Raw genomic sequence first — 144,179 nt, forward strand, 5'->3', positions numbered from 1 at the left:
TCAGGAAGAACAACCTTCAGAACATGGCCAAAGAGCCCGAAAAACCCACAACAACCAGAGTGGGAAAGGCTGGATTCCCTCTCTCAGAAACCTTTGTTGGTCAGGTGGCCATGCAACTATGCTCCTAAATGCCATTACGTTCCTGGCCAAAGCACCAAGTATAACTTTTGTATCATTGGAGTCCAGATTTGGCCCTCCTACCACTTGCTCATCTGGGGAAATAGTGGACAGCAGACTGCTCATATCTGCAGTTCTCCTCTGATTTATCCGATCCTTGTCCTCAATCCCCACTCCCAAAACAGAGAAAGCCTTGGCACCTGGAACCTTACATACTGTTTCTTTTCTTTTATGTACAGACAACCTCACCCATTTCTGTGGCATAAGAAGAAAAGAGATGAAAAGGGTTGCATGGAAAATGGACTATTTTTCAAAGGAAAGGGGTAAGGCACAAGACATTCCATCTTAGGTAGTTGATTTAGTCCAGCTTGGAGGTTCCAGCAGCTTCCTTCCTATTTATCCCTCTCTTACTCTCGGGGTCCCTGCCCTGGTCTTTGGCAGTCAGAACTTCAATTGCTTTCCTCCTATCCTCACAGAGATTTCAGGTGCCAGAAGCTGTGAGTTGTTCTCTCAAGTCATTTCTTGAAACAGATGAATCACACAATTAGTGAGTATGAACACTGCATATCACTCAGTCAAAAAAAGAAGAGGAACATAATGGAATTAGGGCTTCTGGGTAAGTTGACACATACTCTAGACACAGAATACTTCAGACCTGCCCCCCACGACCTGTATATGTGATTTAGCACTGGTTCCAACTCTCCCACTTACATTATCATGTAGCATCACTGATGTACCCTCTGACATCAACTGTGGTATTTAACACTTCATATGTACTACACTTCCAGCTCTATAACAGTATGTTTATAGTGCCCATATATTGGTGGAACTGCTATTAGTACATCTAAGTCATTGTTACTTATAACTTTTTAAAACAATTTATGTCCTTTGAAACTAAAACTTCCTGCCATCACTCTGTACATATTTCTAACACAGTACAAGGCAATAGTGGGAGACAGAGCATTAGACAACAGCTGACCATTTGGTGCAGCTACAGCCATGCAAATATACAAATAACTTAGAAATTATAGTTATATCATAAAACGAGCAATTTATCCCTTAGAAAGTTATAGATGTATATAGTTATAGTTATAGTTATAGTTTGGCTCTTGGGAAAAACTAGTAAATAGTTATTTATAATTACCTGCTTTCAAGCTCTGAAAGGAAATTCTTGGACATCATAGTTGGAGAGCCACCTACAGTGACTAGAGCACCATTTGGCCATTGCTTCCACAGACATCAATGGAGAATAATAATAATAGTAAATAATCATATACCATCAAGTCAGTTCTGACTTACAGTGACATTTTTCAGGGTTTTCCAGGTAGAGAACACTCAGGTTAACATCCCCTTCCTCTGGAGCCATCCTGGGACTGTGCAGCTTACCCAAAACCATGCAGGCTGGCTCTACTTTCAGGAAACACAGTGAAAAATCAAATGCTGGCTCTGCAGCCAGATATCTATACCACTGAGCTATCCATCCAGCTCTATGACAAGTGTAGAATATTATACCGTACTGTTCTAGTATTCGCAAAGGCTTTCATGGCCGGGATCTAATGGTTGTTCTGGGTTTTTCGGGCTCTTTGGCCGTGTTCTGAAGGTTCTTCCTGATGTTTCGCCAGTCTCTGTGGCCATGGACATCTTCAGAAGACAGCAACCTGTACTCTGGTGACTCTGAGTACAGACCAGAGTACAGGTTGCTGTCCTCTGAAGATGCCGGCCACAGAGACTGGCAAAATGTCAGGAAGAACAACCTTCAGAACACAGACAAAGAGCCCGAAAAACCCAGAACAACCATGTTCTAGTATTTCCTGACATTCTTTTACTCTTTCTCTCCTACCAGCGATTGAATGTCATCATGGCTATTGTAATCTGGGATGCACTGTGCCTCACGTAAATCAGTTTCCAAGGTTCTTCTGAGAATAAGTTCATCTTCCATCACTTATGTTTCCATTTATTTTGTCTTGAATGATCCACTGTAACATGAGTATTTTTCACTTCTCATTGTGTACCAAGAATATTTATCATATGTTAATCAATAACATATTGCAGTAAAATTTGTTGTAAACACTACAGCAGAACACTTCTAATTATGTGAATCAGGTATTCTTGTTTCCTGCATTTTATGTGTCTTATGACTTCTTGGTATTCATTTGCCTTAATACTTTTTCATCGGTTACCTTTTGACACTATGTTCTTTCAGCATTCTGCTATAAATCCACATGTCAAATTCCTCTGTCTTTTTTTATAGTAGCCTGTGTCCAGGATTCCCTAAAGAACCAAAAATACATGCCACCATATAATGGACCTTCTTAGCCAATTTTAAGTTTATATTGCTTATTTTATTCTTCGTCTTAATGTACGATTACTTTTCCTAGTAATCATAGTAATTTTTCAATTTTCTCTGGCTAGCACTAAAAGTCTTGGAAAAGCCCTCTAGGGAGCTCTTAGAGAGATTTTTCTAGGATTTTTCTGTTACCAGATGAACACAAAATAGTCACAGTGAATTTTTCCAGATTCATATCCAGTTGTTTTTAATACCCGGCATGAAATTCTTCTCCCTTAGAAAGGCCAATTATAGAATTAGGTCTGAAAAACTGAAATCTTCAATGTGGTGAACTCCTTCTTCTTCTTCTTAAAATTTAATCAGTTTTATAGAACACTGTTCTGGGGATCAACACCTTGAAGAGTTGGTTACTTTTGGGTGAAAGAAAGAAAGAAAGAAAGAAAGAAAGAAAGAAAGAAAGAAAGAAAGAAAGAAAGAAAGAAAGAAAGAAAGAAAGAAAGAAAGAAAGAAAGAAAGAATCCCTTGATGCTTTCTGGAAGTATTCTGTAAAAAAATCAATAGCTACAAACCTCTGAGAAGAATTTTGTTGCCTGAGCTCTGTTGCAAGTAGAGATACCAAAAATTGTGCCTTAGAAATAACCCACCTTGATTGCTCCATTGACATTTCCGCATTTCTGCTTGAAGCCCAAGTTTAATATCATCTTTGGCTGATGAAGAATTCTGCAGCACACAGAGGCTTGCCTCAATTATAACTTCTAGTGGTCCAATACGGACAGTAAATAATCAGAATTTACTACTAACACTTGTCAATACTTCCCCAGTTCTCTCTTAAGAAGGAAAGAGTGGAAGAGACCTCCATAGTTGCAGGGAGTGGGGATGCACAACAGTAGTCACCTTCTCATTGTCCTCAGTGTCCAACAACAAATGAAAAGCAGAATAATAGAATAGTGAAGTTAAAATGGGCCTATAAGGCCACTGAGTCCAAGGCCCTGCTCAATGCAAGAATGCAAATCAAAGGACATCTGCCAGGTGGTTGTCTGAATTTGTCTTAAATGCCTCCAGTGTTGGAGCACTTAACATCTCTTGAGGCAATTGATTGCATCATCATACTGCTCTAACAGTTAGGAAGTTTTTCCTGATATTCAATGGAAATCTGACTTCCTGTAACTTGACCCAATTGTTGTGTGTCCTGCACTCTGGGACGATCAAGAAGAGATCCTGCTTTTCCAGGAGATTTGAATTCGTTCAAGGTAGTAAGGTATTCCTTGACTATTTGTTTATCAATCTCCAGTTGCAGCCCTATCCTGTCCTCTTGCACTTCACATTTATCTGGAGAGTCATTGTCTGATGTATGAAGTAGATGTAGGAAGTAGATGTATTAAAACTTACTGAAGAAAATTAGTGTGGTATAATAGTTAAAGTTGTTGTTATGAGTTGGTAAGTTGTTTCTGTCTTATAGCACCACTAATATAGCTTTCAAGACATGTGAAATATTTAAGGAGTGGCTTTACCAATGGTATCTCCCTGTCCCAGTGAGCTTCCAGGGCCAAGAAGGGATTTGAACTCAGGTCTCCTGAATCTGAGTTTGACATTCTATCTACTACACCACACTGGTTTAAGTGTTAGTCTGTAACAGTTACAGCAGCTTGACAGTCAAGAAGCCATTTCATCCCATGTTCCTTCTTTGTTGAAAAAGCTCATTCTGTAAGATGGGGTTTTAATTAGCCATTTTAAATGGCCTCTCTATTGTTGCCATAGTAACTGAATTTGTTTGTGATTGTTTCTCTTTTTTTGTTGAATTTTGGATTATCTCTACCACCTGGGATGTTTTTCAGGTGGCCATTTTTGTGGATTCTCAATAAGAGTGGTGTAGTGGATAGAGTGATGGGCTAGGATTCTGGAGAACAGGGTTTGAATCCCCACTTGGCCAAGGAAACTTGCTGGGGGTGGGGAGTGGAACTGAACTTTCTGTAAAGAAAGAACAAGCTGGAAGAGACTTAAGAGACATGGGGGACATATTTGCTTGAGCAATGGCCACAGGAGGAGAAAGATGGTATCCTCTTGCTTGAATGAGCACAACACAAGCTTCTTTGGGGAATTTAAGCATCTAGGCATGGCAAGAAATGCTCTAGAAGCAGTAGAGCTACAAGTTTTCAGCCTAAAGATATGATGCTGATGTACTGAAACACTTTAGTGTGAGACTGGTAACAGTTAGGAGGTGGGACTTAACAAATCCTGTGATCATCAGTCACAAAGTGACAAAAAAGGAGGTAAAACAACATACCAGCTAAAAGATCACTAGAAGTGACGGAACCATTTACAGTGCTGCATATTAGTATTTCTGTTAACACCCATGAGCAGGTACTAATCCTGGATCAGCTTTGCCTCAATATAGGTTGCAAACAGTATGTTTTGCATATAGAAAGTCCCAGATTTAATCCCTGGCATCTCCCTATAGGGCTGATAGTAACTCCAGTCTGAAACTGGGACAATCACTGCCAGTCACTGCAGCAACCCAGCTTTAAAAAGTTATTTTAAAAAAATGTCAAAAACAACCTTTCCAAGTTCTTTATAGCAGATAATACTGTACTGAAAAAACATGAACTGTCTAACTTAGTTTGAGGGAGCTGCATCCCACAAAATGACCTATTTTGATCTCATTAATTTTGTTCGGAAGAGAAACGGATGCAAAACAGGTTAGTTCTTTTGCAAGTTAAGTACTTACAAAGTGTGCAAGGCTTATATTGAATTTGATTTTGTTTCTGAATTATTACTCCACATGATCATCCCTCCATCTGGTGCATAGGGAAAGAAGAATGGTTCATTTGGAGCTCCATAAGTTGGGTACTTGCCTGTGGGGTCAGAGGTCATGAATTCAATTCCTCGTGGTGTCTCTCTGGAAAACTAGTTGTCTAGCTAGGGCACCCCCAGAAAAAGAGAATGGTAAGCCACTTCTGAATTTTCTATACATACAAAAGCCTGGAATGAATCGACATGACAGTTGGTAACTATTATTATTGGGGGTACAGAGCAATAAAATTGCTAAACAGATAGTATCCATGTGTTTTTATATGTGTTTATTTTGGTGAATGCCCAAAGTTTAGTGATTGTTAATTCTGATGTGTAAATCTTAATGACACTACACCTATATGTGAATATATTCAGACATTTCCTACTTATAAAGTATACTTCAGTAGATATTAAAAGGGACTGTTAATATTAACAGACTGAATTCTCAGACTTTCTTAGCATCCTCTGGGATTTCCAATGTTCTGTGTAAATGAATGCTTCACAAGATTTGAGAAGTGATACCTAGTTAGAAGCAGGGCAATCTCTTCTTAGAGATTTGTCTTCCATGTTTTATTGAAATCCAGGACCCCTCCCCCAACTATGGGCTATCTCTTAGCTTCAACATTCAGTCATTTTTTTCTGCTAACTGAGCAGCTTGGCAGTTTGTGGTCAATGCTTCAATAGAACATTAATGTTTGTTGTGTCAGTGTACCTCATAATGAAAAGTAGGAAGTTTGTGTCAGAATTGGAGAATCTGTAATGAAAATACACACATCCAAAGACACTGCAGTGCTGTCACAAGGTGTGACTAGATGGGGGAATTTGGAATGATCTGGGTCACATTTAAAAGGTTCTTGTCTTCAGTGCAATCTATTTTATCTAATACTAGAGTGATTTTCCCATTCACACAGGAGATGTTTTTTCTCTCATGAGAATGATCTAGACATTATTTCAGATAGCTCCTATTTCAGCTGCTTTTCATTATCCCTTACTCATTGCCTACCTTTTGTCACAGCTTTCATTCTATGGGCCATGACAACTTTTTTTGTGGGAGGAGATTAATTTACTAAGTAACATAGTGCTAGAGCAATATATCAACCTGGCATGGCTACTTCCCTATATCTGAAACACTGCTGCATTTCTAAGAATATTTTTAAATATTGTCTTACTATAATCAAAGGACAAAAAAAAGTTATGTGTCAATTTTTTCATGCTTTGAATTGTTTCTAATATATATAGAGAGGGTAGGGGAAACTGTATACTGTATAGTTTTCCAAGTACAGGTGTATTGTAGATTTATATATATGATACTGTAGATTTGCAATGTGATACTATTAAGTCTCACCCCCACCAATCCTACAGGCCACAAAAAAGCAATTTACTTTATCCTCCTCCTCCTCTTTCAGAAGCCACGCACTGAAGCTGATAGTTTCATCAAATTTTCTATCACAACCCTGGCAATTTTTTTGGGGGGGGGGCAGGCTCTCTGACCCCATCAATGTTCATATGGAGTAGTAATAGAAATACATCTCCCATGTGGATCATTTTATGTTTGCTCACACACTGTTTGCAGTACTAAGTCATGGAATTTGGTATTGTGATTCACACTGACCCTGTTCCTTTCAAGAATTCTAGTCTGCTGAATAGATATGGACACAAACAACAACAAAAAAGCTAACCAGAAAGTTCATGAAAAATCGTTGGTTTGTTGGTTCAGGTTCATCAAAAGTGATGAATCAAAACAGAACCAATGAACTTTTAAGCCATTTTGGTTAATTTAGGCAACCCTGAGAGAGACCTAGAGACTACTGGAGTGGTAGGTCAGGTAGCCAAATGTGTAGCTCAAAAGGTCTCAGGGAGTTGCCTGTTCTTATTTATAAGACCAAGTCAGAGGAGTTGCTTGTTATCATGTATAAAAGTGACTACAGGAGCCATTTTCACCTCCTGTTGCTACACAGATAAACCCTTATACCTTGGAACCAAGTTAGTTCACATCTCCAGTGGCACATTACCCTGTGTGTGAAATAATTTGAGAACCTGGGCACCCAATCCTAGACACTCCTAGCTATTGTCTGAGGTCTCTGGCTCATCATCAAGTGTGTGTATGTTTGTGTGTTTGTTTATTGTTCTAAATTTCCCAATACATGTACCCATTTCCCTACAGCTATAGACTCCTCCTTTGAAAATGCCCTGAGCTATCATTCCCTGGTGCTTAAGAAATCAGCATTTCCTTGCATCATCTGCTTTGAAGTTTTCAGCTCTGATACACATCACTCTGGTGTATCTTTCAGTTAAAGTTTCTTCTTTCTATTGTATGGTCTTGAATCCAAATGATCCTACTGGAATTTCTGGCATTTCCCTCTGAAAATAGTGTATGTGCATGTGTGACACATTATCCATACCAAGGATTGCTTGAATATGTAAAGTGTTCCCTTCCCTGAAGTAATTAGGTGTTTTAATTTTAATGTGAATCATCCATCAGAAATAAGGTAGGCCAGAGATATTTGGGAAGAAGTCTCATATAAGCCTCAAATTCTCAAGTTCTGAAATGTGTAAATCTTGGGAAATTTTGAGTGTCATTATTTAGGGAATCCTAGCTATCATTGCTTATTTATATGCAGAATATATCATGTGAAAGGCTGGACTGGAGGAATCCCAAACTGGAATTAAGATTGCTGGAAGAAATATCAACAACCTCAGATATGCAGATGATACCACTCTAATGGCAGAAAGTGAGGAGGAATTAAAGAACCTCTTAATGAGGGTGAAAGAGGAGAGTACCAAAAATGGTCTGAAGCTCAACATTAAAAAACTAAGATCATGGCCACTGGTCCCATCACCTCTTGGCAAATAGAAGGGGAAGATATGGAGACAGTGACAGATTTTACTTTCTTGGGCTCCATGATCACTGCAGATGGTGACAGCAGCCACGAAATTAAAAGACACCTGCTTCTTGGGAGGAAAGCGATGACAAAACTAGACAGCATCTTAAAAAGCAGAGATATCACCTTGCTGGCAAAGGTCTGCATAGTCAAAGCTATGATTTTTCCAGTAGTGATGTATGGAAGTGAGAGCTGGACCATAAAGAAGGCTGAATGCTGAAGAATTGATGCTTTTGACTTGTGGTGCTGGAGGAGACTGTTGCGAGTCCCCTGGAATACAAGGAGATTAAATCTATCCGTTCTGAAGAAAATCAGCCCTGAGGGCTCACTGGAAGAACAGTTCCTGAAACTGAGGCTCCAGTACTTTGGCCATTTCATGAGAAGAGAAGACTCCCTGGAAAAGACAATGATGTTGGGAAAGTGTGAAGGCAAGAGGAGAAGGGGACGACAGAGGACGAGATGGTTGGACAGTGTCATTGAAGCTACCAACATAAATTTGATCAACTCCGGGAGGCAGTGGAAGACAGGAGGGCTTGGCATGCTCTGGTCCATGGGGTCATGAAGAGTTGGACACAACTTAATGACTAAACAACAACAGCCATCACAGAGTTCTCTCTCTCTCTTAGCGTGCCAGGATGCTGGGTAGAGCAGTGATGCCTCTTTCACTGGCCACTACCTCCCGCCTCCACATGACAGCAATAAGGAGTATACATCTGTGATAAGATATTGACCAGATATTTTATGATCCACACCATGTTGTTATGTGCTATCGAGTGGGAACTGACTTATAGTGACCCTAATAGGGCTTTCAAGATAGGTGAGATATTTAAGGAGCAATTTTACTAGTTCCACACTTCCTATGAGCTTCCATAGCTGAATGAGAATTTGGACCCAGGCTTTATGAGTCCTATCTGTCCTCTATCCACTACACAACACTGGGTATCAAACATACCTTTGAACTTTAGAATGTTTTGGCTGGTACATGGGTGGAAATTGTTCAAATTATAGTAAGCACCATATGGTTCCTTGGAACCATGTTCTGTGTTTGTTGCAACAGATAAGACTGCACAATACAGCCTGTGCTGAAGATGCATGTCTTTGAATGGGTAAAAGCAAAGAGAGAGAAGGCTGGACCTGTCTGGGTTTTCTAGACTGTCCTTTCCATACTCTGAGCTATGCTGACTTTCCTTCAACCTAGACTGGTATTCATTGCAACTTCTGATATGATTTCCCTGCCTTTTCACTTTTCTCTCTTGACTTCCTTTTGTGGATAAGACACAATGTTTTTGTTCCCAAGAGATGCAGCAGCTACAGTTCCCTGTATCCTTATCAATGTACTGAGATGGTTGGACAGTGTCATCCAAGCAACCAACATGAATTTGACCCAACTCCAGGAGGCAGTGGAAGACAGAAGGGCTTGGCGTACTCTGGTCCATGGGGTCTCGAAGAGTCGGACACGACTAAACAACAACAAATCAATGTACTTCTCTGTATAGCTATCTTTCTTATTTTCCTTAAATAGGGAGCCTGGATATGATTTCTTTTGAAAGAGGGAAGAGTGGTCTGCTAGCCATTTCAATATGCAGGTGTTGAATCCACTACTTAGTACATCTACTGCTCGCTCTGTTAACATGTTGGAAAGAAAGTTGATACAAAATTGCTGATAAAAAATCCAAACAACTATTGTATTAATTATCATTTCTGTGAATCCATGAGTCTTGTAAAATTTTTGCTCATTTATTTGCTCAACAGTGTGTGGGCTATCCCACTGTTACTTCCCTTTTATAAATGGTAGACTAATGGAATTACTAGTATTGGCCGAACACAGATGATCCAACCAGGTTTTATGTTCATGTGCTCCCTTTCCATCTCTTTTACCCTCAAGTGTGCAAATTTTCCCCTCCCAACTTTCTAGTTTTTCATTTTTCAACTTTAAGTCCAAGAATATTCTGGCCATTGAGCTTATCAAATAGAGGACTGTGGGAGCTGTCATCTAAAAACTTAATTTCCTCTAGTACCTGTTCATTAAAATTAGAGCTTGCTTGCACTTCCAGTTGAGCAAGGTGCCGTTTGAAGACTTCTGTTTGGAGATCAATTGTGGCTTTCATTAGGGCTCCTGAAAGTCCGAGACCTTTCACTGTACCTTTCTTCAAAAGAACAAACAAAAACAAACCAAAAGAAAGAAGAAAAAGAAAAAGAAAAAGAAAAAAAGGAGGGAGGGAGGAAGGGAGGAGAAGGAAGGGTGCCAACAAGTGTGTGCAGGGGGAAATCTCAAGACTTTGGTGGGTGAAGTGATACTTATACATTTCATGTTTTTAGATTTTTTCTACTTTTAATCTTAATCTATATTCAATTGTTTTTATATGTGATATTTATATATTGTTTTTAAATTTCTTATTTTTCCTGTTGTGTGCTGCCTTGCTATGGGGAGGAAGGCAGCAAATATAAGTAAGTAAGTAAGTAAGTAAGTAAGTAAGTAAGTAAGTAAGTAAGTAAGTAAGTAAGTAAGTAAGTAAGTAAGTAAATAAATAAATAAATAAATAAATAAATAAATAAATAAATAAATAAATAAATAAATAAATAAAATTTACAAAGGCTTTTATTATGGAGGTGTCTTTCTTTCCCCCATCATGTTTTTGAACATACCAATAATATCTTTTTTTTCCATACAATGCCCTGGAAATGATGCTATGTATTTTCTTGATTTTGTCTCACAGACATCAGAAGCTCTCTTTGCAAATCACTCCAAAATATTTTGGACTGCAGCTTATTTTAATGTCACCCATTGGCCATATTGACAGAGAATGATGGGAGCTGTAGTTCAAAAGAATTGGGAAGTGTGGCACAAGGAGGAAGAAGATTTGCTAAATGAATGTAAAGGGACAAAAACAACAAATTGTTCTAATTGAGAAAAAGGCTGGATGTCAACACGGGTTCATCTGTCCTCCTTTTTTTTACTTTATGCCATTGTGGAAGAGTTACAGTAGTGCACAAAGGAGAAATCAAGATAAGCAAATCCATTTAATGTGAAGATTAATGACACATACAGTATAGCAAACAACTGGAATACCAGATAAAGCTTTACTGATGAAAAATGCAGAGAACTTGTATGACTCATTTAAGTCTTTTAATCAACAGGTATCCTTTCACTCCCAGTTAATGGTATTAGTATTTACTCAGGGGATTAGTGGATTTGAAGGCATGACTCAAGGAGAAGTGGACATGTCGGAAAATTCTAAGTATACTTCATCAATGTGCAGAAAGTAATTTCTGTTTCTCTGATGGACTGCCATTTGCAAAAATGAAAGAACTAGAACCAGCCATTGGAAATTCTGCAGAATTAAAGGAAAAATCGACAGAGTTTTTAATTTAGTTTTACCCAAGGTGAAATCAATAGTCTTGTGGTACATTTGCACCACAAACATGCTTGGACTTTGCAATAGGTTACCACAATGGCTCCTCCTAATCCTGTTTCTAATCCTGGAGTTTAATAAGAATAATAAGAATAGTGTGAGGAACATATCCTTCTTTCATGAAACCTAAGGGCTTATCTACACTGGCTCTTTTGGAGTGGGTCAGTGTAGGCTAAATTGGGCCACTTGAGGTCAGACAGAGATGTGATATTCCATCTGGTGAGATCCTCACATCCAAATGACACATTGGTGCTCAAGCAACTGCATTTGGTGCAGCTTCTTCAAACATTGTGAGGTGGTTTAATAAATGAGCCACTGCAGGATATCAGCAAACTGAACATTTTCACTGCTTCTTGGTGGAGGGGCAGGGGAAGTGAAATTTTTTTTGGAAAAGACTCTGGTAGACTATTGCTGAGGTGCTGCATCATTAAATAAGAGAGAACAAACACATCTTTTCTTTGGTTTGTCTGAAGGGCCAATTGACAAATGGCCCACAGTTTCTTGAACCAGTACTTTAGAAGAAGGAGCTCATAAATATGCACATAGGAGTGAACCAAACCATCACTCAAAACAATGGGTGCAAATGCCCATCTAATGCCCTAAATTCTGTCATGTTCCCTGTAAACATCTGGTGAGTATTCAAATGGAAAGGCAACCCCACCATTTGGGAAAAAGAATTGGCACTGCATTTGTGTTGGTCCTTCATCTTCAACTGGGCTCAGCTTCAAACTTAGTAACTTATCTCAGAACCAACTATTGCTTTGCATTTGATCCCAATATTTTTGTATATTTCTGTATATTTATACATATTAGATGTTTTATTTGTGGCTGCTCTTTTGACTGTAATAAAGTTTTATTTATCTATCTTAGTAACAAATTTAGAGGCCCCCTCCTCATTAATCTCTCATCTTTGGAAGCAAGAAAGCACGACCTCTCATTTCAACAGGGAAGAGTAACCAAGAGCAGGAGACAGCTTTTTTCATTTTGAGGCACATTGGCAGCTGGGCTGGCTGGCCCAAGTCCCAAAGTAGAGTATTCAGTTTCCAGCTACACTTGCAGTCATTACTTAAGCTTTTCAGGTATTTCCAAGGTATAATGGCAAAATTCATATGGGCTTTTCCCCCTAGGTGCCGAGGAAGGAATTCCCAGTTCCCTGGGAAAGAAAAAAAATGGCTGCATTCATGCAATCCAATGTCAGGGTTCTTTGGGAATCTTAGTTCATAAGCAGGTGTGAGTAAGCAAAACATAACCTTTTGGTGCCTGACATGTGAACCCAGTGAGAGCTGGCTATCCTGTGACTCTCTCAAGACAAGCAGAAAATGAATCCAGGATTTGATATGAATTTAATTATCTGGCTTGTCAGGAGGAAAATAAGCCACAAAACTAATATCCTGTTAGATCAGATGACAAACTATGATTCTAAACAACATAGTTTAACTCTTCAAGTTCAGCTTATTGATTTATTATTTCAACGTATATACCACCCCATAGTGCAAAACACTCTCTGGGTGCTTGTTGTGACATATGCCACCAGTAAGAAGAGATACCACAGTCCAGAACACAGGTATATGTTGCCCACTGATTTCAATGACCTTATATATAATTATGTTAGATTATGGATAAAATAGCTAGTTTAACTTTGTATTTGGAAAGAAGGATCACTCCAGTTAAAAATCAGATGTGTATAACAGAAGATCTTAGTGACAGATGCAGATTGATTTTTTGGCAAGGGAAGTTGAGAAATATATCTGTGAGAGGAGAGAGATTGACTGGATTTGAACTTTCATTTCAGTAACTCTGAGATAGCTCAGATTCATGAATTTCTTGGCTCAGGTCCATAAATTTCTGCATTTTCAGAGTTAGTCACTCTTCCAAAGCACACATAACGTAATTATGTGCTTTGATTTTTTTTTCTCTGCAACTGTTTAAGATAATGTATTCATGATGAATACATAAATATTTTCATGGATACTTATTCTGGTCACTATTTTTGGATCCCTAGTAGTTTAAAAGGTTACAGAATTATCCTATGCAATGCAAATATGTGCCTTGGCAGTAGTACACTGCATTGGTGTTGATCACTAGGTGAACTAAAAAGATGATGTGATGGGGGGAGAGGGAAGCTAACATAAGTTTTTGACTGCATTGATAGTGCCATGGCTTCTAAAGTAGAATAGTTCCACTTTAGCCTGTGTAAGTCAGGAGTAGAAATGGGCACAAATCAGCGGTTTGGTGTAGTTTGTTTAGTGTCTGAGCAGCTGATCCCTGATCCAGAGTCTCACCTCCTCCAGAGTCTCCTGTTCACTCAGTGACTGCCCTTGCCTTCAAGTGGGCGCCCACCAGAGGGGGCACGGTGAGAAACCACACATCAGCTATTCAGCTGGTAAATGAACCTCAACATACCACTGAACTGCTGGTTTGTGCCCCTCTCTATTCAGGAGTCATATGGAATACTGTGCCCAGATCTGGGTGCCACATTTTAGAGACACAGACAAATTAGAAGAAATACAGGTAGAGAGACAACTCCTGTTGCCCAAGACCATCGCTGTTGCCTTTCCCTTAAGATTTCATTGATGGTCAGAAACAATCAAGATGGCCAGATTTATGGAAAACCAGTTATAAGAAGAAAGGTCAAAGATGTTGTTCTCTGCTGCCCTAGAGTACAAGTCTGGCTCTATCAGGCTTCAGTTGGAAGAAGGTAGATTTTGGTGGGATTGTTTCTGATCATGGGGCGTTCTTGGCAAAGATACTGGAGTGGCTTGCCATTTCCTACTCCAGGTGGATTGCGTTTAGTCGGAACTCTCCACTATGTCCTGTCCGTCTTGGGTATCCCTGCACGGCATAGCCCATAGCTTCTCTGAGTTACTCAAGCCCCTTCGCCACGACAAGGCAGCAGTCCATGAAGGAGTCAGCAGTCCATGAAGGAGTCAGCAGTCCATCCCAAAGAAAGGCAGTGCCAAAGAATGCTCCAACTACCGTACAATTGCACTCATTTCACACGCTAGCAAGGTTATGCTCAAAATCCTCCAAGGTAGGCTTCAGCAGTATGTGGACCGAGAACTCCCAGAAGTACAAGCTGGATTCCGAAGAGGCAGAGGAACTCGAGACCAAATTGCTAACTTGGGCTGGATTATGGAGAAAGCCAGAGAGTTCCAGAAAAATATCTACTTCTGCTTCATTGACTATGCCAAAGCCTTTGACTGTGTGGACCACAGCAAACTATGGCAAGTCCTTAAAGAAATGGGAGTGCCTCACCATCTTATCCATCTCCTAAGAAACCTATATGTGGGACAGGAAGCAACAGTCAGAACTGGTCATGGAACAACTGAGTGGTTCAAAATTGGGAAAGGAGTACGGCAAGGCTGTATACTGTCCCCCAGCTTATTTAACTTATATGCAGAATACATCATGCGGAAGGCTGGACTGGAAGAAACCCAAGCCGGAATTAAGATTGCCGGAAGAAATATCAACAACCTCCGATATGCAGATGATACCACTCTGATGGCAGAAAGTGAGGAGGCATTAAAGAACCTTGTAATGAGAGTGAAAGAGGAGAGTGCAAAAAACGGTCTGAAACTCAACATCAAAAAAACTAAGATCATGGCCACTGGTCCCATCACCTCCTGGCAAATAGAAGGGGAAGATATGGAGGCAGTGTCAAATTTTATCTTCCTGGGCTCCATGATCACTGCAGATGGAGACAGCAGCCCTGAAATTAAAAGACGCCTTCTTCTTGGGAGGAAAGCGATGACAAATCTTGACAGCATCTTGAAAAGCAGAGACATCACATTGCCAACAAAAGTCCGAATAGTCAAAGCTATGGTTTTTCCTGTCGTGATGTATGGAAGTGAGAGCTGGACCATAAAGAAAGCAGACCGCCGAAGAATTGATGCCTTTGAATTGTGGTGCTGGAGGAGGCTATTGAGAATCCCCTGGACTGCAAGGAGAACAAACCTATCAGTTCTAAAGGAAATCAACCCTGACGGCTCACTGGAAGGACAGATCCTGAAGCTGAGGCTCCAGTACTTTGGCCATCTCATGAGAAGAAAAGAGTCCTTGGAAAAAACCCTGATGTTAGGAAGGTGTGACGGCAAGAGGAGAAGGGGACGACCGAGGATGAGATGGCTGGACAGTGTCTGCGAAGCAACCAACATGAACCTGACACAACTCCGGGAGGCAGTAGAAGACAGGAGGGCCTGGCGTGCTCTGGTCCATGGGGTCACGAAGAGTCGGACACGACTAAACGACTAAACACAAACACACAGATTTTGGTGGAATATTAGAAGAAACATCTTAATAGTATGAACAATTTGAAAATGGAGTTCATTGCCAAGACTTGTGGTGGGCTGTCAGTCTTTGAGCAGAAGACTATGATTTGGTGGGAGAGCAGTAAATTTATGCTTGCATTGAGTTGAGCTATATGGCTTATGTTTGATGGGCCTGAATCCCAGAGCAACGTGTGCATTATTATAGCATTATAGTCCACATCTGCTCCAAAATCCATCCTTTTGCATTACACAGGACATATTCTCAGGTGAATGTGTAGCCAGGATTGTATCCTTTCAGCAGGATATCAGTGTCCTTTTGTTTAAACAAATAGAGAAATACCTTTGTGCAGAAATTTGCTTTTATTTTTTCATATCCACATTTCAGAAGAAAAGCAGACTTCTGTCTGTCTTCCCTCTCTTTCTGAACAGTTGGACAGTTCCACTCCTGTGTTAACTAATCATTCTCGTTTTTTGTTTATCTGTATCCTTAGCTGGACGTGTATCTATCTCATCATCACGGCATAAGGAATAGGGGACACGTATTTGCACGCCCTGTGTCTGACGAAGTAGAGTGCGATCCACAAAACCTCACACTGAAATCAATCTGTCAGCTTTTAAAGTGCCGGAAAGGAATATTTTGCAATTTCTCCTTTTCCTTTTCTTCCTTTCACCAGCATGCTGAGAGAGATTTATAGGGCTTCTCAGGAAATTTCTCTCTCTCTCTCTGTGCGTACCGCTTATCTTAAGATTTAATTTTTTCCCTTCTGCGCTATGTTTGTAATACACCCTCTGCCTTCGAAACCGCCTTAAAATCTCTGCTGATGTACGGTAGTGCGTCCTGTTTGCGTGGTGGGAATGGATTCTTCACCTTTCCTATGTCTTTTTTCTCTCTCTCTAGAAGGAGTCCCTCAGAAATACGGCTGTTGTCTCGCAACCCTACCTTGCCACACCCCTCCGACTAATCCCCTCCTGGCCCCACCGCCGGCCGCTTCTCTCCCTCACACCCCCACCCCACCCCACCCCCGGCCGCTTCCTCCCAGCAATTTTCTGTATAGTGGGAAAGTCGCCGCGTAATTGGGTCCAGATTGGATAGGTTTAAATATTCATGAGGCTGGCAACGGCCTGCGAGGGGGTGGCGGCTGCCTTGATGGTGGTGGTGGTGGTGATGGTGGTGGGGTGGGGGTGGGGGGAGGGGGAAGGGACTACTAGTCAGTCACTGAGAGCTGCCCGTGAACAATTCTGGGAAAGAGAGAGAGAGAGGGAGCGAGCTAGCGAGAGAGAGCATGTGAGATGAGCAATAACTGTGGACCTTACAGTTGCTGCTAACTGCCCTGGTGTGTGTGCGAGAAGGAGGGAGAGAGAGAGAGAGAGAGAGAGAGAGAGAAGGAGGGAGGGGAAGAGTGGAGAGGGTGGGGGGAGAGATAAGAGAGAGAGAGGGAGAGAGGAGGAAAAAGGAGAGAGGAGGAAGGAAGGAAGGAACAACAAGGAAGAAAGGGGACAATACAATCATGCTGTGCTGTATGAGAAGAACAAAACAGGTAGAGCTGGAGATTTTATACTTCTTTCTGCGTATTTTAGAGCTGTATATCTGTGGGCAGAAGAGGAAAGAAGATTTGGGGGTTCCCCCCCCCCAAACCCAACTGCGGTCTCTTTCGCGATTCTTTTTAGCATCTTCTCCTTCTCATGGAAAGCTCAGCTCACTCGCTCCTTCCATGAATGCAATGGGGTGTGTGTGTGAGAGTGTGTGTTGAGGGGGGGGCGCTGCCTGTGGAGTCGGCGGGTGGGTGTGGGGAAGCTGGCTGGTGATCGGAATTAGTGGGAGACAAGGGGAGGCCCCCCTCCTCCTTAGATGCACACCTTGTTGGAGGGGGGGGGATGCTGTGTGAAGAAGCTGTGTTGCACAGGATTGTCTCCTGGATTTTGAGGGTGTGGATTTGAAATGGAGGAGGGCGAGAGAACCGGTTCTGCCTTTGAGAAGGGTGGGGGCAATTCCCTTCATAACCCCACCAAGACCCCAAGTGAATTCTGATCGATAGCTATAAGGATGCCTTCTGTTTGTGATTATTCACTTTGGTAGAGATTTACAAAGCTTGAAAGATGGGTTGATTTTCCCCTCATTTAGAGCCATTTGAAAGCGGAGAGATCTATTCTTTATTTTCTTTGAAAGAGACGTTTTATGAAATGGTACATAAATTAGCTTCTAGTAGAGGTTTGGGTACGCTTGTGGGGGGGGGAGAGACAGGTTGGGGTTCCCCCTTCTGCAGTCCCTTTCGCAGCTGGAAGGCTTGGAGGACTGTGGACCAGCTGGTACAGAGTCTGAGGACCACGCCTCTGTCAGCTCTGAGCTCCGATGGGATGGCAAACACAGAGCAGGAGGAACTTGGTGGAAACCAGCTAATTTCCTGTTGGCCCCATATGTTTGATTTAAATGAGGGAGAGGGGTTCTCATAAGGTTGAGGAGGCATCTTACTCTCAGCATATATTTTTTTATAAAAAGGGACAAGTCAGGATAGAAATTTTGTATGGGGGTGGGGATGTCCTCAGATAGACTCCTGCTTCTCACCCCCTCCCACACACCTTTTACGTTAAACTCCTTCTTTTGAGACTGGTCATTCTGTTCCAAATCTTCCTTTGTAAAAAGAGACATGGATTTACCTTATTGTATGTGGAGTAGCTTCTGGTTTCTTGACACTGGAAGAGGATTTTGGCCTTTGATGTCTGTGAAAGGCTTTTGTGTAATGCATAGGTGAAAGACCTTTTCTGAAAGGGCAATTTCAACAGAATTTTTTGTAGCACCGGTGTCTGCTGCTTTCTGGTATACCAGATATAGCATACCATAATGCAGTATTTTGGGGAAAGGAGACAAAAAGCAAACCTGCGGTCACTGGAATAATTACTTCAGAAGTAAATGCGTTGCTGAGCCAACGTATGTGTTGGGAAGGTGATCCAGAGGATCACTAGGGTGGGGCTGGTAAGGGGGAAACCCCATTTTCATGAGCATCAATTCCCCATCCGTATTTCAGACATTCTCCCGTTTGTGGTACATTCAATAAAACCTGAAGCAGAGTATGCACAGAACATGTTGCTGTCAGCCAATAGCACATATTCAGTGTCTGTATATCACATTAAGAGAGGAGGAGTAGGAGGAGGAAGAGGAGGAAGGCAGACAGAAAGGCATAGTAGCATGTGGAGAGTCTGAGCATATTTTCTTATGATGTAAAAGCCTTTGAAGGTTTTTGTGAGTGATAGGCTTTGGAAGCCATGTTCCCATCTTTTCGAAGATGAGGTGTAGAACACATGGCAAACACTCTGTGCACCACACACTTTACGATTTTCGACTTCTAGAAAACACTTTTCCTAGATTTTATACCTGTGTTAACTGATCTGTGGCAAATCAGCTGCTGTATATAAAATTCCAGTTGCTGGCATACTCACCAGCCACACCCCTTTACATCCCCCCACCACAGAGTGCACTGCCATACATGCAAGCAGATACAGTATCAGCAATCTCACCCATCTCAATATACTTAGTGTACAATTCAATGCACATTCCTTTGCAGACACAAAGAAAAAAAAAGCCTAATGCATGTGCATTTAAATACACATAGACACAACATAACTGCATAGTGGTGCACACAGGTGCACTCTGTCTATTTCTCCCACACACCTCTAGCTGGACACACCCACATATATGCATTCCCCTTCATACTCTTACAGCAGTGCTGCAGCCTCTCTCATGCACTCTCTCTTCCATCCACTAGCAGATCACATTCATAAAATATGGTGTGGCGTGAAAAGTTGGAACTTATTCTGTAAAACTCATAATTGTAAAAAGGAACTCCACCTCCTCCCGTGCTTGCTTCTTTCCCTTCCAAACGTGTTATCATTCAGAAAATGAAAACCAAATAGGAACAATGCTAACAAATGACTATGATCTGAAGTGGGTGTTTCCAAATTATAAGGAGGTTTCCTTCCTGCGTGGGGAATTCTTCCATGTAAAGTATGTTTGAATTTCAGCAGAAAGATAAATAGTGTGAGCAGGAGGAATCTTAAGTACTGTACATATATATGTGTCTTTGCATGCATCTGTATTGGTCATGTGTTTTTGAACATGTTCATGTTATCTTATATGGGGTATCTTAGAAGGATAGATGCAGAATAATATAAAATAAAATCATTTTAAACCCATGGATTGTTTATCCTGTTATCTTTTGGAAATTGTTATCTGGAGTTTGTGTCTTTAATCAGAATGCACAGAACAAAACATTATACTTTGCTGACCTTTCAGAGGCACTATCCGGATTTTTTAAAAATATGCCCATAGCTATAAGTATGATGTCTTTAAAAACACAAACCCAGATTCCCAAGAGGAAAAAAAAGAGGTTAAATGCATGAAGATGTTGAAAAAGAATCCTAAACTTTATACTATACTCAGTACTTGGAAAACATGCTCTAGACTAGCTATATTTTATGTTGAAGCAACAGCTATGCGTTTCCTGTATTGTGCTGTGTATTGGAGCAGACTAGTAGTATGGGGTGAATGCTCAATAAAGGACTGACTGAGTGATGAAATGGAAATCAACATTTCCCACTTGTAGGTGAGATGATCCTTGTCTTCTTCTGTAGTTCCTTGATTCCGTATACTAGTGCTTGAGAGAAAGAGAGGTTTGATCCGTGCCACACCCATGAGATCAAAGGAAGAGGAGGGGTACACGGAGGAGGTGGATGAAGAAGAGAGAGCGCCTGCATTTCTTTCCTCTTCCACATGAGCAGCATGGATAAGTAGGGCTGTATATACGAGATACTGTTTCATGCAACTGGAGAGGATGTTAGGGACCATTTCAATAATTATGAGAAATATAACACTTTTTAACATCAGGAAAACAGAAAGGTAGAGGGGGAGGTGGAAAAAATAGAGGAATAAGTATCAGTAAGAATATTTATTGCTTAAGGATATCACTAATCTCATTGAACATATTTTGATCGTACTGCATAATGCAGAGGTAGCAAAATTGCTTGGCATGTTGGTACCTTTAATTACTGAGGAGAAGATGAAACAATTTTCCTTCTTACAGTGGGTAAAGATCAAGATCTGAGGCTTATATATGGGTACACCGTGATACACCAACAACTTGACTATTATGCCTATAGAAATGTTATCACTTCGTATTCAACATAGATCACAACTGGAGTTCATTATTCAGAGAGGCATGTCATGTGTTTTCTCATAACTTTTACTTTCAACATATGAGATTTGGGTGTTGACAATTTTTCTTTCTTTCTTTTTTTAGGGTTCTATGTTCCTTCCATAACTATTGAATCTGGGAATAACTAACAAACCAAATGTCTACACAGAAATATTCACTCTCAGTTCTCTCTCTCTCCTTCCCTGCAATTTTCTGAACTCCTAGGTTATTACAGAAATGGGTTTTTCATAAACCAGTAGTGTATGCTATTTCCCATTGTGTATATGGTGTTCCCATGGGGTTAATTGAAAGCAGGCCTTCCATAAAGTAAAAGGCAACCAATACTGTTAGTGGAAAATGTTATTCTTTCTTTAACAGAACAAAATTTTGATCTGCATTTGTTGGGGAATAAGTGCCCATGACAGAATTTTAAGGTTTCTCAAGAAACACATATGTACATCTACATGTTTCAGACGTCTAGACCGAGCAAATATTTGTGTATAAAGCAGTACTTCAAATAGAGAGAAAACCTTATCTTGCCTGTTATTGGAAAGATATCCAAAATGCACAGTTCTCATACCACCTGTTCATAAGTGAGAATATGAGTTAGTCCCACATAGAGATGTGCATACCCCAAGGTTGTCCTCCTGTGGAAGCTTGAGATGATGTGATTCTCCTAACGGCAATGGTCACAGATTATGAGTTCAGAGTACAATCCCTTGGCTGCAGAGGTGTTGGGTTTTTTCCCCACACCAGGCCTGTGGAGTGAAAAGTCTCTCCATCATCTAGTATACAAAAACACAGCTTTTCCAGGATCTCTGATTACTGGTTATATACTTCCAAACTGAATCTCTGGGGTGGATGGTCTGTTTTCCCTGTACTGAAGAATGGGGTGACCAAAAGGCTTTCCTTATCCCTTACTTTCGTTCTAAAGATGGGAATTTAATATATACAAGGCTTATTTTCTGAGTCATGCAGTGGGCATATGTATAACCTGCAGGTTCCAAATATATCACACTGTGAGGATGTTTGCAGCTTGGGTACCAGCATCCTGCTCCATGGTGTGATGTTTATCGCAGATCATGAGCTTATTTTGTCTCATGGCCTTGGAGGCATAAATGATCAAAGGCCTTGTGTTTGGGGTCCCCTCCCCATCTGTGACTTTATCAACTGCAGCTCTTTCCTGCTGCTGTGGCTTAGTTGTGTGTCAACTGATAATTTTTGGCAAACTACATCGAATGGGTTCAGAAACTGCTTTAGGCTGTACACTTCCAGACAAGGATGTCACATTGCACATCTGCTAGCTTCTCCCATATTCCTTTAGAGACTTAACTTTCAGGACACTCCCTGCCCCCCCAGTTCTTGGGACTCTCATTAATTTTAAGTATTAATAATGACATGGATACAGGGCTCTTGGCATTTTGGAAAGAAGAGGCATGTCTGTCTTTTGCTGTAGTGTAGAGTTCTGATGAAAGGCCTTTCATGTTAAGAAAAATAGGTGAACATGTTCATGCCTGTGGATTCCAATGCAGACAACAACAACAACCCCACTATGAATTGATGTCATCCCAGGATACACAATCATCACAACAAATGACTCAAACAATTCCAAGGTTACTTTCCAAATCTTTGCTAATGGTTCTGTTGGATGGCACTAGTATGGAAATGAACCATGCAACCAGGGTAGCCAACAAAGAAAACCAGTGTAGTTTATTTATTAGAGTTGAACTGGGATTTCATTGAAGATCTAATCTCAATTGAGCCCTGAAATTCACTGGATTACCATGAGCCTGCATGATTTGTCTCCCAGGGTGTCTGGGAAGATAAAGGAGAAAAGCCATGTATACTGCCTTAAGCTTGTTGGAGGGAAGGAAAAGTAGACACAGAGACAATAAATATATAAGAAACAACTTAATCTTGCTACTGCAGCATTTAGCCCAACGATACAAGAATTCTGCTAGGGCTCCTGTGTCAGGCACAACCTGCAATGGGCTTCACTTACCATGTTTCTGTAGTCAGTGATGTACTTCAGCAGATGGAAGAAACAGCCTGAGACAACATTTGTCACAGCAGAGATGCATGAATACAAAACAGTTGCTTTGGAACAAAATGGGAGTTAGTTCTTTTCTGGGACATTCAACAGCCAAAACTTTGGATCATCCGAAAGCTACATGTGCTCTGTGTCAGAAACTATAAAAGTGAAGAGAAAATCTGAGAGATTATAACCGAAAGGAATTTATTCATATTCACATTCAAACATAAAGAAAACATTTCTCCATAGTGCTGATGCTAAAGTACAAGCAATGAGCCCAACAGAATGGTGGGAGCTAATCACATTGATACTGTGTAGATAGTGCTCTGCCAGCTGATGGTGCAATGACCAGGTGTAGTTTCATGAGATAAGCTCTAACCATACAGAATAGCATAAAAAGAAAGCAATGTCATGTGAATCATGCAACCTTATGGACAAGGCCAATTCTCATCCATCTTAATCCTGGATGGGTTCTAGTCAAGAGGAAAAGACTAATGTGACCTGCTCTTTTCCACAAATAACCCCTAGCTATATAGAACTACTCCATGGGGGAGCATCTCCCATGCCACTCCTGCTGTAAGAGATGGAATTCACTTCCTTTGGATCTGATAATAATACTTCCACATTCAAAAGGATTAAACAAAGTTTCTCATGTCAGAAGCCCAGTGATTAGTACTGTAAAGATGGTCAGCCCGCTGCTCTATGGATGTTCCTGAACTTTGTAGTACCTGGACATGAATTGAAAACACTATTAGCCCCTGTTTTCCCTTTATTTTATACTGTAATTTAACTCAGTCAACTGAGAATAATGAACTATGTAAATCATTATCAATTGTTACTACTAAAAAAGCAAGATGCACCTTGCAGTTGTAGCACATTCATACTGGTGGCTGGATTTACACTGAGCTTGGGTTTTTCTTCTTGTCAGTCTGTTTTTATGAATCTGAAATGATACTTCTGTGTGTCACATGGGGATTCTGAGTGTTCATTTATTAAACATTTGCATAACTATGTTGAATTCTCAGTTGCAAGGTCATTCATGGTTTTGCTGAGAGTCTTTTGTGATGGGTAAAAAGCCCACAATTTTGCTACTTGGCAATTTACAAAAACATTAATTACTGGATATAGCTTGTTGCCAGACAAGGGGCATCCTTCTTGGATGTACTGAGGAAGATAAAAAAGAGAAAGAAAAAGAGTAGGGCTAGGTGGTGCTGTGGATAAGAAAAAGAAAATCTGTAAACTGAAAGGATGAAATTAGAAGCAAGAGCAGGTTCTTCTGCTTAGCATATGCTTGAATTTTCCATCCCACAGATTGACTTTAATGCTTGCAGAGTGTTCTGTTTTTCACTGAATGTAGATGTCTATATTATTGTAATTGTAGCTATTACTACCGGTGCTGTTACTGCTGCTGCTGCTGCTGCTGCTGCTGCTGCTGCTACTGCTACTACTACTACTACTACTACTACTACTACTACTACTACTACTGTTTAGTTACAATGAAAACAACAAAGAGTTTCTTGGTGCCTTAAGCACCTATTAAAATATTGTGGCATATTTTTCTTTCTTTCTTTCTTTCTTTCTTTCTTTCTTTCTTTCTTTCTTTCTTTCTTTCTTTCTTTCTTTCTTTCTTTCTTTCTTTCTTTCCTTCTTTCCTTCTTTCCTTCTTTCTTTCTTTCTTTCTTTCTTTCTTTCTTTCTTTCTTTCTTTCTTTCTTTCTTTCTTTCTTTCTTTCTTTCTTTCTCTCTCTCTCTCTCTCTCCTCCCTCCCTCCCCTCTCTCCTTCCTTCCTTCCTTCCTTCCTTCCTTCCTTCCTTCCTTCCTTCCTTCCTTCCTTCCTTCCTTCCTTCCTTCCTTCCTTCCTTCCTTCCTTCCTTCCTTGTTTATTTGTACATTATTAACTGATTCCTCAATCTTCTGTTGTCTTAGACACAGCCTTTTGTACATATTCAAACTAGAAGACTAGCAGAGTCCAATACAGATTTAACCGATAATACCCATGAGATGTGTCAGTGATCTCTACTGTGGCTCCCACTTACAATTCTGTGCACTTCCATCCTAACTCACACATCAAATGAAAGCCAAAATGCAATATCCTATTGACAGTTCTTCTCATCATAATCCCATGCATTGGGGGGGGGATACATGGGTGGGAAAGATCAGAGACAATAAATCTTTGTCAAAAGCAGCAGCACACATATTTTTGGGGGGTGGGAGTACCAGAGAGGTTGTTGCAAGTGTTTTTTTTTTGTAGTCTTATTTGCTCCAGAATGCACTACATCCAGTTTATAATACAGTTTCCATGCTGTTAGACTCTGACTCATTTCTGCCTCATTTTGTCATTTTCAGAAATTCATCCTTCTCATTCATGATAATGCACATACCCATTCACTTATGTGGAAAAATAACTTTAGGAACATGTTGATTGTTTTTAGTGCAATGAAGGTTTTGTTCTTTTTGATAACATCAATACTAACACCTCTTCTAACTCTTCACTTCCTCATGTAAACCAATCCATTCTGTTTCCGATTGTTTTTCCATATATGTGATTGACATGTTTGGATCACCAAGTGTTCCTGTAGACCATGTTCATATTTCTCAGTGAGCACGTTCTCATGCCTTCTCTCTTTCTGCACTTGGTTCTTTTATGGCCTGCATCTTTTAATAACCCCCTTTATTTGTTCTTTCTAGTAAAATTATAGATTGGGTTATATCTACAAACAAGACATTGTGCCAAGGGTTTCATTTTGCTTTGCTTGCATATATTTATGCTAACAAGCTTGGAGGAATATCATGTTATCTATGACATGTACACAGGTATCAGGAACAAGTATGAAATGGTGGTCTCTAGGTTGCAGAGTTGGTTGCAGATGAAAACAGGCTATCTTGAGCCAAAACAATGTTCCCTGATGATTGAGTGGCAAGCCTTTTCCCTGTGTTTTTATGTTATCTGTTAAAAGCAACAATGTCCTGTGAAAATGAATTATATAGGTTAATTACAAGTTCTGAGAAGATGTCATTCCTTTTGTTTGTCTTACATTTATGGTGTTTGGCCTTGGGGCTATTTTATTTTAAGAGTATTCCCTCTTATTTACTCTTTTCACACCAATCATGTTTTTCTAAAACCTCTATTTTGCTATTTTTCAGTGACCGTGCCCTCCAGCTGTTTCTATCCCTGACCTATTTTATTCGCTCTTAAGGAATATATGAAACTAAGAAATATGATATTGGTAATAAAAGATGGTCATACTGACCAATGCCTTCTTTCTTAGTCTGTAGTGGTCATTGACTGACCATTGCAAATGGATTACAAGATTAGTTGGTTCATTATTCTTGTCCAGCAAGGCTGTTTTTAATTTCTCATGAATGTTGTGGTACAAATTATAAGAAAATGATTAAAGCAGCAACCATATCAGAACCTCCCTTCCACTTACCAGTTGGCCACACCCTACTATAATTGTTGCCTTGACACTAAATTTTGGTGGTGAAGTTGTGACAAAAACATGCACTCTTCTTTTAAACAAGGTGAACAGGATACACCTAGATTATTCTCTTTATTCATTCCCATCATATACAAGATTGAAACTACCTTTGTATTGAAAAATGTCATAGGCATTTGTTAAATCACCCCAATTCCATCTTCAAATGCTGAGATGGAATTGGGAAAAAAGAGATGAAAAGTTTTTGCTTTAAAAAAGGTGATAAAGAAAAAAAATGTCTACCGTTCTTAAAGAGAAAGTAATAGGACAAAATATGCAGAATCTTTGTAATGTGTAAAGAAACCATTACTTCTATAAATCCCCAGATTAATACAGGCATACTTCTGTTTGAGATACCATTACCATTCTAAAACTCCAGGTTAATTCAGACAAATTTCTGTCAGAGCTTCTGTCTGTTTGGCTGGCTCATATCACAGAATCATAGGGACACAGAGTTGGAAGAGACCATAGGGGCCATCGGGTCCAAACCCTTGTCATGCAGGAACTCCATCAAAACACTCCCGACAGATGGCCATCCAGGCTTTTCTTTAAAACCTCCAAAGAAGGAGACTCCACCACACTCCGAGGCAGCATAGTCCATTGCCGACTAGCTCTGTCAGGAAGTTTTTCCTGAGATTCAGGTGGAATCTCTTTTCCTGGAGTTTGAAACCAGTGCTCCTTGTCCTGGTGTCTGGAGCCATGGAAAACAAGCCTGTCCAATCCTCGACATGACATCCCTTCAAATATTTAAAAATGGCTATCATGTCCCCTCTTAACCTTCTTTTTATAAGACTAAACATTCCCAGCTCCCTAGCAACTCCTCATAGGACATGGCCTCCAGACCCTTGCCAGACCCTTGACCATTTTGGTCACCCTCCTCTGGACATGTTCCAGGTTGTTAACATCGATCTTGAATTGAGGTGCCCAGAACTGGACACAGTAATCCAGATGAGGTCTGACCAAAGCAAAATAGAGTGGTACTATCACTTCCCTTGATCTAGACACTATAGTCCTATTGATGCAACGGAGAAGTGCATTGGCTTTCTTGGTAGCCGCATCACACTGCTGACTCATGTTCAGTTTGTGGTCTACCAAGACTCCTAGATCTCTTTCACAGGTACTGTTGTCTAGCCAGGTGTCTTCCATCCTGTATCTGTGCAGTTAATTTTTTCTGCCTAGGTGTAGGTCCTTACATTTCTCCCTGTTGAAATTAATTTTGTTAGTTTTGGCCCAAGACTCTAATCTGTCAAGGTCATTTTAAATTTTAATCCTGTCCCATACATCCACACTGTATGATATTCCTAAGAACAGTAATTTTGAGCTCAGCAACATTGGCTGAAATCCTGTTTGTGTAGCTTGCTGTAGCTTATTGAAAAAGTGCAGAGTGCATCTTGATTGTTCAATTGGGAATGTAACCAGGTCCATGGCTGAGACACATGCCAGCATTTTGTCATGGCACATCACACAAACTTGACACAAACTTCAACAGATTTCTGTCCAGTCTGTCCAAGGAGAGTAAAATGATCACCCACTATTTTCTTAAAGGGATTAAAATCTTTATATCTAGCTTTGATTCTGAGTCTTTACCTTAAAGTTAGTCCTATTTTCCCAGTGTAAATGGCTGACTGACATATGCATGAAATCAAGTACAGTACATCACAGTGGCAGACATGTAGGCACAAGTGCCATAAATTGTACCATTAGATCTCCATGTGATGTTATTTAGATTGCTCAGAAGGCAAGGTTACCGGTTATGTCTCTTAAAAAGTCTTTTGCAATTTTCATGACTGAGATGGGAGGTACTTGTTACCAAGTAGTAGCATTTACAGGTTAGGCGATTGTCTGTAATCCAGAGAAATATTGCATATTGCAGAATACTGTGACTGAGTGACCTGTGAATCTGCTCACTCCTTTGGCAGGTGATAACCATTGATGGATACCTTCAAACTACCTGTTCCTCCTCCTCATTGCCTTTACCAGATCTTGGCTGAACTACTGTTCAAGGAGAGGTCCGATCTTCATAAGCTTGGAAACATGGGCTATATTCAATGGTGGACTTCTGTTCACACAACAGGGTGATCAGGCACTGCTTATCAAATTTGCAAATGAAATTGAACTGGGATAGACAGCTAATATATTAGAAGAAAGAACCAAGATTCAAGACAACGAAACAAATGGTCCAAAACAAATAAATGAGTTTCAACAGGGAAAGTGTAAAGTTGTACATTTAGGCAGGAAAAAGATACATGATTATAAGAAGTGAAAGCTGGCTTGCCAGGAGTATGTGTGAAAAGGATCTAGGCATTTTAATGGATAACAAGCTTAGTGTGAGTCAACAGTAGTGGGATGGCAAAAAGAAAGAAAAGAAAAGAAAAGAAAAGAAAAAAATGCAATACTAGGAAGCATCAATAGATGTATAGTGCCCATGTGACTGGACTAAGAGTACAAGTTTATTCTTTGATCAGATATCACCTGCAATGCTGTGTCCAGCTCAGAGCATCACAGTTGAAGAAGGATATTGACGAACTGGAATGTGACTAGAGGAGGGTCAGGAGGATGAGAAAATTTGTGGAAATCCTACCAGAAATAGCAGAGCAAGATGTATATGTTTAGCCTGGAGAAGGGAAGACTCAGAGAGGATATGATAGCCATCTTCAGATATTTGAGGGCTGTCACATGGAAGATAAAATCAGATTTGTTTTTTGTAGTTCTAGAGGGTAAGTAAGACCCAATGTAATGGATCCAAATTAAGATTATAAAATTTTCTGGATCATGTTTTCAGCAAACAAGAAGACCTGCAGAGGAAAAAGACAGAAAATCTCAACTCATCTGTGAGGATCAAATTGGATTTAGATGATGGCCGTTGTAACTGATATGCGATACTGCCCATGGAAGATAGCACATGTTTTTCCTGTATGTCAGCATGTGTGTGGTGCATCCTGAGAATGAAAGGGTAACCTCTCAGTGAGATAAAGTGACTTTTCTGTAATTTTGCCTCAAAACTAGCCAGCCATATGGTCCCATGAAGCACACAAATGGTTGTTAGAGTCAGCCTCTTTTTAAAATCATAATTACTCTAAATTTTCCATTTTGTAATGGAAACATTTATATCACTGTAGGTTCTTTATATCTAGAGAATATTTGACCTACCTAGTCCTACCATCTCCAATTTTATGTTGTCCATTGGCAACGCAAATGGTATCTAAGGCCATTACACAACTCTATTTGTTGTAATCATTTGATAATATGGGACACTAATATACATTACAGTGTTCATAGAGGAAAATGTTTATGAAGCCGTAAGCAGAAATGAAAGTTATTATTCTTTGCTGATGGCCTCTTTATATCTCAGTAGCTATTTACTATATTTATAGCTCTGTCCAAACTAATTTGGCAGTTGGGCAAAATTATCTCTCTACAATAGAGGTGGAAACAACCAGAGTCTACGATGTGCATCAGTCCAATCCCATTCCTTGCTGCTTTACTGCTCAAGATGCTTAACCTTTCCTTTGTGCTTCCATCTTGCCCTCACCCAGCCGAAAACAACAACAACAACACAACCTCTTATGACTATTTGCATCCTGGGGAAACAGTGTGAGAAGGAACATGCAGTCCTTTGACTAAAGTAGAGAGATGCTCCAACAAAGATTGACAACCTAGACATGATTGTATTTAAGCCACACCTCTGCCCACCTACCTGGCTATATTACTTAAGTATAGTAAGACAGCATCATTCTCAGAGAATATTGGGTTAAGTCTTAAGCAAAGTAGGATTTGTTGTATCAGAAAGCTCTGTTATCGGTCTTCTTCTCCTTTCTTATCATATATGCTAGGTGATCCTGCGGAAGGCTCTGAAACAGGACTACTCAGGAACAAATCTGGGGTTTCGGCATAGCTGGTGCACTCTGAAGATATACAGAAAAGTATTACTTTTGATGTATTCACGAAGGCTTTCACGGCCGGGATCTAATGATTGTTGTAGGTTTTTCGGGCTCTTTGCCCGTGTTCTGAAGTTTGTTCTTCCTAACGTTTCGCCAGTTTCTGGGGCTGGCATCTTCAGAGGACAACTATTACTTTTTAAATTGAAGTGGGATGTGTGTCAAAAAGTGAACTAGGGAGGATGGGTCATGTTTATGGCTGTCCAAGAGTCATGAAATATTGAGGGTAGTCGAGCATTAGTTGAATGCAAAAGGAGAACTGGGCTAGCAGATAAGAGAAGGGGAAGGGATTGGTCTACTGATGAAGCTAGTAGTTCACAGTATTTTTTGAACTGCAGAACCTTTGTGAGAGTGGTAAGAAATAGCATAAGGGCCTTGACTTAACATATAGTTGAAGCAGACTATACAGATTACAGTTTGCTTATATGTTTATATTGTAAACTCATATATTCATAATTCTTCATTGATTCAGATATGAAAATTATTTGTGCTTGTTAGACATGGAATATTTGTATTTGTATCCCTGGGGATACAAATATGAATATCAGAACCACAGGTGCCTGGGAAAACCAGTCCCACTCCCCTGAACTGGCAGGTCCACTTACTGCTTGCCGCGTGGCACGCACAGCACACACAGCCGGCATCATTCTTGTTGCACCAACCTGGGAAGCAGTTCAGCTGATGCTTCCCTGCCTCCTGGACAGCCAACTACCAAACAGTCGAGTGGGGAGACTGGTCATCCCTCCTCCTTGCCAGAATGGTTGACTGTGCAGGGAGGTGCGGAAGCGCTGGCCAGGCTGCATCCCAGATTGGTGTGATGAGAATGATGCTGGCTGTGCGTGCCACACAGCGAGTGGTAAGTGGATCTGCCGGTTCAAGGGGGAGGGCCCTATTTTCCTAGGTACCCGTGGTCCCAATACAAATATGGGACACAAATACGAATATCCCATGTCTAGTGCTTATTATATTCTTCCAACAGTTGGGCAAATGGAAGCATGTATGCACATACATAGGTCAATGTGTGTGTGGACACATATTCTGAATTGTGTGAGAGATCAATCTGGGGAGTAACCTTCATACTTTAGATTACAGAATGTTTTCCAAAAGCTTCGAGAAAACTGAAACAAACAAAAATACACGTCTCTCTCTTATGCCTCAATCCCTCCCTTAGCCATCACACATTTGGATAATACATTGAATAGTTTTCAATGTACAATATATAAATCAAGGACTAGAAATGGGATTATCTAAAAATCAATAAGAAGGCAAGGCTAAGAAATGAGTGTTATTGACAGATAACATTGTTACGGTCTTACTGGCATGTCCATCTATTCATTTTTCAAGTCAGCATTCTGTAGTTAGAATAGAAGAGGACAGCATATATGTAGACACTTCTTGACACATCATCAAAAAACCTCTGTGAACTTAGATATAGCTATCCTTGCTTATGAATATATGTGTTTGACCTTTCTATACATATTATAGTACAGGGATGATCAGGGAACTGGAAACTAAGCTCCACAAAGAAAGACTGAAGGAACTGGACATGCATAATCTTGGGAAGAGAAGACTGAGGGGAGATATGATAGTACTCTTCAAATACTTGTAGGAATGTCATTCAGAGGAGGGGAATGATCTCAATAATCCCAGAGTGCAGGACATGTAATAATGGGCTCAAGTTACAGGAAGCCTGGAAGGTGGTGAATGCTCCAGTGCTGAAGCCATTCAAAAGAAGATTAAACTACCACCTGTCAGATATGCTTTGATTTCAGTTCCTGCATTGAGCAGGGGGTTGGACTCAATGGCCTTGTAGGCCCGTGCAACTCCTATTATTCTGTGATTCTGGGATAATGGATATAGATAGTCTTGGACAGAACCTGCTTCTCCAGTTGCATTTTCTTCCATAGATTGATTCTGTTAGAATTAACCTAACCTCTGAAGACAGCTTATATGTTATTGAGTTTGAAATTTGTGGATAAGGGTCAAACTGTATGTTATGTCTAATATGCAGCAATGCAGTTCTCCTGTTTTTCTTTCAGTCAAAATTAAGTATGGAAATTTCTCACCCAGATTAAGACCAAAGCATGTAGGTGAAGGAATTTAATACCTCCTTTCTCAGCGATGACTTTCAAAAATATCCCTTCCGTACACAAAGTTGCTGAGAGTTTTATAAGGCCGTACCACTAATGGTGGCTTTTTAATTTGCAATAACTTATTTATTTATTTATTCAGTCATTTGATTTATACCCCGCCCCCCCTAGACAGCGTCTACTCAAGGCAGCTTACAAAATCATAAAATAACATTAAATAACAATAAAAACATCACAATCATAATCAAAAACACTCATAATCATAAAGCATTTAAACAATAATATAGTATGATCAAGATGGGGAATGAAAGAACAGAAAGATAGAATTCAAGAATTGATAGGAGGCAAGGCCTGTCTGAAGAGCCAAGTTTTTAAATGGCTCTTAAAAACACCCAGCGAGGGTGCCAGGCAGATCTCTGATGGAAGGCTGTTCCATAGTCGAGGGGCCACTGCCGAGAAGGCCCGGTTTCTTGTTCTTTCTTTCCGGGCCTCTCTCGGCGTTAGGCCCCTCAGCCATCCCTGCTGGCTATATTGGGTGATTCAGGTAGATCTGGGTGGGAGAAGGCAATCTGCTAAGTACAATACACAGCAGTATAACTGCTGTGTAGGACAGGAAATTTTCAGTTGAGGATGGTTCATGTCCATAAGAAGTTTTGAATGGGGGCCACGGTGTGCACATAGAATGTGGCCCCAGTTTAGATTAGACTTTTACATTACTTTTGGAGTTTAAAAAAACAGAGAAATTCAAATACAGTAAATAATGTAATACATCGTTTCATGCTCAGAATGCAAGAAAGTTTGCATGGTGCAGAAACTTCTTGCAAACGCAGACAGTTCTGTTCACCCTCTTCAATTACTATCCAAATTAGTTCTGGATTTCCTTGTGGGCAGATGTTCCATCATGGAGGATAGGGTCATTTATAGCAACTTGTCTTGATGGCTGTAAATTACGTCCGATATTAGAGGCTTTGTCCCTGTGCATATTGCCCATTGGACAGCCCAACCAGGCATCCCTTTCACATGTGCTGCCTCTGGTTTTCCTGGAGGCATTTGGTTGCCTAATCAGGAAACTGCACTGAACTGGCTAGGTGTTTGGCTCAGTCTGTTGTGGCTCATTTTTATGTTCAAATGCTAAAGACCTATCAAAGTTTTGAGGAATTTCTCACATACTGTTACAGTTTAACATTTCTGGTTCCAACAGTGTGATAATTTCTTTCTGTTCTGACATAACGTTTACTACTGTATTTCCTATTTCCTTTTAGTAGTCTACTTTGCTTCACACATGTTTATTCTGAGCAAGTTAACAACATGCTAATTATCTTTGCTGCTAGAATTTTGTGTTTCATGAGCTCCTTCTGCTGGGGAATCTTTCTGAAAATCTTTTATCTCTCAAGGGAGTTCTACTTCTATTCTCTTTGGCAAACCTGAACCTTAAACAACAAAGAAAAAACAAAAAACCACCAGCAAGTGCCTATGACTGGGGTAGCAGAAACACATAAGACCAGTATCTGTGGCAACACAACTTCTCCACCTTCTTTATAACTTCCTTGTTGTTGTTATTGCTGCTGCTGCTACATGCTATCAGGTCAAAAGGGTTTTCAAGGTTACTGAGATATTTAAGGAGTGGTTTTCATGGTTGAGTTTTCATGGCTGAGTGGGGATTTGAATCATGCTCTCGAGAGTCCTTGTCTGTCACTCTATCGACTACACTGCACTGGGAATCATGATGTACCCCAAAGCTCAGTTGAAGTAGTCCCAATGAGAAATAAATGTATTCTAAATTTCTAATCCTGGATTCTCACACTATATAGAGCCCTATAGGTAACCTTCCTTAACTGAAATTTAGTAAAGGGGGGGGGGAACCTTCCTTGTGCTGAAATAAAATGCCTTGCATGCCTCCTCCTGTTACTGACAAATAGTCTAGCATGACCTGTATAGGATGAAATTTAAGGACAGAACATGGACAGAACATCAGCCAAACTGGATAGTTGTTTCCTTACTCAACTGGTCAGTTTTGGACCTGCAGAGGTGGATGACCATATACCGGTAGCTCTTGGTGAACACCATATTACCCCTCTGGAGGGTGAGCCCAGATGCATGAGATTATATGTTCACTAATCTTAAGGGCCCCAAAGAAAGCTAACAGAGTAGCACCATGAAATAAGAAGACCTTATATCTATCCCTGTATATGCCTGCCCAAGAGTTCACAAATGTAATATATGTCAAGGGAGAAGGGTGATAGATAGATGCTTCAGGCCGCGCTATGGTACTGAAACGGCATTGGTCGCACTGATGGATGACCTGTTGAGGGAGGCTGATGGGGGCAATATGTCCCTGTTGGTCCTCCTTGACATTTCAGCGGCCTTTGATACTGTTGACCACGGTATCCTCCTGCGGAGGCTCTCTGAGTTAGGAATAGGTGGCCTAGCGCTTGCTTGGCTCCGTTCCTTCTTGGAGGACCGGCCCCAGAGAGTATAGCTTGGAGAGAGTGTCTCGGCCCCGTGGAGCCTCAATTGTGGGGTCCCGCAGGGGTCGATCATCTCTCCAATGCTGGGGGGGGTCATCGGGGGTGTGGGGCATTGTGTCACCAGTATGCTGATGACACACAGCACTATATCTCCTTTTCATCTACCTCAGTGGATGCCGTTCTGTCCCTCCAGCGCTGCCTGGAGACTGTACTGGAATGGATGCAGTCAAATGGGTTGAGGCTGAACCCGGACAAGAAGGAGGTCTTGAGTGTGCGTGGTCCCTCTGTCAGTGGGATAGGTAACTCCCTTTCTTTCAGAGGGATGACCCTTGCTGCAAAAAGTGAGGTCTGCAGCTTGGAGATACATCTGGACCCGGCGCTTACCATGGACACCCAGGTGGTGTCTGTAGTCCGCTCCGCCTATTTTCATCTATGGCGGATTGCCCAGCTGCGACCATATCTTGATTGGGGGGCCCTCACTACTCTAGTACATGTACTCGTAATCTCGAGATTAGACCATTGTAATGCACTCTACATGGGGCTGCCTTCAAGGCTGACGGAGAAACTTCAGGTGGTCCAGAATGCGGCAGCCAGGCTCCTTAGCTCACTCTGGCTGCTTTGCACTGGTTGCCCATCCGTTTCCGCATTGACTTCAAAGTGCTAATGATCACTTATAAAGCCCTAAATGGTTTTATAAGTGATAAGTGGGATTTCAATATTTGGCAGACCGTCTTCTCCCACCCAGATCTACCCGAATCACCCATCATAGCCAGCAGGGATGGCTGAGGGGTCTGACGCCGAGAAAGGCCTGGAAGGAAAAAACTAGAAACCGGGCCTTCTCAGCAGTGGCCCCTCGGCTGTGGAACACCCCTCCAACAGAAATTCGGCTGGCACCCTCGCTGGGTGTTTTTAAAAGCCAGTTAAAAACTTGGTTATTTAAGCAGGCCTTCCCTACAGTCAACTAAGTCTCTTTTATTTTTTCTTTTCTTATGTTATCCCATCTTGGTAATCCTTCCTTAAATTAATTGTCTTAATTAATACTGCAATTGTATTTTATGATTATATATATTTTTATATTGATCTATTTTATTTTGTCAGCCACCCCGAGTAGACTTGGTCTAGAGGGGCAGGGTATAAATCTAATAGATAGATAGATAGATAGATAGATAGATAGATAGATAGATAGATAGATAGATAGATAGATAGATAGATAGATAGATAGATAGATAGATAGATAGATAGATAGATAGATGCAGAGTTCCTTGAACTGTTCCATCTCTTCTCTTGAAGGTTTTACAATGAGGCATATTTTGGTCATGTCTGGACAACAGAAAACAGAATTCTGAGGAATAAGAAGATCTAGCTAAAATTGCTCTAGTTTCCTTCTAGTTCCAAATATCTGTGTGAAATGTTATTTATATTGTCATGGTTGAATGTGGGATGAAGCCTACAAAGGCACAGCTCCCCCTCTTTAAGCAGATAGAACATTTATGGGGGGGGGGAAAGCTTTTCCATTATCATGGGCATATGTCTCTCTGTGTGTGCATATCATCAGACATGGCCAAATGATGTTGATTTCTCTGAAGTAACAGCATGGGTTTGCACAGAGACCTTCTGTAGATTTGAGATAATAGTCTTTCATTCCTATCCATCCTTAACTCTATTCAAGCATGGCATTAAGTGCTACAACTTTTAGTTGTTGATAATGTTTAACTGAAACCAGATGTGAGGAACTGCTGAAGCCAATTCATAATTGACTAGTTCCTGTGTCCCACTGTAACTAAGCCTAAGTATGTGTAACTTAAAATAACACATATTGTTTCTCCGTTAACTAACAAGAACAGATGCCAGTGGGGAAAAAAGAGAAATAAAAAAGCAGCATTCCTTAACTGTAAGCTAAAGCAGATGACCTTGCTTCCCCAACTTATTTCAGACAGGCAGTAACTTCTATGACCCAAGCTAGTTTACAACTTTCAAACTTGAACCAGGACTGGGAAGATTTATTATTTGTCCAGGATGATTATAGAGCAGCACAGTACAAAAGAATTAAACAAGTGTTATATTAAAAAGCTAATTAAAACACATTTAAAACAATAGAGCACAACAATCCATTTAAACCCCCTTCAGACCACCAGTTATTAAGGAAAAGCCTGCTTGGAGGAGAACAGTCTTTGCCTGCTTGTGGAAGAACAACAAAGATGGAGCCAATCTGGCTTCCTGTGGGAGGGAGTTCCAGAGTCTGGGAGCAGCAACAGAGAAGGCCCTCTCCTGTGTCCCCACCAAGCGCAACTGTGAGGGTGGTTGGTCCAAGAGAAAGGCCTCCTCTGATGATCTTAATGCCTGGCCAAGTTCATAGAGGGAGATGACATCTTCACATCCCGCTGTCTGAGGAAGTCACACAGCATCCTGAGAGACTCTTCCCATCCTGCTTATAACTTTTTTGAACTGTTACCGTCTGGCAGAAGATATAGAACAATTAAGACTCGGACCACACGTTTTCTAAATAGTTTTTATCCTAGAGCTATAATTGCAATTAATAATGAGCTTAAAGACCACCAGTAGTGAATAATTAGTTGGACTGTGTTACTTGGCCTGAGGTGTACATGTTTGTATTTTTAGTGGGGGACTTCTAGTGGGTGGGGAGTGTTTGGGGAATGTTATGTGTGTGCATGTGTCTGGTCTCTGGGTGTCTGTGAATTTCGTTGTATGGTATACTGTGTATATACTTACAATGACAATAAATTATTATTATTATTATTATTATTATTATTATTATTATTATTATTATTATTATTATTATTATTATTATTATTATTATTATTATTATTATTATTATTATTATTATTATTATTATTATTATTATTATTATGTGGTCTTTGATAGCTTGGACCCAAGCTGTTTAGGGCTTTATCAGTTAAAACCAGCACTTTGAGTTGTGCTTGGAAATGGATTGGCAGCCAATGGAGCTATTGAAACAAGGGAGTTATGTGTTCCATGTAACCAGCCCCAGTTAGCAATCTGGTTGTGGTATTTTGGACCATCTGGATTTTTTGAACGCTTTCCATATAGAGCACATTACAGTAATCCAGCTGAGATGTCACTAGGGCATGTGTCACCATGGCCAAATCAAACCTCTCAAGAAATGGGCACAACTGGTACACTAGCTTTAACTGTACAAAGGCACTCCTGGACACTGCTGAAACCTAGAATAATTGGGCTGGGGCCAGGATAACAGGTATAAAGAGGCAAAGGGGAAGATGAAACAGAGGCTGACCTGAACAATGTGCAAGGCCCATGCTTTGTTCCAAGACAAGTTGAAAGGTGCTCCATTTGGACACATTCTCAACATACACATGGTGAATACTAGAAATGGAGGTGTCCGTATATGAATATAAATACCCCTATCTCTAGTAAATACCATCCTGAACAGCTAGAGATGGCTCTGATTAGCAGCAAATGTCCAAAGATTCAAAGAGAAGCCATTCTGTTCCTGCTACCAGAAATCATTCTGGATGCAATGTGTGTGCAACTGAGCGTCTGCATGAAAAATGTTAAGTGATATTACCTTTCATCTCATCTCATGTGTTTCCAAAAGTTCTTATTTAACTCCCCTTTTATCAATTTTTTCTCCAATATGAGCTGGGGGGCCACATTTATTTATTTTATTTATTTCATTTATACGCCGCCTATCTAGTCAGTTGTGACCACTCTAGGCGGCACATGTTCACATCAGTCATTGTAGTGGAGCCAGAGCTCAAAAGGTGAAATGTGGGGATTTTTTAATTAGGAGGGACAGTGTTGTTAACTGCCACACACACACACACACACACACACACACACACACACACACGCACGCACGCGCATGCACACACACACACACACACACACACACCCCTCTATGTTACCTCTGGATTTAACTGCAATCCTGAGAGTAGCTTGTGGCTGTGTATTTTGTATTGGTGTACTGTGAAGGATCCATTTTACAATGCAAAATACAGACATTTGTGTGTTCTCTACAAGCTGCCTCTTCCCTTCCACAACATGTATGGCCACAGATGTATCTCCTGGCTGATAAGTGGCAGGCGGGTCTTCCTTCAGTCTATTGTCTGGAACCGGGGAATGGAGGGAAGTGTTGCCTGGAAGTAGCCACATATTAACACATCAGCATCCAAATCAATATCCTCCTTGACAAGGCTAATTCCACAGAGGGATGCTGCCGCCAGCCATGCTGGAAGGGAGAACTGCTGATGCGGAGGTCCTGTGAGCATGGCAATCCTGGGACTCACACATCTGATGTTCAGGAATCACTGGAAAGCTACATGGTATGTTAAGGGAAAAAATAGAACTGAACTCTATGTTAAATTAGCAGTTGTCCTGCTTTTCTGACTTGGACAAGTTCATAGCTGATTTTCTGTTCAGTTTCTCTTTTCTATTACCTCCCTCTTCACCATTTTGGGGTAATCCCTTTTTTAAGGCCCCCCTTTTACTATCTCTATCACATTTCTTTTGCTTTCTCTGCTTTCTCCCCTTTCCACCTTACCACTCCTTTTTATTTTCTCATTCATACCATAATTTCACAGTATCATGTCATTTGCAGGTGGGCTGATGGGCAAATGCACCTTTTCTAAACTCATGGTAGAAGGTGGAAACCTTTTCACAGACTGGTATTGCTACAGTATCAGAGGTTGGAAAAGTTCCTTTTTAAAAACTTCCACACCCAAGAATTCTTTAAGTGTGGTCATTTGAAAAAAAGGAACTTTTATTCTCTACAAAATTAACTTTTCCCATCTATGGGCCATATGAAAAGAAAATAATCAGCTGTACTAGCTTAATCCATCTGCTGGCTGTTTCCCCAGCTGCTGGGAATTAATCTGTTTCCCCTTTTTCTAATTACATGGGATGTTTGTTTGATTTTTAACGAACCCGTAAACACCACCTCAGAAGTTAATTGCTCCTATTTCCAGTGACATAAATAATAAAGAAAAGCACAAATAAAGTAGGAGCAGGGAGGATTCTTTGCTGAACTCAGCACCTTCTGTTCATTAGACAGAGTGAATTTACAGCAGCACCATCAGCAAGAATAGCTCATACTCCACTATGCAAAGCAAAGTCCAAGGTTAAAGCATTTCCATCAGGACTAGTGCCCAAGAATAATTTTTGTATAATACACACACATGACATTTCTTGCTTCAAAAGCTCAGTCAATATTCAAGAGACCTGGATTAAAATCCCTGCTTAGACATTGGCATTTACTGGGGGTTAGTAATGGTAAACCACCCTTGGAAGATCTCACGTACTTTGAAAATCTAGTTAGAGTTGCTGTAAGTCAATAACAGCTATACATGGAGGATTGTTTGATACCCTTTAGCTTTCATTTTAGTTCCCTTTGTTTGAGCTTCTAATGTTTTTGCCTGCTTGCTTTGTATTCATAATGAAACATGGGTGTGTGTCGTGTATGTCCATCAATTTTACATGAATTGACTGACAAATACTCTTTAGACATTGTTCCCTGCCCCTGGGATCTCTTGTCAGTTTAGCTTCACATGATGGAGACAGTAAGTCCTGTTCATTTGCTTGCATACGTTCTGTGATCAGCAACACTGTCTCATAGCCTGGAAGTATTACTTTGTGGAAGAGAACTCCCAGAATGCCTGAGTTAGCAAGGACATTGGCCTTGCTGGCTGAAGTATTCTGCAAATTGTATTCCAAAAGAACGAAGACCCCTCTTCATGAATTTGATTGTCAACTAGACATAGTTTGGAGGCAAAAAGTAGAATTTCTGTATCTTATACATGAAAGGATAAATTGTGCCTTTGGGAGGAAAAGTGGAGCAGAAATACCAATAGCAATTTTAATGTATTGCTTGTGGTCTGATCAGCTTTGGCATATAGCAGGAGTTCTGTTCCTGTGCTGCAGAATGGCAGAGATGGAAGCTGTTGTCATCTTCTACCCTAGTGCCTTCACACTGTTTAGCTGGGTTAAATGAAACTGTTCTCAGTGCTAAATTGCTTCTGCACCTCAGAAAGTGTGAAAACTCCCACCCCTCCTCATGTGTCCTTGTCCTGCTAGTTCAGTAGATAAAACAGGCAGATTTTTCCCCCTTGCATTTCTCAGCCATTAGATCTGTTATCTACAGTTTTTACACATTACACTTTTCTCTCCTACAGAACTGAAATGGTGAAGTGTATGGATTATGGATAACAAATATAGCTGTTCTGCTGATAATTTGCATTCTCAAGAGAATAAATAAATAATGTTCTCTTGAGAACTGAGGAGTGTATGAAGGTGTGTGGTGTACATATTTGATTATGAGTATGCGTTCAATAAACACAAGCATCAAAATGAGAAAATGACTGCCTGTTTTGTTTCGGAAATTTTAAAAAGAAGTTTTTCAGTAGTGGCAAAGGGCCTCAAGGGAAAGATTATTAGGAAGTGAAGCTATGTCCAGGTGATTCTAAGGTGAAAAAGGAGACTGTTAAAAGACAGTCACACAGGTAAGATGAGCCCACTAAGTAGAAATGGAGGTTAAGTGTTACACTGAGGCACTGATTGTTTTGGTTCATTAGTAATTAATTAGCCTAGGCAGCAGTCATACAACAGGAATGGTAAATTTTAGTCCACCCCCCTCCCCAGCTTTTGATCTTTACTCATACTGGAATCTCCCTTGTATCAGGTTAGTGTGCCTCAGAAAGGGCCAAATAATAGCTTCCATCAGTCCTAACCAGACGATGGAGAGGACTGTTGCCCCAGAACTTCTCGAGGCCTGCATTTTGCCGACCCTGAAACTATTTGTACTGCTAGCTCCATATAATGTATTCTGATTGGCAAAACCTCTTTGGCTTTTTGGATGGAAAGACTGAAGTAAAATTATAACTTTGAAAGAAGATAGCTCACAACTTGTCCAATGATACAACGTTTTCCTTTCACCATTAAAGATCTTACCTAGGGTGACTGCGTAGGAGAATCTTCTATTTGACCAGCTGCCAAGGAACAGTCCTCTTTTTAAAAATTGGCCTGTGTTTCAAACTCTGTCAAGTTCGTGATCAATAGAATGATTAAAAAAACATGAGAAAGGACAACAGGTCATAAAACAGTTGCCCATCAAGGTGCCCATGAACTGCTAGCATCTTAAAAACAGACTAAGCAAGTCAAAAAGTTTCTGCCATGGATCTTCATGGAGAGAAAGGTGGAGTACAAATTATAAAATAATAGTAAAATAATAAACATTAAAAATGGAAAAGAATGAAGTTCATAAGTCTTTCTCACTACCCTAATATGCAACATATTTATGTATTTTTCTGTGCCTTTTGAAAAGGTGCCCCCTTATTTGTCTCTTATTAGCTCACATGAGGTGAGACAACTGCTAACTAAATGCAGATTAAACTTGTTGCAGTTGAAGTAGATTCAGGGACGTTATATGGACCAACATAGTACAGGCAGATATTGCCCAGCAATATGCTCTAAGATGGAGGACATGGTGCATTTTCTAATAGAATGTCTTTTGTATGTAGATTTGAGGGATCAATATATTAAACTCGAATCAATGGGGATCAACAATCCCCTTTATGTACTGTAGTTTTTTTCCCCTGCTACTAGGCACATACTACTATCCAATATATCCTATAGGTCTGCTAAATTCGTTAAACAAACGATGGAAAGACAGCACTCATTGCTTGCTTCACAAATTCCTAAAGTTAATTTCAAAACTTGATACTTATTTGCCTGTTTTATTATTTTATGCTTTTATGCTAAATACAGATGGGCACAAACCAGAAAACCAGTGGTTCATGTTGTTTTAGTATACTCTAAATACTGGGAACTCATTACAACAAATAGATAGACCAGGGCTAGAGAGATCCTTTACAACATCTACTACATTATAGTCCTCAGTGGAAACACTAAGGACTGAACATGTGAAATTTTGTATTCAAAACATGAGGTCTTCCACTGATCTATGATTATCCTCCACAGGGCATCTAAACTATAAGCATCTGTTGAAATAACCAAATTGGTTCTTAGAAATTCAGCTCCCACTTTTCCTTTTCCATTTACAGCAGTCTTCCAAGAGCCCATGCACTATAAGAGTTCTCTTCCATCCCAACAGTATTTATGGAGTCCTATTCTGGCTCCTTTATTTTCTTGTGGGTTGTCAAGCCTATTGTTTTGTGATTAATGTTCTTCCAAGGTGGGAAATCTGTAGACTTCTAGATAGTAGATTATAGTAGATTATAGTTATACTCATCTGCAACTATTAACTATATTGGTGAGACTGATGAATGTTGGACTCCATACTGGACGGTTACAATGTTCCTACCTCTGCCATTAAGTTTTCCTAAAACTAGAAGTTCAGAATACAAGATACAATTAGTGATAGAGACTAGACATGCAGTGACTTGAAGTTGCTCTGTTTTCACTCATGAGGTTGGAGAAAGAGCACCTAATCTGTAAGTATATTCTGCTGAATCTACCTGTGGTTCTTTCAGAGGGTGGAAATATGAGGCTGATTATCTATTATTATCATTCAAGCGATGATGCCATTTTTGGTACAATCTCCATTTCCAGTTTAGGGAAAGATGGCCGTGACTGCTTTTATTTTCATCCGCTAATCTGTAATACTGAAACAAGCTTCCGGTTTTGATAATGAACTAACCATTAGAAGCAGAGATGCTAGGCTCTAGTGTATTGTATATTCTTAATATAACAGGGAGCACACAATAGAAATACACTGGAAGTTATTGCTGTGTTTCTGGATTTGGAGCAATACAGGTAAACACTTTAGACGGGATGTAGTAGAGGATGATGTCAAAATAGTAATTGTATCTTAGACTAAACCAGGGAACTTCTTGATAATTAATCATTGGCTTTGATATTTATTTCTCATAAACAAAAGGGATAAAAGTTAAAGTATATGGAAAAAGTTGTTAGTGTAAGTCAAAGAACTGGGTGAACAGTGTAATCTAGTACCTTAGGCAACTAAGAACAAATCATTTTGGAGGAAGCACTTTGTAACAGGTTAGGGCACACAGAAGAAGAACAAAGGCTCCTGCTTCCTTCCAATGGAAGGCAGAAAGGACTCCAGGGTATCCATGTAATGAGTTTTTGTCTCAAAGAAGTTAGATCAATAGTGACCTTCTGTCTTGGGGCTGCCAACACTCAGTGTGTGAAATTATAGATCTTGCCATCTTTTCTCATACTCTAAGCTTCACAGACAATCTTAAAAGTTCAGAGTCCCAAAGATTATTGTAAAATGCTAGCAAATGAATTATTCTTTAGAGAAAATGTGTTCTTTTGAGGGTGTGACTTGCAATGATGCGTAGAGGAGTCCTCTAGTAGACAAAATATGGAGTGCAGCGTTATTCAATTCGCTTTGTCCTGCATTTATAGGGCTGAATTGCTATTCTTTGTTTGTGACTGTGCTGAACCAGCTTTTCCTAGATAACTACTATAATTTCTATACAATATTACATACAATATTAAGACAAGCAATGGCCATTCTATAGACCTCTGATGGCCCTGCAGATGTTAAAAACTTTGTGGGAAAATGTTTGGTTACACATCTAAGAATGGATTAATGTGTCTGGGTAATTTCCCTACAATGTTCACATTTCATCAAACACAATTGCTTTCCATCCTATTTACAGATCAATTTGTGTGTGTGTGTTTTTCCCCTAAGACACAAGATTATAAACTTTCCCCTAAGACACAATTTCTTGCAAACATTTCCCTATGCCTTTTAATGCTATTTTCCAGAATGCATGCCCTCTAAAATGTATTTTTAATCAGAAAATGGCATCACAAAATGCAAAGTGAGAAAAACAAAGGATAATCACATTTCTATCCACATGTTAATTTGTAAAGTATTAATTAGATCAGATTATATTAGGGTGTGAATCAAAGGAATTTCTCACCATTACTATACTACTCCCTCCCCCTAGTCCTGAATAACCACCATTTTAAGATTCCTCCAGTTTGACTTTATACCAAAAAAGGCAAAACACAGCAATGGTTTTTCCCTCCTTTGTTGTTGTTTAGTCGTTTAGTCATGTCCAACTCTTCGTGACCCCATGGACCAGAACATGTCAGGCCCTTCTGTCTTCCACGGCCTTCCAGAGTTGGGTCAAATTCATGTTGGTAGCTTTGATGACACTGTACAACCATCCCATCCTCTGTCATCCTCTTGCCTTCACACTTACCTAGGTTCTTACATTCCAGGTTCCTATGCAGTATTTTTCTTTGCAGCATCAGACTTTCCTTTCATTTCCAGGCATGTCCACAGCTGAGTGTCCTTTCAGCTTTGGCCCAACCACTTAATTGGCTCTGGAGCTACTTGTACTTGTCCTCCACTCTTCCTCAGTAGCATGTTGGATGCCTTCCAACCTGAGGGGCTCATCTTCCAGCGTCATATCTTTTAGCCTTTGGTTTCTGTTCATGAGGTTTCTTGGCAAAGATACTGGAGTGGCTTGCCAGTTCCTTCTCCAGATGGATCACGTTTAGTCAGAACTCTCCACTATGACCTGTTCGTCTTGGGTGTCCCTGCATGACATAGCCCATAGCTTCTCTGAATTACTCAAGCCCCTTCGCCACAATAAGGCAGTAATCCGTAAAGGAGATTCCCTGCTAGATTGAAGCTAATAAGGTAGTTGAGAAAAACAGAAACAGCTCTTTTTCCTTTTGCTACCCTCAAATTTCATAGCACAGAAAAAAGTATATATTGCATTTTCATGAAATGATATGGATTCTCTGACCTCTGAAGGTTTTGGAGAGGACCACTCTTCACCCCTCTTCTTGCCTTCCTCCAATATCACACAGTAAAAAGTAGCATACATTTTTGTGATAAGGAGGAACGAATAATCATATTGATAGGAATCTAGTTAGATGCAATGATTTCATCTTGTAATATGAGCCAGTAGAAATTAACTACCACTGGGAATTGGAAAGTTATCATTTTGGGGTTCTGCTCCATGAATCCCCCAGCCACCATGTTCATTGACCAAGCTGCTTGCAGGATGCCAGGGATTACAGTAACTCTCCCACGCTCTGGCTGTTACCAACTGAGTGATGGCTAAGGGGAAAAGATTCTTGTGCCTTTGCCAGGAAAAGTGGTATGGTGGCACTGGAGGCAGGGCATGAGCAGATCAGCACTAGACAGTTGTTGACCACCAATAGTCTGAGTACAGACCATATTGCTTGGTTCAACTCTTAGCTACAGGGTCAGTTTCAGAAAGAGGAGACTTCTGTTTGATCTTGTGGCATTTGGCATCCTGCAAGGTTCTATGTTACTGCTCAAGCCTCTAAGAGCCCATGCTTACTGTAGGATTTTGGAAGTTTTATTTCTAAAATGGTAAATGTTCTGGTTTCTGTTAACAGATAAACAGAGCCATTGGTGGAGGCATCCAAGGATTTCTGAATGACTTAGTAGTCAAACTGACATTCAGTTTTTTCTTTCTTTGATGCTAGATTAGGTTGTGGAAGTATTATATGGCTGTTGTAACAGAGAATCAATAAAATGCTCAAGAATGTGAGGTACCAAGGGTTGCTGATAGTTTCTGTTTCCACAGGGCTGGTGTTTTATGTCTTCTGCATGGAGTTATATGTACCTGGCAGGAGGTGTGCCGGCTGAATTTCTATTCAATATTACCATTAGAAGCTAGAATTGCCAGGTCAGCTGCATCCAATCTCCTAAGATTTCAGAACAAAACCTGAGGATGGGGAGAAAGGGGCATGTGATGTCACAGAGGTGGGGCTGATTTTGGGTCAGCTGATGGTTGAAATAGTTAGGTAAAGGAACCCAAAATCTGGTAAAACCTTCTAACAAGGTAATATGGTGATACACTGAGATCTCTTTCTTCCTCAAATATTGCTCATCCTGAGATATATTTTCCTGCTTGAAGGCCTGGAAAAACATTGATATTCACTGGTATTGAATATGCACTGGATGAAAAGCCCATGTAGCATTTGTAGCTTAGACTACATTTTACCATTTTTGGTAAATGGTAGTTCAAGCTATGGATGCCATATGGCAATGATGGTCTGTGGTGTAGAAATCTCTGGATTGAGTTACTGTACTGCCTTATATTTCAAGGCTGTCCTTGAAATTTTTTTGAAGCTTCAGTGTGTAAAAATGTGGCCAGTAGAACAATTTTAGATGGAAATGTGCTACAAAAGTTCTGAAGGAATTCAAGATGCTGATGATTACTTTTTAAGGCCTAAATGGCTTTGGGATCAAGTATCAGAAGGAGTGCCCCTTACCTGAAAAAAGTGAGATGTCTTTCTCCATGTTCCATCTACAGAAGGTGGATTTATGTGGATTCCACATAAAATAGTTTCCTCATGGTTGTGCCTTCTTGAGGGGAGAATAACAGGTACTAACTTGCATTCATTTTCTCTCCAAGTTAAACATTTTTTTATTTGCCTATGCATTTTATAATATTGTATTTTCAGCAGTTGAAATAGTTTTATGGCATTTAGTGTTTTATGATGTTTTAATAGGGTGTTTATCTCCAATTTTTACATATGGCACCCTTGCATCTACATTATTTTCTAATCCTTTCTATCCTTGCTGGTATAAAAGCATGCCTCCCAAATTATTTCTTGTTCTGAAGTGGTGGCTAAGTTGCAGCTGCTGTAGCTTATCAACCCCTTTAACAATCAGCCACTGTTTCAAATGTTGTGTTAACTCCTAGAATCATAGAAGTGTACAGAATGTAACCCCAAGTATCATCTGGTTCAGCTCCCATCAAAGCAGGAATTGACTGCTAGAGGATTGCTGATAGATGTTTTTAAAAACCTTCAATGAAGGAAAGTCCACCAACTTCCACACTAGTCCATTCCATTGTTCAATAGGTCTTAATTCTCAGGATGCTCTTCCAAATATTCTGTTGAAATCTCTTTTCATTTGAATCCCTTTGTGCAGGTTCTATCTTCTGGACCGGCAGAAAACAAACTTGTTTCATTTTCCATATGACAGCCCTTCTGATATTTGAAGATGGGTATCATATTGCCTTTCAGTCTTCTCCAGGCTAAAAGTTTCCACCTCTTCATCTGTTGCTCAAAGGGCTTGATTACCAGATCCTTTGTACTCTCATTGCCTTCAAACATACTCCAGCTTGTCAATATCTTTCTTAAACTGGAGTGCCCAGAACTGGAAACCATATTCTATGTAAAGTCTGCTAAAATTAAAAAAAAGGTGGTACAATATGTTCCTTGATTTGGATACTATATTTCTGTTGATTCAGAAACACACTGTTGACTTATGTTCAGCTTGTGGTCTATTAAGGTTCCTGAATCTTTTCTAGGTGTAGTTCTATCAAGCCAGATGTCATTTGTTGTCTATTTGTGCATCTGTTTTTTTTCTAGTCTAAATGCAAAATTTAATTTTTTCCCTTTACAAAGGGAACCTTAGTACTTTACAAAATGAAAATATGTTCCATTTTGTTCATCTTGGTCCTGTTCTCTGACCTATTAAACTTGAATTCTGATTTTGTCCTTGAGGTATTGGCTACTCTGATTAGTTTTGTGCAAAATGTACAAATTTGATGCGCATCCATCCACTCTATACTCTTTCACTCAAGTCATATATAAAGATCCTGAGAAACATCAGGCGCAGGACACTCACCAGTGGTGAGATTGGTTTCATTAGTTTTCACCAGCTGAAAATATACCTGGCAGTAGTACCGTCTAGTCCATGTTGTACTAGACTGCCTGAAAGAATATCCTGGGGGACCTTGTTGAAAAGCTTACTGAAACCAAGCTACTCTACATACACAGTTCTCCCTTGGTCCACTAAGTTTGTAACTGGTAGTAAGTCAGGCCAGTCACGAGCAAAATTTGTAATCCTCTACCTGGACAGCCTTTCCTGATCAGGTAACATTAAAACCTACCTCAAACCAGGTCACATTATTTCTTCCTCCAACCCAATCTTATCGATTCACATTGTCTCCAGAGTCCCAGGCAGAAAGTTCTTCCCATCTGCTGTTCCTAAATCCTTAATACTGGAAATGTGAGGTATAGAGCTAAAGACTGATTGCATACAGCTGTGACCCTTGCTTGGCACATCCAGGGCTTGCTCTGCTACATGTTCTTTGCTAATTACCAGATTGTGTTACAATAGAAAAGCATACTCTCGTCAATATGCTCTGTTCAAGGCTTGGTGGATTGCTGAGAGATCAAAGACATCAGATCAAAAAGGAAAATATGACATTTGTTCATTTGTAAAAGCCAGAACAGAACTTCTCTGGCCTTTAAGCCCTGACCAAGGCACACTTAAATCACATCAGAGCTTGAAGATGCCTTAGTTTTTGTCCTGGACATTTGCCATAAGCATTTAGTATAGATCATTTAAATTTAAAGAAACATCTTTGATAAATAAATCTTGTGGTTGCTAAAGATATCTAATCAAAGATAGCAATGTCTAATGACAAGGAGAAATATATTCAGGCAATATAATGTATCTAGCATATTTATGGTCACTTTTCAGCCATGCTGTGAAAGCAACTTACAATAAAATTGTTTACAGCAACAAATCATGAAAAGCACAGTAAAACAGGACACGCCAAAGCAATAAAATAAGATAAAACGCCATGTTTCATCTCATCAGATGTTTAAAATATTTGAGTGAGTAAAAAAGGTTTCACCTGACGTAAAAAAAAAAAGAGAAAAAAGGATTGTACCAGGTGGAACTTTTAGAAGAGGTAATTCCCAGAACGTGCCACTATCAAAGATGCCATGCATCTCATATCAAAAGGAATAGGACTTGGAACAAGTACTGCAGGTAAAATAATAAAATAATGAAGTTGGAAGGAGCCTATAATGCAGACCTGGGCAAAGTGCGGCCTGAGGGCCACATGCAGCCCGCGAGTTGCTCCTGTCTGGCCCGTGGACAGTTTTAAACATCAAAACCATTTATAGCTTTTGTCTAAAGTTGATCAGTTGCTTATCTTTAACATACCACAAAAAACCTCTTTAGTATTTGTGAAGATTAACAAGCTTAAAATAAAAACAATCATAACATCACTGTTTCATTTTATTTTTAAGTAAAGTTGGTAAAGTAAAGTAAAGTTGGGACATGGTGGCGCTGTGGGCTAAACCGCAGAAGCCTGTGCTGCAGGGTCAGAAGACCAGCAGTCGTAAGATCGAATCCACGCGACGGAGTGAGCGCCCGTTGCTTGTCCCAGCTCTCGCCAACCTAGCGGTTTGAAAGCATGCAAATGCAAGTAGATAAATAGGGACCACCTTGGTGGAAAGGTAACAGCGTTCCGTGTCTAAGTTGCACTGGCCATGTGACCATGGAAGATTGTCTTTGGACAAAACGCTGGCTCTATGGCTTGGAAACGGGGATGAGCACCGCCCCCTAGAGTCGAACACGACTGGACAAAAATTGTCAAGGGGAACCTTTACCTTTACCTTAAAGTTGGTTCTGCCCCCGAACACAGTTCAGATTTTTCATGTGGCCCCCCAATAGAAATTAATTGCCCACCCCTGTATAAGGCCATTGAGTCCAAGCCCTTGCTCAATGCAGGAATGCAAATCAAAGAGTATCTGCCAGATGGTAGTCTAAATTTCTCTTCAATGCATCCAGTGTTTGAGCACTCACCACCTCCGGAGGCAATTGATTCCACTGTCATACTGCTCTAACAGTTAGGATGTTTTTCCTGATATTCAATGAAAATCTGGCTTCCTATAACTTGAGCCTTATAATCTCCAGTCCTAAAAGGAAGGTACTTCGAAATGCCAGATGCAGGGGAGGGGTCTCAGGAGAGAGGTATCTAGTTGTCTTATGTACTCCCAGGGGCATGTGGGGCCAGTGTGAGATATAGGAAGCTGGACTAAATGGGCTCTTGGCCTGATCCAGCAGGGCTCTTCTTGTGTTCTTATGAGCCTATTGTTTTGTGCCCTGCACTCTGGTATGATTGAGAAGAGATCCTGCCCCTTGTCTGTATGACAGCCTTTCAAGTATTTCTTCATGCACCTGTGGGAGGTTATTGCGCAATGTGGTCTAATGGCACTGGGATTTTTAGGGATGAACTAGCATAAATTTTGCCTGGAAATGAACTGTAAATCAGTAGTATGCTTCCACAAGATGTGTTCCATACATTGTTCCAGGTAGTTGTACTTTCATTTACCTTTTTTGGAATCCAGCACACTGCATTAATTTGAGATGTTACCAGACTATCTCTTTTCAGCAAACAATGCAACTTGGACATGAGATCAAGTGGACAACATAACTAGTCAGGCCTCTTGAATCTTCAGTTTGCCTAAAAAGTGAAGAATCTTGATCTCCAAAGAAATATAGCATCACTTTATAACATGTAGCATACACACATTGAATCTGTTTGTTTGAGTGAACGTAACTGAAAAGTGTTAAGGGATACGTCTCAGAAGTAGAAGGAAATTAAACAAGGAACTTAGAACTGATAGTCAATTATATGTAGCAGAGGTATGAGGGTGGGGTGATTACTTATCCAAAGCCAAAAAGAAGACAAAATTAAGGAGAGATCTGAATTATTATTTGTATATGCTAATTTAAACATCTACGTGGAAATTTAGAAATAGAGCCCCAAATCGTATTACTTATGCCTGCTATGTGTTTCGTCTATAGCAGCTTCTCAACCTTTTTTGGCCACAGCCATAAACACAATATGAAAGAAATATGGGCTAAATAAGATTATATAAATCCCATAACGAACCTTATAAGGTAGTGTGGGAAGAATTCTTTCCAGTCTGTGGCCCCTTTCAAATGTGCCAGGGGTCCCCAGAGGAACATATAGCCTTTATTTGAGAATGGGTGATCTATAGGATACATCATAATTTTGATGAGAGAAGGTGACATAATCAGTTTATTCATATAATAATCTTAGCAATATTTTCCCTATATAAGCTCTTAGACTTTAATAACTAAGTAGAAATGAGGAATACGGATGCTATTCATTTCCTAGCAACTTATTGTGCTTGAAAAAGAACAGTTTACTTTTGCTTTGCTTGTTTTTTCAACAAACAAAACTCATTGTTTTGGGGATTCATAAAACTTGCATAAAATATGTGTATTCATGCAATGCAATTGTAAACATTTTTACAAAAAAGTAAGTTCCCCTGCTGAGTTCAATGCCACTTATTCTCAAAGTTGACATTAAAATTTAGGCCATAGGCTGAAATCTATGAATAAATAGCTTTAAAATGCAACACCTTTGAAGTAGTCTTATGAAAAAACTCCCAGTTTTAAGAAATAAGATGTCAACACTATTAAAGTATAGTTATAATTAGAGATGGGGATATTCATATTTGTAAACGAAGATCTGCTCTTGTAAACAAGACATCTGCTCTTCCTGTCAATTGGGAAGAGAAGGACTTCACTGTGCCGAGACACATGAGTGACCAACTGGTCCCGGGGGCTTTGGGTGCAGCTTGGATGGGGATATTTATATTTGATTACAAATATGACTATCCCCATCTCTAGTTATAATGTAGAGAAAACCCTGCAAATTTGCCTAAAAAGTGAAGAAGCTTGATCCTATGCCTGATTAATAGGGAGTGAATGTTACTAAATTCAGTGGTACTTAATTCCTTAGCAATCATGTATAAGAAACAGCAGTTTGATATGAGTGGCATACTCTTTAATCCAAACTGCAGGAATGAACACTAACATTCTCTCTCTCTCTCTCTCTCTCTCTCTCTCTATCTATTGTATCTATCTATTGTATCTATGACTTGATTATATCTTGAAAATCCCTGATATCTGGTACAGATGTTGTAGAGATATGAGAGAGGCATGTTCTTGGTTGGCTTCATGTTTACTACAAAGTATGTTCCATTTCATTCAGTGGGACTTGTTTCTAAGTAAATGCGTATAGGATTCTGATATGGGTTGTAGCAACACATCTATCTTTAGGAGGTCAGTATTACAAACCTATATATGTCTACTCTAAGTCCCACTGAAATCCATAGGAATTCAGTCCCAGGTGAGTATAGACAGCGTTGCAACTTTAAAAATTATTGGTGGCATCCTACTTTTCTGTGCTAATATGATAGGGAATAAGATGTGACTCTTTCCCTTTGCGGAAGAGTTATGAACAGTCAAGATGATACCAGATTCTCAGTGTACTTGTGACTTTCCTAACTAAATTTCATCTGGATTTTAGGGGAATATTTCTCTTCAGTTTTCAGCATATGAAATACCCAGCTTCTGAAATCCAAAGGTATCAAAGCTGAGGACTGCCTGCATGCTTAGTTGGTGCAGATGTATATATGGTGTATATATGTTTAAGGCATGAGGTATACATCCATGGTGTATATATGTTTAAGGCATGAGGTACAGAGGTACAGAGTTTTGGCAAGCATGTTATATTTTCCCTGCACATCCTATGCAGATAATTTGGTTCTCTGAAGCCTTAAGACCTGAATACAAGTCCTCATTGCCATTGGCTCATGCCAAGCAAGGAAGAAAAGAGACATTGCATACCTTTAGGTCGTAAGAGCTACTGAGAGACTGCTTTGACCAGTTTCAGATGGCTCTATGAATGTTACAGAGCATAGGCTGCACAGACTGGTGGTGTGAGCACAGGGCATAATTTTGGAACAATAGCTGATAATGGAAATGCTATTTTTAATGATGCACCAGTGTTTGGAGATAACAGATTTTATGCCTTCCATAATATGTAATACATTTGTATCTGTGTTATTGACTTGGTTTATCAAATATAGGCTGGATAGATCTTTGGTTCTTTACTTGTGCATTAGCCAGAATGATGTTTGCATACTAATACACATTAATCATTGCACTAAGTACAACAAGGAAAATAAAGCCTATGGAAATTGTTTATGTTTATTACACTGATTGTGTGTCTTCTGTAACATGCTTACCAAAATAGCATAATGAACATTCAATAGATGTGTTAGCTGGGGACATTTTTAGTTAATTTTCCCTGTCTTCCCCCCCCCCTCGACAGGTTGAAAAAAATGATGACATTGACCAAAAGATTGAACAAGATGGCATCAAACCGGAAGAGAAAGCTCATAAGGCAGCCATCAAAATTCAGGCTAGCTTCCGTGGACACATAACAAGGAAAAAGCTCAAGGGGGAGAAGAAAGGAGATGCCCAAACTACTGATGTTGAAGCTGGTGAGAAGAAGGAGGAAGTCCTTGCCAATGGTCTGGCTGATGGCAAAGCCGGAATTACAGAAGCTACTGAGAATGCCTTGCCTGCAGATGGCAGTAAAGGGGAAAGCACCCCAGCAGATGAGAAGCAGGGGGAGGGCACAGCTGACACTGGTTCAGAACAACCTGTTCCAAAGGCCACTACTCCTGTTGCTCCATCAGAGGAGAAGCCTGCTCCTGCAGCCACCGAAACGGAAAGTGCCACTAAAGCTTCCACTGATAATTCACCATCCTTGAAGGCCGATGAAGCCCCAGTCAAGGATGAACCTAAACAAGCCGATGTGCCTGCCACAGCCACCACTGCCGTTACCCCTACTGCTGCAGAGGATGCTACTGCCAAGGCAACAGCGCAACCCCAAACAGAGACAGCAGAGAGTAGCCAAACCGAAGAGAAGACAGGTATGGTAACAATAGTTATAAGAAAAGCTTTCTAATAATGAATCTGGAGTTGTGAGATATAAGCACAAGTAAAGTAACCCTGTGCTATGTCTATTTAATGTGTAGGAGTAACTTTGAGGGTCAACAGATCAGGCAACCATTTACCCTAAATGGAAAATGAGAACAGATGTAGTAACTGGGCAAGAAGATTCCATAGTAGGAATGAATGATTGGGTACTCTTTGGGCAAGTTTCAATGATGGAAAGATTATTTACTAAATTCTGCAGTGAGATACTTGACAAGAAAGCTGTGTGAGATTTCTTGCCTCCAACTAAGAGGAAGTGAAAGAGCTTCCCAAATAAAGTTTATATGAAATATCTCTAGCATGCTTTACCTTTGGGGCAAAAAAAGTACATATTCATCAAGCACAGAAGCACAGCCCTATTATTAAAAAACATAAAAACAAACCATTTGTGTCTGTTTTTTACACAAAGCTGAAATTATCAACAAACTACCTAAATTGCATAATTTTGTGCAAAATGGCACATTTTCTGCCAAAAGGGCATTTTGTGTGTGCCAAATATCATTCACTGAAATTTCTCACTATTCATGCACGCAAGTGGCAAAATGTTGTAATTCCTCATCCTTGTGAGCAAAGAAGGGATTTCTTTCTGCTCTTTTCTCCTGCAAACTTTCTAAGGGGGATTCATGTATATCGAGAAAAAACAAGTATTTTTAACAATTTTGAATGATACACTTCAGACCTTGCAATAAAATTGCTTCTCTATGTGTACACAATGCCCTGGCTAGTAGTTAATTCAGTGTTGGTGTTTTCTACCCATAGCAAAGTTGTGCTGGGTGTCAAAATACATATGCGGCCCACTGACTATATTCTGGAGCAGCTCTAGAAAATATAAAAGTTGGCCTTTCCTGCCCAAGAGAATTGTGTGATCACAACTGTTGAAATGATATGTTGTACCATGAATAGTGATAAAATTGTGGTATTAATGTCAGTTGTGAGTTTATGGCAAAAGGACAGTGGATTAGGATAAAATAATTTGGTCTTTTAAAACCTGGAACTAAAGTGGTAAACTTGAAAGTAAATCTGAACATTGGGGCAGGTAAACACCATAGACTTAAACTCTGCTATCACTTAAAGTGCTAGTGTTTGGGTCTAAGCTATCTAAAACAGTGGTCCCCAACCTTGGGCCTCCAGATGTTCTTGGACTACACCTCCCAGAAGCCTTCACCACCACCTTCTGTGGCCAGTATTTCTGGGAGTTGAAGTCCAAGAACATCTGGAGGCCCAAGGTTGGGACCATTGATCTAAGACCACATTTCCCTCTATGAGCCTGACTGGGCTTTAAGATCATCAGAAGAGGCCTTTCTCTTGGTCCTGCCATCCTCACAGGTGCACTTGGTGGGGACATGAGAGAGGGCCTTTGCTATTGCTGCTCCCAGGCTCTGGAACTCCCTCCCATGGGAAGCTAAATTGGCCCCAACTTTGCTTTCCTTCCAGAAGCAGGCAAAGACCATTCTCTTCAGGCAGGCTTTTCCTTAATAACTGGTGGTCTGAGTGGGTTTTTTTTAATGGATTGTTGTGCTATGTTGTTTTAAATGTGTTTAAGTATTGATTTTATGACCGTTTTCAATATAATATTGCTGAATTCTTTAAAAATATTTATATACCTACTGTTTTTAGTTTTTAAATATTTAATTTATTTTTAATGATGGGTTCTTTTTAAGGAGAAAGGTGGGATAAAAATATTTTAAATAAATGAATAATAAATGAATAATAGTTGCAGCCTTTGCCTAGGCACAATTTTATTTCTCTGTAATAAAAATTGGAGAAGATAAATCTCTTAACTGATTTTTGAATATCTAAGTATACTCTTAAGTGGAGAAGAAGAAAACTTGAATTACAGCAACAAAAAAGAAACCAGGAAGTTTTTTTTAAAGTTGTTTATTCATTGTACACAATCTAAATGCAAGGGCGGGTGGTACCTTTAGTAGACCACCAAAAAAATAATAATAATTAAAAAATCACAAACTTTAGTTAGCTTTTCTTTTTATACAGGTGTTAATCAGACTGGGCATAAGAGAGTGCAGAAAAAAAACATAAAAGTGCCCCAAATCATGGCCATATGTGTGTGTCAGATTCCTTGGTTAGAAGGAAGTTTCAAAATAAGGGCGGCAGATTCGAGTCAGAGATGATCTGCTAGATAGCTCAGTGGTTCAGGTATCTGTCTGCAGAGCCAGAATTTGGGAGTTCAGTTCTCCACTGTGCCTCCTTGGCAGGGGCTGGCTTGATAATCCATAGGGTACCTTTCAGCTCTCCAGTTCTAAGATGATGATGATATGTAGGTTTCAGAGTCCATCTCTGTTGGTGTTGATTGGCATGTGTCCCAGTCTTGTACGATAGAACATTGCCAGTCACTCAGTGTTCTTATTGCCACTACTATCATACTATCTATACGATATTGGCAATAATAGTCAAAGAGTAGAGTATTTGGAGTATCAGGTGGGAAGAGCAGCCAAGCTGAAACATATTTATTCTCCTTGGATCGTGCTTTCTTTGGGCTTAATTCCAAATGACTTCATGGGATGGAGATGGGCCAGAGATGATTTTCAATCAGTTTCTGCCAAATGGGTCTGTAAATCTCAGGAGAAAGCAGTGTCTCCTTTAAGATGAAAGCAGTAATCTAAGACATCAAGTGGCACAAACTGAATTAAGCAAGGACATATGTAGGTTGCATGCATAACGTTTATATTCTTGATCACAAAATAATAATAATAATAATTTCTTCGAGCAGAAGGTGCAATTTTTCCTTGTTTTTACCAAGGTGGTAGAGAGGATGGTGGAGAAGACGCTTGAGGCTTTTTTACTCCGTTAACATGATGAAAAAGGTTGCAAGGCTCATTGAGTTCAGAATAGGCCCATTAAACTCAGTGGTATTGTGCTTGAGTAAATGGACTGTGGAATATGGCCTTCAAAGAGACAGTGGGCGGAGATGGCCCACCCTCAAGTAGCACAAATTATGCTTGATTTTGATATGTCATTGTTTCCTGAATTAACAAATAGATGGAAAGAGATGTGTCACACAGCAATTTCAGTGGCATCACATGGAAGCATACCAATTGTGATACACCATATGTATGTCAGTTGTAAATATCTTGTGTAATATTGCCAATTGGGTAAAAATCACAGAGTAATTTAAGTCACTGAAGTGTTTCTTCTTCCCAAATTAGCTTTATTTAGCAGACAGTTAGTAGGTAGAAACAACAAAACAAGAAATACAAACTGAAGTCCAGCAGCTCAATAACCGAGCTGTATTATTGGAGAGAACTCATAGTAAGCCAAAATAATTGGCTTAATATGAGATGAGAGAAGATGGAGTTTCTACAGAAACAATCTGAAGGATTCTGAGAGAGCAAAAGCAACTCAAAAGGAATGTTTACAACTCCATTTACTATTTGACAATCTCTCTGGTGCTGCAGATTTTTTCAACAGTACATGTCAGTTAGGAGATCGTGCTCCAGCTTATGTAATTGATTCAGCATATCAAGATTATTGATTGATTGATTGATTGATTGATTGATTGATTGATTGATTGATTGATTGATTGATTGATTGATTGATTGATTGATTGATTGATTGATTGATATTGCATTTATATGCCGCCCATCTAGACATAGTCTACTCTGGGCGGCTCACAACATAGAAGATAAAAACAATTTAAAATATACACAAATTTAGACTAGACTATGAAAGATTAGACTATGAAAGATGGAATGGAATTGGGGTAGAGGAGAAATTCATTTGGTTTGCATTTCAATATGAACCTACCTGGTTCACATTCTCAAAACAAATACTTAAACCAAAATGCTGGCATCTCTTAATATACCCATCCTTACAAATTCTGCAGCAAAGCTCTTCAGTCAAAAATCTGTACAAAAATACATATATAAAAGTAAAAATAATGTGCATTATTGGAAATCATTACAAAATGCATGTTATTGGAAAAAACAGTGTGTGATGCTTTTATACTGCCCCATAGTGCTTAAAGCACTCTTTAAGTGATTTACAATTTAAGTAAGCAGGCTACACATTGCCCATCCCCCAGCAAGGTGGGTACTCCACTTAAAAACCTCAGAAGGATGAGCTGAGTAAACCTCGAGCTGGCTACTTGAGCCAATCAGGATTAAACTTAGGTTGTGAGCAGAGTCTTTACTGCAGTACTGCAGTTTAACCACTGCATCACAAGATGCAGAAACACCTGCAAAAATGCATATATTATGTAGACTTGTGTACAAAAATGTGCATGAAAAGATAGATGTATACAAAATGTACAAAATTATATAAAACAGGGTGACATGAACTTGGCAAAACATGGCAAAACTGAGATGATTAAAAAAAAGACTGACAAATTTGTCCATCCCTAAATTGAATACTTATAAAATGTTCTCATTGAAAGCACTGAAAAACAAACAGAGAAATATGTTTCTTCTTCTGGTTAAGAGTAGCAAAACCAGGGAAAGCCGACATAAAAATGAGTAGGACTGATATACTGAATAACAATATACTTAATAATAACAATGAGGAAATGATTAACATGATTGAGCTATTAGTGAAAAAATGATTTCTGCTTAGAATGAAGCTGAGCAGGAAACTGATGTTTGCCTAGCTTAATTGGTTCTAAACCAACATGGCCTGAATATTTCACAAAATTAGGAAACAGGGACAGGAATTAAATAGTTTCTGTTCCTGCTGGGAATTCTATCATGTGGGCCTTTTGTGAATGAGAGGTGGGTAAAAAACAGAAGAATGAATATCAGCTTCCCATTCATAAGATTTCTCAGCATTTCAAACCTAGCCACTTAATCAGCTGAGCTTTCCTAACTCTCTGCTTCATGCTCTGAATTAAAATGGGAAGGAAGGCTAAACAGTTGCTATACTTTCAAAGATGGAAGTCTGCCAGCTGTCCCATCTTGTAGATTAGGTTCACTGTTGTCAGTTTGTTGTTGTTGCTTGCCGCCAAGTTGCTTCCAACTTATAGCAACCCTATGAATGAGCAATCTCCAAAATGTCCTGTCCTCAAGAACCCTGCTCAGCTCTTGTAAATTCAAGCCTGTGGTTTCCTTTTTTTATTTATTTATTTATTTATTTATTTATTTATTTATTTATTTATTTATTTATTTATTTATTTATTTATTTATACCCCACCTATCTCGTTATTTCAACCACTCTAGGTGGCTTACAACATGAAGTTTACCACACAAATATAAAATTTTATAACACATTTACACAATTCAGCAAAATGGAAAGCATATAAGTCAAATAAAAAAATAAAAGAAAAGAGAAATAAGGGGGAAGAAAATCGGGAATTAACTGGGGGGGGGAGCCTGCCTAAACATCCAAGTTTTTAACTGATTTTTAAAAGTACCCAGCGAGGGAGCCGCACGAATCTCCGGAGGCAGATGGTTCCAGAGGCGAGGAGCCACCGCCGAGAAGGTCCAATTTCTTGTTTTTTCCTTCCAGGCCTCCCTCGGCGTCAGGCTCCTCAGCCTCACCTCCTGACTCGCACGTGTGACACGGGTAGATCTAGGTCGGAGTAAGCGTTCCGCCAGGTATCGAGGCCCTAAACCGTTTAGAGCTTTGTACGTAAGCATCAGAAATTTAAAGTCAACATGGAATCGAATGTGCAGCCAATGCAGCGTGGCCAGAAAGGGAGAAATATGGTGGTGTTTTCTTACTCCGCTGAAGAGTCTGGCCACCGCATTCTGCACCATGTGAAGTTTCCGCGTCAACTTCAAAGGGAGCCCCACGTAGAGCGCGTTACAGTGGTCTAATCTCGAGATTACAAATGCATGAACCAAGGTAGTGAGTGCCCCCACATCGAGATAGGGCCATAGCCGGGCTATTCACCAAAGGTGGAAAAAGGTGGGGCGGACCACGGACGCCACCTGAGTCTCCATGGTGAGCGCCGGGTCCATATGGATTCCCAGACTGGGTACCCCACTCTTTGCGGCAAGGGACGCCCCCCCAAATGAGAGGGAGTCACCCAAACCACCAACAGTGGGAGCACCCACCCTCAGAACCTCCGTCTTGTCCAGATTCAACCTCAGCCCATTTTCCTGCATCCATTGCAGTACAGCCCCCAGGCAGCGCTGAAGGGACAGAACGGCATTACCTGCAGTTGGAAGAAAGGAGATGTAGAGCTGTGTGTCATCAGCGTACTGATGACACGATGCCCCACACCCCCGATGACCCCACCCAGCGGCCTCATATAGATGTTAAATAGCATTGGGGAGATAATCGACCCCTGTGGAACTCCACAATTGAGACTCCATGGGGCCGATACACTCTCCCCAAGCTGTACTCTCTGGGGACGGTCCCCCAAGAAGGAACAGAGCCAGGCAAGTGCCAGGCCACCAATTCCCAACTCGGAGAGCCTCCCCAGGAGGATACCGTGGTCGACGGTATCAAATGCTGCCAAGATGTCGAGGAGGACCAACAGAGATGTTTTACCCCTGTCAGCCTCCCTCAAGAGGTCATTGTACAGGGCGACCAATGCTGTCTCCGTACTGTGGCGCAGCCTGAAGCCTGACTGAAATGGATCCAGGGCATCTGTTTCCTCCAAGAGAGCCTGAAGCTGGTCAGCCACCACCCTCTCCACCACTTTGCTAATGAAAGAAGCATTGGTGACGGGCCTATAATTGCCAATTTTTTCCACCGCCAAGTTCGGTTTATTTCTTATGGGCATATTGAGTGCCTCCTTGAGGGCAGGAGGAACCCTGCCCTCCAGGAAAGACCCATTAATCACTGTGGCCCATTCTGTTGTTATGGGCCTGGCTACTTTGATTAGCCAGGCCGGGCAAGGGTCTAGGGAGGAGGAGGAGGCACGACAGCGATCAAGCACTCTGTCCACAGAATCTGGCGTCACAGGCTGGAATCGATCAAGGATGACCGGGCAAGACAGAGCGCTGGACATCTCTGCTCGACTCGCTGTATTTAAAAAAGGAGAGAGCTCCCGGCGGATGGCCTCCACTTTAGATTTAAAAAATGCTGCAAATTTGTCCGGTGTAAAACTAGGGGGAGGCCCATCACTCAGACCAATTCCGGATAGGTCGCGCACTATACGGAATAACTCCGCCTGCTGGGTGGATGCTTCGCTTATCTGGTTAGCGAAGTAAGTTCGACAAGCAGCCTTTACCTTAGACAGGTAAAGGTTAGTTGTGACCCTAACAGCTATCCAATTATAATCCATTGGGTTCTTCCTCCACCTACACTGTAGCCTTCTCCTAAATCAGTGGTTCTTAACCTTTGTTACTCAGATGTTTTTGAACTGCAACTCCCAGAAACCCCAGCCAGCACAGTTGGTGGTGAAGGCTTCTGGGAGTTGCAGTCCAAAACTCCTGAGTAACCTAAGGTTAAGAACCAGTGTCCTAAATCACTTCATCGCTCGAAGGTCCTGGTTAAACCAGGGTGCTGGCCGAGCTCTACGCAGGAGTGGGCGTTTAGGCGCGATCGTGTCTATAGCCCTAGTGGCAGCGGTAGACCAGCTGTCAACCAGAGCCTCAACAGGAGCGCCAGCCAGGTCCAACAGGATCCAACAGGATCCAGTAGCCTTCGAGGGCAGACCATAGCAATAGGTCCCTGCTCCATGCGAGGGAGGAGGGCCATTACAAGGTTACATTTTATTAGATGGTGATCTGACCATGGCAAGGGGACCGACACAAGGTCAATCACCATCAGACCACACTCACTCCAGTTGATGGAAAAAAACAGGTCCAGTGTATGACCTCCCATGTGGGTGGGGCCGTTGACATCAATTCATTGGTCTTCCTCTTTTCCTGCTGCCTTCAACCTTTCTTAGTATTATTTTTCAATATAACCTTTGCTAGAGAATCTAGCCTCAGGATGTGTCCACAGTAGAATAGCCTCAGTTTCATCATTTTTGCCTCTGGCAAAAGTTCAGGCTGGATTTACTTTTGGTCCTACTTGTTTATCTTTCTAGAAGGCCATGGTATCTGCAAAGCTCTCCTCCAACACCATATTTCAAATGAATCGATATTTTTTTCTTATCAGCTTTCTTTACTGTCCAGCTTTCATATCCATATGTAGTAACTGGGAAAACAAGAGTGTGAACAATCTTGGCTTTGGTCTCCAGTGACACATCATTACACTTGATTATCTTATCTAATTCCTTCATTGCTGTTCTTCTGAGTCAGTCTTCTGATTTCTTGGCTGCAGTCCTCATTTGGATTGATGATTGAACCAATGTCTACAAAATCTTAACAGTTTCCATTAATTCGTTGTCAGCATTAAAGTTGTATAGTTCTTCTATAGCCATGATTTTGTTTTCCAAGTCTTCAACTGGAGTCCTGCTTTGACACTTTCTTCTTTCACTTTCATGATAAGCACAGCTTTCCACTCCTGGTCCTACTTGGCAGAGAGAATATAGCTTGTCCATCTCTTGCTTCCAATTATGTGGTCTACTTGATTTCTGTATTGACCATCTGGTGATACCCACATGTATAACCATCTGTTTGGTTGTTTGAAGCATCTATTTGCAATAAACATTTTGTTGGCTTTGTAGAACTCTATGAGTCATTCTCCTGATTCATTTCTGCCCCCTAGGCCAAATTTTCCAACAACATTTCGTTGTGCTTTGTTCCCTACCTTTGCATTCCAGTCACCTATGATTATAATCATGTCTTTTTTTGGTGTGTGATCAATTATGTCTTGGACGCTTGCATAAAAGCTTTCTATGATATTTTCCAGCATTGGTTGTTAGAGCATAGACTTGGTACTCTTCACCTTTTCATAGCCACTCTATAAAGTTTATCTTCCTCTGCTGAAAGCACCATGGCGATATATTTTGACATATAAGTGATCATTTACTGATTCCCCATAAGTATCTTAGTGAAGAAAAATGTCTAAGGCTCCTGTGTTGACCTACCTCTGCATCTTCCTTTGTATTAGGTTCACTTTGCTTTAGAAGAGGGATAGCTCTTATTGCTGAGAAATACACCTCCCCAACCCAGCTAAGATCAGACGGAGGAGACGAGCCTGAGGGAGTGACAGATGGCATCATAATCTCTGTTAATGAAAAACTCCTACTGCATTGACCTTGCAAGTCCTAGATGTGGTGTAACAGTGTTGGACAGACATCCTCTTTCTCAGTGGACTACAGATTCCCATCTCAGTCCTGCCTTTACTACTCCACTTCTTTTTCCATTTCTGCTGATCAATCAGATTGTATTTATTTCTGCCCCATAAATGGTAACCTCCTTGCAACACTGCTTTTAAGACACTGAAGTTCCATCTTGTGCAGCTGTTGAAAGCTAACGTCTCAGTAAATTGTTGGCTATGTTAATTGTGAGATGTTTTGAAGAATGATGTAGCAATTAGAGTCTTGGACTAGGATTCAGGAGATCAAGGTTCAAAACCCCACTTGGCCATGGAACTCCTTGCATGACGTTGGGCCAGTCACAAAGCTGTTATGAGTAAAAAGAAGTGCAAAAACAACATGCATTGCCTTGAGTCCATTAGAGAAAGGTTAGGAGGTAAATGGAATGAATAAATGCATTGATAAATGAAGCACAAGTAAAAATTCTAAATTATCCTTTAAAATATGAAGATTTTGGGCTTGCCCTTTTGTAAAGCACAATCCAGCTCCTTCTTTCTTCTTTCTTCTGTTCCTTTTTGTATTTATCTGGGAGTTCCCTTGTTGAATGTATCCTACATTAATCTAGATGAGGGAAGAAAGCACTTTGCATCTTTTACCAGATAGCTATCTCTTAAAGCATATAAGGTGTGAACAGTGGGACCTGAGTTTTTGTAGAAGCTTCAAATGTCACAGAAAAGTTAAACTCTTGCTTTAAAAAAATGATATCATAATTTCTCCGAGTGAATGCTGGCAGTGTTATTGGTAATGGGAGGCTGCCAATAAATTAATAAATCCAATTGGCTAAGAGCCAGAACCACTAGCTGGCTAATTTCCAAGTCATACTTGGCTACTGGCTGTTATTACACATAGTAAATGCAGGTCAGCCTACTTTATTTTTGCAGTGGTGTTCATCTGGAGTGAATTTTTGCTACACTTATTGCCTCACTCTTCTAATCCAAGGACATGATCTCATCGGAGACATTGACAGTGGATAAATCCTTTACCTCCTCCCATTCTTTGTCCTTTGTTTCATGAACTATGATATGTAAGAAGGGACAGGATGAAGAAATTGTTCAGTCTTTCAAATGACAGCAGTAATCAATATAATTTAGTATTTTCAGTTAGTATCTTCTCCTTTGAATTTTCTTTCTTCTTTATTATACTAATAGTTTCTAAGATATTTTCTCTTCTGTCTCCTAGTTTTTGTTAATTAACCTGTTTATTGATTGCTTTAAATTAGGATCCCAATATGATGCTCACAAGCAACTTTTTAAAAATCGTATTTTCAGATATCTTCAGGAGAAAAGACTGCTCTGTCCACTGAGATGCTTTGATCATTGAATTCTATAAAATTGGCAGCCAGTTAAGGTAGCTGTTCTGCAGACTCTCAGGAGGTACAGCTAAAGAAGAATAACTTAATTTGTAGACAACATCTTGTGGTGATTTTCTCCTCTCTTTGCTCATCTCATTATCCATTGCTTCCTTCCTTTTTGGTGTCTAGGTAACGTAGTGCAACAGTAGTGACACCAAACTGGTGTTTAAATAAAGAAATAGCATTATGTGCATAGATCTGGACTGGATCTCCATTTTTCTTCCCAAGGAAGGAAGGAAGGAAGGAAGGAAGGGAGGGAGGGAGGGAGGGAGGGAGGAAGGAAGGAAGGAAGGAAGGAAGGAAGGAAGGAAGGAAGGAAGGAAGGAAAGGAAGGAAGGAAGGAAGGAAGGAAGGAAGGAAGGAAGGAAGGAAGGAAGGAAGGAAGGAAGGAAGGAAGGAAGGAAGGAAGGAAGGAAGGAAGGAAGGAAGGAAAAGCATGAGGAAAACCACGTGTTCTCTAAAACCATGCAAGATGAGTTACCTTGCTGAAGGAAGTGGGAGAGCACATAAACTCTGTCACTGGGTTTTCTGGTCAATGTCACCAGTAAGTCTGCTGTCAGCATTCAAAGCCATTGTTCTGCAGCAAGTTCAAGCCAAGTGAGTACTGTAGTATAAATACAGTAAAATAAAAATGGTCATAGAATGATAGATATGCCCACCAACAGCACACACTTTTTCCCCATCTGTTCAACCAATCACACACTCTTAAATGATATAAATAGATCATTTAAAAAAAAAAAGTAGAAGCACCAGAGGTGGAGGCAAAGACTATAGATGGGGTGAGGACTCCAGGCTGATTCTCATTTGCTTTTACATCATATGGATAACAGATTAAAAAAATGTGAATCAGCCTTGAAGTATTTCCTACATTTTCCCCTAGTAACATCTTAAACTATACAATTCCTATCTTTTGACTTATACCTCCTATATTAGATATTCCTGACTATCAGGAAAAATGCCTTAACTGTTAGTGCAGTATGGCAGTGGAACCAATTACCTTGGGAGATGGTGAGTGCTGGAGGCATTCAAGAGAAAATTGGACAACCATCAGTCAGATCTGCTTTGAATTAGGTTTCTGCACTGAGTAGGGAGTTGGATTCTATGGTTTTATAGGCCCCTTCCAACTTCATTATTCTATGATAGTATGTACAGTTGGTGTCCAAAGTACCTTATATTCTGCTTAGGTGGACAAGAAGTGGACAGGGAATGGGGATGGGATATCGGAGAACAAAAGAGAAGCCAAAGGAGATGTTTCAGGATGTATAGCACCTCAGAGAGGAACAGATCTCGTGGTAGGACTTGAAACAAGAAGGAACTATTCAAAAGAAATTATTTACATTTTAGAGACATCAAGCACAAATGAGCAGCTATGTCTCTTGCACAGGATCCCAGAACCCCAGCTGGCTCTTGCTCAGTTATGGATAGCTTCAATATGTCATACTCATTCATCTTAAAAGTAACTCTTGAAGCTGTGCTGCAAATGATAATTTATACACACAAGCTACTGAAGACTGTTTCATGCTGAGCTACCATATGACTGAAATATTATAATAATCTATATATGTATACTTCAATATTTAGGAAGGTTTAGCCCCATGTATAAATAGAGCAATCCTATGCAAATCTCAGATTTGGGTCCAATTCACTCCCAGACAGAACTGAAGCCTAGATCTGGACTTCTTCAAAAATAATATGGGAGTTTTTACCCCTTTCTGTTTAAAAAGGCTGTCACTTTCTTCTACACTGCCATCTCTTTTTGCTTTTGTTATACAGTATATTGTCTGGTGTCTCTATGAACGAATCACCTCCCAAAGTCCTTTCCTGAGCAGCTCTGTCCAGATCTTGCAAAGTAAAGGTTCCTGCAATGAGTCAATCCATCTAATGTCAGATCTTCCACATTTCCCTAATGCCTTCATTTTTCCCCCTAGGATTATTGTCTTAATCCTGCTTTTTTATGAAAAGTCCAAATGACGATAACCTCCATTTAGTTGTTTCAGCTTCCAGTGAGAGCTCAGTTTGGTTTGGCAGGTCTTTTTAGAAGCCTTTATATCCCAGGAATCCATGAATAACTTCTCCACTCCCTTGACAGTTCAGTAGGGAAACCAATTTTCATGGATGTTTTTTAAAATGCTTAAAATGTTCTGTTTTATTCAAAACAGGATAGTGCTGAAGAGACAAAATTCAACAAACTGGATTATTACTTGTGCGTACAGAATTGCCTAAGGGGAGTTTGTCACTCATAATATAAAATATTGTATGGAGAAATCTGGGCAATGTGGCTCATATAATTGAGCACAGAAAAGCACTAGGTAGCAGGTATCGCACTGAGCAAATTTAGTGCTTATTCCTATTTCGTATGCTTTAATCCAGAGATCCATGAAGAGATTTATATTGAGCAAACATTGGTCCCCTTTCCTGTGACAGTAATGGAAGGATTAACTATAATGTGCAATTCAGTTACATGCTGTAATATTCGTTTTTCACAAGCTAGATATAGCAGTGGCTACACATGTATCTACATTTTAAATTATTGCAATCATCTTCCATGTGAATTTTGAACTTAATGGAGTCCAGAGAAATTTTCATGCTTGTTGGCAACCCCCCCTTGTTCCTCTCTATTTATTTTTGATACCAGGGAAATTTATTGCTTTGATTACTAATTAGGCATATTGTACAAACACAACCTCCCTCTCATGGACTGCATTACTGTATTTGATCCCAAAGATGGGTTCTTTGGGGTTAAATATCAGTTTCTTAGTGTATCAGTTTCTTTGCTTGTCATATCTACCTGGAATCCTATTGAGCTTTCATTGAGCAGAAAATCCCACCTAAGTATTTATTCAGGACTTGTGGGGGCATTGCTTTTGTGTAAGAAAAGGGCATATTTTTGACATGATTGCTTGCCCAGTGATAACACTTGAACAAATGGCTTGATCACACATCAGTAAACTGATGAGATTTTATGCACAGCAGAAGCTAAGTAGAAACTGTCCAGTATGTTTAGGACATTTTGCAAGTGGGTGTCTGCAATGTTGTGCTTTTCTCATGGAATTCATAATGTTCCTTTTTGGGCCCTTTCTCTAATTATGCATCTCTACATAAGACACAGTATCACTAGCATTCTCCTTATCAACCAGTGCAGTATACAAAAATTACCTGGTTCATGTGTAATTATCAAAAAAACAAGGACACTTCTGTTTTTCACAATATGCCTGCCTACTAAGGGACGTGGAGGGACATGGTTGCGCTGCGGGCTAAACCGCAGAAGCCTGTGCTGCAGGGTCAGAAGACCAGCAGTCGTAAGATCCCGTCGCTTGTCCCAGCTCCCGCCAACCTAGCGGTTCGAAAGCATGCAAATGCAAGTAGATAAATAGGGACCACCTTGGTGGGAAGGTAACAGCGTTCCGTGTCTAAGTTGCACTGGCCATGTGACCACGGAAGATTGTCTTCAGACAAAACGCTGGCTCTATGGCTTGGAAACGGAGATGAGCACCGCCCCCTAGAGTCGAACACGACTGGACAAAAATTGTCAAGGGGAACCTTTACCTTTACCTTTACTTTTACCTTTACTAAGGTTGCTCACATGCAGGGGTTAAAAAAAAGGATGGTGTGGCTACTTATGAGATTTGTCTCTTAGCAGCCTGGAGCTCATTGTATATTATCATTTGGGGATCAGTTTAAGCTGCCTTTATTTTCTTTATAAGGCAATTTATTAATTTAAACATTGAAAGGATGTCATATTTTGAGCATGGAAAGGATACTTAGTATTTCTCAGCACTGGATATATAGTTTTCATTTATGGATTATGTGCTATTTATTTCTTCACTTTAATTGATTGAACATATAGCTTAATTTTATTTTTGATTTTATTTGCATTATAAACCCATCTGAGATAAATATTATAAAAAGCCATATGGAAATACCTTGAATAAACAAATTAATAAATATGGTCAGGATGTTGTAGCAATGCAATCCTAAATGCATTAATTTAACAGTAGGCCCCATTGATTTGAATGAGTCAACACAAGAAAACTTTCATAAAGAATTTTAGAACCACTGGAGATTCTTTGCCTCCAACTGAGAATGAAACATAAGGTTTGCCCTCAACAGATTTCTGTAATTTGCATAAAACATCTCTAATCTCCTTTCCCAATGAAAAATAAATGCAGTGCTATCTGATTGTTAAGAAAGATGCAAAAAACCCATCCCGTGCTTCAAATTCTTGCAAGAAGTAACAGCTGTCCTAGTTTTTGGCAATTTGTATAATCCTGTTATTGCATAAATTGTGCAGTTTTCTATATGCAGAGACAATATTATGCAAAAAGGATGGTAAAACACTGTTCTTGCTAATACAAAGACTCTTTAAAGTGCCAGGAAATTCCTCACCATCCTCATCAGTGAGCAGATTGTTTGTGTTATTCAAAGATGAGACACCTAAGGATCTAAACCAGTTTCCCATAATCAACTTCAAAGCTATCTTGTGAGCCCTTTAAGTGGTTTCCTCCCAAACAACCTGCATCCCTAAACAGTCAGAGTGGAAAAATTGATTTTGCTAAAAACAAGTAAAAAGAAGTGCAGTAAATATAGTTTGCTTCCATATTCCTGGCCAAAGAGCTAGACTGATAGCTAGATAAAGGCTGTTTTCTAATTTCCTCCTGGAGGTCTGCATGCTAATTGCAACCCAATGGGGAGCCAGCTTCAAACACACTTATCTCTGCTCAGATTAATCAAAGTTTTCAAGAGGTAGGGAATCCAAGAATCTTTAGAGCAGAGCCTAGAGATTGGCTGGATCTATTGAAATGTTTCACCACTACTCTTGCTACAAGAAAATTTAAAGAACAAAACATTCCCCACTGTGTTGTTTTAAGAGCACTTGCACTGTTTTAGGTCCCGAAATTGGTTTGTACTACTGGCTGGACAATCATGCTGTAATAATTAAACTTAAGCTAAATTTTTTACAGGAAAGCATAGAAGGCAATTGATTTCTGACTTCTTAGAAATCAGTTGGATTAGGTAAAAGATCTCTTCAGCATTTTGTCTATCCAAAGTGTGTCATCAATTAAGAGTTGACATTTCCTTTTGTTTCTTGTTTAGACTCTGCATTTACTTTCTCATGAACAGGTTAATTGACAAAAACAAATCTTGCTTAATTAAATCTGTGGTCAGATCTGGGTGGTTGTCAGCTGGCTCAATTTGTCTTCTGTAGGTGACACATTGCTTGGCTGAACTAATGACAGTGCTCTTTCAGGGTTTGGTAAACGGGGAGGAATCAGAAATAACTGTCCAAGTTGTAGTAGCACATGATGAATTAGTTGTATGGAATCATGCTTCTTTGTAGCTGAACATGTGGTGCTAGTAAATGAGTTACAATTTTCAGATAAACAGCAGCATCACAGTGAGAAGCCTTATTGAAATCCATAAACTCTTGGTGTTGGTGAGATAGGGAGAAGTTTGAGGAGGATTTTCATTTCCACTACAAGGTTGTAATAGCCCCCCCCCCTTTGTGTGTGTGTGTGTTTCTCTCTCTCTCTCTCTCTCTCTGTGTGTGTTTGTATTTTGACACAAAATCATTTGTTTGTTCCAGATTTGAAATAGGTTTGATTCTCATGCTAAACCATGGCAGGGGATTCAAAGTTCCTTCATATATCCACCTTCCAGGATATTTTCCTTGACTCAGCATAACAATATTAAAAAGGAAGAGACATCTAATCTCCCAAACCAAAAAGGAGTCAAATGTCAAAAGCTGCTAGGGGATTTGTAAAAGAGACTTGGAGCAGGCTGGGGAATCTTTGGCATTCCATACGTATATATACGGAATGCCAAAGATTCCCCAGCCTGCTCTGAGTCTCTTTTACAAATATATACATATATTTGGCAGACATTTCCCATCAATCCCAGCATGGCCAGTGCTAAGGGATTATAGGAATTGTAGTCAAAAGCATCAGGGAATACCAAAGATCCTTACCCTTGATTTACAGAAATGCTCCATGGAGTGTTTTCCTTAGAAGACAAGAGGTGATGGTCACTTCTATGATATAAGGCAATCTTCCTGAGATATCCGCCTTCCAGGCATTAACTTTACTAATGACAGCTAAGTGGGATCAGAATCTTTAGCCATATTTTCTTAATGCAGATGCACTCACTGTCTGCCCATATCTCTTAAAGGGGTGAGCAAGAACCCTGGAGAGGAGGATCCTCCTCTATGCAGGTGGATTTGCATAAACCCAGATACAGTGGTGCCCCGCATAGTGAGGTTAATCCGTTCTGGATTAACCTTCGCTATGTGAAATCTTCGCTAAGCGGGAAGTAAAAAGCCATTGGAACACATTAAACTTCATTTAATGCGTTCCAAATCGGCCCTAAACTTCCCACTTAGAGAAGTTTCCTGGCCCCGGGCAAGCGAGGGGAGGGCGCGAAAACGCAGTGCGGGGCCATTTCGGGTCATCCGCAGCCGTTTTGAAGCCACAAAACAGCTGTTTTGCGGCTTCAAAACGGACCCAAAACGGCCCCGCGCCGCGTTTTCGCGCCCTCCCCTCGCTTGGCGAGGGTGCGAAAACACAGCGTGGGGCCATTTCAGGTCATCCGGCGCCCATTTTGGAGCCGCCGAACGCGGCTCCAAAATGGCCGCCGGACTCCCCAATCGTCGCAATGCGAGTGCGGCGATTGGGTGCTCCGTATAACGATCCCGAAAAAGGGGATCGCTATACGGATTCGTCGTTATACGGTGCGCTCACTAAGCGAGGCACCACTGTATTAGAAATGTTATACTCCTTTTTGTTGACTACAGCTCCCATGTTCTGGTAGACAATTGTGGTCCATGAAAGTAACTTTTCCCACCTTTACATAGCTGCCCTTTTGCATTACTATCACATGCACTGCCATGAGTCATTGGGTGAGGTTTGCAAGCAGGCACGTTGGCAGGGCTGGGCGTGGCTTGCAGTCACAAACTTGCTGTTTCCATGCAGATTCACTGTATGTGCAGGGAGGGGTTGTCATGTATAGTCCTAATAATTTACTCGGAAGTGTATTAGGCAAGAAACTAGGTCGCTTCTGTGAATTACAAGTGTTTTTTAAAGAGTCATTCTTTTTGAATTTTCAAAATGAGGATATCTGCTTTCCAGTATAAATCAAGCAAGTTATCTATGCCATATAATACAGGAAACATGAAGCACTTTAGTGAAGTGGTTAGCAGGCTGACCTCAGACTTCTGGATAAGCAGTTCAGGAGAATGCAAGATAGTTCAGCTTTGTGTTCCCTTTGACTTTTAGCTATTTTGCCTTTCTTCCTGTTACTTTCTTAGATCTCTCCTAACTGCTGGATAGGCTGGACTTGATGATCCACAGGGTCCCTTACAGTTTTGCAGTTCTAAGATGATGATGATCAAATCAAATGGGGAAGATGGGGGACAACTTGGTCCAGTTAACTTCAAGATCAAAATGCATCCCACTGTTCATCTAGAACTTGAGTAGAAAATTGTTAGCATCAAAGTGCTTAGTTTACTTTAGTGAGGAAAATAGTTGCACACACTGAGAGACTGGAAAACATGCACTTGCTAACTATGACTTGCCACTCAGCTCACAAAAGTGCAGAATTGAGCTTTCAGGAGGTAGCAGAAATAACAAGTTCTACAGACCATGACTGCCTGTACAGTCGTGGCCATGTAGTGCGCAGCAGTTACACAATCCCTTAATACTAGGATCTAATAGGCTGAATGCTTCAGTTGAAAACTCTTAAGCTATTGGAGTGTCTATTGGGATTTTGTGCTTAAAGGAGCAAATCTGTTAGAAAATAGACAAGGTTCTTCAATCTGTAATGTGGGTCTCACCTATTTCAAGGCAGAAAAAAAAAATCCATGCTAGATCAGGTTTGCCAAGGTACACAACATAAATGAGGCTAAGAAGACCATCAGGTTAGCAGAATCCAACATATACTTCCTTATTTATGGAGATATGAGTCAGAAGACCAATGACACAAACAACAAAGCAAATGTTTGGTTTTTCCAAGAATTTGTTCCATAAGTTTTGGAAAGCCATGTCAAGGGTGCTACAACAAAACTTCGTAAAGTATGGTTGCAACAGCCCATTCATGAAATATAGAAAGAGCCTCCCTAAAGAGTAGAAATGCATTGTGAGTACACTTGGGCAATCCCTAGGCAGCAGTATGCAGCCAGTAAGTCCTTCACTTCCAGAATTATTGCACTGGAACAGCACCATATCTACCCACTTCATGGACACCTACCCCCTGGACAGTAGTGGACAATGAGGAAAAGTATCTGCACGCATCTCAAGCTTTGACCTCTTCTGGTCAAAAATAGTCTGATTGTCTTGAAATCTTGATTGGTTTTTGATTTTGCCTATATTTCACGTGTCCATGATTTTAAATTATGTGATGATTTATTTGCTGTTAAAGAAAGAAAGAAAGAAAGAAAGAAAGAAAGAAAGAAAGAAAGAAAGAAAGAAAGAAAGAAAGAAAGAAAGAAAGAAAGCAGCCCAGCCTCTATTCGGGGTTACAATGAAGAACTGAGATCTCAAAATGAAGGCTAAATCATCCCTTCATTTTGTTAAAACTTAAGATCACTTCATTAAAATTGTTTAATAACTTCACACTTCAGAACCTCTGCTCTGGAACAAGCAATTTGAGAAAACAATTTGAAACATCCTCCCGGCTTCATTTCAGTTGGTTTTGGGAAGAATATTTGAGAGATAAGAATCCATTAGCAACCACTACAACAGGTTAATGTTGATTCAGAGTTGCTACCCCCTTTCTTCCTGACAGGTGCCTCATCCTTAATGTCCACACGATCCTCTGCATTTTAGGAATGTGTGCACCTACTGGATTTGGCAAGTGGGAATAGGAGAGAATTTAAGCTGACTCACATTTTAGTTTATTTTTGAAGAACATAATATCTCATACCAGCCTTGGTCCTCACTTGGGATGGAAAGAAAATACAAGGACAACTTTGAACTTGCAAAATCCACCTTTCCACTTTTTAAAATAAGAACCAGACATCTGCTTACCAGAGATAAATGCTGAGGTGGGTAAAGTTAGTGTAATTTGGAGATGCAGAGAGAAAGCTCCTGATGACCTAGTAAGCTTCACATAAGACAAATTACTTTAAAAAGGCAGAATATTTTTCTAACACAAAAGCCTAAAACAGGATGTCAGTGCATCACATAGACTTGGTTCAAATATGACCTGCTTAGACTCATCTTTTACAAGTGAGGAGCAGTGAGACAGAGAGAGATATGATCAGCACAGAGTCAGTCTTCAGAGAGATTTCTTTTTATGTATATGCATTTTTATCTAGCCATTTCAAAACTACATTGGACACCTGCTGAAAATCATGCAGAGATCGCAGAATCTCAGAACTGTTGAGCTGGAAGGAATCCCACTGGTCATCCAAGCTAACATCCTGTCAAAGCACAAAATCCACTATTAAATGCATCCCTATCAAGTAGCCATCTAGCCTCTTTTAAAAACTTCCAATGAAAGAAAGCCCACCATTCTCTGAGGCAGCCCATCCCACTTTTGAACAGCTCCTACTGTTGAGAAGTTCTTCCTAATGTTCAGACAAAGCCTCCTTTCTCATAATTTGAATTAGAGGTGGGGGTATTTGTATTCATATACGACTACAAATATCCCTGCGCAGTTGGAGTGGCCTTGCTCATCCTTCCAATCACTCCTGGAGACCTGCTCTTTTCCCGTTTGGCTGACCATTTGGCAACTGTGCAGGGAGCGTCGTCCTCTCTCCCCCTGCCTGGAGTGGCTAGCTGAGCGGGAAGAGAGTGGCACTCCGGGAGTGATAGGAAAGATGAGCAAAGCTGCAGCCACCACTGGACACATGATGGGATGGTCTGGCCCCAAAGGCTGGACCTTCGTTAAGTCCAGCTATGTGGGGATATTCGTATATGAATACGAATAACCCCATCTCTAATTTGAATCCATTACTTTGGGTCTTATCCTCTGTAGCTACAGAAAACAGGCTTGCTCCATTTCTCATGTCACTGCTGTTCAGTGCTTGATGACGGCTATCCTATGGCCTTTCAGTTCTCTTCTCCAGGCTAAACATACCCAGCTCCCTATGGCATTACTCATAGTGCATGGTTTCCAGATCTTTGACCATCCTGGTCACCCTGTTTTGGATGTGCTCCGGCTTTCTGACACTCTGATGATGTATGCTCAAAGCAAAATACAGCAAAAGTAGTTGCTTGAGGAATTCTGAGAGTTGTAGTCCAGAACCACAAATCTATACACTTCTACTATGTAGCCAAAACTTTGGAAGGGGATCAGTGTGTTACCCATTGTCATGCAATGTCAGCGGCCCATATTATCCTGTTAAATTATTCAATGTGGTTGTTGCTTGCATTGTCATTACTTCCAAGCTGTGTTGGCCTTCCTGTGCTTATTGGGGGAGGATCACGCAGCTTATGGCAAAGCAAAAAAAACAGAGATAGGGAGAAAGCTTACTAAATGGCAGAGATAATGTTGGGGAGACAGAGGACAGCATTGCTGGTATTTGATAGGTTTTTGTCTGTCTGCTTCTTACAGAATAGTAGATAAAAAGCACTAGAATGTTACAGCAGGACCTCCTTTGTTGTACAGAGAAAATAAGAAATCTAAGAGGCTTTGCCATGGAGCAGGCATAGGGATAGTATTGAGAAGTTTTTCATACACTGAATGTCTGCTAGTCACAGACACAGAAACTGTCAAAAAAATAAGTTGACACTCCTATTAACATTACAAACAATATGTAAGATACCAGTTGTTTTGTCTGTACTTGGGTGACCTGCACCAGAGCATCTTTAGATCTACCTTCTTATTCCTTATAAGATGGACCAGAACTAATTAAATGCAACTGATAGCATGACTCAGAAGTAATTATTATGAAGTTTTCACACCTGAGCTTCAATGACTCAGCAACAGAACTCAGGTTTTTTTTTCTCACTGGGCTATAAGCTATAGCAATTAATGCATCTGACACAGTGGATGCACCAGACTACCAAACATTTATATTGAAAGTCTTACCCTTGCATCTGGGCAAGTGACTATATTAAGGAGGGGAAAGCAGGCAAAGAGTAGGCTCATGTCCAATGTTCCCTCTTATTTTCTGGACTGCTGGGCAGGGGCTCTGCCCCATGTACGTGGGTTTATGGCTGCAACTGGAAGCAAATGGGTGGCAACACTGACTTGGCTCTGCTGTGTCAGTCTCCAAGCTCTGTTTTATATCTGTATTTAGCCACATTCAGTTGTAAAGCACAAAATGCCTCCAGCCATGATACTAGTATTTTTCTTTCCTCATCAGATTGCATAACCAGACTTCTCTTATATACAGTGGTGCCTTGCTTAATGGACACTCCATTTAGCGACGAAATCGCTTAGCGATGACTTTTTCAGAGCGTTTTTGCACTTTGTTTAGCGATGGTCCCTATGGGCGATTTTCGCTTAGTGATGGTTGGGACCATGGTTCGCATAGCAATTAAATTTTGGGTCCCCTGTTTTGCTTAACGATGGTTTAAACAGCCTCATGTTTGCTGTTTTTTAAATGTTTTTGTTATTTATAAAGTTAAAGTTTACTGTTTAAAATGTTTGAAATCATAAAATGCACTTAATAAACCCTTTGTTAACCAAATGTGACTTTGTTCTGACTCTTTTTTAATTTGTTGTTGTATTTTTCCCCCCATTGAGATGTATTGAATAGGTTTCAATGCATTTCAATTGGGGAACCGCGTTTCGCTTAGCGATGTTTCCTATGGCGGTTTTCGCTTAAGGACGGCAGTTCGTTCTTATTGGAACGGATTATCCGGTTTTCAATGCATTTCAGTGGGAAGCTGCGTTTCGCTTAGCGATGAAATCGCTTAGCAGCAATTTTTTCAGAATGAATTAACATCGCTAAGCGAGGCACCACTGTATCTAAAATGAGTTCTACATGACAAAATACAGTATTTAGACATAAGGATAACTTATAGCATCAGGTCCATCTGTGTGTTTTGAAATCCACAGCATGTGAAGAAATGAGCTGCAATTTTTCCTGTATGTTTTTCCTACCAGTAATTTATTTATTTATTTATTTATTTAATTTATATCCCGCCTATCTAGTCGTGGTGGACTACTCTAATGCTGTTCCTTTCATTCCCAACCTGCTGTAACATTATTTTTGTTTAGCGATGTGACAAATACTTAATGAATTTACCCAGTCTCATCTATGTCAGGCTGTTTCAACAGGATCAGGCACTTCAATGAAGAATTTTGAGGTCTCACAAGACTTTGTGTCAGTGAAAGCCCCATGAGATTTCACCATTTCATGATGACACATCTCTACAAGAAATTTTTAAGTCCCACAAGTCAAGGGCTGCCTTTTCTTTCATTAAGTCTTTACTGTTTGCATGACTGTTTCTGTGCAAAATGAAAAGCCTTTCATTTTCAGAGGCCAAAATGTGTACAATGAACAATTATGGGACCACTGACAGCAAAAAGATGCAGACAACCCATCTAATGCTCCTAATCCTTAAAAATCCATGCAAATAAATTAGCAGCCTTTGTAGTTTTTCTGTAACTATGTGATTTGCACAAAAATAATCTCACTAATATGAGAACTCTCATAAAGAGAACAAGGAAGTAAGTACCTAGCAAGACATGGAGAAAATGTATGTTGGTTCAATGTATGTTGCATGAGGCTCATAATTATGCAAAGAACAATGTTGCCCCCCAACAAGCTGGGTACTCATTTTACTGCGCTCAGAAGGAAGTGGTTGTTTTGTTCTATCACTTCTAACAATGGCAACCTTTAAATAAGTTAGTGACCTCCAAAAGGCTGTCTCTGATAGCCCTTCTCAGATTTTGCAAACTAAAGGCCAAGCCCAAGGCTTACTTTCTTGATTTAATACATCTCGTATTAAGTCTTTCTCTTTTCCTACTGCCTTCAACATTTTCCAGCATTGTTGGACTAGTGAGTCTTGTCTTTTCATTAAACGCCCAAAGTATAATAGCCTTAGCTGAAACAACCAGCATGCAAAATGACATGGCATAATATTTATTCTGTTTTAGTTTTATTTGTCCAATTGAGGTCCTGTTTGCTTTAAGGTATAATAAACATGTCAGGAAACTCTTCCAAGCACATTTCTGGAAATGTGCATATTGGCCTAAATCCAGTGGGAGACATCTGCTGGTGTAACTGCTTCCATCAGTCAAATTGGGAGATGGCAGTATCCCTCCCTATTGCAGCCCCCACCTTCGTAGTGTGTCTGGAGGGCAGGAAACCTTTTTGAGCTAGTTTTTGGGGGTGTCAAGGGGCTGCAGGGGGAAGATATGGGAAGGAAGTTCTGTTTCATCTGTGCTACAGGACTTGTGTAGTGTTGGATTTAAGCCATTTATTTCCCCCCTCCGTAAATTTACAGAGCTGTGCACATTGTACACTTCAGTTTTCATTGTGACATTGATGCATGCCTCTATGTTTCTGAGATATATACTTTTTACAGAAATACAAAAAAGCTGTATTATGCTTGGTTTGCACGTTCCATTTCATGGAAGTACTAAAAGCAACAGCAGCTTTCTTCTTTCTCATTTGCCATGTTTTTAAGGCAGAACATGTGATGCAAGCATGACATCACTGCATTGCGAGTTTCTTTGCTTCTGCAACTCTCCATTGGCTGCTGCTTGCCAGGTCTGCCAGTTCACAATGTGATGATGTAATTCCTCATGTTTTGCTTGCTGCCTGTCATACAGGACAGAGGAAGAAGAGATGCAGTGTTGCTGCTTCTGACTCTTGCTGTGTACGGCTGGGGGTTGTAAAGAGGTGATCTAGCTTTAAATTGTCAGAGGTGGCTTCACCTTTCCTTTGCGCTATGTTGAGAGCAAGATGGAAGAATGTAAGTTCATTCATTTTGAAATCCCTATACCTTTCATGTTTGTACTTTTACCTCTTGAAGGGCATCCTCTTTTACTGTGGGAAACTGTCATCATGAGAAGGAGTATTAAATTGCATGTGCTTCCTTGTGTGTCCATAAATGGTTGTTGAAATGCATGGGGACAGAGTCTGACTTTTCTGAGATGTGCTTTGAAACTGAATTTTGATTTTATATATGGCAAAGGCGTGTGCATTTTGAAAAGAAAGGGGATCAGATGCACTGAAGAAGTGTGACGAAATGTAATTAATGCTACAGTCCTATGTCTGAGGGAAAAATGCAGTTGAACTCAGTGATAGCTTCCTTTCTCGCAGACACTCTTATTAGCCTCATAGTTTCTCCTAAGGTGTAGGAAGGGTAACTTGTTGGGGTGGTGATCAGTAGGAAAGTCCTCAACCTCACACTCTGTGCAGTATGGTTGCAATGAAATTTAGAATGGATACCTGTCTCCCCTTAAGGAGGATACTCCTCCATTTGTAGGGCTGGCAGTGCATGTTCCTTCTGCTGTATGGAAGGTTTCTATCCTTTCCCAACATTCCCTTAGGATACCTACCTTGTAGTTTTAGAAGATATCTTCCATTTGAAGGTCGACTAGTCTGATTTAAAGATGAAGAACTGTAAGGATGAATTTCAGGAGCCTTGATGAACTGCTAGTTAGCTCAGTGGATTAGGGATCTGGCTGTGGAACCAGAGGTTGATTCCTCACCATGCCTCCTTGACAGGGGCTGATCTCAATGATCCACAGGATCCCATTCTAAGATGATGACAACGATTATATTGCCCATCTATAGTGAGTGCTTGGACAACAGGTATACTACTCACAAAATCACTACCTTCCCCAAATAAGTAAGCAGTACCTTAACTCTCTAAATGATAAAAATAATTTCTCATTGTACATATAAATTAACATAAGCAGTAACAAAAGCAGTAACAAACAAACCAGTGTCTTTTTTTCTGTTGATCCTTTCTAATGATGTGTTAAGTGGCCATTCTGAAAATGTCTGCAGTGGGAGATTGTCTGTTATTAATATTTTTAAAATGCGCTTGCAAGTGGTATGTTTAATATCAGGTCTAAAGCGCCTTCTTCATCGTCAGTAACCTAAAGAAGTTATTGTATCTTTAACTTGATAAGACAAGTTTGGCAGGTGTGACTTTGTACTGTGGTACAGTACAGGAAGGAGAGTTTGCTCTAAAGCTGTGTGGCTCTCATCAAACAAATAGTTGTTTTATAGCAAATTGTTTTAAACAAATAGTTAAATTAATATTGGGCCAAAGGACTCCTTTACGACCTAAGATTGAAACATCTCATAATAAAATTTCTACCACGTAGAACACATAAAACAGTCACAAGTCTAAAGAATACATAGGTGGTAAATATTGCAGTGCTAAGCACACAAGGAGTAAATTTCATTGTTTTTGAGGGAATATACTTAAAAATTGTGGTTTATGTGCATCTGTGAGTAAAGTAGTTGTTGGAAACCAGCCATGCAGATTTGCAAGCAAAAATGCTAAGAGTAGAAATCCAGTAAACTAAAAGTGCTTTTTAGTAAACTTCCTTATTTTTGGTAGTTTGGTACTCATATCCATTACAATTGCCTCAATAGCTTTTAACTATTCTCTACAGAGAATGTGTAGTTTTCATAAACCACATAAGTGCTAGCTTGCTTTTGCTCATAAATGAAGGATATTTAAACACTGGGATTTAATGTCAAGCCAGTATGTGAAGGTATCTGTTTATAGACAGGCCACATATTTCTTGTGCAACTTTAAAATACATCTTTAAAGTACAGGGTAAAGTAAAATAGCCAAGACATTCTACTGCCTGCAACAAAGCAGAAACTCTTGTGCAATCTGATGCGTGTGTATGTATATCAGTTTCTAATGAACGTTTCGGAAAACCAAGGACAATGGGGATGAGGGCAGGAGGAATAACCAGGCTGCACAAACAGATAGTATATATGGCGGACAAGCTCTTGCTATAGTTTATTTCATTTGCTCTGAGTTGGGGAGGAATAGGAGGCTTGGTATTAAGAAATCAGAGTTTGTATAATGAAATATTAAGGTTAGGTGTACTGTTAGATTGCAGTATGCATTTTAGATGGTAGTAGTAACTAGCTAGCACCCCTCTCAGTTCAGCCTATCCACTGAAATGGGAAGAGATATGTTTGCCATGCTTTATTCATACTGAAGATTATGTTTCTGGAGACAAACCTCAGAATGCCCCACACTGGCTGGGGAATACTGGGAGGTGGTCTTTGAAAAAGTATCTTTTTCCATGCCTGAATTGAACACTTCAAAAAGTTTGATCCAGTCTCCTCGTCTCCTTCTAAAGCAAGCAGATCTGTTCCGAATTTGCAGTAAGTAACTTGGTTGTCTGCTTTGTGTGGCACTGTTTGATGCCGAAGTTCCAACTCTTGAAATAAAAATAAAGTTACGAGTTGTCATGATCATCTGAGCATAATACATATGCATAGTTTCAGGAGCAAAATGTCATTTCTTTAGGGACAGAATAACAACACAGTGCCCTCTGCTGTTTGGAATTCCAAACAGTGGAGGAAATTGGGCTGCTTTTTTTTTATTATTATTATTATTATTATTATTATTATTATTATTATTATTATTATTATTATTATTATTATTATTATTATTATTATTATTATTATTATTATTATTATTATTATTATTATTATTATTATTATTATTATTATTATTATTATTAATGGGCTTCTCTAACAATTAAGGAGTTGCATCCAAAGCTACATTGACTCACATCTTCTAGATATCCGATGCTGAGGCTGAATTCATTAATTAGGTAACTGAATTTTTATTGAAGAATGCTTCATTGCCAATTGAAGCAAGACTTCAGTTGCTGCTTCTGGCCACTTGCTTGGCACACCATTCATGCAAATAAGAGATTATAGAAATTTTCTCCTTTGAGGGTTCCTCCAGATTGAACATTTTATCCTCCTCACTTTGTACTACTTGGAACCACTTGGCTGGGAATAATCATGGAGCTTGGGGATGTTTCTGTGCACATTTATTTTTCAAACCACACTTTTTCTTTATGAAACAGTTCTCTGACTTATGATCCCTTCCCATCTTAGTATAGAACACTGGTTCTTAACCTTGGGTTACTCAGGAGTTTTGGACTGCAACTCCCAGAAGTCTTCACCACCAACTGTGCTGGCTGGGGGTTCTGGGAGTTGCAGTTCAAAAACATCCGAGTAACAAAGGTTAAGAACCACTGGTATAGAAAATACTGCTCCTTCCTCCCATTTTCATTTCTGATACTAATCTTCAGTCCATATATAGGTAAAATCAACAGTGCTCCACTCTAGGCAAAGAGTCAGCTGAAGCTTTCTGCATTTGAGTGGGCAACCCCTTCCCCATACCATCAACAACCCATCAGGTACTTATTGAAGGGCAACATTTTAAGAACTATTTATCTTGTTATTTAAGAGTCTTGTTATAGAGTTATAATCTGCCTTTAAAAAAAGATCATAAAATAATATGTAGATCTAATCATCATCATCATCATCATCATCATCATCATCATCATCATCACCATCCATGTCATCATCATAGAACTGCAGAGCTGGAGGGGATCTTATGGATCATTGAGTCCAGTCCTTGTCAAAGAGGTGTAGTGGGGAATCAAACTCCCAACCTCCAGCTACCTAAACCACTGAATATCAATATAGCACATATATGTTAAAAGCAGAAAAATATGATCACCATGAAATTAAAGAACGGCTGCCACTAACAACACTGAAGTAGCACTCAACACAAAAGCTGGCAATGACAAGATGCAGCCATATTGCCGTTACAGCAGTTCAAACAAAATCCTTGATGTTATTGTTATTGTGCAGCAGTGCAGATCAACATTCTGCAGGGCAATTCTAAAAAAGGTTGAAGTCCAAATTATATATTTTAACTTTGGACTTCAGCTCAGCACCAAATTTAGTATAGATGTAGCAAACAGGAAGTCTGAGGAATTTGTAGTTATTGTGTTTTTAAAAGCAAAACTGTTTTAAACCCTACCATGCAGAAATAAGCAACCCTAAATGTCCACAGTTTTAAAACAGATCAAATAAATTGAAAGGACCCATCTTGCTTATCTGGAAAGAGAATGGTTATCTCCACCCACTTTTGTTTGAAAAGAATCCAGGGTGCAGGGCATGAAATACTGATCCTCAAAATAGGACTTTCAAAAGGGAAAAATTGTGACTTTGTTACACAGGCTTACCAGTAAGAACATTCCATAGTAAATACATACAAGGTCAAAGAGACAGGGATAAAACAGATTTAAATCATCTTATTCATGGAAGCTCATGTCTTGTTAAACTTATATTTTACAGTGTTCCGAAATCTTGCAAAATCTGAAGAAGTAGTGTCATTAGATCAGAACAAACAGCATTCACCTGTGCTCCTCCAGAAGAACGGAGTCTTAGACTTGTGTCCAGACTTTCGATAGGGATGGTGGCAGAGATCACTGTAAATCTCTTGCTGGCTAGCTGGATGTGTATTTACTTATGCATAATTAAACAAAGTGAAAAAATGTAGGATGGGTGACAAGGAACCTTCCCCCACCAACCAATGAATGAAGTAGAAGTGAGAGATAAGACAGGAAGAAAAGCAACGAGAAGTAATTAATGATATAGTAGGGTTGTTTGTCAGGTGAAATTAGGGCCATTAGTCTATATTACGTGAAGGAATTGTGGAGAACAAGCAGGAAAAAAATAACTGGTGGTTTCAAAAGCTGCTTAGTTCTTCCTTATTACTGAAAATGGAGGGGCTTGGAACTACTGTATGTGTCTGTGTGTGTATGTTTGTGGGGCAGACACGGTGTGTGTTGTGCACTAATATTTTTCTGAGCTTCATTTATAGAGCATCTTTTCTAACAAACTTTGAAGATGCCAACTGAAATCCTTGAGGACACAAATGCAACTTGCCAATCAGATGTATGAACATTTTAAAATTGAGTTGGATAGTGTATTCATTTAAACCTCACAACTTCATACAGTATATTTTTTGATGTGTCACAAATAAGTTGCCCCTCAATACTATAAAATCCTCAGCTGCTTTACTTCAGTTACTTTGGACTACATCTCCCATTGTGCACAGAAAAGGGGCGTAATTTGTTTTCAGGAGCACTACTTTCTGTAGCCTACTTCAACAATTCTCCCTCTTTGGATTCTCTGGATGCACAGCATGGGCTGTGTTCATTGGGCCTGTCTCTACCCTGAATGAAATGCCAGCTGAGTTCCAGGTGTTTTGTCAAAAGTCTGAAAGGGAAGCCAACACATCTAGAGCTTTATGGATATTTGCTGCTCATGTGATCAAAGACCTTGCATTATTTGGACTTCCAAGAGCTTGAAGGAACCTAAGTGTGTCCACAACATTAATAACCATTGCATGTTCCCTTTGCAAAAACCATTCACATGGAAGGGTTGAACTTCTTATATGTTATGTGCCATCAAGTCGCATCCAACCAGCTAGGGAACCTAATGGGGCTTTTGGGGTCAGTGAGATATTTAAGGAGTGCTTTTACCAGTGCAATCCATGCCCAGTGAGTTTCCATGGCTGAGTAGGAGATTCAAACTCAGATCTCCTGTGACCTGGTTTGTCACTCTAGTCATTATCACACATTGAGTATATTCAATCTTACAGCCCCCAAATTAATAATTATAGCCCTTTCAAAATGGCATCAGCATAGTTGGACAGATGTTAAGGCTGGTGGAACCCTCAGAGCAGCAAAATATTTGCATAAGGGAAGAACAAGAATATTAATATGACAGTAGTAAGAATATGATTACCTGCTGCAGTTTGAGTTGTAGGCAAATAAAAAAGGAGAACAACAAAAATCTCGAGGCTGGATACAAATGGAAAACCTATAGTGATGGCCCATTGCAAAATAAATACTGATTTGTCAGGGGTGGGGGGGTGCATGAATCACAAGTATGTTTCATGCCATATTTTTTGTGTCTTTGATAATAATTTGTTCAACAAAAATCAGGTATATGGTTGGATTCTAATTTTACTATGTGCTACATTTCCTCCAGTTTCCCCCCCTTCACATACATTTAATCTGCTTCGCAAAGTCCACTTCAGTGACTATGTTTCTTATTCATTATGATCTGTTAATAATTTAAATGATTATCCAACTCAGGAAATGTTTAGTGATCTATAAGAATGGTCTTATGTCTCCAGGACTAAATGGCTTTCTCTCAGATGCGAGGGAATTTGTTGCAGCTGGCATGGCTGGCTATTCCAGTTTTGTGTGATTTCAGGTGGCATGCTCTTCCATTCAATAAAACTCATGTGGTTAAAGTGAACTATGAAATGCAAGAGCAGCAGTGGAGGAAAATGTTTGATAAAGCTGAATGAACACACTGGTGAATCCATCTTAGGATCAACTCTGTGATGGCAGAGAATTCCTAACCAGCAACACCAATATCCTGCTCACAGGTAGTGGGGAGCAGGAGGGAAAATTATGGAAATGTGCAGTGTTGAGCATTGTGATTACATAATGCAAACCAAGCACCTATGAACTACTGTACAAGATGGTTTACCACCCAGAGTTCATGGCTCAGCAACCACAGGAGGCTATCTCTACCAGGAAGCCTGCTAAAATTCATCATGCGAAAGCCCCCAGTTCTCCATCTTGGCACCCACCAGGCAACTCCCCCCCCCCAGCCATGTAGGATGCAGGAAAGCCAGAACGGAGGGATGCCCACAAGCAAAGAAAGTGCAAAATATAACAAATTATTATGAAAAGAAAAGCGGGCAAAAAGGATTGCACAGTTCAATTGCATAATTTGATTGCACAATTTGTCATATGGTTCCCATTGTGTCAGATTGCACAGTGTGCCTGTGGATGTGCTTTGGCATGTTGAGCAGTACAGCTTATATAATAATATTCAGTTACCAAAGCCTAGTTAACATGATTTCAGCTATTTTGCTACTTGTTATTTGGATTGGTCTACAACTTGCTAACATTACCATTGTCAGTACCAATGCATTGTTTGTAACTTGTTTGCATTAGTTGTTACTAATGCATGAATGCTATTGCATAGCTCTTTGAGCTCATCTGGGTCAAAACAGGGATCTATTTGTGCAGGTAGTGAAAGGTCTCCATCCGCTTTTTGAAGAACTCCAGATTACAGTGCTGGCATGGTTGAAGTATGGGTCTAAGTGCCAACATTGGTCTTCTGCTCATAAACCCTCTCTGTACATGTAGAGATGGTATGCCAAAATAAGGGAGCTTGGAGTTTGGGCAGCAACCTGAGCTTTTTATTGTTTGATGAATTTCCCACTAGGCAGGATCAGAAAAACAAACTGGATGGGTGGACTTCCCCCATCTACCCCATGCCAGTTCTGATCTGGATTGGCACCATGCCACATTTCGCAAAGCTCAGAGTCTGTCTTCTTCCCTAACTTATTGCTATGTGTGTCACAGTTGCCAGAACCAGGCAGAAGTCTTTTGCCCTTTCATCAGCTCACCAACCTGCTCAGCTCTGCATCTTGCTTATCTCCCCTCCAAAGAACTAGCCTGCTATCTTCTCGTCTCTTTCTTTCTCAGTAATTTCACACCCACAGGGTTAGGCACACCTCAGGACAAAGTGGTAGCTCAAGCACAAGCCCCACAGCAGTGTGATTGTTTTTCCTACTTTCCTCTGTCTACTAGTGTAAGACATGCCCCAAACTGAATCACTCAAGAAACCTTGCTCTTCTTGTTGCAGGAGGAAAAAACAACAACACCCAAATTAATGAGGCAGTATCTTGTACTCATTAGTGCCAGAGATGAGAAAAAGCAACGTGTTACTTTCAAACATGCTATTACTAAATTTTGGAGAGTGAATTCCATCATGGTTGATGCTGGTGATGGCTACTACAAAAAAAGACCAACATTACTTGAGTAATTAGATGAAAAATATGTACAAGCATCTTTCCTTGGGAAGCATCCTCACACCTTCAGAGGTTCTCTACTTTGCTGTCTCACAGTGGTAAATGCAAGTCTGATTCACAAGTGTAGAACCAAGACTGTTGCTATTTGGAAGAATTAGCAAAAGTCCTTTGGCACTTCTGTGCAAACACATTCAGGAGTTTAAAAATAACACTCCAAAAGGCTAAGGGGAAAATAGCTGTGTGAAGCAACCACATGGGGTAGTAATAGCTTTTAAAATTGTTGTACAAGCAACATCTTCTTGCCAGCTGCCAGATGTCATCCCCCCAGCTGGAAACATATCCAGGTCTACATGATCAAGCTGTGAAAAACACTTCACAGCTGTGGCAAAGTCAGAATCTATACTTGGTAGGAATATCATACAGGTGACTCTGTTCAAAGAGCAGATGAGGAGAAGTCCTTAATCCCAACTTCACACATCAAGGCACAAAGGGTAGTAAAAGTATTCTGAATCCAAATATTCTTCTGTGACCCATAGTTCCAACCATCTTTGCAATAATCCTACATCAGTGGTACATATTTGAATAAGACACACCTGTAGTGGCTTGTTATCACAAAAGTGGAACTTCTGCAGTATAAGACAATACTATTCTGAATAAAAGAAAAATGTGCTGTGTATATACCACCCCAGAGTGCTTAAAGCACTCTTGGGGCAGTTTACAGTTTAATTATGCAGGCCACCCATGACCCCTGTCAACAAGCAGGGTACTCAATTTATCAACATTGGAAGGCTGAGTGAATCTCAAGCCGGTTCTCTGAGATTGAACCCAGGTTGTGAGCAGAGTTTTGGCTGCAGTACTATATTTTAACCACTGTGCCATGAGGTTGAATCAGAGAATTATTCTAGTTCTTCTTCCTCTAAGGATACATTTTCTAATAAATTTAGGATTTCTTCTCTTCTCCTTCTGTGGGTCATTAGTACTCTGGTTGGTTGCAGTGGGATGAGTTATTTCATGATGCCTGTGATATGATAATTCATCAAAGCCTAAATAGGAAAGTAGAAATCTTTCTTTTTCAGATCTCCTGAAGAAGTATTTGCAACATGTAAGGCCAGTATCTTAAACTGCAATTAGTTGTTGTTATTTGTTACATTATGTAAGAAAGAGAACCCGGTTATGGGGTGTGAGAGGAAGGTTATGCGAATAAGAGCAAGGAACATGTCTGAGACAGGAAATGAGATTTGTTTCCAAAAAGGATGTATAATACTGTATGTTGGAGTAAACAATTAGCAAGGAAACTCAGTTTCCTAAGACTTTTTTGTAGCTTGGAATTTGCTCTTTGTGATTAGTTGTTGAAATTGGTAGCAAAACATAGCTTTTTATTTCCAAGGCCATCTGCAGATTATTAAAAGTATATTCAGAGTATTTAGCAATTGATCAACAACAGAGCCTAATTTTAACTGCTGGTGCTGTTTCTAAAAGCCCAGGTTAATTTGAGTCTATTATTTGGAGAACTGCTTTTACCTAACATGATCTACTCTGGGATTAGCTTGGAAGGCTCTACTTCTGTGTTTCCTTGGAATAGCACATATGCTGGTGGCCAAAAAAGAGAGGGCCTTCTTGGTAGTGGCTGTCCTGTAGTGGAATTCCATTCCAACTGATTTCCATCAGCCCCATTTGTTGCAGGTCTTCAAGTAGACTCTAAAACTGACTGGGGCAACTTTAGTGTTGACAATGAAGAAATTGAGATTTGATATACTTTGGTTCAATCATCAGTCCAAATGGAGACTGCAGCCAAGAAATCAGAAGAGGATTGAGATTAGGAAGGGCAGCAATAAAGGAATTAGACAAGATCATCAAGTGTAAGGATGTGTCACTGGAGACTAAGACCAAGATCACCTGCACTCTTGTGTTTCCAATCACCATGTATCATATTTTTCGCTCTATAAGATGCAATTCCCCCCCCCCAAAAGTGGGGGGGGGGACAGTGTCTGCGTCTTATGGAGCGAATACTGTAAAACAGCGTTCCCCAGGGACCAGCAGGGGAAGCCTCGGAAGGGTCCAAGAGTGCCTTCCAGGACCCTTTGGAGGCTCCCCCACTCCCCCACCCCCCACCCCCGCAGGGCCAGCGGGGGCAAAATCGTGACCTTCCAGGACCCTTCTGAGGCTTGCCTCAGAAGGGTCCTGGAAGCTGGTGATTTCACTCCTGCTGGCCCTGTGAGGGGAGCCTCCAAAGGGTCCTGGAAGGTGCTCTCAGACCCTTCCGAGGCTCCACTCCCCCATGGGCCCAGTGGACCGAAATTGCCAGAATATTTTTTCTGTTTCCTCCCCTAAAAATGAGGTGCATCTTATGGAGAGGTGCGTCTTATGAAACGAAAAATACAGCATGTGTGTGAAAGCTGGAGAAATGCAGTACAAATGAATAAAATTGCAGTCCTCCCCCTTCCAATACAGGTGAAATGCAGGATGAGAAGATATGGCGGAGAGAATGGAAGGCCAGACAGGAGAGATCTGCAGGCTGGAGACTCACCACTCCTTCTTTGGAGATTCATAATTTGTCCTAAGCTTCCAAATCCTGATCCTTTAGAGTCCTATTTCATAACAACTCATCCTGTTTGGGTCATGCCTGAAATACAAGCCCTATTCTGACATTCACCTGTATACATATGAATAGGTATACATTTATGGTGGACACGTTGCTGGACATCCTCACCACCCAGAGGTCAGTTAGATCGTTATGTGTTGAGCACAAAAGTGCCTGTAGGTATATTCAGTTGAATTTTCTTGCAGAAGATTCATGATTAGGAACTCTGATAAGGCAGGGCTCTACATACTTACTGATTCCTCTTCAAAACTTCATGCCCAGTGGCTGGAGTGCTGACTTCTGAGTGGGAAGATATTGGGGATGATGTCTGTGTGTTTCCTCATGTCCACAACATAAACATAGCATTATCCCTCTATCCAGGTGCATGCCTAGGACTACAGGGTCTCCCCAAGCTGTGCTATTCTACTCTATTTGCATGGTCGTATCTCCTGATAACAGTAAAGCACATAAAATGATGAAATATGTCTTCAAGATGACAGAATCCCTGTCAACTGAATGGTGTGTTATTTTTTTGAAGTGGAGAAGGAGAGGCTGGCATTCATCAGGGAGAGCTACCCCTTGCATAGTACTAAATGCACCTGACATTCTGCTGTCTCCTCCTCTCTGGGGATTTTCTTTTGCTACAATTAAGGTGTCTGTGCTGAGGGAACAATCCCTGATGTACTGAAGAAGCACTCAGGAAACCAAAAGGGGTGGGTGGAGGGAAGCATAAGGAAATTAGCAGTGAAGTGTGCCCCAGATGTTTTGCTCTGCTGGTACGACTCCCTTCCTATTGAAAGTGGGTGTGGAGAGAAATGGGAAAACCCATCTTTCTACTGTTCCCGGAAAACAAATGCAGTTGTAGCAGGGTTGAGACACTGCATTCACAAAGGGCGTCTCTCTCTCTCTCTCTCTCTCTTCCTCCCAGTCTCTTTCTCCCCCCTTGAGTGATTTCTCTGGAGAGACATTACTGCGTTTGCCCATCAGCCAAAGTTGGAGGGTTTCCATGGCAACCAGGCAGCTGGTGTCTAGACACTGTGAGAGATGCCTTGCGATGGAACCCTGATTCTAATTTCCCCCTTGCTACCTGCTACATACAAAAGCACACACCCCATATCTCCTCCCTCTTCCTTTCCCTTTATTATATGTTTGTGCATATGTGTGCGCACATGCACCCAGGCACATATACACACAGCATAAGATGGAGTTTCTGTTCTACCGGCTGTCATGAGAAGTGACGGGGCGGGGAAAGGAACCCAAGCAGAGCCCACATCTTTTCAGAATGAGGAAGCAGGAAGGTGATTGCTTCAATAGATTTGAAGGCCAGCTAATTGGGTCAGAAAACAGCAAGCATCTCCCAGGACACTACAAAGAGCTTCCCCTTGTATTAGACTGCAGAAAATTGGTATACTGGAGAACAACTTGGGCGGGGGGAATAGCAATGACCCATGTCAAATACTCAGATTCTGGCAAATATAATTAGAAGAATAATCAGATACTGGATACCTGAAGTGCAATTAGTCTACAGTGGTCCTTTTATTCCCTAGTAATCCAGTTGTATTATTGAAGGCATTGCCTTCCATTTTTTTTTTGTTTTTGTTTCATGTTCATGTTTTCATTTTATTTTATTTCATTTTCTTTCATTTTATTTATACTGTATGTTTATATATAAATATATATAAAATTTCTACTGTCAAATCTTCAATATGTTTTTTCATTTTCTAATATGAATGAATAATACAATAAGCAAATAAAGGTATTAGTTCATTCATATGGTTTACACAATGATGTTGCAAAATGACTTGTGGGATAGGCAGTGCAGGAGTTAATTCTGGGACAGGAAGAATCACACTCTGCTGACCCAGCTGAGTTAATGGGGGAAAGCATCCTGCCTTCCTTCTCCTCATCCCCTCAGATGCAGCTCAGTGGAATAGCTGCTAATAAAAAGCAGTTCTCATAGAGGAGCAGCCAAATAGCATGTGCTCTCCACCAGACAGGGCTCTGAATTTCTTCATAAACGTGCTCCATTTAAGCTTTTGTTTAAATTTCCATCATAGTCTGAATTATGTATTCACAATGATAAAGATTGTTCATATGAAGGCACAGGTTTGTAACAGTCCAGATTTTAAGAGATGTATGGCTCATATTTGTCCACTGCTTCTATTTAAGGAATTAGAATCAGGCCAATGTCCAGTTGACCCAGTTGTACAAACCGTGGGTAGTTGTATAATGCTCTCTAAGCATGAAGAATTTTGACAGACTCTTCTGCTACTGACAGAAAATAACATACAGTAGTATTTATATAACATTGCCACCCTTGATATCATATATTCTATTATCAAGCTGCAGGCCATCCCATCTGTAAGATAAGAATGTCCTCATAGGGAAAAGTCTTTTCATTGGGACTTTTCTTCAAGTCATAAACAAATCAGTCTTACACTGCAAAGGTGCAGGAAATGGTTTTCTAAGCAGGATTCAAACATGGTATTGGGATATATGAAAGTGTAAGTTCTTCCATATGCCTCTTCTCTGCCATCTCAGCTGTAATATCTTTTGGACAAAGATATCACTGCATTTGGAAGGTTTATGTAGCTCTATTTGTAGCCATTTCTGTGGAATACTGATCCAACAGAGGCTCATTTGACTACTTTGGTGATCTAATTTAAAGTGGCTGTTAAAATCTTCCTTTCTGTGAAAGCATTTGGCTAAATGGAAAGTTCCTATTGCTCAGCAGGATTTTGTCCTGCTTTCCTTTTAGTGTCAGCTATTTTACTGAATTTAATGTTGTTTAACATATGCCAGCCACTGCAAGACTGCTCCAGTTACAGCAGTACAGTAAAACCAACGTTATATAAACAACATTGACCAAAATACTGTTGCATAGTTATGCCTGCAGAAGGCAAGCGACATAACTCGCAGTAGCTTTCTGCTGGCTGTTAATGAGTCCTTGCTTGGGTTGCTGCATACCTGAGATCTAAGTAGACTGTCTTTAATTGCCAGTGAGAAGTAGCTACAAGTTATGCCATTTGCCTTTCAAATAAGTATAACTAATGGAGGTAACTAAGTGACAGGATTTTGGCCACTGATTTGATGAGTATATTGTAAATACAGAGATAATGGTGATGTTCTGCTTTCTTAATGGTCAGAGTAATGGCCAAGATGGACACAAGCCAATCAAGTGGTGGATCTGAATATCAGGAAGATTGTAATGCTTGGTTCTGAGTGAACAATGTCAACAATAACTATGAGAAGAGTGGAAAACAAATCTCCTGAAGCTGTTGTATGGAATCCACAGTGTTGATATGATTTATTTCCACTGGCTCTGTGGTTGATCATTTAAAGATCCCACAAAAATAAAACCAAACCAAATCCCTCAAAGCCACTGGCTCTGAGTTGCTGTCTGCTCAAATTTAATTAATCCTGGCAAGTCAAATGAGAGCTGGGCAGGTCCCAGAAGACTGTGTTTTACCCGGAAATCCACTCAACTTAATTTCACCAATGTAGGGCAGTAGATGGACTTCGGGCTGAGCCTACAAGCCATTAGCAAAAAGTGTTTGTGAAGACAGCTGAGAATCCTGCCCTTCCTCTCCTGCTTGGCTTAGTTTTATAGCAGCCAAGCCTCTATTTATTCACAACACTTATTATTTACTGATGGAGGCCCTTTGGAGGAAATATATAGTGCACTGAGAAGCAGATGTCCTTATGAAATCATGCCAATTTATACCTATCCACAACCTCTTCATCTACATCGCAGCACAATGAATTGCTTACCGATATTATGATGAAAAGAAAGTGCTGGTGCATTGAAACTCACTAAATCTAATTTACTTGAGGGAGCCAAGTTTGTGCTCAGCGTCAATCAGGCTGTTTGTGTTTTGATAGTGGTACCAGAGGCAAGAAAAAAAAGTAGAGTTCTATATATTCCCATAGAGAAGGCAAAACAGGTATGAATGTATGTACATGTAGATTATTATGCTGCTTTGAATGGAAACAAGTCAGAACCAACACCTTCTTTTGCAATTTATTCATAGTTCCGGGCCTTCTCGGCAGTGGCCCCTCGACTATGGAACAGCCTTCCAACAGAGATCTGCCTGACCCCTTCTCTGGGTGTTTATAAGAGCCATTTAAAGACTTGGCTCTTTAGGCAGGCCTTCCCTTCTGTTAATTCTTGAATTCTATCTTCTTGTTTTCTGTCATTCCCCATCTTGAATACACTATATTATTGATTCGATTGTTTAACGTTCATGATGTTTTTATGATATTTTATGATATTTGTAAGCCGCCCCGAGTAGACGTTGTCTAGGGGGGTGGGGCAGAAATCTAATAAACAAACAAACAAAAAAATAAATACATAATTTCTGTCAGGACAAGTAAACATGTGGGAAACATGTTAACCCAGAAAAGCAGAAGAGCCTTCCTGGTTCAGACCAGAGATCTGTGTGATTCGACACTCTCTGTGCAACAACAGCAAAACAGATACAGATGGCAGATCATCTTTTCAAGAACTGAAAGCCATGCAGTTCAATGGCATCATATTTGACTATATGAAGACGTTTGGTCTGTCTTTATATGGTAAATTCTATATATTTTGAATTAAAATTCAAGGGACCTATTTTATTAAAATTCCCCTGCATTTAGGACCTGGTGAATTGACGTTGATGAATTCTACATTCAAGAGTGGACTAAGATAGTATAGTACAGTGGATAGAATGATAGACCAAGAGTCAGGAGGCCTGAATTCAAATTCAGCCATAGAAACTCACTAAGATGTGTGGAACTGGTAAAACCACTCCATAAATATCTCACTTACCTTGAAAGCCCATTAAGTTCACTATAGATAGGTTTTGACTTAATGGCACATAACAACAACAACAGTGGATCAATGGGTAGATTAGATTAGAGGAGCTGTAAATTTTATGCTGATATAATTTTGATATAATTTTAAGTTTCCCACACTTTAATGTCATATGTGTGGATCCTCTGATGAGATTCCATTTTAATTATTTAAATTCTATTATTTAAAATATTTTTATCCCTCCTTTCTCCATAAAAAGAACCCAAGGCAGCTTACATCACAATATTTAAAAGCGAAAAATAGTAGGTATGCAAATATTAAAAAACAATTAAATAAGTATTACATTTAAAAAGGTAATAAAATCAATACTAAAACACATTTAAAACAACAGAGCACAACAATCCATTAAAAAAAACCCTCTTGCACCATCAGTTATTAAAGGAAAGCCTGCCTGAACAGAAAGGTCTTTGCCTGCTTGCAGAAAGACAACTCAGATTACCAGTTTATTTCTCTCTCTGATTTCTCCTCCTTCTTTTTCTTCTGTTTTTGGACAGCTCGTGTTCTAACTGCTTGATTTTGTGGTCTAGTACAAAGGCCCTTTGTATCCATTCCCCTTTGTTGTATTCCTCTTTCTCTGAACTCCTTTAATTTTGTTGAGCTTACTTAATTAAGTCAATATAACTATCATGCCCATATTAATCCACACAAATGGTCAACTTCTCTAAAAATCTTCATTTCATTGCTGATTATGCTTAGAAAAGGTAAGGAAGTAGGCATGAGATCTGAGAGAAAAAGAGGCACCCAAGTAGAAAAAGTGAAAACTTTAGAAACGGCCGTCAGGGTGAAGAGTCTTCTGATCCACCTAAAACTCTGCATTCCAGTTACTGTATTTTTTGCACCATAAGACTCACTTTTTTCCCACAAAACAGGGGTGTGGAAAGTCTGTGCGTCTTATGGAGCTAAGAAAACAGATTATATTTTCCTGTTTTCTTCTCCTAAAAAATTGGTGCGTCTTATGGAAAGGTGCGTCTTATGGAGCGAAAAATACGGTAACTATTAACCTGAGTCTATACACTTCCTCACCATATTGTGTTTTGCCCTTTCTAGATGCTGTAGAAGAAACCAAATCTTCTGAAAGTGCCCAGCAGGAAGAAGTGAAAGATGATGAAAGCAAGGCGGACCAAGAAAATGCCTGAACATTAAGAAATGACTCCCTGTTGCCCTGCCCTCCCTCCTTTTTCCTGTATCTTCCCTCCCTTCCTTGTTCCAATCTGACCCTCTCCCACTCACACCTGTGAGTCTGTCTGTCCTCCTTGTCCCCCCCCCTTCTTCACCTACTGAACCCCCTTTCTCTTTCTGTGGCAAACATTTAAAGAAAAAAAAAGCAGGAAAAATCCCAGTCAAACAGTGTGGCTTAAACATTTTGTTTCTTGGTGTTGTTATGGCGAGTTTTTTGGTAACGATGATCCAATCATTTTGGGAAAATTCTTGCACTGTATCAGAATTGTTTGATCTGCGCGTGTGTGTGTTTGTCTGCCCATCATGAGTGCGCTCTCTCTTTCTCTCTCTCTTTCTCCGCCTTTCCCTCTCCCCCCTCTCTTTCTCTCTGTTCCAAGTGTGTGTGCAATGTTACGTTCATCTGAGGAGTCCAAATCTCTTGAATGAGTTAAGGAGAAAAAAAAAAAAGAGAGAGAGAACAAACATTTTTCTTTTCTCCCTTTTTTGATGTGATGATGGAATGAACTATAGGAGACAAGACAAGACAAAGCAAAAAAGAGAAAAAAAGAAAAACACAGAATGAGGATACAACCCCCGTTTGTTTTTAAAAAATAAATAAATAAAGCAAATGTGCCAATTAGCGTTACATGTGACTCTTGCCTCCTTTTTACAAAATGAAGAGTGATAATAAAGGAGAATAATTATAACAGTATAACTGTGGCACACTTTTGTAGTATGTTGTATTTCAGAGGGTTCTTGTGTACTTTAGGAATCAAAATTATTTTGTGTGGTTTTATCTGCTCTAGGCATCAGCTAAGAGCCAACTGTCATGTTGCCTTTAAATACTACTACCAGTACTACTAATAAAATAAAGGAGACATGTTTGTTTCCATAGTCATAAGTTGGAACTGACTTGGCAGAACACAGTTACGCTGGCTGAATAGCTTAATGGTCTATGTATCCGGCTGTGGAAGAAGAGGTTGGGAGTTCAATTCCCCACTGTGCTTCCTGTGAGTAGAACCAGTCTGTGTAGCCTTGGACAAGCTGCACAGCCTCAGGGTGCTTCCAGAAGAAGGGAAAGATGAACCACTTCTGAATATTCTCTATTTGGAAAACCCTGAAAAGGGTTACAATAAGTCAGAATTGACTTGATGACACATGATTATTATTATAATACGGATATACAAAGGCCACAACAAAGCGGTTAAAGATAACTTTTGATGAAATTAGTAGGCAGTGCTGCACATACTGTTCTCACATTTTAAAAAACCTTCCTCAAGCAAGTCTTCTGTTTCAGTGAATACATTTCATGATACTGAGGGAACAATTGCTGAATGAAAAAGTCATTGTGATTAAGTCATCTCTCCTCCTCAAATGTGAGTGCATCAAGACGGCTACACTGAAGCAGGTTCAGCTGGGCTAAATAGGGTCAGTTCAGGTCTCTTACAGGTGCAGTATGCCACTTGGTGAAATTTTTCCATGGTAGGAAATCCACATTATACCTCAAGCAACCCTACATTCTCCTTCCTCTCTGAATGTGTGTGTGTGTGTGTGTGTGTGTGTGTGTGTGTTATTTCCTACTTCCAGGAGGAAGCTTTCTTTCTTTCCCTAAAACACATGGGGCTTCCTTTCCCTAAAGACACAGTGCTGCCTAAGAAGGCTTTTTAAAAAACAAACCAAATTTCACTTCCTCTCTTTCCACCTCCACGGAGAAGCAAATGAGGAGGCTTTCTTGTCGTCATCCGCATTGGTTTAATCTTAAGTGACTACACATGCTGGAACTGAACCAAAACAAAATGATTCTACCAAGCTCCTAAAAAGGTACCCACTGAAGGTAAAGGTATAAAAGTTCCCGTTGACATTTAGTCCAGTTGTGTCCAACTCTAGGGCGTGGTGCTCACCCCCATTTCCAAGCTGTAGAGCCAATGTTTGTCCAAAGACAGTTTCTGTGGTCAGGTGGCAAGTGCGACTAGACACGGAACACATTTACTTTCCCACCATGGTGGTACCTATTTATCTACTTGCATTTTTACATGCTTTCGAATTGCTAGGTTGGCAGGAGCTGGGACAAGCGACGGGAGCTCACTCCGTTTCGTGGATTCGATCTTAAGACTGCTGGTCTTCTGACCTTGCAGCACAGAGGCTTCTGCGGTTTAACCCGCAGCGCCACCACGTCCCTGAAAGTAACCCAAAAATTTGTGAGTAGGCACACATGGGGGGGGCTGGTTCATGATGACATATATGTTGTGTGATTGGTAGAAAAAGGAGTGAGCCACCCATCCCCAGACCAGACCAAACAGCGGGACAAATTCCCGTCTAGTTGCACCTTTTCTCTCCTTCAGCTTAATATCATTTTCTGACTATGCCTGCTCTTTTACTGTCAAGAGATTGACAACACAGTCGAAACAATGTCAACATGGATGCAAGTTATCACTTGTTTGCAGTGGTATGTACTGGAAAGGAAACAGTTTATTGTTAGAGCAGAAGCAGGTGAATATTTATGAGCACACAGAATTTTTGGAACTAATATTTGATTATTGTCAGAAAAAATGAGTTATTAAAAGTCATTGTGCTTGAGAGTATGTTGGGGGCTATAATCACTAGATAAAATTGTTGAAGTAAAATAAATTTAAGATCCAGAAATATGTGCAGTAGTTGTTGAAGAGCTCAGGGGTACACCCCATCAGTTAGGCATTATAATCACCCAAAGTACTTTGAATAATGTAAGATGAATGTGTCTTTGAAACACAAGGCATTAGCCCTGTTCAGGTCCTATTGAAATGTCCGTTATATTCAAATGCATGAAGGAAGTGGTCTAGTCCTGTCTCCTCTTGCTTCTTTTCCTCACACAAAAGTGACAGTTCTGAAGAGGAGATCCTATCTCTGGAGGCTCTTCATGCAAGCTAGAACTTCAAATGTTAAATGTTCTATCTCTCTTTGCATGTAGAGAACACATACTTTAATAATACCTTAATAGGGCTACAGTGTCTACATTATTCAGTGAGGTTTTGCATTATAGACATCTTGATCCTCTAATTCGTATGAGCTAAATATAAGTGGCAGAGACATATTATTAATTTCAATACATTGCTTTGTGTATTTTCCTCTAAATAACAGATTAGGGCTGATGCTAGACAGATGGTATTGCTGGTTATGTTGACACCAGGGGAAAAAACCATATTCCCTTTCCTAAGGTTTGGTTGATTTAATGGTTACGAGGACTGAGAATTCACATAAGTCACAAGACTGATGCTGCTATGTTGCATTATTCTTTGTATCACAAAAATATGGCTCCTTGTAAGCTGGCATCTCTGGTGGGATCCTCTGGACATTAACAAGATCCTGAATTTGCTCACAAATCACCTGTTTGTCAGAAAAGTGTCAGTGATTAAAAAGTTCTGCAAAGCCTCAGTAAACTGAGAAGGGGAGAATCTTGAGAATCTTTAAAGCACATATTTAAAATGGGACTCAAACTATGGAATTCAAACATGCCACGTGGCCCTTAGATTAGAACAACGTATTATGGCATTTACATTTCATTCTTCTTCCAAGGAATTTGGACTGGCGTATATCCAGCACAACCTTTTGATATAGGTTAGGGCAGTCAAGTAACAACCTGCATGAGGACACCCTGTAGCATCCACTGATCAGATCCCAGGTCTCCTCATTCTTCCTGATACTCAAACAAGTGCTGCCTAATTTTTAATATCAGAGGCATTGAACAAAAGGCAAATGTATGTGAGTGAATGACAGTGAATTTTCCACTAAGCTTTTAGTACAAAACAAAACCTTCCAGAAAAAGGAAATGCTATACACAACCTTTGCATCGACTTCCTGTATCTGAACTTCCTTTCAGTGAACATTGCCCTCTACTGGCAGGATGCTGTGCTGCAAGTGTGAAGAAAGGTAATTATTTTTGTAAGGCAAAACAAAAACAAAAACAAAAACAGTTGCCATATACTCTGTTTTCCTGAAAATAAGACCTAACCTGAAAATAAGCCCTTGTATGATTTTTCAGGATGCTTGTAATATAATCCCCACCCCAAAAATAAGCCCCCGTTAAGTGAAACTCTGCCCTCCACCATTGTGCAGCAACCAGAAGAAGATGGCATGACTGTATTTGAACAAATATAGATTGTTGTACATGGGAAAAAAATCCCTGAAAATAAGGCCTACTGTGGTTTTTGGAGCAAAAATTAATAAGACCCTGTCTTATTTTCAGGGAAGCAGGGTAGATACATATTTCTCCATATAGTATAGATTTAGCTTATTCTCGAGTAAAGGGTAACTTTCTGTTCTAATCAAAACTGGCAGCCAAATATTCCTAGCTAATTCACACAAGTACACTGGACACTATATTTAAATATCAGAGTTCCATGTTTGAGAGTGGACTCTCATAATTGTGAGACAGCATTCCTAAACACTTTCAGTTATTCTTAGGAGCATCACTTCTAAGTGTCTAAGGAACTGTTTTCTACCAAATCTGGAATTTCTTTTGCCTTGTTCAATGTTTTGAGTACAGGCGAGGAACAGCTTTTCTTATCTGATGAGACCTGACAGGCTCAATAGCCCAAGGCATGTATAGCTGTCTGTGTCTGCTGTTCTCTTTATTAGTTGTGAGACCAAACAGTTTAATTGTATTACTGGGAAGCCATTTTAAGGTGCCTTCTGTAAAAGAGCTCTTATGACCACCATTCATACTCCAAGTCATGTCTTTTCACTGCCCTGATTAATATTGTCAGATTGTCCACCAGTCCTTTTAACACAGCTTCTTCTCAGTAAAACCAGAAGCAACAGTCTTGGTGACTCTAAATAATATCATTATACAATAACACACATGATATGATAGGACATAAAGTGCTAGAGTCACAGCCAGCAGCCATTTGTGGACCAGAAGGGAGCTCTTCACTCCAAAATTTCAGAGTCATTCCCACCCTAATCACAAGCTGCAGTTGCCCACAACTGAAGGTATAAAAATGGAGACCAATGTCTTAGATATATAGCTTTGACATAGAGATTTATTTTGAGACTTGTAAAAGTTTCCCTTTAGGGCAGTGGTTCTCAACATTGAGGCCCCAGATGTTTTTGGACTAGAACTCCCATACGTAAATCCTGGCCAGCACAACTAGTGATGAAGGCTTTTTTGAGTTTTAGTCCAAGAATATCTGAGAACCCAAGGTTGGGAACTACCAGTCAAGGGAATGACAACAGTTCTCACATTGCCCATGTCTCCTTTTGTCTTCAGGCCTTGATGTGCTATATGCAACACAGAGGCAGGAAGCAGCTGTGAGGGAGAGAGGGGGAAATACCTTCTTGCTTTCCTTTTGTATTCCTTCTGGTGCCTGACCATCCTTGAGAAGGAATGAAAGAAGAAATATCCTTTGCATGGTAAGGTTTTTGGGTAGTGAAAGGGCTGAAGCTTTTTTTTTTTAACCCAGTTCATTTCAGATGCATCAGCCACATCTGTTTCTTCATCATGAACAAGCCTGGTTCCTATGGGTCATGCACAGTTCCAACCCCCCGTGATGTCAATTTGTATGCATCTAAGAACCAATGCAAAGAGTTTTCTGGGCCATTCAGTACCATTACCAGGTCCCCACACTGCAGATGAGAGCTGAGATGTATAGGCTGGTGGGAGCACTATTTACTCAGGAATTTAGGAATTTAGAAGCAAATCATTGATCCAGTTGGGTCACTTCCATGTACACACACTGCCTGTGGTACTGCAGGGTTTTGGACGGGTGTCTTTCTTGTCGTGTTAGGGATCCCTGGAGCTATGCTTTGTTTTCTCGTGCTTGGCAAAATTTACAATAAATTATATCAGTCCCACATTTCTAAATACCCCAGATATCCAAACATAGCTACCACATGGAAAAAAGCTGAACATTCTTTAAAAATAAGCCCCAAATTATCAGATTTATAGTGAACAATCTCCAGCTTTTTCTCCATTGTTTGCCACACCTTCCAATACTTTTCTTAAGGATTATTTTCACAGAGTAATGTAAGTAATAAACCACAAGATTTATAGTTTGAAAAGTGCTGTATTTAACATTTGTCTAGAATGCAAAGAAGTATCCACTCAGATGATAACTTGGAGAAAACAGTACCATCTACTGGAGGACAAACACATAACCTGCAACACACAAGTGTGAGTATGTGATGCAGATGAACCCTGATACTCCAACCAAACCAAGCGGTTTCAGAGAGATTAAAGAAATGCCTGACTTGACGTGAAGAACATCTAGATCTGTACACATCCGAAGAATCATTAGCAATTTAGATGTAGAAGGATGAAGAAACACAGGCACTACGTCACCAAAATTTGATATACATTTCTTCCCAAGCTCACCATAAGGATACTATGATGGAGAAAGAGGGAGGGAGAGGAGTTGTGTAATTTTGTGACTGGCAGATCTAATTTCTAATCAATGTGAATAGTTTTACCAGAACTTTATAGTCACATTGCACTGCAGGGAGCAGGGGGAAAGCTGATGTTCACTTAAAATTTCATATAGAATCAAAATGCATACAAGCTGTTTGAAGACTTTGTAGACAAAGATATGAGTCTTATTTAGGCATTACACTTATAACCATGGCATGAATGTGGGATGCATGTAAACCTTACCCATTTCAGCTTCAGGGGGAGGCTCTGAATTAATTCCAGGTTTTAGTCTGTACTTTGCAAGAGTTATACAAGCGCTGAACCCATTGTGGGGATAAGGTTCAGCACCTTGGATAGGTCCTGTAATGCACAGACTGGAACCCAGAGTGGATTTACAGCTCACCTCAGATTGGAACCATCAGCTGCTGCTGCAGGCTCGACTTCAGACCTTCACATTCATCATGCAAAGGTCTGAGTGACTTCTGGATGGAGAGGAGATGGTTAGGAGTTGCATAAATGCCTCATTTGTAACACCTTTCAGACCTCTCCATGGTGGTAGATATAATATCTGAATAGGGCTATGATGACTGGGGTGGAGTCAGCATATGTTCTTTACTGGCACTAATTTTTTAGTAGGGCTAATATTTCAGACACTCATGTGCTTGCTTTTCTACTTGCCACAATTTGCAATACAGAGTTGATAAAGACATACATTTAGAGGGGAAATAAATCCTACATAACTAAACTCTGACATGATTTAAGATGGTCATGTTTGAGTCCAGTTTCTTTGTTTCCAAGGAGGCTGTGCTTGGGCAAGATGTGACACCAGGGGACCTGTAACTGAATCTGCCATCACCTATGTTTTCTAAAAGAGCATGCCTCACTGCATTGGAAACACCCTTGCATAATTTGTGTGCATATGTGTACATTAGGATTGCCAGCTCTGCATCATTTGAAACCAATGTTCGGGCCCTTATGATGACAGAGAAGAATTAGGAGTGCCCGGAACTGCTTCTTCTGATTGTGGAAACAGACAGAAGAACCTGGGTGAACAGCTCAGAATCCAAATGAAACTTTGCTAAAGAGTTAAAATCTAGTTTCAGGAAGGAGGATTACGTATGCACCCAACAGCTGCAGTTTTGGGGCCCCTTATTTTATTCCCACTAGGACTTGCATCTGACGTAGCTTCATATGGAGCACATGTGACTTATTAGGAGTTTTTCCACACCTACACTGCTCTTTGGGCTTGTGGAAGGCTCAGTATGAGCCCATTGGATTCCCTCCCAAAACCTGCCAAAGACTTGTAACAAGAAGGTTCATGAGTCACAATTCTGGTGCTTTGCCTAGTTCCCAGGGAATGGTGAGATCAAGTGTATACACCAACAAATCTCTCTCCAGCCGTCTCCTCCTGCTCCTGACTTTTTGCTGTGCCAACGTTGTGCAAGTACAATGTTTATTAAACATTAAATACCAAACATTACAATGAGCCAGTGAGTCAGGCCATCTGGGAATAGGTAAAGATGGTAATTTCACATTCAAAATAAAACATTCTCCTCCATCACTGCTCACCCTAAGATTTGTTTTCCCAAATAGAAACAGAGCAGTAGAGCAATTCCCTGAGGCTTCAGTTGGTGTCCTGAGACCTGGGAACACTAGTGTATGTGTGTGGGTGAGAGGGAGAGAGAAAAAGGATGAAAGAGAGATACTGGAAATTGGCTAATATTGAGATAAGTCTTTCCCCTTGCTAGTTTCCTTAGCCAAGTCCTTAAGCTGTCCTTTGTCTCAAGAATATCTGTATGTTCTTTTCTGCTAAGGCAATAGCAATTTCATAGGAGGTACTATTCAGATTGGAAATATTACATGGTGAGATGAAGTTAATCACTATTCTGTTCCATCCTCTGACATCACAAGGACCCACACCCTGCTCTCAGATATTGCAACCAGTACTGCAGGCTAATTATGAGTTCCATTTCCCTTTTCAACATCTTCCAGTTGATGCTACATTGGGGACAATATGGGAAATCAAAATGGAATGAAACATATGGAGGGCAGGAGAATGAATACACAATCAGATATTATCGGGAGATCTTGCTAGGGCCTTGGGGGTCCCCCCACAACCAGGAAAAAATAGAATGGAAAATATGCCAAAATGTATTAAAATGGAGGACTTATAACATATGTTTCTGTTACACTGATCCGTATGTGCTTTTAAGGTTATATAAAACAAAGCCCTGCCTGCTGGGTCACAGGGCTTGCTGATCCATCTAGTCAGCCATTAGGCAATAACAGCTTGAACTGTTTACCATCTTAGCCTCTGTGGTCCTTGCTGGTGGAGAAGCCATTAATAAGGCTTTTGAGCCTGTCACTTCATAGTACATCCTTTGAAAGCTATGCCCCTTTGGGCCTATTAGAGCGAAGAACTCTGTCTGCCGAAACATATAAGGCTGGTGAACGTTGCATTCTTGTCATGTATTAAAGCCACTGCTACTGTGTTTTTGCACTGACTGTACACAAAAGAGATGGGGAGTAAAATTTGTGGAGGAGGTATTCTGGGGAACGAAAAGGCTGCTTTTACTTGTGAGGATGTTGCGGGAAGTCGTGTCTTAAACTGTGGGCTGTTATTGATGGTTCTTCAGGAATTAGATTTCTAAAAAACTGATGCAGGAGTTGTTCTTGGAAACAGAGAATGTTACAACAGCACTTTGGCCAATATCCTATTTTGTATCCCACACAGGAATGACATCACCAGCCATGGCAGATTTCAATTTTGGGGAGATGCATGACTTTCTATCTTTGTGTGCAAGTCATCCATACCCGAAAAGTGATTTTAAAAAAGCTCTTCACTTAGCAGTAATCTGCTACATCTGATGACATCACCCTCAATCTGCTGTTGGAATGACACAACAGGATGCTGGTCTTTATATAAAAAACAATGAATGATATGCTACAGGAGCAGTAATGATGATGGCAGATAGCTAGGGCAAGCAGGATGCCTCCTTTCCATCTTTCTGATCTGTTTGCCTATTTAATGTAGAATGATTTCTCAGGAATGACTCTACTTCCATCCTATTCAAATCTAAGAATTTTAAGTAACTTTTCTATTTTAGACTCACCTCCCATAACAAAACATATTTCATTTGTTTCTCATAAGCCACCTATTTGTTTTGAATTATACTTCTTGTGAAGAACAGATTCCTTCTTGTGAAAATATCTCCATTCTAGGAGAGAGAATGCTTAGTACCAACATAACACTGTTTAGCAAGTGGTCATTTAACACAATGTGTATATAGGCATCATGAATTAGTAACCAAAGATATCCTTTTTCATTCAGACCATCTCATGCTGTATCTCCTTCTTTTCCTATGACCCTTTTATTGCTTTTTTTCATTGAGTGTACTTATGATACGTCTAAAGTATAAATATAACCATCTCAGTGGACTCAATACAAGCCAAGGATTCTTAGGCCATTATCAAATGTGCATGTGCTATAAGTCCTACCTGTATTTCCTTATTATCTAGCAGTGCCACTTCAGAAGTCCCATTAGAGATTATGATACTCATTACCATGTTGTTCCCCTTTGTTACCTATTGTTTTAGTTTAGTCATTAAGTCGTGTCCAACTCTTCGTGACCCCATGGACCAGAGCATGCCAGGCCCTCCTGTCTTCCACTGCATCTCAGAGTTGGGTCAAATACATGTTGGTAGCTTTGATGACACTGTCCAACCATCTCGTCCTCTGTCGTCCCCTTCTCCTCTTGCCTTCACACTTTCCCAATATCAGGTTGGGAACTCCCAGGTCTTTTCCAGGGAGTCTTATCTTCTCATGCAATGGCTAAAGTATTGGAGCTTCAGCTTCAGAATCTGTGCTTCCAGTGAGAGCTCAGGGTTGATTTCCTTCAAAATGGATAGGTTTGTTCTCTTTGTAGTCCAGGGGACTCTCAAGAGTCTCCACCAGCACCACAATTCAAAAGCATCAATTCTTCGTGGTCAGCCTTCTTATGGTCCAGATCTCATTTCCATACATCGCTACTGGAAAAACCATATTTTGACTATGCGGACCTTAGTTGGCAAAGTGATGTCTCTGCTTTTTAAGATGCTGTCTAGTTTTGTCATCGCTTTCCTCCCAAGAAGAAGGTGTCTTTTAATTTCATGGCTACTGTCACCATATGCAGTGATCATGGAGCCCAAGAAAGTAAAATCTGTCACTGCCTCCATATTTTCTCCTTTGATTTGCCAGGAGGTGATGGGACCAGTGGCCATGATCTTAGTTTTTTTGATGTTGAGCTTCAGGCCATTTTTTGTGCTCTCCTCTTTCACCTTCATTAAGAGGTTCTTTAATTCCTCCTCACTTTCTGCCATCAGACTGGTATCATCTGCATATCGGAGGTTGTTGATATTTCTTCCAGCAATCTTAATTCCAGCTTGGGATTCCTCCAGTCCAGACTTTCACATTATGTATTCTGCATAGAATAAGCAGGGAGACAATATACAGCCTTATCATACTCCTTTCCCAGTTTTGAACCAATCAGTTGTTCCATATCCAGTTCTAACTGTTGCTTCCTGTCCCACGTATAGGATTCTCAGGAGATAGATAAGGTGGTCAGGCACTCCCATTTCTTTAAGGACTTGCTATAATTTTTTGTGGTCCACCCAGTCAAAGGCTTTTCATAGTCAACGAAGCAGAAGTAGATGTCTTTCTGGAACTCTCTGGCTTTCTCCATAATCCAGCACATGTTAGCAATTTGGTGTCTAGTTCCTCTGCCCCTTCAAAATCCATCTTGTACTTCTGGGAGTTCTCAGTCCACATACTGCTGAAGCCTACCTTGTAGAATTTTGAGCATAACTTTGCTAGCATGTGAAATGAGTTAATTGCTATCTATAGTCTGGGATTAATTAGACCAGTAATCATTGTCATAGTTTACTGAGCAATGTTTCCTGGAAGGAGAATTAAATATCAACAGGGGTCTTAATGGTTTTTGCCAGGTGTGAAATGCCACATCATCAACTACTTTTGCCCAGGAAGCAATCAGTAATTTGTTTTTGGGCCATGTATACCTATAAATATTTGCTATGCAGTGCCACTCTCATATCTGAAGAAGTGGACTTGTCCACGAAAATTAAAATTAAAATAGAGCAGTTAGTCTTTAAGGTTCCACTATGTTTTTGTCTTCTTTATTTGTTTAGCAGTAGAAAGGGTAGCTGTGTTAGTCTGTGCAAGCATTATAGATGAAAAAAGAGTTAAAAAGAGAGAGAGAGATGTGGTTGCACCTTAAAGAGTAACTTATATTTTTTTAATGTGAGCTTTTGGATACAAGTCCACTTCATTAGACATAATGTTTTTTACTTTTGTTTTTTCCTGACATGCTAGCATAGACTAACACAGCTACCTCTTCTGAAATTATGTCTAAAGTATAATACTCTTAACTTAGTCATTTTAGCTTCTAGTGAGAATAGAGACTTGATTTAATCTTGAACCCAACTATGTCTTTCTGACAATCCATTGTATCTCTAAAAATTCTATTCAACATTATTTCAGATAAATTGATTTTCCCTCTGTCTGCTGTATTTAATATTCAGCTTTCAGAATCATAACATAGGAATACCGCAATATGGATAATATTGGCCTTGATCTTCAGGACCATGCTTACACTTCAGGAATTTTTCTACTTCCTTTCCAAGTCCCAGCCTTGAACCAAGTTATAGAAAATCTTGGACAATTTTGATTTCTTCCTTTTCAATATTAAAGTTATGTAATATTTTTGTAGCCATGATTTTTTATCTTCTTAATGTTCAGTTATATTCCTGCTTTTGCATGTTCTTCTTTCATCTTCATCTGTAGTTATTTCAAATCTTTTCTGTTTTCTGACAGTAGTATGGTCTCATCTAAATATCTTAAGTTAGCAATGTTTCTTCCATTAATTTTCAGTCCTCCTTGTTTGTATACTTGGGCAGAACTGGTATGCAAAATATTTCTTTGGTTGAATGCATGGAAGTTTGTTATCACCTTCAGTTCTGGGTTTTGACATTAAATATCTGAAGGAATGAGGAAATAAAATAATGGGTAGCATTTCTGTAAAATTAAGGAGATGTGGCAAAATATTTGACTGTGGTGTTGGGGGAAATATGAGGAGGGTGAATTCAAGTCTTGTGTCCATTCATTTGTGGACTAATTCCTCTCCTGGTACTGTATATGGTTAGGTTTTTCTACCTCAAACTTTAGCCCAGATGGAGTCATCTTCAAAATAACTACCTCAGGTTTATCATTTTCTACCTCAAACTTTAGCCCAGATGGAGTCATCTTCAAAATAACTACCTCAGGTTTATCATTTTAGCACAAAGAGGTTCTTCAAAATAAAGTGAACTACATGCTCTATAAGCTGAGCAAAGAAGATGCTGATAGAAACGGTATTTTGTTTAGAAACCTGAGATTCAAGTGTTTGCAGGTGGGGTAGGGAAGCTGTTTTCTCTCAAATGAATGATTAACAGCATAAGATCAGACTGAGTACATTTAATCACATTTTGTCTTTCTGTGCTATGACTCCTTGACTAAAAAAACCCCAAATCTCATCTTTGTGTATCCTGAATAATATTGCAGCAAATATTCTCAAATGTCGATGCTCACTTTGAAAGTGGATATTGAGTGCAACTGAACAAATTTTGAAGGGGGGAACTTGACTTTGCACAACGATAGCTTTATGAATGCCTTTGGTACTATTTTCAGTTTCCTTCACTCTCACATGAACACACTTCCATTCACTCCTATGGTTGCGGTAACTCCCCCATGATCTTGTTAGTGACACTTGCAAGTCAGATGCACTGTATTGCATGGCATCCATTTGGAAAACAGCTTAGCTTCTGCAGCCAGTAGGATGAGCCATAGCTAACTTATGAAACCTATCCTTTGCATGAAAAGGGATGTAGGCTCAATTCCTGGCATGTCCAGGCCAGACTGTGGAAAACCCCCATCTGAAATTTTGGAAATCTCATTGTCCATGGAAACAATACTGTGCTACATAGACTGATAATGCAGCTCAGTATTTGAGCGCCATCAGATTGCTGAAAATGAGTAATATGTGACGGGAATCGTTGTGCCCTCCTCTCTTTGTGATACCATTTCCTTCAGCTGTGGCTTGTAACAGAGATCTTTTCCTTCTTTTCAATCTGCAAATGAAGTTTAAAAAGCTGTACAAGATGTCACTGAGCTGAAAGTATTAATCATACTTCCCCTACACCTACCCGCCTTAGGAGGATAATGTTTATGGAAGTGTTTGCTTCAGAATTTACCGCATATTCATGAAACTCATTACTGACATGCCCCAAATCATCCTAATCACCAGGTATTCAATACCACCCACGTGTTCCTCTCGCACAGTTCTATACAGTGTGTCAGGGAATGAGTCTGCTGGTTTTCAGGCTGTTGCAATTTAATTCAGATAATCAAGCATTCAGAACCACTGTTATTTTTATAGGGAGGATACTTGTAAAGCTGAGGTCAATTTATAACAGAAATAGTGAAGGAAGTAGGAGTGTGGTCATTGTGACAAACCCAGACCTACTGGGATATGTCACACAGTTACACTAAGCTGCCACCAACCATTCCCTTTAAGAAGTCACACAGACCAGGGATGGATTTTTAAACAATAAAAGAATAAGGTTTATTTTAAATACACACAGGGAAAAATAAAACGATCAGGTGAATAACATAAAGTAACGTGGCTTATTCTCACTCATCCAAGCATACAGTTTGGTTCACACAGAACCCTTAACTTGAAGCACAGACCCTGAACCTATCAGTTCTGGCTAACCAACAGACACCTGAACCTATCAGGTTGGTACTCTGACACACAGTAGTACCCTGTCTGACACACAGACTCCCACAACAGCTTCTTCTTCCCAGCTGCTGCTTCGTCACAACCCAGTGTCTCTCAGCATCTCATAAACTCTCCACACACGCTTCACATATTTATACAGTACAGCCCCTCCTCCTGATGTCCCGCCTTCCACTCCCCATAGGATGGAACTTTCCCTCCAAACCCATGACAGACAGGTAACATCAGTGCTGTATGTAACACCTCCCCTCTTTATAAGTTGTTTTGTAGGGGGAAAGCTAACGTGCTTTTCACCAAAAAACAACCGGAATAAAACATACAACAACAGTTATACATACCATATTATACTTACTCATACTTACATTCTAAGTTAAACCATAGCAATTAGGCAGTTTAAACATTTACCATCTACATTACATCAATTTACCTTTATTCATACAAACCAATTCAAAAACAGGTACATTTTACTTTTTGTCATCATTATATACACATAGTCCATGTCCTTTCGCCGTCTTCATTCTTCAGGTCTTCTTGATAAGGCGTCAGCAACACAGTTCACTGACCCTCTGACCACCTTCACTTCAAAGTCATAGTCCTGTAGGTTTAAAGCCCACCTCATAAGTTTGCTATTGTGGGTTTTCATTGTCTTTAACCATTGCAATGGTGAATGGTCAGTACACAGAATAAAATGTCTTCCCCAGATGTAAGGCTTGGCCTTCTGGATCGCGTAGACTATGGCCAAACACTCCTTCTCCACGGTTGCCAAATGTCTCTCACCTTTTTGAAGTTTCCTACTCAGGTAGGACACTGGATGCTGGTCACCATTCTCATCCTCCTGGCACAGAACTGCTCCTACCCCGCTGTTAGACGCATCGGTGTAGATGATGAACTCCCGGTCGAAGTCTGGAGCCCGCAGGACAGGATAGTTGATTAACGCCTCCTTCAACCTCTGGAACGCCGCCTCACAGTCGCTGGTCCACGGGATGCGGTCATCAGCCTTCTTCCTCGTCAGATCGGTCAGCGGAGCCGCAATCTCGCTAAACCTCGGGATGAACTTTCTGTAGTAGCCCACCAACCCAAGAAATGATTTGACTTTTTTCTTGGTGTTGGGTCTAGGCCAATCACGAACTGCTTCTATTTTGGCCTCCAGGGGTTTTATCATTCCTCCCCCTACCATGTGACCCAAGTATTTTATTTCTGGGCTACCCAGCTGACACTTGCTGGCCTTTACTGTTAGCCCTGCTGCACTTAACCTCTGCAGCACTACCTCCAGGTGTATCAGGTGATCTTCCCAGGTATTACTGAAGATCCCTATGTCGTCAATGTAGGCCACTGTAAAGTCACTGAGCCCTGCCAAGGTCTGGTCCATCAGCCTTTGGAATGTGGCTGGTGCATTTCTGAGACCAAAGCTCAGGACTCGAAACTCATAGAGACCAAAAGGGCTGCAAAAGGCAGTCTTTTCTTGATCCCTGGGATCAATTCTTAATTGCCAATATCCCTTTACCAGGTCCAATGATGAGATGAACCGACAACCCCCTATGGTTTCAATCAGGTTGTCTAGCCTGGGCATTGGGTAGGCATCAGGAGTGGTTACACGGTTTAATTTCCTGTAATCAACACAAAACCTAATGCTCCCATCAGGCTTGTCCACAAGGACTATCGGAGAGGACCAAGGACTAGAAGAGGGGACGATTATGTTCTCCCTCAGCATTTCGTCCAGCTCCTTCCGCACCTTGTCCCTATAGGGTCCCGTTACTCGGTATGGGGATACTGCCTGCGGGGGTGCATCCCCTGTGTGGATCCGATGCATCACTCCCTTCACTATCCCCGGCTTGTTGGAAAACACCTGTTGATATTTACTAAGCAGCATTTTTAGTTCTTGCTGCTGGTCTTGGGTGAGTGCAGGACTGATCTTTACCTCCTCTGGGTTGTATTTTACTTCCCCTCTACCCTCCCAGAAGGGTAATTCAGCTTCCTCACTTTCAGCTGCTTTTATAGCAAATAGAACCCTCTGTTCCCCTCTGTAGTAGGGTTTTAGGGCATTCACATGAACCACCCTCCTTGCTTGGTTCTCCTCCTGCTCTATTAGGTAGTTCAGGTCTGACATCTTGGAAATGACCCTATATGGTCCTGCCCATTTGAGCTGCAGTTTATTCTCTCTGCAGGGCCTAAGCCAAAGCACTTCCTCCCCTGGGTCAAAGTGCCTCTCTCTAGCTTTGTGGTCATACCATGTTTTCTGTCTGACCTTCTGAGCTTGCAGGTTTTCTGCTGCCAGCTCTAGATTTCTCCTTAGGTCATTCATCAAGGTGTCTATGTATGTCACAACGTCTTGTGGGTCATCCTGGGCGCCCTGCTGTGTTTTGTTCACCCCTAAGTGTGCAGCAAACATGTCAGAGTGACCCCTTTGTAAGATCGTGGGGCGATACTTTTCAGGTACCACCAGCTGACTTCTGATCCCATCTCCCCCTTTTGAGATATTCCTCAGGGTCTCTCTATATAAAATCCCCTTTTTCTCCAGAAATCTCACTGGGGTTTCAGGTGTTAGCTGGGCGTCAGTCACCTGTTCAAAACACTTTTGGAGAGTGGCGTCTGCCTTTTGCTCCTGTCCAAATCTGCTGTCTGTGGTTAAGGTTTCCACCACAGCTTCTGAACTCCCCTCTGCTTCCGTCTCTGGCTCATCATTACCCCCCTGAACTGTCCCCGTGGTGGCTTGTGAGCGTGTAATCACTAGCACCCGTTTCACATGTTCAGCCAGGTCATTTCCCACGAGCACGGCTGCTGGCAGAGTCGATGAAATCGCTAGCCGCCAATCTCCCCTCCAGCCTTGAAAGTTGACAGGTACCTCTGCTACTGGCAGAGAGATTACCTGCCCCTCAATCCCTGCCACCTTCATGCTCTCATTTGGGATTATAAACTCCCTAGGGATGATATCTGGATGGCACAGGGTTACCTGGGAACAAGTGTCCCGCAGCCCCCTATACTGACGGTCAAGTATTCCTACGTCCACCCCGGCTGTCTCAAACAACTGAGAATCTGTTTTCACCAGCAAGCAGCGCTTTACTTCCACAAGAGGACCATTTTCCTCAGCCTGATCAGCAGAGGTAGCTGTTCCAGACTGAGTAGTCATGGCAACCGGTTCCCTCAGTGACACTGAGCCTTGCTCTTTCTGGACACAGAACACAGCTTTTGGCTTGGTTCCACTAGACTCCTGAGGCACCATTCCTTTTAGCTGCTTTAATTTCTCACACTCTGAGATTAGATGACCCTTTCCCTGACAGAAATAACATTTTCTGGTGTATTTTGATTCTCTCTCATCTTGTTTTGGTTTTCCCTCCAAAATCTGAGGTCTTAGTTTCATGTCTGAGGGCTTCCCTTCACCATGGGCCCCTCCCCCTTGCTGGTTTTTCCCTGGTCCCTGAGAGTACTTGCTGTAGGTTTCTTTGGGTTTCCCTACAGATTTCCCCTCACCCAAGGGCTTTCTTATTTGGGAAATAAAATCTGCGATCTCTGCGGCTGCTGCCACAGATTTCGGTTTCCTTTCCCTCACCTGGAATTTCAATTCCCCATGCAGGACTGAATAGAACTGTTCCAGCGCTATCAAGTCTTTAAGCTGCTCATAGGTCTCTGTTCCCTCCTGCGATAGCCATTTCTCAAGCAGCCTCACCAATTGGGCCCCCACTTGGGTAAAAGTCTGTTCTGGCTTCTTGGTGAGGGACCTGAATCTTTGTCTCAGCTGCTCTGCATTTATCCCATGTCTGGCAAACACCAGTTTTTTAAACTCTGCAAAATCTTTCATCAGTTCCTCAGGCATCTCGGCATAAACCTCAGCCAGGCTACCACTGATTAAAGATCGCATGATGGTCATCTTCTCAGTTTCCCTCACTGAGAAGTCCACAAACGCTCTTTCCACTAAGGAAAAGAACACCTCAGGACAATCTCCCTTGTGGTACACAGGGAATTTCTTCAGGTCAGCTTTAGACAATTGGCCTCCCTCAGAATCCCTATTGTTATTATTGTTCTGGTTCATCAGTTCCAGTTTTCTTAATTCAAACGCCATTTTCTCTCTCTCCAATCTTTCCTCCCTCTCCATTCTCTCTCTCTCTAATTCAAACTGCCGCTGTTTCTCTCTTTCCCTTTCCTCCATTTCCCTCACCCTCAGTTCATGCTGTTGGGCTATGAGTATTTTTCTAAGTTCTGGGTTCTGCTCTCCTGTGCTGTCACCCTGCACTGAGCCAAATTCATCCTCAGAACCTTGGTCAATCTGGGGGTCTTTCACTCCACTCATTTCTGCCATCTGGCTTCGAGTCAAGGGCATAATCCCCCCTCAGAACAGGCTGCTTTAAAAAGTCAAGCCTCAAAATAAAACGACCACTTTTTTTCTTCTTGCCTCAGAACCAGCTTTCCCTAGGCTGCTGTTCTTCAGCACTTAACTTGCAACAGTATCGAGTCAGAGCCTACCCCCCTCTGCTGGGCCTCTCAGCTGGCAAGCTAGCTCACTGTTACTACGCAGTTTTGCCTCAGCTTTTTCCCGCCAAAACTAGGCTGCCTCAGAGCACCTTAATCTAAGTCTCCCCAGTTGGCACGTTCTTCTACTAGCGCACCTCCCCGTGAGGTACACCTAGAAGATTACCTACGCGCCTCAGACTGTCCCTGACTAGACCCCCCTTGCTCTGGGCACACCTGCCAAGGCTTTGCTGGACCGCTGGACAACTGGACCAGTCGTATCCCACACGCTGGACACCAATCAATGTGACAAACCCAGACCTACTGGGATATGTCACACAGTTACACTAAGCTGCCACCAACCATTCCCTTTAAGAAGTCACACAGACCAGGGATGGATTTTTAAACAATAAAAGAATAAGGTTTATTTTAAATACACACAGGGAAAAATAAAACGATCAGGTGAATAACATAAAGTAACGTGGCTTATTCTCACTCATCCAAGCATACAGTTTGGTTCACACAGAACCCTTAACTTGAAGCACAGACCCTGAACCTATCAGTTCTGGCTAACCAACAGACACCTGAACCTATCAGGTTGGTACTCTGACACACAGTAGTACCCTGTCTGACACACAGACTCCCACAACAGCTTCTTCTTCCCAGCTGCTGCTTCGTCACAACCCAGTGTCTCTCAGCATCTCATAAACTCTCCACACACGCTTCACATATTTATACAGTACAGCCCCTCCTCCTGATGTCCCGCCTTCCACTCCCCATAGGATGGAACTTTCCCTCCAAACCCATGACAGACAGGTAACATCAGTGCTGTATGTAACAGTCATGAACTACCCTTAGAGCAGACAAGGTCTTTGAAAATTAGTGATGTGCAAATTCTGCTCCAATCAAAGCATAATTGGGTCACAGATTGTGAATGTCATTGTTGAACATTTTAAAAAACACCAGAGCACAGAGTGCTACTCCTGTCCTCTGATGATGCCGGCCAAAGAGACTGGTGAAATGTTAGGAAGAACAACCTTCAGAACATGGCCAGAGAGCCCAAAAACCCCACAACAACCATTAGATCCCGGCCGTGAAAGCCTTCATGAATAAATTTTAAAAACCAGTTTCAAAGAGCTCTAAAATTGGCTCACAATGCTTTGTACATGCATTTTCTCACAATGTCAGCTGGTAATTAAAGTGGAGGGTGGGGGAAGACAGCGTTTCTTAGACCAAACCAGTTGAAACCAGTTACTACTCTTTGCATACAACAAACTTTCTGAAACCTCCCAAATTCATGATTTTCTTTTTATATATATTACAAATTACCAAATTCATGATTTTCTTTTCATAAAAGTGATCCAAAGAATACATTTTTTATTGTATGCAGGAGAAGGAAAGGCACAGATTCATCCTTAGTAGCACTAGATTTAAGTGCTTTACACCATTTTAGTTTGAGTCCCTGGATATTCAACCATATTTGTGGGGCTGAAGCAGGGCCACTAAATTTACTGATGGTCCTTATCTGTGATGGCTATCTGGCAGGCAGGTATGACATCATAATCATCACCATCATCTTAGAACTGCAAAGCTGGAAGGGACCTTATGGAAAATTGAATCCAGACCCTGTTAAGGAGGCACAGTGGGGAATCAAACATTCTACTTCTGGCTCTGCAGCCATATGCCTAAACCACTGAGCTCTCCCTGATTAATATAATTTGAGATTTTAAAAATATGAAGAAGAGAGAAAGTGAAATTGTCAGGTTTATTTTTTATATACCTTGAACTAGAGAAAAATCTGGTAAACCACAACAAAGTGTGCTTGAAAATGCAAAAATCTCACACTAATATTCTTACAACATGTGTAAAAGAGTGAATGGCCCCTCTCATTTTTGAACTGTTGAGGTATTCTGGGAATCATTAAGTGCCCCCTTTCCTACAACTTATAAAGTAATCAAAAGCACACAGTATCATACAGAAACGGTGTCACCTACCTGGTTGCAACAGTGAGACAATACTGTGAAAAAGTGGTTTCCATATGACTTTATTTATATGTGACGAGTCGGACACAACTAAATGACTAAAGGACGATACTTGTAAAGCTGAGGTCAATTTATAACAGGTGGCTTGTAAATACTACAATGAATGAATGAATGAATGAATGAATGAATGAATGAATGAATGAATGAATGAATAAATAAATAAATAAATAAATAAATAAATAAATAAATAAATTAAAGAAGTCCCTGTTATAGTTCTGCTGTCCATGATTAGGAACTCTAATTTTGCTGATTGTGTGGATGGGTCCTAGGGACAGAGATTACTCTTATCTTCAAATTTATATTCACTATACATGAGAGAGCTAGGATTAGGGGGAGGATGTGGCTAACCTGTTCCCTCTGCTCACAAGTTTCGATTAGATTAGAGAGATTTATGTTTGTGGAACACCTGAGTAACATTTAGTTCTCACTGACATCTTACAGTTCACTAAGTGATCTCTGACTGGCTAGCATAATCTGTGTGGCTAGGGTGTGAAGACGGTAGAAACAAGATATAGCAACCTGGGAAAAATGAGCACTCAAAAAATTGTTTTGCTGCTGTCTTATGAAGGTAACTACTGTATTTAAAGAGAGCAATGTGATGAAATACTGGCAGCCCCTTGCTTGGACCAACAATAAAAATGTAACAATTTTTTTGTGTGGAGAAATTATTTAGGTCATGTACTGTAGGTAGGCTGGCACATAAGTGAATGTAAGAAACTAGAAAACATGAGTGAAAATTAAGGGAGTGTGTACGCATGACTGTGTTCTTTAGGAAATAAAGTATCATTACTTAGGAGTTTATGTCCAGAGTGTTCACTGTCCTCTTTTCCTAATTTGAGTGCTTCCTGAAATGCATTTGCATGTGTCTGCATTGTGTTGTCTTCCTTCAAATGCTTCACACCACTGATCATTAGGGTCATAGGGTGCTTGCCCTCACCTCTGGCATTCTCCTTAGCATGTCTTGCTTTGTTCACTCTGCTGTCACTCTGTTGCAGTCTGAGACTGTGAATTCGACCTGGTGGTGTGTGCCACTGAGTGATCTAGAATATCAAGAGGTTAAGGCTGGCAGCTAGTGCTGGCCTTCCAGGAACTGGATCTACAGTTCTACAGTTAATGGTGCTTCCAAATATTTGTGTTGGAACCATTCTTGGCTCTACAGGTATTTAAGAACTGTGCCTCTCTTCAGGGTTTGAACACCACTTACTCTAGACTGTGTAGGGGTCTATGTAAAGCTGGAACCTAGTGCAAGTCTAGGACTTCATTCAAACACCAGAGGCTGATGTTATCAGTGACAATTTATGCCTTTGTTGGGGTTGGGGGGTGGAACGGCACAGCAGTCAATGGTAGGCAGGAACAAAAGTTGACAGGCAGAGCAGGGGCAAAGTTGGGTATCCAGAGAGAAAGAGAGATGGGGGAGAGGGAGTGAGTAAGCACAAGTCTAAGAACTGAGCAGGAGAGAAACACAGGTGAGACCCTTTCCTTGCAGTACTTATAAGATGACAAGCAGGGGGAGCTGGCTGGAAGGAGATGATTCTGAGGTGGCAGTGCTCGGTTTGCTGTGATGGGCAAGTCTCCAGTGGGACCTACCCATTAGCAGAGTGAAGGAGTTGTCTCAAGTGATGGTTGCTGGAAAGCGTGTGTGGGCAGTACTGGATGCACTATAGGCTTTTATTCCTAAGACACTCATCCACTCCCATCCACTGGAGGACATACATTTTTTGTATCAATCCCCCTGACTGTATCCTCTAAACTAGCTTTGTTGACCTCACGTAAGGATGATGCTTCATCATCAGTGTTACTGGCAGCCTGACTGGCCCTTGTACACAGAAGAAGAGGAAGTGTCACCATGTTGTTTACCTCAGGCACCTATAAAGCTTGCTACTTTTATGCCTGAAGGGGAACACTGTCCTGCCTCCCGAGTGCTGAAAGGAGATTCAATGGTTAGCACAGTTGGTTTCTGCATGTGGCAGGGTATGTCACCATGTTGTCCTTATTAACAATATGATTTTAGAATTGGAAGTGCTCCTATGATTTATTGAGCCCAGCCTTTGTCAATGAAGCACAGTGGGGAATCAAACTCCCAACTTCTGGCTCTGTAAGGCACATACCCATGTTTTGGGCAGAGCTGCAAAAACTGCTGACTTTGGGGTGGGGGCCATAATCTGGCTTTGTTGGCCAAGAGGGTTTGTTGTAGTCCCAAAAATTATTTTTTCTAAGCACTGGCTGGACCAAGTATCCATCTATGTAATTAGAACTTCAATCCATTGCACACTAACCTAGGAGTTAACTAAAGATGAACTGAAATTGCTCAGCCTACACAGTCTTAAGGCAATTTCTGAAAGGAATATCAACACATTTCTCTTACTCTGGCCACCCTGCACTGGTTACCTGTGTGTTTCTGTGCCAGCTTCAAGGTGATGGTATTAACCTATAAGGCCTTAAATGGTTTGGGACCTCGATACCTGACAGAATGCCTCCTTCCGATTAGATCTGCCCATCCTATATGATTCTCCCAGGCTGGGCAGTTGAGAGTATTGATCTCCAAAGAGGCCCAGAAAGCAAAGGCTAGAAACCAGGCCTTCTTGGTGGCTGCCCGCCAACTGTGGAACAGCCTCCTGCTCAAAATTCTTCTGGCCCCTTCACTGGTAATTTTAAGTGATTGTTAAAAATCTGGTTTTTTAGAGGCCTTTCTTGACCTAACATCATAATACAGTGGTGCTCTTAAGAGCTGACACTTGTATTATCTATTCTGTTGCCTTGATTTTTTTAAATTTTAGATATTATTAGTTAAATTTTGTTGATATGTTTATTCTTAATTCTGATTTATATCATTACATTTTGTTTTAATAGTTGTTAGTGACATGCCATTCAACCATATAAACCACCCAGAGTGGCCTTGGTAGCCAGATGAGTGGTATAAAAATCAATCAATCAATCAATCAATCAATCAATCAATCAGTTTGGGTGCCCAGCTGCAGAGTCAGATGGTGGGAGTTTGGTTGCCTCAATTTATGGATAAACATTTCCAGGAGAAAAAGCTGGCTTGTGTAGTACTAGGTGAACTAGTACACAGTTCCACAGTGCCCCCAAAGAGGGAAATGGTGAACCATTTATGAATATTCTGTATCTAGAAAACCCTGGAAAGAGGCTCAGTAAGTTAGCATTGACTTGATGGGAAGCAATTATTGCTATTACCTAATGTCAGAAATGGACTGGATGAGTACAAAAAAGTGAAATTTAATGCAGACAAGACAAAGGTGATCTGATCAGCCAAGGCAGACTAGGGAATAGGAAACCATTATTGATAAAATTGGTTTACACTCCCCCTTGATCCCTACATCATTAGGAAGATGTTTTAATGGGAGAGTTATATTTTTTTGTCTTTTACAACCTGCTTTTAAATTAGTTTTGATGGTTTTTATCTAGGACCTTCAATTTCCCATGTATTTTAATTTTTTTTATTGTATTTGCTCATTTAAATGATTGTATTTGTTTATTTAAATGCTTTGTAAGCTGCTTTGGCAGCCTTTGTTGGGAGAAAGGCAGGGTATTAGACAGATACTGTAGACAGATAGAGAGAGAGAGAGATAGCATGCTGCTTAGATAGATAGATGCACACTGTTGTAATTTGTACTTCACAAGGCACTTCTTCACCTTTTTGAGGGATGGATCCAACAATAAAATGGATTCTAATTTATGTAGTTTACCTTATAAGGCCACTGCCCCAACATCAGCCTCTTCCTCTATCGTCTCATAGACATCCACAATTTTAAATAGGATGCAATGAATACTGTGTGCTCATATTTTGTCTGCAGTTGCAGCTGTCCACTGCCTGTCATGAGATGTCAGCTTTTGATTAGCAACTATTTACATCTATTAATAATCAAAATTAATTTTCAGCATTATCAGAGTCAGAAGCTTCTGTCCTAACTCACATAGCTCCTACTTCCCCCTACAGCTCTACCTTCCTATGTTGGCTTCACTGGCAGACATTGTGGCATGAGAATTAGGTCTATCTGGTTTCTTTATAGCTTTACTAATCTACCCAACTGTATTTTAGTTTCTGATATTGGATGTTTTCTTTCTCTGTGGTTTGTGGAATTATTATTCAGTTTTCATCTTCCTGTTCAAATATGGGTTGATTGATGTTAGTCACTTACAGTCATTTCTGTCTGATCCATTGCAAACATCTTTGCAAACATCTTCTGTTCCAGTGGAGACTATATCCTTGTGGAGTAATCATTGATATGATCTTAGAGCTGTTTGTTGTGATGCTATGGCTTCCGTGAGCCCATGTTGTGCCAGCAGAGATCAGCACCTTGTCATCTTGTTAAAGTGATGACAGGGCTTTGGCACCTACTATAATGGCATTTTTGTTTTACTTTGCTTTGAGCGTTCTGTTTCTGGATATCACACTGGTTCTCGCCTTTCTCTTATAGTTGCTATGACAGTATTGTTCTGAGGTTTCTATTGAACAGCAATTCTGCCAGAGCCCAGCCCTATTGCATGGGATGGGACTGATAATTTCCCATACATATATATTAATTATCTGATAATTTTTCTCATATATATATATATATATATGAGAAAATGAAAAATTATCACTTCCATCCAATGCAGTAGGGCTGGGCTCTGGCAGAATATATGTTATAAATTATTAATTCAAATCAGAAGAAAGAAAAAAGAAAGAAAGAAAGAAAAATATGGGGAATATGCAAACTGTATGTCCAACAAAGATTTCATTTTGAGTTGGAAACAGAAGAGTAAATGTTCTACTGAATAGCTGAAGCAGTGAGATCTTCTGATGACCGAATGATGGATGGTGTGTTTTTATCCTTCCACCTTTGAAGTACAACTCATTTGGCAATGGTGAGATCTCTTAAAATCCAGTCATGCTGACCATTAGTTAAGTTCCATGCTTTAAACTGAAGCATATACAGTGGTGCCTCGTTTAGCGATGTTAATCCATGCTAAGCGATTTTAAAAAGCCCATAGGAACACATTAAAACGTGTTTAATGCATTCCTATGGGCTAAAAACTTACCTGTAAGTGAAAATCTTCCATAGCGGCGGCCATTTTGGGTGCCTCTAAAGTGAGGCAAAACAGCGGTCACCATTTTGTTTTTCTGGCGGCCATTTTGGAACTGCCGAGCAGCTGTTAAAAAATGGTGCCTTCCCATGATCGTGTCCCTGTGATCATCGCAAAGCCATTTTTACCCATAGGAGCCATCGCTAAGCAATCGCTCTGGCGATGGCAAAAAGTCCATTGCTAAGCGATTTTGAAGTAAAACGGAGCGATCGCTAAGCGACAAATAATACCTATAATAAAGACATGTCAGAAATGCTTCACCATGGGAGTCCATAGGTTCTTTAAACAGTATCTTAACTATCTATATACCTTTCCCAGAAAGACCACTAGACTGAGGATACCATGGACTAGATGTTTTTGAAGGAACACATAGTGCCTTGTGAATTCTAGAAATTCATGGCAATCAAACTATCATGTATTATGTGGGTGTCATACTACAGGCATGCCATGCAATGCCAAAATTACTTGATATGGCTGACTAAGCGACTTCTATGATATAGTTTCAGATTCAGAGACTTCTACAAGCAATTGCAGGACAACTGGAGAAACAGCTCACTATGAGCAGATCGTTTTTCTTCCTGACAGCTCAAATAGATCAGTGTTGACTTGTCATTGTAGACGTAAGATTTCCTTATATCCACATCATGGGTTCATATGCTAGAGCAAACCCATAATTCTCACACACTGGACAGACTTTTACTCTTCTTTCATGTCATATATTTGGCTAATATAGTGTCATTTTCCAATTCACTAGAATCTTTCTACATGATGTTTACCTTCAAATGTTTAATTTTAAAAAGTATCCTAAATGCAAGTTACATAGGTGAGGAAAATCACATGCAGTAAGAAACAGGTGTTTTACCAGTTAAGGTAGCACTGCTTATAAAAATAGAACCACGCTAAATATATGTCTCAGTTGGCCTATAGTTTAACACCTCCAGTTGCAAAAAAATGCAGAGCTCATACAGATAATGTATAGCCTCCCTCCTTCCCCACTGCCAATCCAAGAATGCAGACAGGACACGAAATGAAGACTCAGCTCCTCCTTTTCACGTTTATTTCATTTTTGTATTTTGTTTTTGTTTTTTGTGGATTTTTTAAAGACCACAGAAGAGCAGAGCATTCATAGATGTAAATAAACAGAGACACAAAAACAGAAGTTAAATACATTGAGAACAGAAAAAAAAACCAGAAAAGAAAAAAGCTTGTCTTTTTTTTTCTTTTACACACACTGCGCCTTAAAATTTTCTTCCACAGAGCTAGTTTTGAAAAACTGACAGAAAAAATAAAATAAAAATAGAATGGCCACATTCTTGTTTCATTAAAGAGAAGTTCAGATCATGTCTACGGTGCTGGGGAAAAATATATATAAAGATATAGATATATATATATATATTTATACGTATATAACACTGTTAATGAGGAGAATTCTAACTGCCCACCAGTGCAGCAAGAAGAGACTGGATATCCTCCCAAAGGGCTGGAGGAAAAATTTTGGCTGCAGCTGGAGAAACTGAAAGGGTCAGGAGTTGATGGAGACAACTTGACCATCCGCCCCTTTTCTTGTCTAGGTAACCCTTTCCTTGTTAGCAGGAGCTCACCACAAGCTACAAGGCTTCTGGCTTTTTATACAGATAGGTGTTTTTTTTGTTTGTTTGAAAACCACCTTGAGCAAATCTGTCATTTGTCATGGGGGAAGATGGGGGAGAAGCAAAAATGGCAAGGGTGTGGTTGTGGTCTTGAACGCAGCGTGGAATGTTCATGTGTACCTGTGTGTGAGCAAGTGAGTGAGCATTCTCTGTGACCAATAGGAGGAACAAATGTGATTTCAGAGAAGGAAAACAAAACCCACTCTTGAGACAGCCTTTTGACAAGAGGTGGTTAGATGGACATATTTCTTGCATATTAATATATTTAATGCAGGGCTGGATCCAGAATAAACTTGGTGCACTTGGGTCCCTTTGAAGCCACATGGGCCAATGTATTGTGACTTCAAGTTCTATTGGTTTGTGTCTGAATGAAAACTAAGAGCAATTGGCTTAGATCTTTCTTAGTTTTAGCTTAGATGCCTGGTAGAGTCCATTGAGATATGAATCTAGAAGAAACCAAGGCAAATATTTCTATATGGAAACAAATTGATTCTTACACAATTTCACAAGGGACAGTCAACAACATGACTTTGAATTTCCTGCATCCCCATTATGATGTTCTCACATGGAACTGCATTTTACATGTTTGATTGTATTTGTTCATGCACACTTTCTCCATAATAATTTGAAATGCTAATAATTCCACGTGCTTTATAATATTAGTACATTTCAGCTCTTAACCATCCATATTGACTGTTTGTCACGACACATATCACACCATCCAAATTCAAAACATTTTTTGATCAGGATGAACTGGTTTCTTTAGAGACCTTTGTGAAAGTGGTGCTTAAAGGCAATATCTCAATTGAAGGTACAGCTCTGCTTCAGTTAAAGGAAATAAGAAGTTCTATATCATCAAGAATTTTCTTCTTGAGAAAACTGTTTGGAATATGTGTCAGAAGGGCAACCTTAAATTGGATTGGCTCAGATCATTTATACTGTTCTATTATGAGATCTTCCTAATCAATCCCTATTAGCAAATATGCTCTCAGTATTGGAAGTAGATGCCTTTCAGTGGTCCTAGTAAATCTGCTAAGATAAAAACAGTAATAGCTAAGCATTTAAAGATATCACACACTCCTGCCTGGAACACTACGTATCCTTGAAAGGATTAGCTCCTTCAAGCGATGAATCAATGCATGCTGTCTGTAGTATGTGCTGCACATTTCTCAGTTGCAAGAGAGAGAAAAATCTCTATGTACTTTACAAACAGAAGGCATCTTTATATATCTTTATAAACAAAACTAAAACATTGGGAATATTCATAATTCTCCTCCACCCTCAGTTCCTTGATCAGCTAGTGTTAATAATGCACATGCATGCAAGGGCTATAGTCTTGCATAGGTTTGTTTCACACATACACACACATTGCACAGCTGACCAACACTTTATTTTTCAGGTAGAGTAACTTTTCAATCCAAACACATTTCTGGTCATAATTCTGGGAACATCCTTGACAAGATTCCATATTTTCTGTGAATCTGAATCTGTAATGAAATATATTCCTCTCCAAAGAGAGATCGAAAGCATTTATCTTTCACATCCTGCAACGAACATCCCAGAATCCATGTTCACAGGACATCTGGGTGTTGTTTGTTGTAGCATTAAGTGCAATGGTGACATCAGCTGTGGCTGACAGGGGATAGGACTGATGGTGTGGATCCTATTACCAAACGCATAGTAGGAATAGCTTCCACTCCATTCACTTGGTCTTTTTCATGAAAAGTGTAAAGGAATTACAGTACATTATGTATGGAAGTCTCCTTTGGTGTGGCTGAAAACAAAGACATATCAGCTGTCTCTTTATTGAATGTCCATGAATCCCCTGAAAAATCTGGTGTGGTTTCAAGATATTATATGCAGACTTTTGAAGTGATCTAAAAGTGTGATGAAGCTTTCGCTTAGTTAATTAAAGGCATAAAATCTTAATTTCACTGATGTCACTGAATGAAATCCCATTGCTTTCACTGGAATCAGAATGGTACCCTTGTCTTTCAGAAATACTGTCATTTGGTAGGATCAAATAATATACACCCGAGCTCTTGAGGGAGAGGTTTCTGAATTCTGATCTAAGAACCTCAAAGCTGTGGGGGAAAATAGAATACACAGTGACCCACAGACCAATTTCCTTGGTAATTCATAGACATTTGAAGCTGCACCACATTTGCCAGATAGCAAGATGCATGCAAGATGTCACACTCCTGTTATATTTGGAGTTCACTTGTTCCGAGATGGTTGCCTCCATGCTCTCTGGCTACCATGAAGAAGGAATGCCTCCCCAACCCCATTAAGCTCCAGTTGTTTGAACAAAGGGCTAGACATCTTTGTATCTAAGTGTTTCTTCCTCCTTATGGACATTACTGGACATTTCATGTCACTCTTACATATTTACAAACTTGCAGAAGAAATACAATCTTTTTTTTTTGTATTTTTGTTTTTATCACACTAAATGTTAAACTTCCATCAATCAAACACGATAACACCTAGAGTCTTGAGGAACTGGTGTCCCCTTCTGAATCACCACTCTGGCACAGTGACAAGCTGTAGATTTTTAGGGCCGTGAGGGAATGGGGAAACAGGAAAGCAGGGGGAGCATGAGGGGAAAGAGTAGAAACAGAGTATGAACAACTTCACGTGAATGTGCAATCATGAAATTATTAATTTCCAGTAACACTGACCAGTGGTAGTGGCAAGCAAAAATGTTCAGGGGCCAATGAGAACTGAGGGTGCTCAGCACCTCTCAGAAAGCACAAAGACAACATCTGAATCTCTGGACGATGACAGAAAATTAAATAATTATTATTCCTCCAAACTAAATACCACCCACAAGACTCTTATCAAACAGAGATTGCTAGAAACTTTATAAAATTGTGACTTGCATGCAATTTTTATTTAAAGTGCCTCAGTATACCTTCCCATTATACAGAGGAGACGTTTGGGCATCAAATATAGCATTGACCAAGGTCCCATAATGAGTCAGTGGCAGAGTTTCAAGGGAATTTTGATTCACACTCATCTGCTCCAGCCATGACTTGCCCCTCCCCTATTTCTTGGTTCAGCCCATCTTGTCTTGCCTAAGGAAAACCCTGTCTTGGTTTTTTAATTTTTTTTGTTATTTTACAAGTATACTTTAAAAAACATAAGATTTTAGTTTTCTTTTCCCTAAAAAACCTGCTGCCAGTAGCACAGTGTTTATCAGCAACTCTACAATATCAAAGCAATGCATTCAGCCCAACACTTGCAAATGACCCTAACACAGCAAAGCAAAAAGCAGATATGACACTGACAAAGCCCACCATTAGTGACAAGGATTGTAGTATATAGGGAAGGTGAATACAACTTAGCTCCTTTCCTAATGCACCAATAGTGCTCCTGGATCTGTGTGCTCAATGTCCTTAAAGGTTTTGGGTAAGTAATAGGAGGCGTCAGAAGAATCACCAAAGCAGAAACTTGATTCCATTCCAGTAGGCGATATATGGCTTGTAGTTATGGGAGCACTTACAGACTTCAGTCATGTGTGGTAAACAAGGTTTTTGGTTGACAACATATTTAGCAAATCTGCAGAGATGGTTTTGGTGTACCATCTAGATGTCATAGAACTATTCGTGATTCTAATACTGCTTGCAGTGTATTCATCATTGACATTTACTGTGTCTGGCCAGCACTAGGAATAAGTTTATCACCATATATTGCTCCCAGTTCCTAGCCTCTGTCACCTCTGTTTTCCCTTCCTAGGTTAAACTTCTATCTCCCTCACCCATCTGTTATCCATTCCAGGGCACTTCAGTACAGTATAACCCTTAATGTCACTGTAGGGGTGGGAATAGAACTCTGAGCCAGATTACCTCAAGGTAGAATAGTGTAATTGAAGTCACCAACAGTGGGGGGTGGGAATTCTGTAAGGGTTTCATGGCTGTCTGTAGCCCATACTTATAAAGCAATAACTACCATGGGCTTTATAGTGCAATCCTATAATGTTTACTTAGAAGTAAAATCAATTGACTTCAATTGGGCTTAATGGCAGGTTAATGGGTGTTGGGTATACAGCCATAAATGCAAGGGAGAAAAGAAAAGAAAAGAATGGAGAGCCTATTCACACACCTTTGTTTTGAGTTGGGGGTGAATTTCTTCCTTAATTTTGGACTATGTTGCTTAGCGAAGGGAAAAAGTGGTCTTGCGGCAACTTTTCCACCACAGAAAAGAAGTGCAAGTGGACAAGGAAATGGAGCTTGTAACCACTAGCCAGGGACCAAGCTTGGGCTAATGGCTACTGATACACACCCACACAAATATTCATATCCATATACACATCGTTCTTCGTCTCATACCGTACATAACGCTTCCATCCAAATCCACTGCTACTGTCAAAATTAAAGCATTAGGAGAGTGCTTACATTTTTCTTTTCCTCATTCTTCTACTAGATGTTAGATAATATTATAGCTGTTCTGATTTCAGATGTAGCAGCTCTTTTTAAAAGGACATTGTGCTGTATCCAAAGAATTCTTTAAAGGTTTTCAGGAGACATGAAGAAAGGTAAGATTTCTTCTCTGAAGGATGATACCCACCAGAGGAGCCTGTCTGGACTTGGTAGAGGAGAAAAACATTTCAATCTAGAAATGGCCTCATGTCTCAAGTATCCAGGGTTCCTTCTTCTCTTTCTCCCTATCGTCGTTGTTTAGTCGTGTCCAACTCTTTGTGACCCCATGGACCAGAGCACGCCAGGCCCTCTTATCTTCCACTGCTTCCCGGAGTTGTGTCAAATTAATGTTGGTTGCTTCCATGACACTGTCCAGCCATCTCATCCTCTGTCGTCCCCTTCTCCTCTTGCCTTCACACTTTCCCAACATCAAGGTCTTTTCCAGGGAGTCTTCTCTTCTCATGAGATGGCCAAAATACTGGAGCCTCAGTTTCAGAATCTGTCCTTCCAGTGAAAACTCAGGGTGGATTTCCTTCAGAATTGATAGGTTTGTTCTCCTTGCAGTCCAGGGGACTCTCAAGAGCCTTTCACCCTATACCAAGGTCCAAAATGAAGAAATGGGACTTGTGGAAAGGAAGGAGGAGTGTGGTATGACCCTCACAAAGTTAGGTCACTGTTTAAACAGCCAAAATCTGTTGTGGCCCTAAATACTCTTTCTCAAACCATTTTTTCCAGGGTCTCCTAGCAGCTGAGAAAAATCCTTTGGAAATCAGGGAACCTGCTGTAACAATTAGACATCTGGAAGAATAAGATTGGGATCCCAGCACATGGCTTCTTACCAGGGAACCATTAGTCCTAGTCTAGTGAGAATGATCAAGTGGTTAAAAGCAGAGCTGTAAAATTCTCAAAGTTGAATACATTGACAAATTTCTGCTGTAAGCCCATAGTAGAAGTACATGATGCAATATATTACTATGTATATTAGATGATAGAAGTTCATTACATGGTACTACTAGAATCAATGATAGATTGCTCACTTGAAATGCTGAGAGAAATCTGCCCCCTTAACTATTCGATGGCACATCCCGACTTCTCTGTCTCAAGTTCCCAAAATGACAGATTTCATTTGCATCTTTAAAAAAAAAAATCCTCCTACCTTCTTCTTGAATGAAAAACAGCTCCACGAAAGAAAAGCTGTATAATGTGGAGAACCAATGGGGTGCTCAGCATTTTCCTTGCCAACTGCTTTTCCATTGAAAACACCTGCAGCTGCATTTGCTTCTGTAGCATTCCATATTTAACCTCATAAACATACATTAGGGCCAGCAGGATATCATTACATCTATTGATCTCCAATGTATAGTTAACCCTTGGAACAGGAAATAACCTTTCCCACCATCTACCTACTATTTATTAAACTCTTGGAAAAAGCAGCTTCATTGTCATAGTGTATTATTAGAAGCTATGATGGATAGACAGATTGTGAGAACAAGCTGTGAGAACCTGAATCAAATAAGGATGTTGGTTGGCAAACAACCCAAATGCTATAGGTCAATCAATCAGCTTCCTCCATCAATCAGCTTGCAATGCCTTCCACACTTTTTTAAAGCAATGACTCAGTTTAAATCACTGTTCAGACTGTTTCCAGGAATCGGATGTGGTGTTGTCTGATGCTTCCATCTCAGCAACAGCAAGAAGTAAAAGCACCAGTATGGTGGCCTGTTAAGTTCACCTGGCTTCTTGCATTGGCTTCTCTGGGTTGTTGAACAATAAATGTGAGAAGCCATTGCTGTGAGAGAGTATAAGGAAGCAAAGTCTGTGTTTATGTATATGGGACAGACTGTAAGTTGAAGACACCATAGTCTGAGCTGCAGTGTCTGTTTTTACCAAGGCACACACTGTATGTATGTTTGGGGCATTAGTTTTATTTCTTGTGTGTCCACTTCACCAAATCTCCATACTGGGTATCCTTTAGGAATGGATACCTTCTTCTGTCTATAGTGAATGCTCTCTCTCTCTCTCTCTCTCTCTCTCTCTCTCTCTCTCTCTCTCTCTCTCTCTCTCTCTCTCTCTCACACACACACACACACACACACACACACACACACACACACACACACACACACACACATCTCTATCTTGTTTTCTATCTGTATGGAATACTAACTGTCCTACAGTGAATATAAGCATTGGAAGGATGTTACAGAGAAGCCTGGCTGCCTACTTAATTGACTGCCAGAGTTGGTCCCAAACTGCAGACCTCAGGAAAAAATAAATGGCTTAAACAGTGGGAGTACTGAGGCCATGCTGTTGATCAAGGTGAACTTTTGGGAAGGGCTGGTAGTTTTTCTAGCAAAAGGAAATATTTAATTTAACACACACATATAACCGTATTAGCATTTCCGAGCAGTAACTTTCCTCATACAGAATTTACATTACTAGTTATCACCATCCAACTGCTACATGCAGTTGCTGGTACAGTTCAGTTACACTGAGCAGGGGAAAGAGAGAATGGAATTTGTTTTTGCTTTGCACTTAAGTAGAACGAAAGCTACAACTGGAGCACTAATTTAGGGGTGGATTTCTTTTATCCTGTCCCATGTCGTTTCTCAAAGCTGATAAGCTAACAATTTCCCAGTGAAAAGCCACTAATTGTGGCTTGGCTCCTGGGCAGTTTATGAACAGACCAATACCATGTCACAGGACTGGACTGGTGAATCTAACCAAATTGGTAGCAAGGGGCAGAAGCTTCATACACCAGTTGTGCACTTAACAATACTCAGAAGGAAGGGTACTCCTGTGAATAAAGGGTACTCGTTTACCTTTAACAGCAACAGGACATGTTTGATATATCTGAGGTCTTTTCTGACTTCACCATTATGTTTCTAAAAACCCAACCAGCTTCTTTGGGCCAGAAATTTATAATCATCATTAATTCAGGGTGCCCCTTTCTGAGCCATCCAGCAGAGCAAATGGATATTAAATGTATATGTTTATAGAGCCATGCATGCTCAATGTTCATGAACAATTCAGTGGGACTCAGTTGCCAAGGCAAATTGGGAGGAGCTACCTACTGAAACATTGAAGTGTAACTCGCACCAGAAATACAAAGAACCTTGACTTAAAACATGGACACCCTACCTCATCTCTACCAGTAGTGCTCAGCAAACATCTCATTAATCTCTTGCACTTGGATTGTTTTGTGGCAGGAATGCCACAGAATGGTACACAGTATGAAAAGGCAAACAGTATAAAGTATTCCCCAATTATACGTATGTCCCTCTACTCCATATCTGAAGTGATCTAAAGTCCATGAAAACCCGATGCCTCATGCTTATTAATGGGTAGATGAGATACTAGTGAAGCTACAACTTTAACTGCCAAATTGCACTTCTTTCTCAAAGTGTTCCTCTGTTTAGGCTCTGGGGAAAGCATAGAAAAGTTCAGGCACTCTGGGAGTTGTAGTAAGAAAAACACCCAGTAATTTTCCTAAGCTCAGGATATTGGAGATGGATTTCAGTGTTCCAAACCTAAGAAACAGCTTGTCTATTTTTTCTGGCTTATAAAAGTGTACCATATCGATGCCATGTATAGGAAAATATAATTGTTCTTTTTATCGACTTACATGTGTTTTAGCATAGTCACAAAAAAGCTTGTTTTATTTCCTTAGAAAGCACATACATTGCCAAGCTGAGTATAATGCACCATCTTGAGAACAAGGAGGGAACCCCTCTTCTTCCTTATCCAAAGAAAATATATCCCTTTGGAAAACTGATCAAGTTCAGGGGTCAGAATGGTTCCTAGCCACAGACTCAAAAATACACGAACAGCTTCAATATAAAAAAAATCCCTAAATGGAATGGCTTTCCTCAAGTTTCTACACAGAAGGCTTAAGCCTAGATCCAGCTTTATCTACCCTCAGTGAGTGGTGTTCATACAAATCACCCACCCCACTTGGGGGGGCAGCCTAGAGCTGATACTATCCATTTCACTTCAGAGACAGAAAAGATGGTCACATATGCAAGTAAAGCATAACTAGCAATAAATAGCTGCAAGGTCTCAACTAAAATCTATGGCAGAGCCAGAAAAGAGCAACACACAAGACTCCGAGTTCTGTAACAGCTGGTGTGATGATCCTTTGATTTCCATCTACAGCACACCACAGCAGCCTGAATTTTGGTAAAGTAAAGGTAAAGGTTCCCCTTGAAAATTAAGTCCAGTTGCGTCCGACTCTAGGGGCTGGTGCTCATCCCGATTTTGCAAGCTGAAGAGCCGGCGTTTGTCCATAGACACTTTCTGTGGTCATGTGACCAGTATGATTAGACACAGAATGCCATGACCTTCCCATTGAGGTGGTACCTATTCATCTATATGCATTTGCATGCTTTTGAACTGTTAGGTTGTCAGGAGGTGGGGCAAGCAACTGGAGCGCACGCTGTCTCATGGATGTGAAGTGCCAACAATCCAGTGGCTCAGTGGTTTAAACTGCAGCACAGTCCACATCCATGAGATGTAGTAACATTAGAAAATTCTAAGGCCTCACTGTGCCTTGTACAACTGAACTAAAGCTACTCTGAGGAACCTTTTGTATTCTATTTAGCATTTAGTTCCCTCATTCCTCTGACAGCAGGCCTGTTGTTATTCCTTGAAACTGAGCCTGCTTGGTCTTGGCTGAGACACACTGGCAGATCTCTTGCAATTTCCTTTCCCAGAGACATCCAGCAGTAGGTAAGATTTTTTTTTTGTTACATTACATATAGTAAGCAATTGCCCAGGCCTTGAGGTGTAATTGCTCTAATCATTTTCAGATCTCATATGTTTCCAACCCTTATTCCATCAAATATTCCTAGTGTTTAGCAGCCTCCATGAGGCTGATGGCTATCTCTGGCCCTGTCTACAGGTAACCAGTCCTGTACAGATGAAGACAAACTGAGGTGTCACATGGAAAAGATAAATGTACCACTTGAACATTACTCAAATGAAATAGGTTTGAAGCAGGAGAAGGATGAAGTCAAGATCCTCAAAACAGGGATCCCAAGAAGAATTCAAGGCAATTCTGCTAGAGAAATCATTGTTCTTCTCCTCATCACCCTGAATTCACATCCAAGTAAACATTCAACCTCATGTACAATGATAGTTATTATCTACAGTTTGATGAGCTTATGTACACAGGGATTGTTGTCCCTTTGCATGCTTTTGAGAGTGAGAGTGAGTGAGTGAGAGAGAGGGAGAGAGATGCACACACAGAGACACACATGTAAGAGAGAGAGAAAGAGAGGGAGAGAGGGAGATGGGGCTGGGGCTGGGACTGGGAAGAACAAGAGGGCAGGTAACTCAAATTGGCAGGTTTCAGCACACTCAAATTATTTTGAGCTAAGAGTGGACAGGGTTGTAAGGGACAAGCTAAGCTGGGAGGCAGCAAGGCCAGGACCTCATGGAGTTTCTTCATGGGACACCAGTATGCCAGAGAAATCTGCACCACTGTTTGTCAGATATCTGAAAAAGCTAAATATCCCTTTAAAAATGAATAAATCGATCAAAAGACAGTGGCTATTGACACCAAAACAAGAGCCTTCTCTTTTTAGGAAGGAAGGGAGGGAGGGAGGCAGGGAGGGAGGAGAGAGAGAGGGAGGACGGAGGGAGGAGAAGAAATGATATGAGGGTATTGAAAGAATAAAAGTTATTTTCTTTTGTCCAGCATCCTTGGCAAGATCCAGCCTCCATTGAGTGATCCGTCTCATCTCTCATACTCCTGGATGGTCAGTGACTTGACAGTTTCTTATAATAAATGCTGTTGATTCTTCGTCATTAAAATTTCCCCCCTTCATTGCGGCACACACAAAAATTCGTGAAAGAAGCTGTCCTTTCCCTCCCCCTTTCTCTCTTGCTCTGTCTCCTGCATGACATTTTTGTTTTGTTTTGTTTTGCTTTGCTTTGTGTGATGTTCTTGTTGTTGCTGGGTTTTTAATTTTTTTCCTTTTTTTATTTAAAATTCGGATGTTATTAACATTTGCTGAGTAGGCAGAGCAGGGAGACTGCCAACAGCCACAGTGGTACGGCCAGACACTTTGATCCATTGCCCGCTATCCCTGTTCCAGGTCCTACGGAATAAAAAGAGAAGAAGAGAGAGAAGACAAAAACAAAATAATACATAACATTATATATACATTCAAGCAAAAGTGGTTGTGTAAACAGTTACCCACACTCATGGCAATAAAAAGCACTGACTTTTTTGGAGCTTCCTGTAGGAGAAATGGCAGCCAAAGTTATTGCAATTACAGTAAGGATGGCCAAAGTGTTTCCTATCAACGGTGTAATTCCTTTAGAGAGCAAATGTACATTGAAGGTTTGTGCCAGCAGAGGATGTAAAGTCAGAGCTCAAAAAAGGTGGAACTGCCACCTGCCACTTTCTCCCTGTCCATCATATTTTTGTCTCTCTCTTCTTTTCACTCTGGTTTATGTGCCATCAATTCACATCTGACCTATGGCCACCATAATAGGATTTCCAAGATACGTGAAATATTTAGGGAGCGTTTTTTACCAGTGCCACCCTTCAGTGTGTTTCCATGTCCAAGTGGGGATTTGAACTCAGGTCTCCTGAGTCCTAGTCCATTACTCTGTCTGTGACACCACACTGGATTTCTGTTTCTCTCCGTTACCTCTTTATATTTCTCCGTCTTTCTGCCACCACCTTTTCTCTCTCTTTTTAATGCCTTACTCCCCTTCTTTCTCTCCTTCTTTTTCCATGGGCCATGTGGCTGCTGAGAGAGGGGAAGGCCACTTTCGCCAGAGTGCCCAGCTCATCACAGACATCAAAGGAAGCTGAGGGATACAAAAAATTAGGCCACAGAGCTACAAGTGCCCATCCCTGGCTTATAGTGTGTTAACTTTCATATTTTTAGTTATTTCTGCTGCTGCTGCTGTTATTTCACTTCAGAGTCCAGTAAATTGCTCCCAGTCTGATGGCACTAGAGTGTGGGTGACTAAGAGGATGGATATTATCCCCTTTTAAATCCCCACATGCCTTTTATTTATATTTTTAAAAAGTGAAGAGTTTGCTTGTTTTAATAAAACATCTATACAAAAACCATTAAACAGAGATGATCCACAGTGGGGAAGAACATGTTGCTACCAAAAGCACAGCACATGGAGGTTAGACAGATCTATCAATTAGATATGGAAATTGTTACAAACGGTACCTGATAGGATACAATTTTATTAACTCTTGGCAGTGTGCTTGAGAAAACTAAGCTACAGTACTCTACGATGAGAAGAAAAACTGGAGAGTCAGAGATTTTTTTTGCTCAGTCAACAGTGCGAACTGTGCTCTGCCTAGCTTTTGTTTTGGCACTGGGGCTAATTCATCCATTGCAAGAGCTGATAGCAGAAGAGGAAAAATTAGGTTGCACCATTTCATACTATAGGTGGCAGATGCCATAATTAGATAATGTCCTGATGTCTAGAAAGGCTCTTGGTAGTATAGACATTCTATTATGGATATGTAATATTTTTCTTTCTTTCTTTCTTTCTTTCTTTCTTTCTTTCTTTCTTTCTTTCTTTCTTTCTTTCTTTCTTTCTTTTTCTTTCTTTCTTTCTTTCTTTCTTTCTTTCTTTCTTTCCTCCCTCCCTCCCTCTCACCCTCCTTTTACAAGGGTCGTAAAACATTTGATTTCTCCCTTTGCAAGCAGAAATTGTACAATCCATTCTATTAGAGGTCCAAAGGAGAACCTGCCAGTTCCCTCTTCATGACTGGTTCCCATTTCCTGTTGGAGAATCTGGCTGGGAGAGGCTGAGCAGGAGCTTTCTATGAGAGATCTTCCCATCCTGCCTTTCTGCTCAAGCAGCATGGTCCACCTGTTTACTCCCTCTCCATGTGGCGCTCCCTGAATGCCAGGACTCATTATCATTCTGCACATTGATAACCGTCTGCTTACATCCAGACACTGACTCCTCAGGGGTTGATTCATCACAGCACTCTAATCAATAAAGCATGGATCCAATCAGCAAATAGCTTCAATCTCAGGGGAGGTTGCATAATTATTTATCTGGCAATCAGAAGGGGGAATGATTTCAATGTAACATTTATGGTCCTGCAATGTTAGGCCTATGGGAAGGAGCAACAGGAATGCCAGGAAAGCTTTGATTTTTCACACGGGTGAGGAATGAACGCAGCTCACTGCTGCAGCAACAAATAATACCTGATCACAACAGGAACACTGAGTGCTAACATGATGGATGCCCTTTCATTCAGCCTGGCTTTTACTGCTGTCCTGCTTGCTGTGATCTCTAAGCAGAGATTCATTTGAAGCACTTCTTCCAATAGTAGCTTTGTGTAGCTCTCACTGTACATCCGTCATTCAGTCAATATTGTATTTTGTATTATGTAAATATAGTAGAATCCAGTGCTCCAATCTGAATCTCAGTACTTTAAAATGAGCAAGCAAGCAAGCAAACAGAGAAGTCTTTTGAGATACAATCTATCTCTGTCTAGCTGGGTAAATGTGAATCTAGACAGGTGATGTGCACATTGCTCTGAAATGGAATCTAATTTACCTACCTTTTCTAATAAGTCTGTTGCTTTCCCCTCATCCTTTTGTCTGTTCTGCTGGAGACAGCCATGACTATTGCATTAAAATAAATCCCAGAAAACCTCCCTGGATGGTAATCTGAATATTTAGAAATCATTTAAGAATGTTTAGCAACATGGAGGAACTGGCCATTTATTTTTCTATATGTTTGCTTTCTCTAGGTATATCTTTCTGCTTCCTAATACAGTGGACCCTCGACTTACAGACGGCTCGACTTACAGACTTTTCGAGTTACAGACTTCTCTGGTCGCAAAATTTAGATTCGACTTGCAGCCGAAGAATCGACCTACAGACCAGAAAAAAAAACCAAAATGGAACAAAAATGGAACAAAAACTGCTGGTTATGGGATTAATCGGTTTTCAATGCATTGTAGGTCAATGGGGACTCGACCTACAGACTTTTCGACCTGCAGCCACCATTCCAATACGGATTAATTCCGTAAGTAGAAGGTCCACTGTACAATACTTCCAAAAGGCAAGAATTTAAAATTGAGTTACAAATACTGGCAGGTATTCATAATTCCCAATTTGTCATGATTATGATCCTTGTTTCAAAGACGTGTGTAGAAAATCTGACTTAAGACCTTCTTTACAAGTGCTAAAAAAGTGCCAGGAAAAAAAATCACATGAATCAAGCTATTAAGTTTCAAATATGAGTCTGACTCCCTCAGGTTAACCTTGTATCACTTTTTTTGGAGCTGCTCTTATACTTATTAAGAATCATAGCTTTTAATGGAGAATTAGCTAGAACCTAAGGCTCCCAAAGCACTATTATGAAATGTACCTCATGCTTGAGAAGAGTGAATCAGAGTTGAAGAATTAAGACACAGGTAGATTTGCCTCAGTTTTAAGAGATGATTTATTGTATTTTTTGCTCCATAAGACACACTTCCCCCCAGAAAAAGTGGGGGGGGGGAAGTATGTGCGTCTTATGGAGCGAATACAGTAAAAAAGGGTTCAGCCACCACCACCCAGAAGCCTCCCACTGCTATGCTGGGAGGCCTCTGAACTGGCACCAAAGACTGCTTGCTGTTTGGGCCTCACCTTTCTGCACTGCTGGCTTTCCAGGATCTGCTTCGTGCAGCCCACCTGGAAAACCAGCAAGGCTAACAGGCCTATGGCAGCATGCAATGAAAACAGCCAAGGACCAAAGGGGAAAGAGTAATTCTAGAAAGACCAGGGGAAACCACACAGCCCCCCACTTAGGCAGTTGATTTTCTCACATTTGGGGAAATCACAGGGGTCAGCACATCCAGAGTGCAATATATGAGCCTTACCCTGGGAAAAACACTTTTACAATAATGGTATCTCCCCTGCCAGGTATGAGTTGGAATGGCCCCTGAAAATTCTTCCCCTTTCTGTGCCCTATCGCCCAAAGGCATGGTGACCCCCTGGCTGCACCTCCTGATCAGAGCAGGGCTGCACAGCCCCAGTCCTGAAAGAGGCCAAGAGACCTATTCAGTGTTTTGGGGTGCCCCACAGGACCCCCATCAGGGGCTGGTATGTTCCTCCCACAATCCTCCAGTACACAGATATTAGCATACCTACTATGTGAGGAAAGCAGGGAAATTCAAACTTTCAGTTAGTGAAGAGGCTGCTTGTCTGCTTCCTTGCTAGTCCAAGCAGTTAGATTGCTGGGAGAGAGACCTGGGACTGCCTGGTATTGTTGTTTTAAAATGTAAAATTTAGTTTAAAAGCTGCTTGTTTTGGGTTAAACCCTGCTTGGGTGAAAAGGTGCTCTGTTTGAGCTGAAACCTGCTTGTGTAGAAACGTGCATGGGGCACTTGCTTTAAAAGCGGCCTGCAAAGCCTTTCAGACCAGCGTCGATCAGCTGTTAGGTGGGGAGAGGGGAAGGGGAAGGAGCAGGAGCGGAGAAGAGCACAAAATGGCTGCCGTCTGCCGGGTGCCTGCTGGCTTTTAGCTGTTTGGGACTCTTTTTTGGCTGTTCTGGGGTCTACCAAGGCACTGTGAAGAGCAAGGCTCAGTCTACAGTACTTGGTAAGTGACTTTCTTTTAAGTTTTTTAAAGTTTCTGACCTTTCCCCCCCATAAAAATGCATTAATTTTCAATGCATTTCTATGGGAAATTTGGATTCAACTTGCAAACTTTTCAACTAGTTCTGGGCATCTAATAGAGAATGTATTTCCAAAGGGTGTTGCAGCAAGGTAACTAACTGTGCCTCGTGACTTCTAACTGGATTACAGTACCTGCTTCCTGATTTCAGCTACTATAGATTGTATTCAGTTTTTTTGGCTTGTCAAGAACATTGTTCATGGTTTTGTGTGGCCTAACCTGTTGTGCCTTGCATGCTATAAACGTTCAATTATGTCAGAAAATGGAGATTGGGTCTTATGCTGAGCATGTGCTACTGCTGGTGAATGGGATTGGGTTAAGCTTTGTGTTGCTGTTCTTTTGCATAACCTAAAGTAAATAAGGAAAACCAGCTGTTAAATAGTTTAATTCCACTATTTATCCTCCACACAACTAAAAGGGACCTCTCAATGCAGTGCCAAATCAAACAAACCATTTCTAACTTAATATAGGCTTGAGCTGTAGCTGGGCAGAGTTGCACAACAATCTCATCTGTCATTGAGACATTTCTATAAGCATGGGGAGGAGGTGGATGAAAGGAAATGTAAAATATAGGTAGAGTGGTATAGGTCTTATCACTGGCTGATAATGGTCTATATTAATGCCACTGTTGACTGCTGTTCACTTTACATGGTTCAAATGTTATTCTGTTATATTTTATTAAATATTTTATTACACTATTTGGTTCAGAATATATTTTCCCTGGTTTCCTCCTCTAAAAATTAAGTGCATCTTAAGGTCCGGTGTGTCTTATGGAGCAAAAAATACGGTAGATACCTGCTGAAATGTCTGAGGAAGGCAATTTCTAATTCAAATACTTTCAAAATACTGTATGAAAGACAGGCTAAATGCACACATATAGGGTCTGAACTATCTTATGTGCTAGAAAATTTAGGCCATGATGTTTGTGTGGCCATGAAACTTTGACATGAACTTTCTTTGCATTAGTGAAGAGAAGAAAAACACACTAATAATTAGAGTAAAACTACATTCTACATAGGTATCATCAGAATCCCTTCCTGTATTAGTATCTGCACAGAGAGGGGGACGTTTAAGGGGAAAACAGTTGAGAAAGGAAGGTTTAAATTCTTCAACCCTTTTGCTACAAACTGAATCACCAAACATGTCCTCTGGAGTAAAAGAACAAAAGGGGCTCAGTTGCACATTATATATTTAATATATAATTCAGCTCTGGAATAGAAAGCATGGAGACAGTTAAGAAAGGGAAAAGTGATGAGCAAGAATTTTACAGGAGGTTTGGAGAATGGTAGTTTGGAGGAAGTGCAAAAGCATCGACTTGAGGCAAAAGTGTAAATGGGAGACTGAGTCTCAAGATGTATAAAAATGTTGGCAAAGCAGATTTTCTTCTTATCTAAAAAGCTCGGGGTCAACACATTTCAGCTGTGGCCTTCTTCAGGAGCTAAGCATAAAATAAGAATATATGTGATAATTTAGAAACAGCTGACTTAGGACAATTAGTTCCTGAAGAAGGCCATGGTCAAGACACGTTAAGCCTGAACTTTTTAGGTAAGAAGAAAATCTGCATTGCCAATATTTTTAAACATGTTGAGACTCAGGCTTCCATTTTTACTTTTGCCACCAGTGGGCCTGGTATTATGGTAGTGAAAGCTGGGATTGTGAAAACTGAGTACAGTAGTCTTAAAGTCAGTTTGATGTCATTTCACCAGATAACAATCAGTGGAACATGGGTTTCCTCACACATACATTGCACCAGGAAGAGCCCTCAGTATAGCACTAGGTCCCATAAATAGTCTGAAAGATCCTTGAAAACGGACTACAGAGTGGATGCTGAAGGCCCAGTATGCTATCTCTCTTATGCCTGGTTCTGCATCTAGTTCCAATTTTATGGTAAAATGTAGTATAACCATAATTTGGGGCTAGCAATAACCCTGAGAAGAGAAGAGAACTAGGTCTGGATGTCCACTCAAGAAGCTTTAGCATCCCAGTAGAGACTGAACCAGCCAAATGTGTGTGTAGTAAGCTAGGCCTGGGTTCATGTTCAGAGGTTATCTGAAAAACCGTCTATCCCTGTAGGAGCATCCCTAATTTGTGCTTTCTTCAGGAGAAGCTTCTCTCTTATGTCTGCTGTCCTCAGAGGTACATTTGGCAAGGACATGAGAGAGGGCTGCTTCAGTGACTGGTCCCAATCTATGGAACTCCACACAGGCCACATTGCCTCCCTTTTTGCTGCCCTTTTGCTGGCAGGCAAAGATCTCCCTCTTCATGTGGGCTTTTTAAAACTGAACAGAGTGCTTTTACTGGGCAATGTGATAGTTTTTACCTTAATCTTTTTTTTTTAATGCCAGGAAGGTGGTTTTTAAGCAGGCTTGATGGAATGTCTCTGCTTCTCCCCACATGCCCCAGAATCCCACTGACAGCCATCATTGTCATTTGCTATATGACAGACACAGACCCACTCTAGCTTTTTGGAGAAGAGGCTGTAGGATGCTAATAAGGTTTTTAAAAATTTCTCCAGTCTTTTTATTGGGAGAAAAGTGGGTAATTAAACAAATGAATGAATCAGCAAAAAAGCAATACAAAGCAAAACAAAAAATGTTGCAGCACATAAAAAATGAACAATATTATTTCAGTGTTTGGTTCCGTGGATCAAAGCCTACTTCCTCAGACACTAGAGTGTGGATACATGACGGATATATTTAATTGACTAGTTTGTTAAAATAGAAGCAGGAAAGAAACCACTCAAGTAAGTTTCCTATTCAAATATTAGATGATTCATTAGTCATTGTAATAATGGATTTCTAATTATGTGGAAGTTTGATAATTTCATCTTTTAATTTTAGCGAACATATATAATGTTTCTAGATACTTAGATATGATGGCAGGCAATTTCTTGTAGATTGTAAGGTATGATTTCTGAATTCCATTAGAACAGGGTTGCCTCTAGTTTATATCATTAGAGCTTTTTATCAATGTGGGCGGGGCAGGGAGGTGAGACAGAAAAGGAAAGCTTACAGAACTGATATTGTAGACTTTGGAGCCACCTGCTGGACAATGCCCCCCACTGCAGCAGGTCAAAGATGTCTAGGAATGAGGAACAATACATATTAAACTACATTGCAATATGGATGTTGAATCTGAACAACTTGTGCTATGGGGCAACTTTTGCTTAAGTTAGTTTTATTCAAGTGTTTTGATGTGAATACAGTAGGTGATTTTTTTTTGTTCATCTCTTTATTTTCTGCATTTCCTAATACTGATGACCAATCTATAACTAATTCTGGTTTCAAATCAAAGGAAGAACATTAAAAACCTTCTTATTTAGCCATCGTAACACAATTCGATTTCCTCCCAAACCTGTTCTGGCACACTATATTTAGAACCAGCTGCACACTTGGGCATTGGTTGAATGGTATTTTCCCTTTATTTTCCCCAAGGAACACTTAAGAGTTTTATATGACGGGGAAATTTTAAAGACAAGAACAGAGTATTGCAGTTATTTTCAAGAATACCCTGGTATGAATTAAACTGAGACGTTTTGATAGACATTGAGCAAAATTCTATTACTTATGCCTGCGAGTATTAATGCAAATTGTGCCATTTGGAGTAGTGGATTTCCTTTTAGTGAGGAAATCAGCAAAGACATTACTGGTTGTGTGCTGAATTGTGCAACTTGGCACACATTATATATTGTCTATACTGACTTCTTAAATCGTACCAGTTATGTCATTTGTGCTATGCTGGCATAAAATAACAATAGGATTCTGGCCATTAGGGAAGGCTTTTTAAACATTCCAGGTCAATAATCATAGAATTATAGAATCATAGAATAAATGAGTCAGAGTCTATAATTCATGATTATGATGTTAGAAGACCCACATAGGTCACCATGTTGGAAGACCCACATAGGCTATCATTGTATCAACAGAGGAAGCAATTGGAATCCAATGGGAGGTACATGAGCAGGACATTGATCCTGCCACTCATTTCCTTAGCAAATGATACACAAAACATATATTTCTAATTCTGGAGGTAATTTAGAGCTTTCCTGATTAGTGTCTAATAGCCATTGACCACCTCCAAACAATGAAATCAATTAATGGAAAATAAGATGCTTACACCAGGACTAGGTAATGTGTGATTTTTAAGATATTGTCACCATTCCCATTATGCTTCACTCTTGTCTGTGCTGCCTAGGTTTGATGAGATTTGTAATCTAGTAACATCTGGAAGATTACATGTGCCCTATTCTGATTTATACTATGTTAACATCCAAGTTGTTTAAACCTAAGTCTGAGCCGACTGTAAAGAACGGGTTGGATAGAAGATTTTGAAGTGTGTGTAGGTGGATGTCTGTTTGTCTGTCTCAAGAGCCTGGGACCCAATACATCTTTCTACCACTGCTCAGTTATGGATGGTTTCAGGATATCACTAATATTAACTTTTAAAAGTAGCTTTCTATGCTTGACCCTCTCCCACTTTTAGTGGAATATGAGTGGCAAACTTTACAGGGTTCATTTCAAGGCTGATAGAAGTATTGTCCACATAGAACATAGTCAAGGGTAAGAACTGCTCAAGGAGTCTGCAGGTCCCTCAGGGATGGGTACCTTTTCTATGCAAATACTAGCAAAGGTTACTTATTAATTATGGAATAAATGAAACACTGAACTAAATTGACTCCTTTAGCTCACTATTAATTCACTCCAGAACAAAGGATCTCTTTATGCTTGTGTGTTTGTTCCATATGTACCCCTGTGACAGAGACATTAGCAGCAAACCTGACTTTATTCCACAGCATATGCTTTCCTTACAGAAGTTTGATCTCAGGCAACTCCAGGAAGATCTGGAAAAGACAGCTGTTATGTATTGAGGTCAGAAGAATTAATTCCTCTACCTGTAGATTTCCGTTTTTCTCCTCCAGGATTCTTCTGTGCTCTGTTATCAGAAGACTTACTACAAGTCAGATTAACTTGCTAACACACTGTACTCTACTCAGCTGCTTAGGGAGTTTGAGACATCTGTCTGAGCTTTGGCACTGGAAGTCTACTTAAGGTAAAGGAGGCTGTGGAAGCAAGAATTGAATGCTATCAGGGCAAAAAAGACAACATTTAAAGGATAAGACAGTGGGCAAAATCCTGTTGTGCGTGTATAACGTAGTTACACCTGTGCAAATGTGCTAGGTGTTGTGACCAGCAACGGGGATTGCAGACTTCAATTGCACAGTTGGTCACACATTTCTAGGTCCTTGGATAGCACTTCTACTGGACACTCTTGTAGATGCCACAGGCATAATGTTGAGCTATGCCTGTGTAGATGCACCACAGGATTTCCCCAGTGTTTGATAGGGAATCTAGAGATCGTGATACTTGGCTCTCATGCAGAAACAGAAAAGGTTTCGGCTAACATCATATTGGGGTTTACGCTTGTATAAGTGTAATTGTGCAAATTGCAGTGGTGAAGTGCAGTCATTAATGAGTAACTGCTCACATTCCTGGATACCCAGTGTGGTATAGTGGATAGAGTAATGGACCTGGACTCAAGAGTTCTGGCTTCAGATCCATGCTCTGCCATGGAAACAGAGTACAGTTGTGGAATGGGTAAGGACACTCTTTAAATATCTCACTTACATTGAAAGCTCTACTAGGGCCACTGACTTGACAGCACATAACAAGACCAAAATCACTTGGCTGGTCACAAATTAGTTGGGTGACTTGGTGTGCAACTAGGAATGCAAGCACAGCTCCTTTATTAATAGCAATTAGCCACAAAATTTATGTAATTACCCTTATGCCAAGCACAAATCTAGGACTCTGGGCTTTGTTTTAAGAAAGAGCAGGAGAAAACTCCCTTAAAAGTATTAGAAATTAGTGTTTAAATCTGATCTATATTTATTACATGTAGATTTACATAATGTACAGAGTAGAGGTGGTTGAATCTGTCAAACTAGACTCTTTTCAGGCTTTATTTTTGCAGTTGCTAGGCTAGTTCTGACATGGTATGCGTGTACAGTACAGTCATACATTTGATTCCACTTTAATGGCCATGATTCCATTTGATGGAATTCTGGGATTTCTAATTAGGTGAGGAATTTTGCCAAAGAAGTGTCATGTACTTACCTGAATTACTTTCTCTAAGTACCTCATTAAACTACAACTTGCAACATTTATAGGATAGCACCACAGCAGTCAAAGTGGATGCAAACTGCTATAACTATGCAGTGTAGATATAATCCCAATTTGTGATCTCTCC

At 40.4% G+C, this 144,179-nt stretch overlaps 2 protein-coding genes and 1 pseudogene across 6 annotated transcripts in view; 1 reads left to right on the forward strand and 2 right to left on the reverse strand.

The window, feature by feature from the left end:
- The first annotated feature begins 16,930 nt into the window (after positions 1 to 16,930).
- On the forward strand, positions 16,931 to 96,067 carry GAP43 (growth associated protein 43). The gene is made up of 3 exons (XM_020804384.3): positions 16,931 to 17,295; positions 53,888 to 54,494; positions 95,311 to 96,067. The coding sequence occupies exons 1-3, from the start codon at positions 17,266 to 17,268 to the stop codon at positions 95,397 to 95,399; spliced, it is 726 nt and encodes a 241-aa protein (XP_020660043.1). The 5' UTR covers positions 16,931 to 17,265; the 3' UTR covers positions 95,400 to 96,067.
- A 26,180-nt stretch (positions 96,068 to 122,247) lies between these two features.
- LSAMP (limbic system associated membrane protein) overlaps positions 122,248 to 144,179 on the reverse strand; it is a 1,273,416-nt gene continuing 1,251,484 nt past the window's right edge. For all 5 annotated transcript variants that reach the window (XM_078389966.1, XM_078389965.1, XM_072993808.2 and 2 more), the window contains one exon: positions 122,248 to 133,373. In XM_078389966.1, the coding sequence (XP_078246092.1) occupies positions 133,276 to 133,373 (98 nt within the window). In that variant the 3' untranslated portion in view covers positions 122,248 to 133,275. The remainder of the gene's footprint in view (positions 133,374 to 144,179) is intronic.
- Positions 137,038 to 137,188, reverse strand: LOC140706185 (U1 spliceosomal RNA; annotated as a pseudogene).

This window comes from Pogona vitticeps, chromosome 3 (assembly GCF_051106095.1).
Source record: "Pogona vitticeps strain Pit_001003342236 chromosome 3, PviZW2.1, whole genome shotgun sequence".
Lineage (NCBI taxonomy): Eukaryota > Metazoa > Chordata > Lepidosauria > Squamata > Agamidae > Pogona > Pogona vitticeps.

Coding starts and splice junctions, on each gene's coding strand:
- GAP43 (XM_020804384.3), top strand. CDS start 17,266: ATGCTGTGCTGTATGAGAAGAACAAAACAG. Junction 17,296..53,887: donor GTATGAGAAGAACAAAACAG/GTAGAGCTGGAG, acceptor CCCCCTCGACAG/GTTGAAAAAAATGATGACAT. Junction 54,495..95,310: donor CCAAACCGAAGAGAAGACAG/GTATGGTAACAA, acceptor TGCCCTTTCTAG/ATGCTGTAGAAGAAACCAAA.